Raw genomic sequence first — 114,522 nt, 5'->3', positions numbered from 1 at the left:
CAGCCTCCAGACCCCATGTTCTGGGGAGCCACACATTGCCTTGATGCCACACAGACCCAAAGCAGATCCTGTTTACAAAGATACCCAATAGGCCTTCTGATTCTCAAGCACTGTGGAACCAGTAATCACCCTGAATTCAGGAGTTTCATTCTATATGTCAAATCATCACATCCTTACTTGTAAAATACAAAACCCTTCCACATTGCTGTTAACCATGGTAATCTCATGGTAAACTGTTTTCACACTAAAACCTTGGTTAATACTCTCATGAGAACTAGGGACTATTTGAGTACTTCTCACTTTTTACTATAAGGCAGACAATACTAGCTGGAAGTCATCACTTTATTCCCACCACGACAAACACCAAGGGCAGGATGATGCATACAGATACTTGTACTTCTTGAATGTAAATGACTTTAAGGACTCATGTAGGACACCATCAGAGCAGCTACATACCTTTAACACTTTGCACAACCAAGAGACTGCACAACACAACTGAACAAAATGGATAGCATGTCTTGTAAGCAGTAATGATGATCAACACTGACTAATCATTTGTGCTTGCATATCAGTGTGAGGTATCACTAATGGAGTAAATCTAATGAGGAGGTAAACAAGAGAGCATGGAAGAGAACTCTGTTATTCCACTCAGAAGTTTCCTAAACTCAAACTTCTATCAATGAGTTCCCCAATATTTTAAGCAAAACACATTCTCCATTGCCTAGTCACTGCTCTGATGCCATTAGTGAGATTTTGAATACAGATTCATGCAAATTGAGATGAAGTATAGGAACAAAACACAGAAAATTCACTGACTTGCATAAAATTGAAAATATAATGTCTTGATGAGTTAGATTTATTACCAGTACAATGACAAAACTTGTTATCTATTTAGTTAAACAAGAAAAGTAAATCTAAATCAGAGAGCAAACATCTCCCATTCTCTCTAATGTGTAGAAACTAAAAGTAGAGTCAATCTGAATGCACAAGATTCACTGAACAAAGGTTGGGACTGGAAAGGATGAATTCCATGCAATGAGAAGGCTTCAAAAATGTATTGAAAATGTGTGTTATGAAACATTATGCATGAATTTCAAAAAATTTGGCACCCAGATCTATTCATCATTTTTTTGCTTAACTATTTCTTTCATATTTATCACATATCTTCTACATTCTTTTTTTATAGAAAACTTTTATTTAACAAATGTAAATTTCAAAAGAACAGCTTTTGGATTACAGTGGTTCTTCCTCCCGTAACAACCCTCCCATCAGCATACCATCCATCTCTTAATCCCTCTCCCATCCCATTCTTCACTCAGATTCATTTTATTATCTTTATATACAGAAGATCAACTCTATACTAAGTAAAATTACAACAGTTTGCACCCACACAGACACACAAAGTATCAAGTCCTGTTTGAAGATTAGTTTTACCGTTAATTCTCATAGTACAACACATTAAGGACAGAGGTCCTATATAGAAGCAAGTGTACAGTAACTCCTGTTTTTGATTTAACAATTGACACTCTTATTTATGATGTCAGTAATCACCTGAGGCTTTCTTCATGAGCTACCAAGGCTTTGGAGCCTATTTTTTTATGAATAGAGTTAGACAGTGAGAGAGGGAGAGGCAGAGAGAAATGTCTTCCTTTGTTTGTTCACCCCACAAATGGCTGCTGTGGCCAGAACTATGCCAATCTGAAGCCAGGAGCCAGCTGCTTCTTCATGGTCTTCCATGTGGGTGCAGCCACCCAAGCACTTTTGGTCATCCTCCACTGCCTTCCTGGGCCAGAGCAGAGAGCTCAACTTGAAGAGGAGCAACCGGGATTAGAACCTGGTGCCCATATTTGATGCCAGTGCCACAGCGGAGGATTAACTAAGTGAGCCATGGCACTAGCCCCTGGAAGCCTCTTCAGTTCACAAACTCCAATCTTATTTAGACAAGGCCATAATTAAAGGGGAAGATCCCTCCTCCCTTCAGAAAAAGGTACTTCCCTCTTTGATGGCCCATTATTTACACTGGGATCTCACTGACAGAGATCTTTCTTTAGGCTTTTTTTTTTTTTTTTTTTTTTTGGCTACTGTGTCTTGGCTTTCCATGCCTCCATGCCTCTCATAAGCTTTTCAGCCAAATCCAAATGCCTTAAGGGCTGATCCTGAGGCCAAAGTGCTGTTTAGGGCATTTGATGTTTTCCAGATGCCTCCATTTTGTTGCAAATAACCAGATTTCATTTTTTGCTTTTACCACTTTGTAGTATTCTATAGAGTTCATATCCATAGTTTCTTTATCCATTCTTCCATTGATGGGCATTTAGGTTGATTTCACCTCACCTGTCCGAATGGCTCTCCTACAGAAATCAACAAACAACCTGTGCTGGAGAGGATTTGAAGGAAAATGTACCCTCATCCACAGGTTGTGGGAATATAAACTGATTCAGTCATTGTGAAACACAGTATAGAAACCTATGAGAGCTGAAAATAGATCTGCCATATGACCCATCCAACTGATTCCTAGGAATCTCCTCAAACAAAATGAAATCAGCACGAAAAAGGGTCATCTATACCCCCATGCTCATTGCAGCTCAATTCAAAATAGCTAAGAAATGGAATCAACCCAGATATCCGTCAATAGCTGAATGGATAAAGAAACCATGGTATATATACTCTAAGAATATTAATCAGCAGGAAAAAAAAGAAAAGAAATCCTGTCTATCGCAACAAAATTGATGCAGCTGAAAACCATGATACTTAAGAGAAATCAGACAGTATCGAAAACAGACATAAACCATATGTATTCTCTTATCCATCATAACAAGTGCCTAAATGTAATGTTGGAGTAAAATTGAAAATTTGAGATTCCATGTTTTTTTTTTATAGCCTTTGTCTTTATTTTGAGGAATAGTGTTGGTTTCTTCATACCATTTGTAGAACACATTAGATATGGTAAAGTTAATCTCCTGAGTATAAAGTAAACCAGAAAACAGTTCTTTGCAAAAATTAAGAGTGGCGATAGGAGAGGGAGGAGGAAGAAGAATAAGATTGGGGCTGGCGCTGTGGAGCAGTGGGATAACACCCTCGTCTGAAGTGCCAGCATCCTATATGGGCACCAGTTTGAGACTCGTTTGTTCCAATTCCTGTCTGGCTCTCTGTGTGGCCTGGGAAGGCAGTGGAGGATGGCCCAAATCATGGGAGACCTGGAAGGAGCTCCTAGCTTTGGATCGGCACAGCTCTGGCCATTGCGGCCAATTGGGGAGTGAATCATCAGATGGAAGACCTCTCTCTTTCTCTCTGCCTCTCCTCTCTCTGTTTAACTCTTTCAAATAAAATAAATAAATCTTTTTAAAAAAAGAAGCTTCAGATTTTTGTGGACAGGATGAATGGATAGGTGGGAAGTATCTCTGTGATCTAAAAATGTATATATGATATTCATGAAACTTGTATACATCAAGTAAAATTTGAAATATAAACAAATTGAGTAACTTACAAACAAGAAAATATATTTTTAGAAAGCAGAAGTAACAACAAAATATAATTCATGAACAATGGGAATATAATATGATGGATATTTCTGCACAGATAAATAAATGACCAAAGGACATTACAAATGATGCTAATCAGAAATAAGTATGGACAAGCCGTTCCACACCAGAAGGAGCCTCTACTTCACAAACACTAACTGGCTATAAAAACTTTCAAAGTTGTCAGGTGTCAGAGATGCCATAGGGAATTTGGAATCTTGAAACCATGCTAGAAAGTTACAACACATATGGTATGGAAGAGAGTTGTCACCTCCTTAGCAAATTCAACATAAAATTCATTGATGACCAAAACATCCCACACCTAATGGTACACTCCAAAATTAGAAAATATGCAAAAATCTCTTGTACATCAGTGTGTGTCTCCAAACAGCCAAAGTAAAAAATAACACACAAGTCAGTGTATGGTTAACTGGACACACAAAACTCAATGAATTACTATAAGGAATTATCAGTTTGTCATGAAAAATGTAGATACCCGAAATGATGTGAATGTTCCTTGAAAACACCATGCAAAGAGCCGGCGCCGTGGCTCAATAGGCTAATCCTCCACCTTGCGGCGCCGGCACACCGGGTTCTAGTCCCGGTTGGGGCGCCGGATTCTGTCCCGGTTGCCCCTCTTCCAGGCCAGCTCTCTGCTATGGCCAGGGAGTGCAGTGGAGGATGGCCCAGGTGCTTGGGCCCTGCACCCCATGGGAGACCAGGAAAAGCACCTGGATCCTGGCTCCTGCCAGGATCAGCGCGGTGCGCCGGCTGCAGCGGCGGCCATTGGAGGGTGAACCAGCGGCAAAAGGAAGACCTTTCTCTCTCTGTCTCTCTCTCTCACTGTCCACTCTGCCTGTCAAAAAAAAAAAAAAAAAAAAAAAAAAAAAACCATGCAAAATCAAAGGCCACCTAAATCCACAGAGTCTAATATTTAATTTATACAAAACACTCAGGACATTAAATCCATGGAAACAGAAACAGACTGGTGGTTGTGTGACTTACAAGAGAAGGAACTGAGAGTGACCATTAATGGATAAGGAACCTGATTTGTAGCAAAGGAAATATTTTTAAAATATGACAGAGATAACAGTTGCACAAGAAAGTGAATGGTCCAAATGCCATTACTTCACTTTAAGATTGTTACTTTTTGTTTAATTATTTTCTGCTGAAGAAGATATAAAAATCACTTTCTTATGTCTGGTATTGGCAAAAGTAAATCTAAAGCCAAATTGATAATAAACAGAAATGAGCAGATGGAAAAGAAGTTTGCAGAATCAGTTCTACATATAATGAAAACTTGGTGTGTGATTATCACATCATTTCAAATCTATATGAAATGATAACATAATTAAGAATTTCCTGGATAATGCATATACATATTAAAATAATTTAACATGTCCAATGATTACATGAAAATATTCCAAGTATATTATAAATCTGAAGTTAATATAGACACTGAATGAATGAAAACAGAAAATAAACATGTAACTCATTTTATTAAAATATGAATATTACGAAATTGACCAGTTGACAATGAAAATGCAGAAATGAAAAGATTCAAGGAGAGCCTTTATCTGAGATGGGTTTTATTTGTGAACTTAAAACCCAGGCTAAGAAATTTGTACACAGTATTATTTTGAAGAAGAGAGGATAATTGCAGCCTGTGTTGGGGTGTAATGGATATAACCTTCACCTGTAACCCCGACATCCTATGTGGGTGCCAGGCCATGTACCGGTTGTCCACTTGCAATCCAGCTCCCTGCTGATGATCCAGAAAAAGCAGTGGAAGATGGCCTCTTGCAGTCCCTGACACCCACATGGAAACCTAACTGAGCTCCTTTCTTTGGCCTGAACCAGCACTGTACCACTGTGGATATCTTCAGAGTATATCACCAGATGGTTTTTCCCACTATAGCTCTGTTTTGTTATTCAGTGTATGAGAATTAAAAAGTTTCTAAGAGAAATGTAAGATGTTCATAAGGTGATTAAAATGTTCAAGTTATTTTATAGCATCAGAATGCAAAATCAGTTCTGGAAATACTAGTTTCAAATCCTTGAAACTGAGAGAGCCTCAAAGACTTCTCTTCAGAACCAACGCTGGGCCACTTAGACATCTTCAGCGTCTATCAGCAGATGGCAGGTTTGTCCCATTCTCCCTTTCTTTTCTGTGAATTGGTCCTTTGGAGTGAAAATATTTTAAGACAAGTATAAATTGTTCATAAGGCCATTACATTCTGCAAGTTATTTTATAACATCAGAATGCAAAACCAGTTTTTTGAATTTTAGTTTCTAACCATGGAAAACTGTGAGAGCCTTAAGAGCTACTCTTCAGAACATCCATTTCCTTGGAAATTATCCTATCCATTAATCCTTTCAAAGCATCCTTCTCAGGTCTTAGGAGAATAATGTAGCACTTGGGGACAAAGATGCAGCCCAGGAGCCCTGCACTGGAGGCCAAGATGGAGAAGACCTCCACAGCCACCATGACCTTCCCCTTGGTGCTCTGGTAGACAGGCAGGAAGGTCACCCAGACACTGCAGAACACCAGCATGCTGAATGTCAGGAACTTGGCTTCATTGAACTTGTCAGGCAGATTCCTGGCTTGGAAAGCCACAGTGAAGCTTGCCATGGCCAAGGAGCCCAGGTAGCCCAGGACACAGTAGAAGGCAGTGACAGAGCCCTTGTTGCACACCAGGATGATGTGTTCATGCTCAGAGCGTGCATCTGTGTCAATAAAGGGAGGAGAATTCCCAAGCCAGATGGCACAGAGAACCAGTTGGATCAGGGAGCAGACGGGAATAATGGAGTTAGGTAACCCTGATATCAGCCACTGCCTCATCCTTCTCCCTGGGGCAGTGACCTTGAAGGCCAGAACCACAGTGGTAGTTTTGGCCAGGACAGTGGAAACAGCCACGGTGAACACCACTCCAAATGTGGTTTGCTGGAGGACACAGGTGGCTGTATTGGGATGACCAATGAAGAGTAAGGAACAGAGGTAGCAGAAGATGAGGGCAATGAGCAGGATGTAGCTGAGACAATGATTGTTAGCCTTGACTATGGGAGTGTCTCGGTGCTTCACAAAGACACCAAGAACCCCAGTGGTGAGGACAGAAAAACATAGAGCTGTGCAGACCAGGGTCATTCATAATGGGTCTTCATAAGCCAAGAAGGCCACAGCTTTGTGCAGGCAGCGGTCATGCTCTGTGCTGGCATACTGATGATCCAGACACTTCACACACTGATCCATATCTGGTGAGAAACTTACAGTAACATCATCCCCCGTTCAGTTATTGCTGATTCACAAGGACCTTCTAAAATACCCGACTGAGCTAGTTTAGACAAATACTCATTATTTGTTGTTGATGACAACATATAAAAATGACATCTATGAAATTTTTAGTCATTATTTATGCTTTTCAGGGGCAGGCTAGTGGCTCAGTAGGTTAATCCCTTGTGGGTGCCAATTCTAGCCCTGACTGCTCTTCCAATCTAGCTCTCTGCTATGGCCTGGGAAAGCAGGAGAGTATGGCCCCAGTCCTTGAGCCCCTGAACCCCTGTGGAGATGGGAAGAAATGCCTAGCCCCAGGCTTTGAATAAGCACTGCTCTGATAATTGCAGCCATTTGGGGAGTAAACCAACAGACGGAAACCTTTCTATCTGTCTCCCCCTCTACAGTCTGTTACTCTGTTTTCAAATAAAAAAATTATTAAAAATTAAAAATAAAAAATAAATAAAAATTCATGTCCATCTACCTCATATTAGTGAGTTATTACTTACTCTCCCTAAGTACCTTACATACTAATGAGTACATTCTCTTTTTCTAATAACAGAGCCCTAAGACCTACTCTCTGAACCTCTTCATGTTGCTTTAAAAGTATATCTTAATCTGTGTCATTTTAACACCACAAACTCATTCTTCAAGATTTCTTAGGATTGGGAAGTGATGGTCAAGGTACCAGAGGATTCCATGTGTGGTGAGGACTACTCTGCCTTTATACATGGTGCATACTTGCTGTGTCCTCACTTTGAACAAGAGCAAGCAGCAGCCCTTGTTTTAAGGGTGCTATTCACTCAATAATATGACCTACTCAACCAGTCAAGGTTCCTTGTGTTGGTTTTTAATAAAAGTTAGTTGTTTATTTATTTATTTATTTTTAATTTTTTGACAGGCAGAGTGGACAGTGAGAGAGAGAGACAGATAGAAAAGTCTTCCTTTGCCATTGGTTCACCCTCCAATGGCCACCACGGCTGGCGTGCTACTGCCGGTGCACCACGCTGATCCAATGGCAGGTGCCAGGTGTTTCTCCTGGTCTCCCATGGGGTGCAGGGCCCAAGGATTTGGGCCATCCTCCACTCACTCCCTGGCCACAGCAGAGAGCCGGCCTGGAAGAGGGGCAACTGGGACAGAATCCAGCACCCCGACCGGGACTAGAACCTGGTGTGCCGGCACCGCAAGACAGAGGATTAGCCTAGTGAGCTGTGGCACCGGCTTATTTATTTTCAATTACTTGAAAGGCAGAGTTACAGAAATAGGAGAAGTAGAAGGAGGAAAGAAGAGGGAGAGTGACAGGGGGAGGAGGAGAGGAAAGGAAAAAGAGAGAGAGAGGAAGAGAAAGGGAGAGAAAATCTTTAACCTGGTGGTTCATACCCCAAAAGACTGCAATGGCTGGAGCTGGGCTGATCTGAAACCAGTAACCAGGAGTTTCTTCTTGATTTTCCAAGTGGGTGTGGGCCCAAAAGCCCAAGCATCTGTAGATAACAGGACTTGAAGTGAAGCAGCTGGGACTGAAACTGGTGCCATCTGGGATGCCTGCATCAGGCAGAGGCTTAACATGCTATGCCACTCTTAATATCACGGATTGGAAGTGTGTGAATTTTAGGTGCAGAGAAAGCATCCAGCTATCTCTGTGAAGCATAACTCTCTATGGTAGGATCTGGATTAAGTCATTCTAAAGCCAAGCTTCAATTTCCAGAACTGCTAAGTGAAAATAACTTTTCTCTGTGTTTAATCTTGTATTCAAGCAATAATTAATCAATTACTGATACACTGACTTAATTACACAATCCCATTATCATTTAAAAACAATTCCACTTTTATATCTTCATTTCCAATAAGTTCAATGTCCTTCTTTTTGGATAATATGCAAATATGAAAATTGTTCACCACAATAAAACTGTTGGGAATTATTTTAATAACCATGAGTATATTTGGATTTTTAACATATTTCTTAATATGCTTCATAATATTTCCCTCTAAATCTTTGAATTTCTTTTGTATTCTTTTTTTTTTTTTGGACAGGCAGAGTGGATAGTGAGAGAGAGAGACAGAGAGAAAGGTTTTCCTTTTGCCGTTGGTTCACCCTCCAATGGCCACCACGGCTGGTGCACTGCTCTGATCTGAAGGCAGGAGACAGGTGCTTCTCCTGGTCTCCCATGGGGTGCAGGGCCCAAGCACTTGGGCCATCCTCCACTGTACTCCCTGGCCACAGCAGAAAGCTGGCATGAAGAGGGGCAACCGGGAAAGAATCCGGCATCCCGACCGGGACTAGAACCCGGTTTGCCGGTGCCGCTAGGTGGAGGATTAGCCTATTGAGCCACAGCGCCGGCCTTCTGTATTCTTCAATGTAGCACCATTTTGTGATTATATTCGGCTATTAGTATTTCTTACATCTGTGCAGAAACCATTCAACTTTCTTTGTACACACACAGTGTAACCAGAGAACTTCCACTTTGATTATGGCCTTGTCTAAAACTGATGGAGTTTGTGGTCACAAAAGTCTTCCATAGCCTTGGCAGCTCACGACAAGAGCCTTGGGTGATCACTGATATCATAAATAAGAGTGTCAATTGTTAAATCAACAACAGGAGTCACTGTGTACTTATTCCCCATGTAGGACCTCTGTCCTCAATGAGTTGTACTGTAAGAATGAACTGCAAAATTGTTGTTTTCAAACAGTACTTTTACACTGTATGTGTGTATGTGTGCAAACTGTTGAAATCTTTCCTTAGTATAGACTTGCTCTTATTAAAAATGAATCTTAAGGAATGGGATGGGAGAGGGAGTAGGAGGTAGGATGGGAGTTGGAAAGGGAGAGTGGGTATGGGAGGGGAACCACTATAATCTTAAAGTTGTACCTATGAAAATTGCATCCATTGAATAAAAGCTTTAAAATAAAAAAAAGTGTTGGAGATGTATGGGATACTATCAAATGACCCCATGTTGGGTCTTAGAGATTCCTGAAGGTATGCAAAGAGAAAATGGATTAGAAAGTTGATTCACTGAAATAATTACAGAAACTTTCCCCAATTAGGAGAAAGGGACATTTACGTACACTAGGAACATAGAACTCCTTATAGACATGACCAGAAAAGATATTCACCACAACACACTGTAGTCAAATTTTCAATGTAAAACATTAAAAAATTCTAAATCCTGCAAGAGAGAAACATCAGATTACTTTCAGGGGATATCCAGTTACGTTCACAGCTGACTTCTCATCAGAAACAATACAGGCTCAGAGAGAATGGTGCGACATAGTCCATATCTTAAAACAAAACTGTCAACCCAGAATACTGTACTGTGAAAACCTCTAATTTATGAATGAAGGTGAAATAAAGACCTTCCACAACAAGAGAAATTGAAAGAATTTGTCACCACTCGCCAAGCCTTACAAAAATGCTTATGGATGGGATACACAGAAACACAGAAAGATAGCCATCATTATGCAGGAATATCAAGGCAGAAAATCCCCCAATAAAACTACAAAGGAAATCTAAGGCAAACAACAGGAATGTTTACAACAGGAGTGTTTCCAGTGAAGAGGCAAGTCCTAACTTATCAATAGTAACCTTGAATGCAAATGGCCTAAACTCCCCAAGTAAAAGATACTGGGGCCAGTGCTGGCATCCCATGGGGGCAATCTGATAGAGGGATGGAAACTGACCACTGTCACTCAGAAGAGGTTTAAAAGACCCAAGAGTCAGCTAAGGGAAAATGCAAGAAATCTGTGTACGGTTAATGACATAGTGTACAGTATTATTCCTGAAGGGAATTAAGCAAATGGTGAAAGTGTCACAGAAAATTGAATATTTCATTTTTATCACCTCCCACTACATAAGAACTTCCTCAGTCATGAGTTTAGCTCAGAGGTTGAGGAAAATGTTTCCATTTTCACTTCACCTGTGATACCTCAGCATCAGAGCAAATGTGGTGACTTCTCCAAATCTCTGCATGCCTGCTCTTTAGATTACACACTATGACTAAAGCTTAAGGTGTCAGTCATTTCAGTTTTGGGCACTAAGTAAGGTACTTAAGGTAATGTGCTTTTTCCTTCTATTTCCCATACACACTCATCTGTGAAATTTTGTAGTGTTCCAGCAGTGCCACTATTTGGACACCAATATTCATTCCTGAAATTACTGCTACAGACTTGCTGTTTCCTACACATGTCATTAGGAATGCCCCTTTCTGGCCCACAAGCCAGATGAAGGGATTATCCATCACCATCACACCACTGTGCATGACATTATAGAGATCAAATCCCAAGGTCACTTTGGGTAAAAGGTGGGAGTTCTTCTTGATTCCCTCAATAGCAAAAACCAAGGCCAGAACATACTGGTAGTTTTTGGACTGAAACCTGCAGGAAAGGCACACGGATCTTAAAGGGAAAAGCCTCCAATCCAGATTATCATCAATTCTACTCCCATAACTGTTACAATTGCACTGTTCTGGCCAAAATTCCTGAGTTCCAATCATTCTTTTTACACCTACTGAGGATAGAGTGTGAAGACTGTCGTATTCGCTGCAGGACACATCCTCACAAGAAGCAAAGCTGCTACTACCTTCTCTTGGTCTACCAGTCTAAACGATTCTGAAAATAAGCTCTGCTATTTCACCATAATGTCTTGGGCATGCTATCACATGGCTGTCCATGCAGCCAAAGAACATGATCTTTTTGTATGCCTACCTCATCAATTTAATTCATTTCTGGCAACATCTACTAACTTATTATATTTGATATCTAAAGTAAATATTACAATATGCTCTGGAATGCCCTCTCTACATTTCTTGCAAATATAGGAAATGGATTCAACTTGTTAATGAACACATGAACAAAGGAATGGCACATCTCTTTAGCACTACCTCTATAGATGTTTCTTATATTCACAAACCACAATGATTCTTTACATTATTACATCATCAAATTCTTCTTGAAACAGTAATCACATACTTCTAAGGGTGCAGTTTGTAATGGGAAGAGAGAGTAACTCAACTGAAGGCTCTGTGATCAGAAAGAGAGAAGATGTCAGACTATTGAGAATGGTAGATGGAAGTCTGGACTTCATCCAGAAAAACCTCTTCCCCATAAAACTTGCCCATCAACCACCATCACAAACCAGGAAAATGAAATCAGATTCAGAACTCGAAAGAAGGAGAACAGTGAAAAGGGAAGAACACTTTAGAGAAGCCTGAAACACTCACAGGGTGGACTTGAAACACTGGGCTATGAGACCCATGGTGCCTAAAATTAAGACAGATAATCCTTTATTTGGAAAACTAAGCATATGTTAAAGTAAATCATCAGCATTGGTATCAGTATTTACTCCAAACAGGCCTTTTTCATTCAATTTTTGTTACAGAATTCAGCATAAATAGGCTTCCATGCAAAGAACACAATGGATTTCTATTTTCTGGGATCTGATATTTCACAAAGAATGAAAATGAGGAGCCCTTTGTATTTATATTAGATGCACTGGGTGTTGAGTATTGATGAGTATACCATGTCATGTTCACTGCTTGTTAATGGACACTGTGTGCTCCAGAGGAAGTGACAGTTTTTCATTTCTTCATTCCTGTTATTGTATAATATGTATGTGTGTATATGATATAAATATTGCCTCTTTCTATATTTACATACAAGTGTTCTATAGCATATATACAGTTGTTCTACCTCTCTATACTGTTTTATATATAAATATATAGCTTGTATTAATATTTATTGTCCAAATTCCTCATTCATGCTTTGTAGAATGAGGAAATTTGAAAATCCTTGTGAAAAGTATCAAATAATACTCAGTTTTCTACTACATATGTTGCTGTTCTTCTCCTCATTCTTCTACACCTCCATCTATTTCTCTTCTAATTTCTTCCTCCTGCTCCCCCACTGGAATCAAAAGATCTAGAAAGCTCATTGTCACTCTAGGCAATTCTGAGAGTTGCCCTTTTGATCTGTTTTATGCTGTGTTCCTTATTGCTAAGAACAATTTTTGAGCAATTATTATATATTCTAGATTTGGTCAGTATAACATTGGAGGATATAGTGTCTAAATCTATTTTTAGTTCAATATGAATTATTTTCCTAGTGTCATCAACATAGGTATTTTCTCCTGGATTTGCTGATATTTTATTATGATCTCCAGTTTGCATGGCATTCATCATGGGGGAACCTGGGTACTATTCATAGAATCTGCTCTTGAAACTGGAAATTCACTATCTCCTGGTCTCCATCATTTCAGGGTACACTTAAATGATGTGCTGCATGCATAACAATGGGGAATTGTACTACTAATAATAAGTAAATATTTCATAAATGGGATGTCATGTGAACATGTCAAATTAGGACACTTTATATGTGAAGAGAATAATATTACAATACCAAGCTAGTATCCATTAGATTATTTCTTGGAGAGATCTTTGGACAAATGCCTAAAATACATAATCAGTAGCATCACCTTGGTGGCACAAACTATACTTTTCAAATCATTTGGCTTTAATGATAATGCAATGATCTATGACCTAATATCTACTTCTATTGAAGATCTATGCAATGGAATCCTACTTCTTGTAGCATTACAGTAGAAACCAGAAAGTTAGCACCTTCATAAACAGGTGTGAAGGAAACAATTATTCTGTCCTACAAGTTACAATATTCTGTAGCATGAAATTATTATATATTTATATGTGTAACATTTACACTTATCTCTAAAAGAAAATATACTAAAGAGGGGCAGAAGCAGAATGATCCCCCTTCTGGGATGTCTGTACTTTTGTTCAGAAAAAGATAGAATCCGGGACACATCCTACATTTTGAAGATTAGAAGCATTAAAGTTCACAAGTGTAATTCACTATTAAAATATAATTATTATTATATATTTGCCTGAATCAAGCCATTTTATTACTGCTCCATTTGACTTCTTTCCACGAGCTGTCCAGCAATCCATGGGGGAACCTGAAAGTTATCTGCCCTGAGGCTCTGCAGCTGAGGTTTTCTGTTCTGATGAATAACACAAAAAGAAAAACATGTTTGTGGATGATCTTCTCCACCCCAGGTGCCAGGATTTTCTCCTTGTCCATGGATACAAAGACTCAAGGGAGAAATTCCTGTTAGTAAAATTTGTTGCATGGGCTTTGTCAAAAAAACCTCTCCATGAACTTTTTGCAATTATATACTTTGATTGCATCAGGGGCCTCAAAGGGAGGCATTAGGCAAGTTTCTGAGATGGCCCAACTCATTCAGGTTTCAAACAAGAACACTCTAGGATCACACATTCCAAAGATACAGAGAGCAAAGGGGCAGCTTCGCACAAACAGTGTCCTGGGTAGCACACATTGCCTTGATGCCACAGAGACCCCAAACTAATCCTGTTTACAGAGATACCCACTAGGACATGTGGTTTTCAATCACTGAGGAACCAGTAATCACCCTGAATTTGGAAGTTCCCATTCTGTATGTCAGATCACCACATATTCATTTGTAAAAAAGGAAAGCTTTCCACATTGCTGTCAACCATGATAATCATATGATGACTGCTTAGGCACCTACACCCCTGGTCAATGCTCTCATGAGAACTAGGGAATACTTGAGTACTTCTCACTTTTTACTAAAAAGCAGACAATACCAGCCAGAAGTTATGTATTTATTCTCACCTCCGCAAACACCAAGGACAGGATGATATCTGCAGACAGCTGTACTTCTTGAATGCAAGTGACTTTCCGGACTATTATGTAGGAAACCATAAGGGAAGCTACGTACTGTTAAACCTTTGCCAAACCCACAGAATGAACAACATAAAAGTAAACACAATGAATACCATGTCATGTAGGGAATGATGATGAGCAGCACTGACTAATCATTTGTGCTTGCATATCAGTGTGAGATATTGCTAATGGAGTAAATCTAATAAGGAGGGAGACGAGAGGGCAATTAAGAGAACTCATTCTAAAGTTTCCTAAACTCAAATTGCTTTAAATGCAGTGCCTAATATTTTAAGCAAAACAAATCTTCCATTGCCTAACACTGCTCTGATGCCATTAGGGAGATTTTGAATAGTGGCACATGCAAAGTGAGATGCAGAATAGGCACAAAATACAATCAAAGTTCAGTAACTTGCATACAATGAAAATAGAATGCCTTGATGAGCTAGATTCATTACAAATACAATGAAGAAACTTGTTGTATATTCAGTTACACAAGAAAAGTAAATCTAAGTCAGAGAGCAAGTATCTTCTATTCTCTCTAATGTGTGGAAACTAAAAGAAGTGTCAATATGAATGCACACAGTTCACTGAACAAAGGTTGGGAATGGAGAGGATGAACATTACACAATGAGACATCTTCAGAAAGTTCATGGGAAATGTGTGTAATGAAACAATTATGCAAAAATTTCAAGAAATTTAACACCCAGATAGATTATATATGTCAATTTCTCCTGGTAATGGGATGATCTCATGTTGAGTGATTTCATGTTCTTATCCTTGACTCCTAGTTTATCTGGGATTCCTACATTAATTTGCTCCAGTTTGATGGGGACATGCAAAAATATTCAACTGTTTTCAATCCACTTCCTTTGTTCCTGGGATTTTCTCCTCAAGCTAATTCTGCAAAGTAATCTAAATTATACTATTTGAAAGTCCTTGGTGTTTTCTGGCAGTAATTCTCATGCTTTCTTTGAGAACAGAAGGGAATTTCAAATCAATGAACTTGCATTTGTTTTAGATGAAGAAGGGAAATCCAAAAACACAGGGAAGCAGAATTGGGCAGAAGCTCCTATTTACCCTGTGTTGAGCTGAACACCACTGCCCATCCCCAGATCTACCAGGTAAGACATCAGAGTACATCCCAATAATCTCCCTGTTACAGTAAGTTCTCAACATGATTCTGAGGCAAGATTTATTTGAAGACATTCAAATTTAGGAAAAACCCAGGATATTAACATACACAAAGACTTCAGGCATTGTCTAAATAATTTCTCTTCATGAGTCCTTCAAAAAGTATAACATACAAACTACCTAAAAGGGAAACTCAAAGTCTCAAATTATTGGGATTAGGAAGATCTCATCATATTAGACCAACCGGATTGTCAGAAAAAGGAGAGCAAACACATTAACTTCTTCATCAAATGCTGGAGACTCAGTGAGGTCATATTTCTATTCCACAATAAAAAAAAATCTACAATATACTGTTCAAGTAAGATGTACATTTCCAGCCCAAGAGAGACAATGTACATTAGAATTATTTTACATTTCATGATTACTAGATTTCACCAAAATGGTGGGGAAGAAGCCAGGAGGACTCTCCCTCCTCATGATTCCCCAGGGAACCCATCCCCACCACTGCCATATCATATCACTGCCAGGTGCTGGTGCTCATCCTCTGACCTCCACAAACACTATTGAAGGTGAAGGCAGAGCATCTATCAACAAGCACTCCTACTGTTTCAATACACCCACCTGGCTAATTCTGATGCCAGGTAAGATCTGAAAGCACTGTGTGACAAAATATGAGACTATGAAAGACTTTATTGTGAAAGACTATATTAAGACTATCAGTGTAAAAACAGAGTACAGTCATTGTGTAAATATTTTGTTTATGTGCCACTCACAAAATGCAAAATACAAACCACCATAGGCTGCAAATGAAAATTTAGTGCCAGCAAGATTAAAATGATCAAATTACAATCATATAAACTGGACAGGCAGAATAAAGACAGCGGGAAAAGTGAGTTAAGCTTCTCATCTAACATTGGGGAGTGAATGAACAGGACTTGCTATTCTGAATTTAGGATACTTGTACAATTACAAATTCTCTAACATCAAGTACACATAAGTGGAACTTTCTCAACTTAGTGGTGAAAAGTTAAGAAAAATGAGTTTACTTCATAAGGAAATTGGATCTGGCCAAACCATGAAGCCACACTATCACTGGCCCATAGAATTCCCATGAGGATTCATCAGGGATGTTTCCACAGCTTTCCATAGGCCTAGGGGCTCTCTCTGGGGGCTGTCCCTGGGTGGCAGAGCTGTGAGGAGTTGAGAGGAGGTGAGGAGAAGAAAGCAGCTCTCTCCCAAGGGTCAGGGGCTATGCTGCTACATCAGAAAGCCCCATGTAACAAGGATCCCTCACTCTGGACTGGAAGAGGCAAGGTCAAGGGCACTTGAAACCACTGAGGGCTCCTGTGCAGGATGAAGCTCCTGCCTCTGCTGTTGCCTGAGAATCCTCACTTGAGACTGTGGTGCACCAGCTCTTGACTTGGCTCAAGCCTCAATCTAGGGGCTAGTTGCAGTACACATGAAGGCCTCTGCAAACACCCAGAGATGCTGAGAAGGTTGCAATCCCAGAGCCATACCATAAAGATCCCTGGAGGCTGCACTGTGCTGCACTAGTGTAAGCCTGTACCTGAGGTGCCAGCATCCTACGTGAGCGCCGATTCATGTGCAGCTGCTCCTCTTCTTATATAGCTCCCTGCTATATAACCAGGGAAAGCAGTGCAGGGTGGCCAAGTACTTGAGTCCCTATACTCAAGTGGGAGACACAAAAGAAGCTCCTGGCTCCTGGCTCCTGGCTTTGGAGCTGCCCAGCTCTAGTCTTATTGGCCATTTATGAAGTGAATCAATGGATGCAAAATTCTCTCTCTCTCTCTCTCTTTCTCTCTCTCTCTCTTTCTCTGTGTGTCTCTCTCTTTGTCTCTCAAATATATAAATAAATATAATCTAATAAAACATTAATGAAGAGCCCCAAGGTTCTCCCTAAGTGGTATTTAGCAAAGTTCTATGGAAAAATTCAAATGCATTGGGGCCAGTACTGTGGCACAGCAGGTTAACGCCCAGGTCTGAAGTGCTGGCATTCCATAAGGGCACCTGTTCAAGGCCTGTCTGCTCCACTTCCTATCCATCTCTCTGCTATGGCCTGTGAAGCAGTGAAAGATGGCCCAAGTTCTTTAACCCCCACACCCATTTGGGATACCCAGAAGTTCCTGGCTTTAGATTGGTGCAACTCCAGCCATTGCAGCCAATTTGGGAGTGAACCAATGGATGGAAGACCTCTCTCTGTGTCTCTGTTTCTCCTCTCTCTGCATAACTCTGATTTTCAAATAAATACATAAATATTTATAAAAAATTTCAGGCCATTATCAGCTATGGACACACTTTTCATGTTGGAGGGTAGCCCTGATCCCTTGAATGAACCAAGACTTGTGCAGAAGAGCAAGAAAAGACTCCCTAACACCCACCATTGTTACACTGCAAAGACAACGTGAATGTGGTTCGGCAGCACCAATATTTTTCTGGTTTAAATGTAAGGGATTCCATCGGACCCCAGAAGACCCAAGAAAAGCATATTTGTGTACAGCATACTCTGAAATCACATTTTATAATTATTGCCTCTGAGGAATATGATTGTGCAGGGTTTATCTATTTTTTTATATCTAATTTTGGATTTAATTTCCCATGTCTAAATCTTGTACAATAAAGGGGTAAATGATGCTTCCACATAAAAAATAAATGCCTATATGTATCTACTTAAAATATAAACAGTCCTAATTTAAAACAGAAAAAGGAAACATGGCAAGTCAGAATAGAATAGATTCTTCACATAATGAATACACATGTGTGCGACTCAATAATTACTAATAAATCAAAATATCAATGAGACACTATTTGCAGATACCAACTCAGGCCACCCATTAAGATCATCAATGTGAAGGGAATAATATTGTTATAACTGGCTGGTATCCATCATCATAGTTCTGGAGGGTTCTGTGGACATATTCCTAAAATACTGTATCACATGTATTGCTTGGTTGCACCAATTATATGGTCCATGATAATGGATTCTCAGAATTCATTGGCTTTAATCATAATGTGAAGATCGATGCCCTAATATCTATCTTCTATCAAAGATCTATGTACTGTATTCCTACTAACTAGATTATTAAAGAGAATCCAGTTAGAAAGTCAGGGACTTTCAAAAATTGGTTTGAGAATAAAATTATGCTAGACCACAAAGAGATCTTTAGGCCTGAACTAATCATAAAGGTAGTTACATGGAAGAAAGATATTTATCATATTTTACTATGGAAGGAAAATACAAGAGATGAAGAGGCAGAATAGCCTTACTTTTGAAATACCTTCATATTTAGTTAGCTGTCTAAACACAAAAATGTTAATCTTATGGAGTGAAACATTTTCTTTCATGGCCTATATTTTAATTTCCATAGGGATTTTTTGAAAAAATGCATTCTTATAGACCCCCAAATATAGTGCCTCGCAGAAAAGTTGATCAGCACATGTAGAAGAGCTCAAGTAATCATAAGGATGTGTATTTCAGGGCATGGGTTGGGAGACACAGCTTTGCTGAGCCATGATGGATTTTTGACCTGATAAACTGGAGAATGGAGGACAAGAAGAGGAGCAAATACCTTCTATTTTCTTCTACGAGGAGACACAGTCTCTCATCCCACAATTCAGAGATAGGCCAAAAACAAATTTCATCATGAGCCTCAAATAATTTATCATCAATTACTATGAGGGGTAAGTCATGGACAGTCCAGGGACACAGGCGTCATTTATCTAAACATTTGCAGAATCATCAGGAAGTACCTAACAGGACAACTAAGGAAATATGAATAAAGCAAAGGCCATTACCCTTGGTATATGAATATGGGATTATTGACACTTCTGTAGTGGTGTATCTATAAATGGGGGGGGGAGCAGCAACCACCATTTCTCCATCCTTATGAAGACTGTTTTGCATGTCAAAAAAGCACAAACTATTGTCCAGCCAACACACAAGGAAGGGAACCTACAGCAGGGGAATGTGAAAAAGCAAAGGGAGCATTCTAGAAATCTGTGCAAAACCCTAGAACTCAATTGTGGTGGAACCTTCAGAGTCAGGCAGGTCCTTGTGACAGGCTGGTTTTAAGTTTAAGGTTTTCCCACAGGATATAGCCTGCCTGAGGGATTCTAGGTTATCCTCCTTGGTTGCTTCAGAGCAGGGACTATCCCTTTGTGGGAAACAAGTTATAGATATCAGTCTGTTCCTGGCTGTAACTAGCACATTTCTTGCTTCTGCATTTCTGCTTGCTTGCCTGCTTGATAGTGGTCAAGGCCAAGAAATGTAGTTTCTGTCTTATACCCCCCCCCCCAACTACTGCATCTTGGGGCATTCTTCTCCAGACTTACTCTGTGAAAGGGCAGTCACTAGCTGGCTAATAAAGACTCCTAATTTGACCTCAAAAGTCTCTCTGTGTTTTTTGTCTGTGTGCTCCTCAACAGTCCACACACATATTGAGTTTCTGTGTGTGTGTGTGTGTGTGCACATCTGTGTGTGTTTCTACTAGAATGGAAAAACCATTCTCATGCTCTTCCATCTGACACCTCTCTGCCAAGCCTCCTTCCCTTCCCTATAGTCAGGAACCCTTTATTCCATGGGGCTCAGCAGCTGACGCCTCATATCCATGTGAAAAATAAAAGATAGAAAGCATATTTTTGGCTGATCCTTTACACCCCCAGGTGCTTTGAAGTCATAAAATTCTATGGTTAGCAAGCTCTCAGAGAGGAACTGCTGTTAGATTTGATACACAGATCTTGCCCCTTTGGATAATGCAAATAGACAGCATCACAGGGTGCAATGGGACTTGTCAGGTGAGAATCTAGAAGGGCCAGTCTCAGTCAGGAGGTAGCCAGGAGCATTCCAGCATCAGACTCCCCGAAAGACAAAAGAAGAAGGGGTAGTGTCAGACAGACATCTTGCATACAGGGCAGCCACAGAACATCTCCTTGTTTTGCACAGATTTCATAGTAATCCTGTGCACACAGACACCCACAAGTACAGGTTTGCCCAAGTACTGTGGCACCACTCATCACTCTCAATTCAGACACTCCTAAACAGTACATCAACTTCAATGTATCTTGGTGGCCATATATCCATGTGTGACACCTTTCCCCAATGGTCTAACATCCACACTAATTCCACAAAGATTTACACATACAGCCATAGGTACTTCTCATTTATGTCCTTATGAGAACATGGGACTTAAGTGAGAAAGTCTCTTTTTTTCACCCTAAAGCAGAGAAATCAGCTGGAAATTATCTCTATTCCCACACCTACAATCACTAAGGGCAGGTTCACACCCTACAAATATCTACATCTCTGGATTGCAAGTGGTTCCAGCAATACTCTGTAGGATACAGTCATGGAGAATACATATCATTATTCCACTTCAAAACCTGTGCATTGTGCAACAAAAAAGCAAACCCAAGGTAAACTGCAAACTTTAGGCAAAGGGATGCATCAACAGTGGCTCAGCAATTCTCATATATACCCTACTATCGACTTTCACAAGATGTTGTACATGGAGGATAGCCGCTAAAGGGGTTGGAAACATATAAGCCAATTCTAGTGTTCTGCTCAGATATTTAATAAATTCCAACTGTGGTAAAACAGAAAGCCTAATAGTGTTATGATAAACAGATTTTTCATCCAGGCACCCCCAGTGTCTTGCCTTTATTAAGCACCTGAATTAATACAGTTCAATTGTCTAAGATCCTTCCATTTTCTATGAAATTTTTTGAGGTACTCTAACATGTTACATACATAGACTAAAATATCACAATACTATTAAGTGTTAATCAAAACTGTAAAATAACTTAAGAACATAGACATATGTGATTTGATCATCATCTACTGAACACATGGAGGAAATGATCTTCTGTATTTCCTAAACATAATCAAAATAACAATATAAACATACACACACATATGCACACAGTTTTAAAATGCAAGCACTTTTAGATATCAACCGATCTGATATTAGAAGATGCACCTGCTAATGGCTACTCATACACAAATGAGTGTGACTCAGCAAGTGTTCCTATGTTCAGAGACAACCCCATAAAGTTATGACATTTCCCACCCAAGTGCTTCTCAGGCTATAGGAGCTGAAGACACTGTTGGAGGTTTTGGGGAGAAAGAAGTAATTCTATGAGGAACTGACTACTGTGTTGGAGTTGATGGGGACTGGTGAAGCCACAGCAACTTCAGCTGGCTGACAAGGTCACAGCAGAAGTACTATGTCAGCAAGGCTGGGAATGACAGCTGTGGTCCTCTTGGTGGTTTTAGGTTTGTTGAGAACTACACTCTGCATAAGAGAGCTGGAGCTTCCTAGTGGTACCACTAATCATTGCTATATTCCTATTTTTAGAGAAGAATGCTTAGACTCATAATCCCCAAAATGACTTTACTTTGCAGAATTTTCATCAAGCAGAATGTTAGTGTAGGAGAAGGGGTTAATGCTTTACGCAAAGTTGAGCAGTTTGTGGAAAGAATTAAAATGCTACAGGCTCCCAGGTATATATATCCCTCTGAATAAAGATAAATGTTATTAAAGTTTTAATTTAATATGTGCTACAAATATAATAATGGTTAGGATGCGAAAACCGTGGAATAGACCTAAGTGAAACTTTAGATAGGTACAATAAAGAAATTGAATAGCTACAGTAAGAAGTGCAAAAGAGGGTATATATTTAAAAATTGTAACTAGAAGTAGACAAACAATCTAGAGGCAACATAAAATACAAGGTCAATGGTTCTAAGAAAGTGGAAAACAGACTTGTTATTGTAATAAGAAAGAATCACTATGTGACTTATGATATAAAAATACAGTCTAGTGCTCGAGAGCCAGGGCCATGCCATCAGCCTTGCTGTGAGTGTGTCTCTCATTTATTCCTACACTGACACCTCTCACCCCTTCAGGAACCCTTGGACTTGCTGGAGCTAGACTCAAGCAGGGGACATTTGCAATTTACAATGCCTCAATTGGGGAAAAGGCTTTCAAAATGTGATACAAATCAGTGGAGAATCTGGTGCTTCTTCATTTATCTTTAAGAATAATGAAAACTGAAGCTGAGCTGTGGTGTAGTATGTTAAGTTTCCACCTGCAGTACTGGCATCCCTTATATTAACAGCTCGAGTCCTGGTTGCTCCACATCTGATCCAGTTCCCTGTAAGACTCAAAGGAACTCAAAAACAACAAACTAAACATATAGTAAGTAATTGGAAATGGCTTCGATGCATATTTTAAAAAAAAGAAAGAAACTGAAATGGCGAAAGGTACTTGAAAACATGCTCAGGACCACTAGCCATCAGGGAAATGAAATCAAAACCACAGTCATGTTTCACCTCTCCCATCAGAATGGCTCTCATAGAAAAATCAACAACCAACCTATGTGGGAGAGGATTTGGGGGAAAAACTACACTAATCCACAGTTGGTGGGAATATGAACTGTTGCAGTCTTTGTGGAAGACAGAAAGGAAATCTCCAAGACTGAAAATAGATCTGATACATGACCCAGCCAACTGACTCCTAGGAATTTACCCAAATAAAATGAAATCATCATGCAAAATGGTCATCTGTACTCCCATGTTCATTGCAACTTGATTTAAAATAGCTAAGATATAGAATCAACCCAGATATCCATCAACTGATGACTGGATAAATAAACTATGATATATATATATATATATACTCCAGGAATATTAATCAGCAGCAAACAAATCTTGATTTTGCAACATTGATGCAACTGGAAATCATGATACTAAGAGAAATAAGCCGGTATCAAAAAAGATATGTACTATATGTGTTCTCTTCTCTGTTATAACAAGTACTTAAAATGTAATGTATTTGAGTGAAATTGACAATTTGAGATTCCATGTTTGTTTATAGCCTTTGTCTATTTCTCGGAGAAATAGTTTTGTTTTCTTCATACCATTTGTAGAACACTCCACACACAGTAGGGTAAATCTCATGAGAATAAAGTAAACTAGAAAATAGTTCTTTGCAAAAATCAGAGTAGGAATAATAGAGAGAAAAAGAAAACCATGAGATTCTGGACAGGAGGGAGGGTTAGGTGAGAAGTATCTCTGTGTTCCTTACAGAGATATATATGAAGTTCATATATATATGAGACTTGTATACCTCAACTAAAATTTGAAATATAAACACATTGAGTAAAGTACACACAACAAAATATGTTTTTAAAAAAGCAGAAGTAACAACAAAATATAAGTAATCCATGAACAATGGGAATAGGATATGATGGACATTTCTGCACAGATAAATATATGACCAGAGGGCATTACAAAGGATACTAACCAGCAATAAATATGGAGAAACCATTCCACACCAGAAGGAGACTCCACATCACATCCACTCCAGGGCTACAATAAATTTCAAAATTGTTCATGTGATGGACATTCCATGGGAATTTGGAACCTTCAAAATCATGATAGTGAGAAAGTTACAACACCAATGGTATGTCACCTCCTTAGCAAATTGAACATAAAATTCCTCTAGGAACAAAACATTCCACATCTAGGATACACTAAAAATTAGAAAATATGCAAACATCTCTTGTACATCAGTGTTTTTCTGCAAATAACCAAAGTTGAAAACAACGCACAAGTCAGTAAATGGTTAACTAGAGACACAAAACTAATGGGATTAATACAATGAATTATCAGTTTGCCATGAAAAATGTAGATTCCTGCATAATGTGGATGCTTCTTGAAAACAGCATGTAAAAGTAAAGGTCATCTAAATCCACAGAGTCCAATATTTAAATTATACAAAACACTTAGGACCATTTAATGCATGCAAACAGAAACAGATTGGTGGTTGTGAGACTGGCAAGAGAAGGAATGGAGAGTGACCATTAATGGATAAGGAACTTGATTTGTAGTGATGAAAATACTTTAAAATATGACATAGATGATGGTTGCAAAGGAGTGTGAAAGGTCTAAATGTCATTAGTTCACTTTAAAATTGTCACTTTCTGCTGAATTATTTTCAGGTCAAGATGTAAAAATTACTTTTTTTTACCTGATATTGGCGAAAGCAAATCTAAAGCCAAAGTCAATAAAAAACGGAAATGAAAAGATGGAAAATAAGTTTGCAGAATCCTTCTACCTACATATAGTGAAAACTTGGTGTGTAATTATTACATCAATTCAAAACTATGTGAAATGATACACAGTTAATCAGTTTCTGGACAATGCATTATACACACTAAAATGATTTAACATGTCTAATGGTTGCACTGAAAATACTCGATGTTATAAAGCTGAATTTAGACTCTAATGAATGAATAAAAACAGCAAATGAATGTATAACTTATTTTTTTACCAGACATTTAAAGAAGAACTAACTCCAATTCTTCTCAAACTATTCAGAACAATCTAAAAAGAGGGAATCCTCCCAATTTCTTTCTATGAAACCAGCATCACCTTAATCCCTAACTCAGAAAAAGATGCAGCATTGAAAGAAAATTAGAGACCAATATCTCTGATGAACATAGATGCAAAAATCCTCAATAAAATTCTGGCCAATAGAATGCAACAACACATCAGAAAAATCATCCACCCAGACCAAGTGGGATTTATTCCTGGTCTGCAGGGATGGTTCAACATTCGCAAATCAATCAATGTGATTCACCACATTAACAGACTGCAGAAGAAAACCCATATGATTATCTCAATAGATGCAGAGAAATCATTCAATAAGATACAATACCCTTTCATGATGAGAATCTAAGTAAACTGGGTATAGAAGGAACATTCCTCAATATACTCAAAGCAATTTATGAAAAACCCACGGCCAGCATCCTATTGAATAGGGAAATGTTGGAAGCATTTCCACTGAGATCTGGTACCAGACAGAGATATCCACTCTCACCAATGCTATTCAACATACTACTGGAAGTTTTAGCCAGAGCCATTAGGCAAGACAAAGAAATTAAAGGGAAAAAGCTTTGGAAGAACTCTACTAAGAGAATTGGAACTCATTGAAGAGTTTGGCAAAGTAGCAGGATATAAAATCAGTGCACAAAAACCAACAGCCTTTGTATACAGAGGCAATGCCACAGCTGAGAAAGAACTGCTAAGATCAATCCCATTCACAATAGCCATAAAAATAATCAAATACCTTGGAAGAAACTTATTTTATTCAAATATGAATATTACAATGTTGACCAGTTAAAAATGAAAATACATAAATGAAACTTTAAAGGAGGGCCTCTATATGAGATGGGTTTTTGTGTGTGAACATAAAACCCAGACTAAGATTTTTACACAGTATTATTTTTAAGAAGAGAGGAGGATTGGGGCCAGTGTGGGGGTGTAGTGGATATAATCACCACCTGTAACCCTACCATCCCATGTGGGTGCCGGTTCATATCCTGGCTCTTCCACTTACAATCCAGTTCACGGTTAATGATCCAGAAAATGCAGTGGAAGATGGCCTAAGTCCCTGATTCTCACATGGACAGCTGAATTAATCTCTTAGGTTTGGTATGAACCAGCACTGGGCCACTGCAGATATCTTCAGAGTCTATCACCAGATAGAAAGCTTCCCCCACTCTAACACTGATTCTGTGAATCAGTGCTTCAGAACAAAAATGCATTAAGTGAAGTATAAATTGTTCATAAGGAGGCTACATTCTGCAAGTTATAACATCAGAATGCAAAATCGGTTTTATAAATATTAGTTTCTAACCATTGAAAACTGAGAGAGTCTTAAGAGCTACTCCTGAGAAAACATGTTTCCTTGGAAACTATTCTATATCTTATTACTTTCAAAGTATTCTTCTCAGGTCTGAAGAGAATAATGTAGCACTTGGGGACAAAGATGCAGCCAAGGAGCCCCGCACTGGAGGCCAAGATGGAGAAGACCTCCACAGCCACCATGACCTTCCCCTTGGTGCTCTGGTAGACAGGCAGGAAGGTCACCCAGACACTGCAGAACACCAGCATGCTGAATGTCAGTAATTTGGCTTCATTGAACTTGTCAGGCAGATTCCTGGCTAGGAAAGCCACAGTGATGCTGGCCAGGGCTAAGGAGAACAGGAAACCCAGGACACAGTAGAAGGCAGTGACTGAGCCCTTCTTGCACACCAGGATGATGTGGCCATGCTCAGAGTGAGCATCTTTGTTGATAAAGGGAGGAGAAGTCCCAAGCCAGATGGCACAGAGAGACAGTTGGATCAGGAAGCAGATGGGAATAATGGAGTTAGGTACCCCTGATAGCAGCCAGTGTTTCATCCTTCTCCCTGGGGCAGTGACCTTGAAGGCCAGAAGCACAGTGATAATTTTGGCCAGGACAGTGGAAACAGCCATGGTGAACACCAATCCTAACGTGGTCTGCTGGAGGACACTGGTGGTTGTGTTGGGACAACCAGTGAACAGCAAACAGAGTAAGCAGAAGATGAGAGCAATGAGCAGGATGTAGGTGAGACAACGATTGTTGGCCATGACTATGGGAGTGTCTCGGTGCTTCACAAAGACCCCAAGAACAACAGCGGTGAGGACAGAGAAGCACAGAGCTGTGCAGACCAGGGTCATCCCCAGGGGATCTTCAAAAGATAGAAAGGTCACTTTTTTGTGGAAGCACTGTTCTCACTCTTTGTTGGCATACTGGTGATTTGGACACTTCACTAACTTGTCCATATCAGGTGAAAGACATACAGTAACATCATCCCACGTTCAGTTATTTCTGATTCACAAGGACCTTCTAGAATAACTGACAGAGTGGATTAGGCAACTTATCGTTTTCTCTTTTTGAAGAGATGATACAGAAATTACTTGCAATTAATTATGCCCATCTTCCTCATGTGAGACAGGCTGCTATTACTTCATCCCCCTATTTTATATTACATACCGTTGTGTATATTGTCTTCTTCTCCTAACAAAGCCCTAAGACCAATTCTTTGAACCTATTCATGATGCTTCAAACAATACATTAGTCTGTGTCATTTGTAACACCATAACTTCACTGTCCATGGTTTCTTGAGTTCAGGAAGTGATGATCTAGAGGATTCCATGCATGGTGAAGGCTACTCTGCCTTTGTACATGGCCGATTCTTGCTGCATCTTCTCTGTCGTTCCCTGTCTTCGTGGAGGAACGACACAGGACCCTGCGCTGTTCTTTTGTCTGCTCGGCCCTCCCCGGTTTTGCTGCTGATTCTTCCCGGGTTGGCTACCGTCCCTTCCACCTCCGTGGAAGGGCGGTTCCCCCTAGCTACTTTCCCCACTTCCGCAGGAGAGTGGCACACCGCCGGCCGGCTCTCTCGGGGGCTGCACAGGTGTTCCCTCAGATGGATGTTCCCCTTAGATGTTCCTGGTGCATGTTGTCTCTCTCCTCCTTTATAGTCCTCTTCTGCCAATCCCAACTCTGCTACCCACACGCCGAGTACGCTGTTCTCCTCCAATCAGGAGTAAGTCCTACAGTTTATTGGTTGAACTGGAGGCAGCTGTGTAGAAGCTGTTTCTCCCTTCTCAGCGCCATATTGTGGGAGAGCAGATGCATAGAATAAGTCCTAATTCTAGTAACTTAGTCTAGTCTGAGTTGCTCCCAGTTGCTCCCCACACTTCTCTTTCAACACTAGATAGCAGCGTCCCTCAACCGTTACTTTAATGGTGCGATTCGCTCCCTACTCTCATGGCCTAAAAGCTGCCCAAGGCTCACACTATTTGTAATGAAAGATTATTGATTGATTGAGATATTGATTTAATTCATTTGAATCACCATGTTACAGATAGAGGAAGAATGACATGGAGACAGTGGGAACTCTTCCATCTGCTGGTTCACACCCTACATGGCCACAACAGCCAGAGATGAGCCAATCTATAGCCAGGAGTCAGGGGTTTCTTCCCAATCTCCCAAGTGGGTAAAGGGGCTCAAGCTCTTGGCTCCACTGGTTTTCCAGGCCATCAGCAGAGAGGTGGAACAGAAGAGGATCAAGGGCCAGAGCAGTGGCATGGTAGATTAACCCACTCTCTATGGCATCGGTATCAAATATAGGTGCTGGTTCCAGTATTAGCTGTTCTGCCTCCATTCCAGCTCTCTGCTATGGTCTGGGAAGCAGCAAAAGATGGCCCAAGCACTTGGGTCCTTGCATCTGCCTGAGAGACCCAGAAGATGCTCCTGGCTTCAGATTTGCAGAGCTCCAGCCATTGCGGCCATCTTCGGAATAAACCAGCATATGGAGACTCCTTTCTCTGTTTCTCTGCCTCCCTGTAACTCTGTTTTTCAAATGAATTAAAGAATAATTTTAAAAAAATAATATGCACAGAGCAGAGCCCCCTGAGGGCCTCTAGTACAAGTTGTAGTGTACAGCATTCTTGCTTCAACTTTGTTTCCAACCTTCTCACAATTTCCACATTTCTTAAGCAATCTTAATATACCCTTTAGGACACAAAAGCATTCGTTTTTGCATTTAATGGGTTGTTTTATTTCTTTGTTTATAAATCACAGATCTCTGTTTATTTTATTAAATATTTTTCTGCAGTTATGCTAATTACTATCACTAGTAATTCATGGGCTAATAAACTGAATTAGATTTTGTGCACCAATTTGAAAAATAACTGTAGATCAATATCCCTGATGTACATAGACACAATAAACGTAGGCAAAATACTAGCCACCCGAATCCAACAACACATCAGAAAGATTATTCTCCTAGACCAAAGGGGATTTATTTCTCGTATGCAGGGATGGTTCCACATCCAAAAATCAATAAATGTGATATGCCACATTAACAAAGTGAAATCCAAAACCACATCATTATCTCCATAGATGCAGAGAAAGCCTTTGACAAAACTCAGCACCCCTTTATGATGAAAACCTTAAGCAATTGGATATAGAAGGAACACTCAACATAATCAAAGCAATTTATAACAAACCCACTTCCAATAACCTACTGAATGGGGAAAAATTGCATGCATACCTATTAAGAACTGTAACCAGACAAGGATGCCCACTCTCACCCTTGCTATTTAATATAGTCCTAAAAGTTTTAGCCAGAGCCATCAGGCAAGAAAAAGAAATCAAATGGATAGAAATAGGGAAGGAAGAATCCAAACTATCCCTATAAGGAACCCAAAATACTCCACAAAGAGATGACTGGAGTTCACAAAAGAGTTTGGTAAAATTGCAGAATATACAATCAACACACAAAATCAGTAGCCTTTGTATACACAAACAGCCCCACGGCTGAGAAAGAACTTCTAAGATCAATTCCATTTACAGTAACTACAAAAATTTAAATACCTTGGAATAAAAAAAGGACATTAAAGATGTCGATGATGAAAATTACAAAACATTAAAGAAAGAAATAGAAGAATGCATAAAAAATGGAAACATATTTCATGTTAATGGATTGGAAGAATCAATATCATCAATATATCCATACTACTGAATGCAATTTATGGATTCCTTGCAAACCAATCAAAATACCATGGAACTGGAAATCATTATGTCTAGTGAAATTATCCAGTCACAAAAATATAAATATCATATGGTTTCTGAGTTGTGGTTATTAGTTGAATACCTAAAATGTAATCTATAGGGACAAAACTGACACTTTGTGTACCATCTTCTTGTGTACCTGAGAAGATCACCTGAATGAATGTGAGTTTTCTCTCTCCCCTTCTTACCTAATTTCATCTGTGGTAATTTTTAGAATACAGGGGTGTCCCAATATGAGCAGAAATTCTTGCTCTTGAGAGTACTCCTACAGTAGAGGTATCACTCTCCTTCAGCTGTAATGTGGGATGTCTTTGTCCAGTCCTGAAAGCCAGATGAGGGGACTCTTCCTGTCCTTATCTCACTGTGCATGACACGACAGAGGCAAAATCCCAGAGCCACACTGGGCAAAAGAGAGGGGCTCCAGCTGATGTCCTCAAATTCAGAGTCTGAAAGAAGGAGAATCATGAAAATGCAGAACATTTGGATGTCATAATCACTCACTGGGGAGCCTCAAAGCACTGTAGATCAAAAGGCACTTTACCTGGTGAAGCTGAATGGCTGTAATCTATTTTATATGGAAATCTGAAAAGTATTTTCAAATAAATAATTACTATTGGTAGCAGTTCTAACTCCAAATAGGTCATATTCTCTGAATATTTTCTCCAGACCTGCATGCAACTAGTCTTGCAGGCCAAGGAAAAATATCATGCATTTCTACAGGCACTGACACAGAACTTCCTCAAGGTTAGACTACAGGTACCCCTTGTATTTCAAGTGCCCTGCATATTTGGTCATGATGAACTGTCTATTACATGTTGATGGCTTGTTCACACTCAATTTGTGCCTGTCAGGAAGACACATCTTTGAATTCTGGGGCACAGGATTTTATGTTTCCAACATATCAAATTATAAACTGGCTTTTCAAGTATCTTTTTATTATCTATGTTGCTTTCTGTGTGAGATAAGTTGAAAATTCTCCTTGCATGATTTTTTCACTTGTGAAGTACCTGTGTTTTTATCACAGTCTTTTCCTCCATTTAAGAACCGTGTTGGTTTCTCATGGTCATGGGATGATCTCATTTGAGGTTTTCATTTTCTTCTCCATGACTCAGCATTTATCTGGGATTCCAACCTTAAATTGCCCTAGTTTGATGGTGACCTACACACAAATCTCTCCTATTACAATGGCTCTTGGGCTATGACTGTTGTTGCTTCAGACAAAAATTCTAGGGTTTTCTGCTCAAACACATTTTGCAAAGTAATCCAAATGATACTTTTTAAAAATACATTGATGTTTTGTGGTAGAAACTCTTATGTGTTTTTTTTTTTTTGAAGACTGAAAAAGGTATTTCAAATCAAAGAACTTGAATTTTTAGTAAATTAAGAATGGAAATCCAAAAACACAAAGAAGCAGAATTGGGCAGAGGCTCCTACTCAATACATGTGGAGCTGAATGCCATGGCCACCCCCAGGTCTACTAGGTAAGACATTCCAGAGTGCATCCCAACTGTCTTCCTGTATCTGTAAGATATCAATGTGATTCTGAGGGTTGAAGAACAAGGAAAACAAACAAATTAACTCCCTCTTCAAATGCTGGAGTCTCAGTGAGGTAAGACTTCCTATTCCAGAATAAAAATATTCCACAATATACTGTGCAACTTAAGATGTAAATTTCCAGCCCAAGGGAGACAAGGTACATTAGATTTATTTTACACTGCAGGATTACTAGGTTTCACCAAAATGGTGGGGAAGAAGCTGGAAGGATTCTCCCTACTCACGATTCCCCAGGGAACATTCCACTCACCCATCCCCACTCCTCTCCAGGTCTCACAACTTGGGATAGAACCTGGTAGGGCCTGTTGAGCTGCAGAGCAGTGAGGAGTTGACATGGGGCAGTGGCACAAACACACTTGGCTCCTCTGCAGCTCAGCCCTTGGGAGCAGCACACATAAAGCCCCATAGCCCCATATTCTGCACCAAAGAAGCAAGGCAGGTTGTGTCTTCTCATTCTTCATGCACATGACCCATATTCCTGTACAGGACATGGTTCCTGCCTCTGTCCTCTCATGGGAAACCTGTGCTCACAGTGCTGAGGCTCCTGACTTTGTGTGAAGATCAATGTGCGGGCACTCATTATGGCTGATGTGTAGGTCTCTGTGAACCTCAGAAGTCATTATGGAGGAGCTGACCTGAGAGGTTCCACAATAAGGAGCCCTTGGACCCATCCTCAACCCCCTTAGGTGCATTCACTGCATTCTTGCAGGCATGTGCAAATCCACCCTTTGCCTCAGGCACCCTCTAATGCCTGAGGGCAGTATTGACCATGACTGAAAGGAAGAAAGACCTGGGCTTAAGAGCAGTAGACAGCTCCAAGTCAAGAGTGGGTGAACTGAAACATTCAAGAATAATGGAAGGGATCTCCATGGGAGCACAAGGTGGCCCTGCAGAAATAAAATTCAATGCCAATATGTTTCTAGCTAATCAAATAAACAAGCCTATCAATACATAAGTAGATAAAGCTCTCCATTTTCCTGTTTATCTATTTGTGAACTTAATTCAGTCACATATCCTCTCATTTTAACACAAGCACTTGTACATCTGCCTCAAAGGAAGCAACTGGCCCCAGCTTTCAAATGTTTCATCCTCTCACTCACCTGTACGGTACAAGCATATTTCAGGATTCCCTTACATCAGGAGGAATACTGTTGAACACATTCACTGTATGGAACAACCTCCTAATTCTTTGTGTCCTGGAGCCATGGCCCGGATCTTACCTGTTTCAGGGAATGTCTTCCCAGTGTCTGCTTACATGAGCTCACATGAAATTTCCAAAATTCACTTGAACCCTACGCCACCACTCATACTTTCCTTTATACAATCTTGACCACCAATATCTTACTTCTCAGTTCTGTTTGAATGCTTCATCTTATGTATGTACTGCAGCTTTCCAATCTCTGTGTCGCACAATGGAATACCCTTTTATCACCTCAGAATGCATTTCCTTCATACCATACAGGTTGATAGGTGCTTCATTGGTAGCATTCACCTTCATCATTCATTTCCTATAAAAGATGTGAGAAAGAGTCAGAAATTTCTCCATGTTGAAAACCTTCCAAAACCTATTTGCCTATTGTCAACATGCATGCATGTAGCACACACACACAATGTAGATTTGTTTTCAATCTGTCACATTAAAAGCCGTGTTCTATGTCATCATGAAGCCAGACACACAGGTAATAAAAGGAAAATAAGCTAATGGGGTTACATCAAACTAAGGAGCTTTTGAACAGCAAAGGAAACAGCAACATGAAGAAACAACTGATAGAAGGGGAGAAAATATCTGCAAACTAATCAGCTAATAAAGGATTAGTATGTAGGAGTAATAAGGACCCCATGAAACTCAGTATACACAAAACAATCAATCCAGTGAAGAATTGGGTAAAGGACATAAATAGGCATTTTTCAAGGGATGAATTACAAAAGACAAATAGATGACATCAACATTGTAGTGTAGCAGGTTAAACCTCTGCCTGTGATGCTAGCATCCCATATGCACACAGGTTGGAGACTGAGCTGCTTCACTTCTGAACCAGCTCTCTGCTAATGTACCTGGGAAAGCAATAGAAGATCACCCAAGTCCTTGGTCCCCTGCACCCACGTGTGAGACCCAGAAGAAGCTCTAAACTTCTTAGCTTGAGCTAGGAAGTTTATGAACAGCAAAGGAAACACTCGACAAAGAGAAAAGGAATCAGGCTGAATGGTAGAAAATATTTACAAACTATCCTCCTGATAACCAATTAAGACATAAAACGTATAAGGAGCTCAAGAAACTGAACCAGGCCGGCACCGCGGCTCAATAGGCTAATCCTCCACCTAGCAGCACCGGACCACAGGGTTCTAGTCCAGGTTGGGGCGCCAGATTCTTTCGCAGTTGCCCCTCTTCCAGGCCAGCTCTCTGTTGTGGCCCAGGAAGGCAGTGGAGGATGGCCCAAGTGCTTGGACCCTGCACCCGCATGGGAGACCAGGAGAAGCACCTGGCTCCTGCCTTCAGATTAGCGTGGTGTGCCGGCCACGGCACGCCAGCCGTGCTGGCCGTTGGAGGGTGAACCAACGGCAAAAGGAAGACCTTTCTCTCTGTCTCTCTCACTATCCACTCTGCCTGTCAAAAAAAAAAAAATGAAAGAAAGAAAAAAAATGAAACTGAACCACAACAAAACAAATAACCCAGTGAATAAATGGGCAAAGGAAATGAAAAGGCATTTTTCAAAGGATGAAATACAACAGACACATGGACAAATGACCATCATGGAAATGCAGATAAAATTTCATGTGAGCTCATGGAAGCAAATACTGTGAAGCTGTCCTCAAATCAGGTTTAAAGGAGGCATCCCATGGAGCTGTACTCAATGAAACAAGCAATTTTTTATCACCTAAGTTAGAATGGCTATCAACCAAAACTTAAAAGGAAAAAGAAAAAGTGCTTGTGAATATGTGGGAGAAAAGGTACCTAGTCCACTGTTGGTGGGAATGTATACTAGTACAGCCATTGTGGAAGACAGCATGGGGATTCTTCAAAAATCTGAATATAGATCTACCATTTGACCCAGTCATTGCACCCTTGGAAATTTATCCAAAGGAAATTAAATCAGCATATGAAAGGGCCATCTGTACCCCCTATTTTAATGTATATGAGTGAAACTGACAGCTTTATATTTGATAATTTTTTAATAATCCTTATCTACTTTGTGCAACAGTGGTCTTTGTATTTTTCTTGTTGAATTGTTAATTAGTGCAGAATTAAACTGATGAGCATGAAGTGAATTGAATGTATGGGGTTCAGTGTTGTGTGGCCACCAGCATCACATATGGGTTCTGGTTTATGTCCTGTGTGCAACAACTGCTAAAGGCCTGGGAAAACCAGCAGAGATTAGCTCAAGTGTTTGGACTGTGATAGCCCATGTGGGGGACCTGGATGAAACTCCTGGCTCCTGCATTTGGCATGGCCCAGCCTGGCCATCGTGGCCATCGGGGAAGTGACCCATTAAATGGCAGATCTCTCTTTCTCTCTCTCTTCCTAACTCTTGCTTTAAAAACTAAATAATATTGAAAGGAAAAAGGCAGGAGGAAGGAAGGAGGGAAAGCAGGAGTCAGTGAAAGTGGGAAGAATCATTGCAGGTTTAAAATTGTATATATGAACTATGTGAAATCTGTTCTCTATATGAAATAAATATGTTTAAAAAGAGGTTATTTTAATGCTAGTACCAGTACAACTTCTATGAAGGGGTGGGCCAGCTCTGGTTTAATAAACCCCTAAACATCAACTCATGTGTGTCCTTTCTCACTATATACTCCACTTGTTTCTTTCCTCACACAATTGTGAAGAACAAGTATAGTTCAGGACGTACTTATATCAGGGAGGAATGCACTTGAAACATGCATTGTATGGAACAACTCTGATTCTATGCATTGAGTACAGCTCCACGGGATGCCTCCTTTAAACCTGATTTGAGGACAGCTTCCCAATATTTGCTTACATGAGCTCACATGAAATCTTTCAAAACATATTCTACACTCTGCTGCACCCACATACTTCTCTTTATTAACCTTCTACCCTGATATCTCACCCATCAGTCTTGTCTTTGGGGACTATAATGTAGCCTTCTGTGTGACATAAGCCTGGTGTCATGTTAGCCTCTATGTTGTAGAGCTGCCCACCTTGGGCCCCACCACAGAATACCTTTCCCTCATACCACACAGGTGGGACCTGCTTTATTGCTGATACTCACATGCATCAATAATGGGCTATAAATGATTTGCACAAGTTACCTTATCTTCAAGTTAGGTACCCATATCCCAAAACCCCTCTGCCTACTGTCAACATGAGCACACATACATGCATGCACACACACATGTGCACACACACACACACACACATACCCAAACACACACAAATCTAGACTGTTTCCCTTCTGTCAAAACATTGATATCCATTTTATAATGATCTTATTATGCAACAATATAGAGAGCATGATCTTTTCCTGTTCATATTCTCATTATTATTAGTTTTACTAATATCTTATTGAGAAAGTCAGAATGGTTATGCAGCTGGCTTGAAACCAGTCTTAGGGGGTTCAATTCCTTCCTTTCTTGGCCTAGGCTTTTATGTAAGCAGGCTCTTCGAATGCATGATATGGGGGTGGACATCCGTGAAGTCACTCTAGATTTGTAGTGGTTAACTCAATAGTTTCTACCTCTCGCTTTGAGGCAAAGGCATCCCAGATTATGAAAATTATTACAATTACAGCAGTGAGGGAGATGAAGGAGCCCATTGATGAAACAGTGTTTCACATTGTATAGGCATCTGGGTAATATGAATATCATCGGGGCATGCCAGAGAGTCCAAGGAAGTGTTGAGGGAAGAAAGTTAAGTTCACTCCTACAAATATTATAGTGAAGTGGATTTTGGCCCAAGTAGGGTCCAGAGTGTAGCCTGAGAACAGAGGGAATCAATGAGTGAATCACCCCCCCCCCAAATGGGAAAAACAGCTCCCGTGGATAAGACATGGTGGAAGTGGGCTACCACTTTGGAGAACAATATCTAGGGAAGAGTTGGCTAGTACAATTCCTGTAAGGCCACCTACTGTAAATAAGAAAATAAACCCCAGAGCTCAAAATATGGCTGGGGATCACTTAATATTTCCACCATGTAGGGTTGCTAATCAAATAAATACCTTTACTCCCATAGGAATGGCAATAATTATAGTAGCTGATGTGAAATAGGCTTGTGTATCCACATCCATTCCTACTGTGAATATGTGGTGAGCTCAAACGATAAACCCAAGGAAACCAATTGATATCATAGCCCACACTATTCCCATGTAGCCAAATGGTTCTTTTTTGCCAGAAAAATATGTTACAATATGAGAAATTATTCCAAATCCTGGAAGGATAAGAATATATACTTCAGGGTGTCTGAAGAATCAAAATAAGTGTTGCTAGAGGATAGGGTCTCCTCCTCCTACAGGGTCAAAAAACGTTGTGTGTAGATTTTGGTCCATTAAGAGTATTGTAATGCCAGCGGCTAGAACTGGCAGGGAAAGAAGAAGAATGGCTGTTATGAGAACAGATCATACGAATAAGGGGGTTTGATGCTGAGATATAGCAGGGGGTTTTAGATTGATGATAGTTGCAATAAAATTAATGGCCCCTAGAGTAGAGGACACCCCAGCCAAGTGAAGAGAGAACATAGTTAGATCATCCGAGGCTCCTGCATGGGCTGTTACCCGCTAGTGGTGGGTAAACAGTTCAGCCAGTACCTGCACCGGCTTCTACTATTCATGAAGCTAACAGAAGAAGAAAGGATGGTGGGAGGAGTCAAAAGCTTATATTGTTTATACGGGGGAAAGCTATATCGAGTTATTAGTGGGACTAACCCGTTTCTGAAATAGGTATCACTATGAAGAAAATTATTACAAAGGCATGTGCAGTGATGATTACATGATAAATTTGGTCGTCTCTAAGTAAAGTTCCTGGTTGGCCTAATTCTGCTCAAATTAACAGACTAAAGGCTGTTCTTACCATTCCAGCTCAGGCTCCAAATAGGAGATAGAGAGTTCCGATGTCTTTATGGTTGGTAGAGAATAATCATCGGTTAATAAACAGAAGCATTGGTAAAATGGCTGAGTAAGCATTAGACTGTAAATCTAAAGACAGAGGTTGAGCCCTCTTTACCAAGCCCTGAGGTGAAATTTTCATGTTGAATTGCAAATTCAAAGAAGCACCTTCTATTCTGCAGGGGCTTCTCCCGCCTTTTTTTTTTTTTTTTTCCTTATGGCAGGAGAAGGAGATTGAAGCCAGTTGACTAGGGTATTTAGCTGTTAACTAAAATTTCGTGGGGTTGGATCCCACCAATCTAGGGGGACTTAGCTTAATTAAAGCACCTGATTTGCATTTAGAAGATGTGAAGTTAATTTGCAGTCTTTAAGCAGGAGTTAAATATAATTTACTTGCTTAGAGCTTTGAAGGCTCTGGGTCTGTGTAACATAAAATCCTTCTAAGTTTAGCTTAGTACTGAAAATATTGGTGTGAGGGGAAGAAATATTGTTTATAAAATGATTAGTGGGGGCTATAAATAGTATGTGTTTCATTGATTTGAATTGCCATTTTGTTTTTAAGTTGTTGGTTGTTGGGAATATTGTCAGTGAGGAAGAGTAGATGAGTCGTAAATAGAAGTATAAATTTAGAAGTGCTTATATAGCCATTGTGGTGGGTATGATGATATTGCCATTTTTTGTTAGCTCTATTCACTTAGGGATAAAGCCTATTAGTGGGGGTAGGCCTCCTAGTGATATTAAGGTAATTAGGATGGCTGAAACTATTAGTGGGGTTTTATTTCATATTTGTGATAGTGAAAGGGTAGTTGTGCTTGTGTGATGTATAAATATTATGAATATGGGAATTTTAATAGAATATAAGTAATTAGATTGAGAATTATAGTATTTGGATTAAATGTAATAATGGCTACCATTCATCCCATGTGGGCAATTGAGGAGTAGGCTAAGATTTTGTGGAGCTGGGTTTGGTTAAGCCCTCCTCAGCCACCGACTATAATTTATAGGATGGCTACTAACATTGTTATGGTTGAGTCGATTGATGGTGAGATTTGGTAAAGGACAGATAGGGGTGCTAGTTTTTGTCATGTAAGAAGAATGAGTCCTGATTTTTTTTTGTTTGTTTTTTTAGATTTCATATATATATATATATATATTTTTTAACTTTTATTTAGTAAATATAGATTTCCAAAGTACAGCTTATGGATTACAATGGCTTTTACCCCCAAAACTTCCCTCCCACCTGCAACCCTCCCATCTCCTGCTCCCTCTCTCATTCCATTCACATCAAGATTCATTTTCAATTATCTTTATATACAGAAGATCGATTTATTAGATTTATATTTATTTAAAATACAAAGTGGTGAAATGAAGGGCTGGCATTATGGTGTCATGGGGAAGGCTGCTGCCTGAGATGCCAGCATTCCATATGGGCACTAGTTCTTGAACCAGCTTACTCAACATCCAATCTAACTCCCCACTAATGGCCTGGGAAGATCAGCAGAAGATGGCCCAAGTGCTTAGGGGGACCCCTTGGGTTACTTCTGGGACTCAGAAGTGAAAGGGAGCTATTCCTAATTTAATGATTAATGCTAATATAATTAAGATTGGGGTAAAGTGATTTTGTGGATTATTGTTCATTGGCCAGAGTCAAAAATGTTAAGTGTAATTACTATTATTAAGATTATTGATGCTGTGGCTTGTGTTAAGAAATACTTAGTTGCAGCTTCTGTTGATCATGGTGGGGCTTTGTTAATTAAAATTGGAATAATGGCTAATATATTTATTTCTAGGCCAATTCATATGGTTAATCAGGGGGTGCTAAATACTGTAATTATTGTGCCTAGGAACAGGGTGACTAGAATAATAGTTAGGACTAGGGGGTTAATTAGTATGGGAAGGATATAAACCAACATTTTCGGGGTGTGGGCCTGATAGCTTATTTAGCTGACCTTACTATAGAATTTGGTGTATCAGGTAGCATGAAGAATTTTGAGTTCTTAGGAGTAGGTTCAAGGCCTATAGTTCTAGAAATGAGGGCTTAAACCTCTATTATTTACTCTATTAAAGTAACTCTTTTGTCAGACATATTTCTATATGTGAGGGGGAATGTTTGAAAGTATACTGGGTACGGAGATGTGTCATATGCATAGAGCTATTGTAAGAGGTAAGAAACTTTTTCTTAGGAGTTGTATGAGTTGCTCATAATGAAATTGAGGGTAGGATGCTCAAATTCATAGGAATGACATTGTTAGTAGGAGGGTTTTTACAGCAAAATTAATTGTAAACATTTCTGGATAAGTGTGGCTATGAAATGAGCCTAAAAATAGGATGTCTCTGAGAGAGCATTTATTATAATAATATTAGTATACTCAGCTAGAAAGAATAGAGCAAATGGGCCACCTGCATACTCTACATTGTTCCAGGCTACTGGCTTCAGCCAGGCTTGGCCCTAGTTGTTGTACTTTGGGGGAGAAAACTGGCAGCTGGAACTCTCTCTGTCTCTTTCTCTACCTCATTGTTGGTTGATGTTTCAAGGAAATGTAAACAAATAGGCATTAAAAAAAAAACATTCTGTCTTCTGTATCCCTAGTGGCATATATTTTGTGCACTGTTTTACTGAAAATACCTCCTGTCATGACCTTACTCTGTGACTGAGGGTCCCATTCCATTCTCTGTCCCATTCTAGCTCTGAACTCACCTGACCCAGCACCTCAGATTTGACTCTGCCACTGGGCCACTTCTGGATACCACCAGAACAGGGCTTGGGTTGTGTGGCAGAAGCAGGAAGTAGTTACCTGCTGACAAGACCTCATGTAAGCCAATCTGCTGAAAAAGATTTTGGAGGTGTATACACACACACGCACACACACACACATCAGTGTGTTGCATTTTGATATAGCAGTGTCAAAATTTAGGACCTCAATAGCAACCAAGTGCTACAGATTGCATAGCATGATACTCCTGTTGGAAGCAAACATTTCATCAAAGCCCCAGTCTACAGTTGTGTGATGTGTGATGACCAATTGCTTGGATGAGACTCAAGTTTTGGGATGCCTGTTTATCAAATCCTATGATGATGTTGCAACACTCTGAAGAGTTTTCCTGTACAGATTTGATACAGTATGACCATGGTAGCAACTGTGGAGACAGGCTGACTATCAATAAGAGAATCAACCTTCTGAATTCAGGGGACTTGAAAACTCCACTGAAACATCAGCCTTGACATGTGGCTACTTTTATAAACAAACAGAACAAGCCAACTGGTTTTGCCCTGGGAACTATTGCATGGAGAGTTGCTAATCATTATATCAATATTGTAAATCCAGCCAAAGATAACTGCATATCTAAATGTCATCTATCCAATGGAATCAGCACTTCAGTGCCTCAGGTTCTCTATGGAGTAAATGGAATTTCAATCCATCTTAGTTTTGGTGCCCTTTCAACTGTGGGGCCTGTTTTGTCAGTTCTGGGACAAAGATGCCAGAAGAAAACTAAAAGCTTCAGGACAGCTCAATCACAGGACAACTTGCTGACTCAATAACAATGGAAACAGATTGCCTATCCTTGCAGCTATGACTTGTCCAAGGGACATGCAGTTTTTAATCCCTCAATGAAAGACTGCATTTTCCTGAATAAGGTGGGTGGGGCTTATGTTCAGAGACAGAAGAAAGGCAAGGTTGGTGTTTAGGATGAGAAGGGGGATGAGGTTTGAGTGAGGACTTCATAGTAGGATGAGCCTTATGTGGAAGCCCAGGAGTATGAGCAGGAAGTGCAGGAGCAGGAACAGGACCTGGCTGGGGTGCAGGATGATCAGAGGGAGAGTAGGGCCAGTATGGAGGAGCAGGAGGAGGAAAAGGCTCAAATACTGAACCCAGAGGAGGGTCCAGGGGGAGAAAAAGAAAGTTGGATATGGGGAGGGCTCTAGGAGGAGGGTGAGTCCAAGATGCAGGATCTGGGGTTTTTGCCTGGTGTGAAGGGACAGAAGGAAAGTAACAATGGTATGGCTGACTTGGATAGTTGGGCTGGAGTGGAGGGCCCGGAGGAGGATGAGGCCAGTATGGAAAATCAGGATGGTAAGGCTCAAACACAGAGCTAGTAGGGTCAGGCTGGGGTGGAGGACCAGACACATGGGCCGGGCTACAGGATCAGGAGGGTCAGGCTGGAGGGAAGATAAGGAATAAAGGGGAAGATGGCATTGGGAGGCAAGAATTATTGAGGCTTACCTGTCATGTTTTTAGGAGAGGCTCCTAGCAATTAGAACCAGTGACTGGTAAGGGTCCAGGACTACAGCTGCTTTTACAGGCCAGCCTGTGTCACAGTGTCCCTTATGACATAAACATGCCCCACCCACCTGGGCAGTGAGTAGCCCCACCCATCAGGGAAATGGTTCCATGGTGTAGGTTCAAGAGTAATCAGGGGAAATAGGACAGAGAAGAAATGGCTCTATATGATATAGTCCTTTTTCTTGGGGTAACATGTACCTTGGCCTATCATAGGCAGAGTGATGAAAGGCCATGGATACCATTAGAATGTTGGCACCTAGAACTGAGGTGTGATGTAGAAATCAGGAGATGTGAGAATACACCAGTTCCCCAGTTCAGCTAACTCATTCTCTTTTATTTTTTTAAAAGATTTTCTTTATTTATTTGAGAGGTAGAATTATAGACAATGAGAGGGAGAGACAGAGAGAAAGGTCTTCCTTCCATTGGTTCACTCCCCAAATTGCTGCAATGGCCAGAGCTATGCCAATCTGAAGCCAGGAGCAAGGAGCCAGGACCTTCTTCCAGGTCTCCCACTGGGTACAGGGGCCCAAGGACTTGGGCCATCTTCCAATGCTTTCCCAGGCCATAGCAGAGAGCTTGATTGGAAGAGGAGCAGCCAGGACAGTAACTGGCACCCATATGGGATGCCGTCAGCTCATGCAGATGATTAACCTACTGCACCACGGTGCTGGCTCCAAGCTAACTCATTTTCTAAAGCCCTTTGACATCACTTATATTTCTGCATAAATATGAGGTAACAAAAGTTGCTCTGCCCCTTTCATTAGTGTGGAGAGAGGGAGACGCCAGAGAGGGAATTCTCCTGGGCTGATTGTTGGTGATAAGCAGTGGGATGAGAACTTGGGCCCAAAAAGGAGATGTATAGTAGTGCTCCCAAAAATCCAATCCTTATCATTGCTCCCAAAAATCCAATCCAATCCTTAACTCCTTATCAAAATCAGGAGGACAAGGTTAGGAAATAAGAGAAAGATGGGGATGATAGCAAAATGTGGGGGGGTCCCTTACACTTCCATCTCGCTCAATGTGGGCAGAAGGACTAGCATCTAACACATTCTGCTTCAGAGCACAACTTAATAAATATAAATTTCATAAGTACAACTTTGGATTGTAGCAAATGGTTCTTCCCCACATACCCACACTCCCACCTCCAAAACCATTGCACCTCCACTCCCTCTCCCATCACATGCTAGATTCATTTTCAATTATCGTTATATACAGAAGATCAGCTTAGTACATACTAAGTAAAGATTTTAACAGTTTGCACCCACACAGACACACAAAGTATAAAGTATCATTTGAAGACTAGTTCTACAGTTAATTCTCATAGTACAACTCATTAAGGACAGAGGTCCTTCATGGGGAGCAAGTGCACAGTGAATCCTGTTGCTGATTTAACAATTGACACTCTTGTTTATGAGGTCAGTGATCACCTGAGGCTCTTGGTATGAACTGCCAAGGCTATGGAAGCCTCTTGAGTCCACAAACGCAGACATCATTTAGACCAGGACATAATCAAAGTGGAAGTTCTCTCATCCCTTCAGGGAAAGGTACCTCCTTCTTTGATGGTCCCTTCTTTCCATTGGGTTCTCCCTCACAGAGATCTTTCATGTAGCTCATTTTTTGTCACAGTGTCTGCTTTCCATGCCTGAAATGCTCAGAGCACAACTTTTCTGCAGTGTAGTTTTCAGCCCTTGCCACTCTGCATTTCCTCTTCCTGGGGCCCAGAAACATAGGGCCATAACTGGTAGGAAGGCACACATTACTTACTACGCATACTAGGCACGCACATCTGAGTGTGTGTACTATTGAGTCCACTACCTGAGATGGGTAACCCCATGTTGGTTGACCTTTGGTGTTTTTTTTTTTTTTTTGGCAGTGGCTTCTTGACTCCCTGAAGTCCCCTTTTCCACACAGAATATTTACAAACTAGGATGGGTGTAGCAACTTTGCCACTAAACAAGAGGCCAGGGAGTGGGAACACTGCTTAGATGCAGGTCAACACAGGGAGGGGTTCCTGGGGAAGGCCCAGGGCTGGTGGGGCCTAGGCAGGTCCATGGCTGCCTCAGGCCAGGTTGGTCATGGGGAAACCTGGCTGCTTGCTGTCCAGGAGCAGGAGGATGTCTGCACTCTCTGATTAAGCCTGCAGCCTCTGATGGTTGTGCCTCTGTCTCTGCACCTCCTCCTCCAGGGCAGCCCTGCCAGCCTTCTTCTGTAAGTTCTCCTGTAGCTTCCTGAGCATTGTCTCTAGGTGCAACATCTTCTCTGACAGCCTCCCAGGCTCTTGCTCAGCACTGGGCTTTGGGGTTCCCTCAAGGACTCTGCTCTCTGGGATGGACTGTCCCTCCAAAGACAGTGACTCCACAATGGAGCAGCAAGTAGAGGTGATCTCTGAGACACACTTCCACTCATCCCTCACTATTTTGCTGCCTGTTTCCAACATGATCTTGCTGATGGAGTTCCTCAGGGACAAGGTTTGTGGCATGAAGGAGGACCTCACCTCAGGGGCTGGATCACCTGTGTCCTGGCCACCAAAGCCAAGCTGTCAGGTGCCAACAAGGAGACATCCTCTATCCAAGATGTGCCAGGCAGCTCTGGTGGCCAATAAGATAAAGGTATACACACTTCATGCATTTCATATACACAAATTTAGAAACATAGTGATTCTTCCCCCCTGTACTCCCACCCTTCTTCCTCCGACCTCTACTATTCCCATTCTTATTATGTTTTGATAATAATCTTTCCAAGTGGAACAGCATGATCTCTCATTGTGGTTTTCTAAAAAAAATATTTAAATATTTGAGATTCTTATGATGGTGGAATAGAGAAAGGACATACCGCTTTGTGCTAGGAAGAAACAGTAGCAAAAAAGTGGAGGAAAGGGCATTCACACAAGAAGAGTTGGAGAGAAACCTGCAGGGGAAATTCTACAGCAGGAAGAGGGATGCCATGGATCCACATGGAAGGTGCAGATGCACCAAGCACATGACCCCTGCAGCTAAGAGCTGGAGGAAGCAATAGATTTAGAGAGCAAGGTGAGAACAGACTGTGGGTACCCATGCCATAGGTGATACAGCTGGAGTGACAGCTTGCTGTGAATGTGGCTTGGAGTTCAAACAAGGACAGTGTACCCCCCCTTAACACAGCAAAAATGGGCACATTTATCTCTCCCTATCCCCCAACAATGGTACCTGGCAACCAGCTGGGAGAGGGCACCATATTGACAGAAGTAGTGGCTGTATAAACTTGGGTACACTCATGTGGCAATGGATGGGGAAAAGCCATTATTCTGAAATCAGTAGCAGCTGTGGTGGCTCTTGTGTGTGCCAAGCAACACGCAGGGAAAGTTGCCATTTTCAAATGAGTAATGGCTGTATTGTCTCTTGTGCATACGTGTGATCCAGGGCTTTTAGTAGAGGGAAAAATCTACATTTCCCATTGATTTTCAGTCTAGCTGGGAGGACTGAGAGGGGTTGGGTACTCAGGTGGGACTGTGAGGTGTTCCCAGACTCTCTACCTACCAAAGGCTCAGGGCTCAAAGTGCCAAGGTGCAGCACCCACAGGCAGCTGGCTCTGGGAACATCTCTTCCACTCCTTGGATGGGACAGGCTAAAAGGGTGCAGCAGATCCTTTGCACCCATGAGCATGGGAACCTTGTGTGCAGAGACTGTGGGAATCCTGTGACTACATGTTAGGGCACAGACTGTAAATGGATATCTAAGCAATCACTGAGTGTGGTGCCAAGGACTCAGAACTCCATGACTGCTGGGGTGGGTCATGATAGTGGGGGTCATGTTCAAATGAGGACTCCTTTATGCAGTTCTTGTGGCAGTGCAGGTGAGTGCTGCACCCACTGTGGGCTAACCCAGGGCATTTCCACCATGGAAGAGAGGAAGTGAGGTTTTGATTAGGCCAACAGGGGGTGATCAAACCCTCCTTCCTGCTGAAAAGAGGAGATCTACTGCACTCCACTGAGCTCTTGCCACACGTTGTGCACTGACAGAGTTCTGTGACACCACCCAAAATATGCCAGTAGGTATTGACTGAAGGAACAGACACTCAACTAAAACACAGATGCATAGTTCAAAGACAAAATCCATCAGAGGTGAAAACTGAGTAATTTTGACCATCGGCGGTTCCAAGCTGGCAGAATAGGGAGAGAGCTTACTGATCTAGTCCAGGAGAAGATAGTTTAATAAAAGTGGAGATAATGTAGTCTCAGGGAAGAATTAGGGGGAAAACAGCAGAGGAAGCTCTTCTGAAATTAGAGAGACATGGTAGACCTATGTGGAGGGCATGTGTGCCCACAGCTCAGGACACCAGCAGCCGAGAGCCTCCACACTAGCACTGCAAAGTGAGGTGAGATGAGTCCACAGTAGCTGAGACACTGACAAAAATGTGGTAGGAAGAGACTAGAGGGAATGATGCTTGAAGCCCTGTGAGAAAAAGAACACCAGCCTTACTAGAGGAGAGAAAAAATAAAAGGGCACAGACATGTTTCTCTCTCCAATCACATTACAAAGGCATATGAGCCAATAGAATGGGAACCATTTTGGACATACATAATTGCTGCACCAGCTCATGTCTGTGTCTGGAAATCAGCTGAGCAAAAACATGCCTCCGGTGCAGAGTAATAACAGGAGACTAAGACCTACTGAATGTGTGGAGCTTCTAAACAAAGACTGCAAAAACAAACAAACAAAAAAACCCTGTGATTAAGTGGGAGAACTTATGCTGTGGCTGAGACTTGGAGTAGTCTCAGTGGGAGACACTACAAGCATGGGTGGCCCTGGCTACCTGGTGAGAGACATTGCAGAGGAATCTGAACTTACACTGAGGACTGAACAGATCATTTATATGGTCCTTAGGACAGAGCAGAAGAATATTATACCAACTGGGGATAGTGCTCAGGCACTGGTCGCCATCAAGAATAACAACTCAGCTGAGGAGAATTACTTCCCTTCTGATTAAAAAAAAAAAAAAGATTAACCATGCCACATCTGAGTGTATCATCTTAGGCACACCATAACCATGAAGAACTGAACAAATCTCTCTGGCCACACTCACCACAAGCCTCTAGAGATTCAGTGAAAGCATACAGTCCACTTCTCTCCAATGAGAAAAGCTACCACAGTGAAAATAACAAAAGAAGAAGCCAATGAATATCTCCACAAATGCTGAACAAAAGCAATGATCCAAAAACAAGAAAAAAGAAGACAACATGATTCTCCAAAAGAACATGACACTTAAGTACAAGTTTATGAAGATGGTGAGAGAGAAGAAATACAAGATATGGATTTCAAAAAAATTTATGATAAGAATACTTAGAAGTAATCAAATGCAAACACATTATATACTGAAATCCATGTAGGACATGAAAGAAAATCTCTCTCATGAAAACAAAATGTTAAGGAATAAATAAAAAGAAATGAAGAATTCAACAGAACATGAAATTGAGAAAATGAAGAAAAATAAAAATGAAATAATGAGTTCAATAGGACAAATAAAAAACACAGTTGAGAGCCTTAAAAATAGAATAAGTAAGGTGGAAGAGGGAATATTGGACTTAGAAGACAGAGCAGAGGAAAGTATACAGTCAAACCAAACACAAGAAGAGAAAATTAGAAATATAAAAAAAAATATTGTTAGGAATATACAGGATACTATTAAAAAACCCAACATTTGAGTTCTTGGAGTTCCTGAAGGCATGGAGATAAAGAATTAGAAGGCCTTTTTAGTGATATACTAGCAGAAAATTTCCTGGGTTTGGAGAAGGACAGAGACATCCAAGTACAGGAAGCTCATTAAACTCCCAATAAACATGACCAAAAGAGATCCTCACCATGACACATTGTAATCAAACTCACCACAGTAAAACATAGAGAAAAGATTCTAAAATGTGCATGAGAGAAACACCAGATTACTGTTAGAGGATCTCTATTCAATAAATGGTGCTGGTAAAATTGGATTTCCATGTGCAGAAGCATGAAGCAAGACTCCTACCTTTCACCTTACACAAAAATCCACTCAACATGGATCAAAGACTTAAGTCTATGAACCAACACTATCAAATTATTAGAGAACATTGGAGAAACCCTGACAGATGGGCCAAGGACCTCAATAGACATTTTTCAAAACAGGAAATCCAAATGGCCAACAGACACATGAAAAAAATGTTCAGGATCATTAGCCATCAGGGAATTGCAAATCAAAACCACAGTGAGGTTTCACCTCACCCCAGGTAAAATGGCTCACATTCAGAAATCTACCAACAACAAATGCTTGCGAGGATGTGGGGAAAAAGGGACACTCACCCACTGTTGGTGGGAATGCAAACTGGTCAAGCCATTATGGAAGTTAGTCTGGAAATTCCTCACAAACCTGAATATAACCCTACCATACAACCCAGACATCCCACTCCTTGGAATTTACCCAAAGGAAATTAAATTGGCAAATAAAAGAGCTGTCTGCACCTCAATGTTTATTGCAGCTCAATTCACAATAGCTAAGACCTGGAATCAAACTAATTGCCCATCAACAGTAGACTGGATAAAGAAATTATGGGACATGTACTCTATAGAATACTATACAGCACTTTAAAACAATGAAATCCGGTCATTTGCGACAAAATGGAAAGGAATCCGGAAAACCTCATGCTGAGTGAAATAAGCCAGTCCCAAAGGGACAAATATCATATATTCCCCCTGATTGGTGAAAACTAGCTCTGTAATTGAAAGGAAAACTTTTGGAGTGAAATGGATACTATGAGAAACAGTGACGTTATCAGCCCTTGTCGTGATTGTCAAGGAACAACTCACTACTTTATTCCTTGTAGTATTTTTTTTTGTTCTACTTAATACCATTGTATGAACTCCTTAATTAACACACAATTATTTTTAGATGTTTAAATTTAACTGGAAAGAGGAAATAAGAATGATAATACGAGAAGGAGGAGATATACAGTTCAGCACATACTCACTCAGACTTACCCCTAATGGTAGAGTTCAAAATGTTCCAGGGGATTCCAATTCAGTCCCATCAAGGTGGCATTTAACAATGCCATCTCACTAGTCCAAGTGATCAGTTTCAGTTCATAATTTATCATAATGATAGGACTAAGAGTCAAAGGGATCACATAAACAAGACTAGTGTCTGCTAATATTAACTGATAGAACTAAAAAGGAGAGAACGACCCAACATGGGAAGCAGATACACAGCAGACTCATAGAATGGCAGTTTCCTAAACAACACTCTAGCCTCAGAATCAGCCTTAAGGCATTCAGATCTGGCTAAAAGTCCCATGAGAGTATTTCAGGCATGGAAAGCCAAGACACTTTGGCAAAAAAATGACCTAAATGAAAGATCTCTGCGAGTGAGATCCCAGTGGAAAGAATGGGCCATCAAAGAAGGAGGTACCTTTCTCTGAAGGAAGGAGAGAACTTCCACTTTTACTATGGCTTTGTATAAATAAGATAGGAGTTCGTGAACTCATGAGGATTCTTATGCCTTGGCAACTCATGACAAGAGCCTCAGGTGATTACTGACATCATAAACAAGAGTGTTAATTTGTTAAGTCAACAACAGGAGTCACTGTGCACTTACTCCCCAAGTAGGATCTCTGTCCTTAATATGTTGTACTATGTGAATTCCTGGTATAACTAGTACTCAAACAGTAGTTTATACTTTGTGTTTCTGTTTGGGTGCAAAGTGTTCAAATCTTTACTTAGTATATACTAAATTGATCTTCTGTATATAAAGATAATTGAAAATGAATGTGGAGGTGAATGGGATGGGAGAGGGAGTGGGAGATGGGATGGATGTGTGTGGAGGCTGCTTATGGGGTGGGGGAGCCAATATAATCCAAAGTTGTATTTTGGAAATTTATATTTGCTAAATAAAAGTTAAAAAATTAGCACCCACACAGATTCATCATTTTTTTTTGCTTAAATATTTCTCTCATATTTACCACTTTTATCTTCTACATTCTTAATGCTGAATTTGATGGATTTTTTTTAGCTTGTTGTGAATTCCACAAATGTAGAACTTAAATTTTTATAGGAAAGTATATATTATATTTGCAAAAAAGTATATAGAATCTGAGATTATACATTTCTGTCTTAATTGAATTTTACCAACACACCCTTAGAAGTTTATTTTTTTCTGTTTGAGACTTTTCATAATTTCTATTAAAGTCCAATAACATCTAGCTTACTGTAAAGCAATTTTGAAAAATAAAAATGTGGATATTTGAGTTGGTAGGTACAGAGTTCTCTGTGTGTACAGGGAACACACACAAAATTTACACTCAGTCTGCATCATGAACATTGCCCCCAATGGACTCTGTCCTGGACTGTCTTCTCAGGCTCAACACACTTCAAATCAAATGTAGAAATAAATATAAGCATGTTGTAGGATTAATGTCATAGCAAGCAGAAAAAAGTTAAGGAAATCCACAGCACAGAGGTGATCTAGCATGTCAGCACTGACCATATCAACTCTCAGTAGCTCCAAATTAAATACGCTGGTATGTAAAGCCTACAATAGTGCATTTTTGTTATCCTTTCTTTATTTTGTCCCAACCAAGAAGCTCCACATCATCCATCATCCAGCCATACAGAATCTTATGTAGCTTGTCTGAATATAACAGAACATGAACTTTGCTAGTTTTGCCACATATGGAAATCTACCAAGAATCTGTTTCTACCATTATCCATCTAACCTAGGACTAATACTGCTGATTACTGGGAAGAGTCCAAGATGGTTGAATAAGGAAGGGCTTGCTGTTCTAGGCTAGGTGTAAACAGTAAAAGTAAAAGTGGAAGGAATACATTCTCAGGGGAGAGTTAGAGTGAAAATTGCAGTGGAAATTCTATGGAAGGAAGAAGAATGCTGTGAATCAGTGTGGAAGGTGCAGATGTGCATTATGATCGAGGACACAACACACAATCCCAGCAGCCAAGAGCCGGAGAAAGCATCAGCTTAGGAAGGGAGGGGAGATTAGAGTACAGTGCCCTGAGCTATTGCATGCATAACTGGAAGGAGAGCTCTCAAAAATCGAACACCTGATAAAAATGGGAAAATATGGCTACATATCCTTCCAGAAACATTTTACAACTTACATTTTAAAAAGCAAAAGGAACAATAAAAATATCACCAAGAATGGGTTGAGGAATTAAACAGACATTCCTATACAAATAGATGATGAAAAGACCTTACCAAGGATGCTAATCATCAATGAACTTGGAATAGTATTCAAAGCCACACAGAGATAGCACCTCAATCTGCTTCATTGGCTACAATAGTTTTTGTTTTAAAGATCACATTTGAAAGGCAGAGTAACAGAGTGAGAGAGAGAGAAAGAGAGAGAGAGAAAGTGTCTTCCATCCCCTGGATCACTCTCCAAATGGCCACAATGACCAGTGTTGAGCCAATCAAATGCAGGAGCCAGGAGCTTCTTCCAGCTCTCCAATGAGGTGCAGGTTCCCAAGTTTTTGGGCCATCTTCTTCTGCTTACCAAGACAATAGCAGACCTGGATTGGAAATGGAACAGCCAGAACTGGAACCAGTGTCCATATGGGAGGCTGGCACTAGAGGCAGAGGCTTCACCTGTTAAGCCACAACACCAGCCCAATAATAGTTTTTACATGAAGTATGTATACCTTAAGCAAAAAGATAAATAACAGAAAGTGAAAAAAGTAAAAAAAAAAATTAAGGTGTTGCAGGATACCCCCAGAAACTGAGCAATGAGAAACGTCAACCAGAATCTAGTGAGGTAAATGTATTCTGGATATGTGGAGGGGTTAGCTTTCTATAAAGTTTCAAAACCAGCAAATGAGTGGAACAGGAAATGGAATGGCATGGGCAGGAAATGGAATGAGTGGAGCAGGAAATGTGTTTCACTGTTGGCAAAATCCCACTGGGAGATGGGGACCCAGATTTTCCATGCCATTAAGTGTTCTCATGTTTGAAAACTCATGACTATCAGACATTTGCTTTCAAAGCAAAGATTAACCACATTTGATGATGATGGCCTGATCAGTATATGACATGGCCAAGCTGTTGCATAATTTTTCTTCTTGGTCACTGGGATCAATCCCACAAATGCTACACAGATGCCATTCTTGTATATCTCTAACTTTGAAATCTGAAATAAATTGAATACCTCTCAGGTGATCAACTGGGCTGAAATGAAGCATCTAGGAGACCATGCAAGTGTTAGAGGTGTATTCTTCAATTTTATCTGAATGAGAGAATGAAAACTGAATGGTCACAGAGGACAGACTCAAAATGCCCAAAGGTCAGCTACAAGGGGAGAGAAAACGGCATGCAACATAAGACAACAGCCATAATGTATAATCTCAACCTTGAAAGTTGTTAACCAGGCTTGAAAGTGGTGGAAGACTAGAATATTCCTTTTTCTTAATAATCTCCCACAGTTTGAGAGATTGTAGATCATAATTCTTCTGACACAGATGTCCAGGAAGCTCCCTTTTTCCATTTCCATTTCCTCCTCTCTACTTAGAACAATGAAAATATGCCCACTAAAATCTCTGAGTACTTCCTCTTTAGATTATACTTTTAGACTAAGAAAATCTCCATTTTTCTTTTTTTTAACTTTTATTTAATGAATATAAATTTCCAAAGTACAGCTTATGGATTACAATGGCTTCCCCCCATAACGTCCCTCCCACCCACAAGCCTCCCCTTTTCCACTCCCTCTCCCCTTCCATTCGCATCAAGATTAATTTTCAATTATCTTTATATACAGAAGATCGATTTAGTATAAATTAAGTAAAGATTTCATCAGTTTTCACCCACACAGAAACACAAAGTGTAAAATACTGTTTCAGTACTAGTTAGAGCATTACTTCACATTGGAAAACACATTAAGGGCAGATACCACATGAGAAGTAAGTACACAGTGACACCTGTTGTTGACTTAACAATTTGACACTCTTGTTTAGATTCTGGTTATTAACCCTTTATCTGTTGCATAGTTTGGAAATATTTTTTCCCATTCTGTCGGTTGTCTCTTCACTCTCCTGACTGTTTCTTTTGCAGTACAGAAACTTCTCAATTTGATGCAATCCCAATAGTTGATTTTGGCTTTGACTGCCTGTGCCTCCCGGGTCTTTTCCAGAAAGTCTTTGCCTGTGCCAATATCTTGAAGGGTTTCTCCAATGTTCTCTAGTAACTTGATGGTGTCAGGTCTTAGATTTAGGTCTTTAATCCATGTTGAGTGGATTTTTGTGTAAGGTGTAAGGTAGGGGTCTTGCTTCATGCTTCTGCACGTGGAAATCCAGTTTTCCCAGCACCATTTATTGAATAGACTGTCCTTGCTCCAGGAATTGGTTTTAGATCCTTGATCAAATATAAGTTGGCTTTAGATGTTTGGGTTGATTTCTGGTGTTTCAATTCTGTTCCATTGGTCTACCATCTGTTTCTGTACCAGCACCATGCTGTTTTGATAACAACTGCCCTGTAGTATGTCCTGAAGTCTGGTATTGTGATGCCTCCAGCTTTGTTTTTGTTGTACAAGATTGCTTTAGCTATTCGAGGTCTCTTGTGCCTCCATATAAATTTCAGCACCATTTTTTCCAGATCTGAGAAGAAGGTCTTCGGTATCTTGATTGGTATTGCATTGAATCTATAAATTGCTTTTGGGAGAATGGACATTTTGATGATGTTGATTGTTCCAATCCATGAGCATGGAAAATTTTTCCATTTCTTGGGATCCTCTTCTATTTCTTTAAGGTTTTGTAATTTTCATCGTAGAGATCTTTAACATCCTTGGTTAAGTTTATTCCAAGGTATTGGATTGTTTTGGTACCTATTGTGAATGAGATTGATCTTAGAAGTTCTTCCTCAGCCATGGCATTGTCTGTGTATACAAAGGCTGTTGATTTTTGTGCATTGATTTTATACCCTGCTACTTTGCCAAAATCTTCTATGAGTTCCAATAGTCTCTTAGTAGAGTTCTTTGGGTCCCTGAAGTAAAGAATCATGTCATCTGCAAAGAGGGATAGTTTGAGTTCTTCCTTCCCAATTTGTATCCCTTTAATTTCTTTTTCTTGCCTAATAGCTCTGGCTAGAACTTCCAGAATAGCAGTGGTGAGAGTGGGCATCCCTGTCTGGTACCAGATCTCAGTGGAAATGCTTCCAACTTTTCCCCATTCAATAGGATGTTGGCTGTGGTTTTTTCATAGATTGCTTTGATTGTATTGAGGAATGTTCCTTCCAAACCCAGTTTGCTTAGAGTTTTCATCATGAACGGGTGTTGTATTTTATCAAATGCTTTCTCGGCATCTATTGAGATAATCATATGGTTTTTCTTCTGCAGTCTGTTAATGTGGTGTATCACATTGATTGTCTTGCGCACATTAAACCATCCCTGCATACCAGGGATAAATCCCACTTGGTCTGGGTGGATGATCTTTCTGATGTGTTGTTGCATTCTATTGGCGAGAATTTTATTGAGGATGTTTGCATCTATGTTCATCAGGGATATTGGTCTATAATTCTCTTTCAGTGCTGCATCTTTTTCCGGCTTAGGAATTAGGGTGATGCTGGCTTCATAGAAAGAATTTGGGAGGATTCCCTCTTCTTCGATTGTTCTGAATAGTTTGAGAAGAATTGGAGTTAGTTCTTCTTTAAATGTCTGGTAGAATTCAGCAGTGAATCCATCTGGTCCTGGGCTTTTCTTTGTTGGGAGGGCCTTTATTACTGTTTCAATTTCTGTCTCAGTTATGGGTCTGTTTAGGTTTTCGATGTCTTCCTGGTTCAATTTAGTAGGTTGCATGTGTCCAGGAATCTATCCATTTCCGATAGGTTTCCCTGTTTGCTGGCATACAAGTCCTTATAGTAATTTCTGATGATTCTTTTTATTTCTGTGGTGTCTGTTGTTACGTTTCCTTTTTCATCTCTGATTTTATTGATTTGGGTCCTTTCTCTTCTTTTTTTAGTTAGTTGGGCCAATGAGGTGTCAATTTTGTTTATTTTTTCAAAAAACCAGCTCCTCGTTTGGCTGATTTTTTGTAAGGTTTTTCTTGTTTCAATCCTGTTGATTTCTTCTCTGATTTTAATTATTTCTCTTCTCCTACTAGATTTGGGTCTGGTTTGCTGTAGGTTTTCTAGATCCTTGAGGTGAATTGAAAGCTCATCTATTTGGTGTCTTTCCAATTTCTTGATGTAGGCACCTATTGATATAAACCTTCCTCTTAACACTGCTTTTGCTGCATCCCATAAGTTTTGGTATGTTGTGCTGTTATCCTCATTTACTTCCAGAAAGTTTTTGATTTCTCTTTTGATTTCTTCTATGACCCATTGTTCATTCAGGAGCATGTTGTTCAATCTCCATGTGTTTGCATATGTTCTAGGGATTCCTGAGTTGCTAATTTCCAACTTCATTCCTTTATGGTCTGAGAAGCTGCATGGTAAGATTCTAATTCTTTTGAATTTGCTGAGACTTGCTTTATGGCCTAGTATGTGGTCAATCCTAGAGAAGGTTCCATGTACTGCTGAGAAGAATGTAAAATCTTTAGCTGTAGGATTGAAAGTTCTGTATATATCTGTTAGATCCATTTGGGCTATAGTGTCATTTAAATCTACTGTATCCTTGTTGATCTTCTGTCCTATTTAGCTGTCTATTTCTGAGAGTGGAGTATTGAAGTCCCCCAGTACTATTGTATTGGGGTCTAAGTCTCCCTTTAAGTCCGTTAACAAATCTTTTAGATAAACTGGTGCCCTGTAGTTAGGTGGATATACATTGATAATTGTTATATCTTCCTGTTGAATTGATCCCTTAATCATGATATAGTGTCCCTCTTTGTCTCTCTTAACGGTTTTTGTGGTAAAGTTTATGTTGTCTGAAATTAAGATGGCTACGCCCGCTCTTTTTTCATTTCTGTTGGCATGGTATATCTTTTTCCAGCCTTTCACTTTCAGTCTGTATGGATCTTTGTTGGAAAGATGAGTTTCTTGTAAGCAGCAAATAGATGGGTTTTGTTCCTTAACCCAATCAGCCAATCGGTGTCTTTTAAGTGGACAGTTCAGGCCATTCACGTTCAATGTGACTAATGATAAGTGGTAACTTTGCCCTGCCATTTGCCAAAGATAAGTTCTAATATATGCTTTGAATTCCCTGTGATCTTTAGCTGTGAGCTTTCCTTCCTTGGTTTCCTTCCTTTACCTTCTTTCATATTGATGACCGTGTTTCTTTGTTTCTGTGTGTAACACATCTTTAAGCATCTTTTGCAGGGCTGGACAAGTGGCAACAAATTCTTTCAATTTCTGCTTGCTATGAAAAGTCTTTATTTCACCTTCATTCACAAATGATAGCTTTGCAGGATATAATATTCTGGGCTGGCAGTTGTTCTCTCTTAGTACCTGGGCTATATCTCGCCATTCCCTCCTAGCTTGTAGAGTTTCTGATGAGAAGTCAGCTGTGAGTCTGATTGGAGATCCTCTGAGAGTAATCTGACGTTTCTCTCTTGCACATTTTAGGATCTTTTCTTTATGTTTCACTGTGGAGAGTTTAATAACAACGTGTCTTGGTGAGGATCTCTTTTGGTCGTGTTTATTAGGGGTTCTGTGGGCTTCCTGCACTAGGATTTCTCTGTCCTTCTCCAATCCTGGGAAATTTTCTGCTAATATCTCACTAAAAAGGCCTTCTAATCCTTTCGCCCTCTGCATGCCTTCAGGAACTCCTAGAACCCGAATGTTGGGTTTTTTAATAGTATCCAGAAGATTTCCGACAATATGTTTTAGAATCCTAATTTCCTCTTCTTTTCTTTGGTCTGTCTGTATCCTTTCCTGTTCTCTGTCTTCTTTTTTTTTTTTTTTTTTGACAGGCAGAGTGGACAGTGAGAGAGAGAGACAGAGAGAAAGGTCTTCCTTTTGCCGTTGGTTCACCCTCCAATGGCTGCCGCGGCCAGTGCGCTGCGGCCGGCGCACCGCGCTGATCCGATGGCAGGAGCCAGGAGCCAGGTGCTTTTCCTGGTCTCCCATGGGGTGCAGGGCCCAAGCACCTGGGCCATCCTCCACTGCACTCCCTGGCCACAGCAGAGGGCTGGCCTGGAAGGGGGGCAACCGGGACAGAATCCGGCGCCCCGACCGGGACTAGAACCCGGTGTGCCGGCGCCGCTAGGCGGAGGATTAGCCTAGTGAGCCGCGGCGCCGGCCTTGTTCTCTGTCTTCTAAGTCCGATATTCTCTCTTCTGCTTCACCCATTCTGTTTGTAAGGCTCTCTATTGTGTTTTTCATTTGATCTATTGAATTCTTCACTTCAGTCACTATCCCAGTTTCCTGTTGTACTAGTCGTTTTGTTTCATTTTGATTCCTCCTTAATATTTCATTTTCACGAGAGAGATTTTCTATCTTGTCCATTAAGGATTTCTGTAGTTCAAGAATTTGTTTTTGAGAACTTCTTAATGTTCTTATCAATTTTTTGAGATCTGCTTCTTGCATTTCTTCTATATCATCATCCTCATAACCTTGAATTTGGGTGTCTTTTTCATTTGAGGGCTTCATGGTGACTTCCTTGTTTTTATTACCTCGGTTTTTGCGTTTGTTATTTGGCATATTGGAGATATTTGGTTTCTTCCCTGTGGTGCTTTTTCTTGTTATACTATGACTCTAGATTAAGTGGACTATCTGTTTTTGATGAAGCCTTAGGGCTTGAGATGGGTGTGGCCTGAGAGCTCTGTTTGGTGTGCCAAAGGTGACACTCCCAGGTTAGGCATGGTAAACCTCTCTCTCTCTCTTTCTTTTTTTTTTTTTTTTTTGATTCAAAAGGGAAGTTATTCTGCACAGCTGAATGAAGTTGGAGGTAGTTAGCAGGCAAATGATATACCCACAGGAGCCAGAGATCAGAAGCTCTTTCAGAAGGACCACACAGGGAATCTGTTCTGCCCTCAGAGTGGGCTCAAATTCTCCTTCAGTCTCCCACTGGGTTGCCAAAGTTACGGAATTATAGTGTCTCTGGAGAGTGCTCACGTGAATTCCATGAGTTCTCTCCCCCACCATCTCTTTTTTCACAGTCTCAGTTCAGTATCACCACAAATTTACTAGGTCCTAATCTCCTGTTAATTCGCCCCACCCAGAGTCAGGTTTTTCTGCTAGGCTCAGGGCCGGTGCAGACCTGAGGTCGCTCTGCTTATGACATATGTCCAAGATGGCGCCTGCTCTTTGTCTTGCTCGCCCTTGAGAGGTGAGCGGAGAGAGAGAAACCCGTGTCCGTGCCAGTCACCTTTTTTTTTTTCCCTCTCTCTCTTCCAGTTAGCCTGGTGAAGTTCCCCCCCCGGGGTTCGTGCCCTCTAGTCTCCTCTCTCCGCTTGCCTGCCGGTGTCTGGGGATATTGAGGTTCGGCTCACCTCGCGTTCCAGCAGCTCGTTCCCACGGCTCGGCTTGCGCAGCTGGATCCCACGGCTCGGCTTCTGCGTGGTGGGCGACCTTGTTCTCCCAGTAGGTCCTCCGATTCACAACCCCTCAATCCAGAAGGGTTTCCTCTGCAATATTTTCCTGGTTCTTTTTTCTGAGGCTACTGTAACTCCCCTTTTATTAAACTAAATTTTCTCGGACTATCAGTGCTCACCTTCACTATTCCGCCATCTTGGCTCCGCCCCTAAATAAATCTTTTTAAAAGATATTTAAAAAATATCTTATTATTTTATTTACTAATTTTATTTATTTATTTGAAAGGCAGAGTTAGAGAGAGGCAGAGGCAGAGACAGGTCTTCCATCCACTGGTTCACTCCCCAGATGGCCACAATGGCCAGAGCTATGCCGATCCCAAGCCAGGAGCCAGGAGCGTCTTCCCAGTCTCACACATGGGTGCAGGGGTCCAAGGACTTGGGACATCTTCTACTGCTTTCCCAGGCCATAACAGAGAGCTGGATCAGAAGTGGAACAGTTGGGACTCGAACTAGCACCCATATGGAATGCTGGCACTACAGATGGCAGCTTTACCCACTATGCCACAGCACTGGCCCCGATAAGTCATTTTTTTAAAGATTGGCTATTTTAGAGTAGTGCAAAGAATTATTATTAGTTCCAATACACCTGTTCAATTTTTGTGGCCCACTCTATCAAATCTTCATATAAAGACAGGTGTTGACCATGTGGAGCATATGGAGAAAACTTCCCTACTTTCACCTTAATTCCTACACCATCTGGGAAATTCCAATAGTTTGAGAATGTCATACTCTCCATTCAATTTTTGTCCCTGATTGAAATTCACTGTGTCACCAGCAGGATTGTTAAGCTGGAGGTTCTTCAGAAAAGGGTGCAGCTAAAAGAGATGCATCATCTGATGATAAAGGGCATCCCAGGGTTCAGACACAAAGCCTAAATTACTGAAAGTCTCTTATCATCTGAAATGCCTTGCTGAAGATGTCAACATATTACAGGCACACAAGGGAGACACAGAAATGAAAGGCCACGGAAAACTAATCATAATGTGTCTAAAATATCAGTAAGAATCAACAGAAAACTCCCAAACACGCACACCTACACAGTAAGGAGGCTGACTGCTCAGACAAATCTCAGCTGTTGAGTCAAACCCACACCCTTTTCCTACTGAAGTATCCAGAACATCAGTCTGCAAAGGAGGTTATCAGTGACTGAAGTTGCTGCTTAGTTACATTATATGATAAGGCTCAACATCTTCTATGAACTTAAAGAACTAATCCTCTTCCTGTTGGGAGGGAAGTACAGTTATCTTTTTAGAACTCTATGAAATACCTGAAATCTGTTCTCTGAAAAATTTTAAAAAGAACTTCACAGGAAACCTCTATATTTCTCCTATGGAAAGCAGTAGAAGGGCAGGCTGTTGAGGCCTTATATAAAACAAAGCATCAGCCCAGATTCACAATGCCTTTCTGCTTGCCCACTTGGCTCCATGCTCTTGACAATCACTTAGACCCAAGTCTACATTTATGTCCTGGGCAATACATACAAGTCATATTCCCCAGTGCTTTTGGAGAAGGATTATAAATGATCTGGTTTGCTTAAAACATCTTGACAACAAGTGACAGTATGTACCATCCAATGGCAGAGCCATTACCTGCCAAGGAGAAAACACCAGTCCTTTTCCATTTCCTCCTGGTGACATTTCTACTTGTTGAAGAATCATCTCATGTATGGCATGAGCCACAGCATACACAGCATTGTATATATTGTAACTCTCTTCTGTCATGGTCATGTCAAAATGGTGCCAAAGCAACCATTCCAAGGATGCACTGGGTGGACAGTTCTCCAAAGCTTTACAGGCAAGTTTAGAAATTGAGCAATTAAAATATGGCAGCCAGAAGTCAGCAAGGAAAGTGTCCTCTGGGTATCTGGATGGATTGGCTGTTCGGATAAAATCTGTGAAACCAGAAATTTCACCATGGTGATGTGAGAAAATGAGTGCCCCATGGAATGAGTCAAGTAGGAAATGGTGATATCCCATTGTGAGGTGGTGACCCACACTTTCCACATCATTTTATGTTGCCACCTTCCAAAGGTCAGGCCTAAAAAAGATTCATTGTCACCAAAAATAACATTTGCTGATGATTTCATGATCTGCCAGTGATACAATGAGGTTCTTGAGTAATACAGCAACACAGTAACAGGGATCATTTTCAAAAAGGCTACAGAAACTCCATTCCTACACTTGATCTTAGCCAACTCCACTCTCAATTCTGAGAGAAGTTGCATACCTTTCTCATCATCTGAGATGGCCAGCCCCACCCATGTCAAACAAAAATGAAGCATCAGAGACACTATGCCATGCACCAGAGTCATCTCCTTGGGAGCCATCTGATAGAGGGAAGGAAACTTGCCATTTTCATGCAGAATAGGATCAAAAGTGCCGAAAGTTAGCTAAAGGGAAAATAAAATATGAAGCAACATGAGGAACCGGGTTTCCAAAAATCATAATCTCCGTTCTGACAGGCATTAATCAAAAGATGGTCAGAGGGGGCTAGCGCTGTGGTGCAACGGGTTAATGTGCTGGCCTGAAGTGCCAACACATATGGGCGCTGGTTCAAGTCTTGGCTACTCCACTTCCAATCCAGCTTTATGCTATGGCCCAGGAAAGCAGCAGAAGATGGCACATGTCCTTGGCCCCCTGCACTCACCTAGGAGATCAGAAGAAGCTCCTGTCTCCTAGTTTCAGATCAGTGCAGCTCTAGCCATTGCAGCCAATTGGGGAGTGAATGATTGGATGAAAGAATTTCTCTCTCTCTCTCTCTCTCTCATTCCCTGTCTCTCCCCTCTCTGTTTAACTCTGACTTGCAAATAAATAAATAAATCTTTTTAAAAAGCTGGCCATAACTCTTTAATTAACAATTATTCTTAGGTGTTTAAATTTAACTGAAATGTGATCCCTGTTAAATATAAGAGTGGGAATAAGAGAGGGAGGAGATGTACAATTTGGGGCATGCTCAATCAGACTTGCCCCAAATGGTGGAGTTAGAAATGTGCCAGGGGATTCCAATACAATCCCATCAAGGTGGCATGTACCAATGCCATCTCACTAGATCAAGTGATCAGTTTCAGTTCACAAATCATCATAATGATAGGATTAAGAGTCAAAGGGCTCACATAAACAGGACTTGTGTCTGCTAATACTAACTGATAGATTTAAAAAGGAGAGAACCATGCAACACGGGAAGCAGGATACACAGCAGACTCAATGAATGGTAGATGTCCTAAACCGCACTCTGGCCTCAGAATCAGCCCTTAAGGCATTCATATTTGGCTGAAGAGCCCATGAGAGTATTTCAGGCATGGAAAGCCAAGACACTTTGGCAAAAAAAAAAAAAATCTCTGCGAGTGAGATCCCAGTAGAAAGAACGGGCCATCAAAGAAGAAGGTACCTTTCTCTGAAGGGAGGAGAGAACTTCCACTTTGACTAAGATCTTGTCTAAATAATATCAGAGTCAGCAAACTCAAAAGGCTTCCATAGCCTTGGCAACTCATGACAACAGCCTAGGGTGAATACTGATGCCATAAACAAGAGTGTCAATTTGTTAAGTCAAAAACAGGATTCACTGTGCACTTACTCCCCATGTAGGATTCTGTCCTTAATGTGTTGTACAATGTGAATTAATGGTGTAAATAATACTCAAACAGTACTTTATACTTTGTGTTTCTGTGTGGGTGCAAACTGTTGAAATCTTTACTTAATATATACTAAATTGATCTTCTGTATATCAAGACAATTGATAATGAGTCTTGATGTGAAAGGAATGGGAGAGGAAGTGGGAGATGGGAGGGTTGCAGGTGGGAGGGAAGTTATGGGGGGGGGAAGCCACTGTAATCCATAAGCTGTACTTTGGAAATTCATGTTTGTTAAATAAATGTAAGAAAAAAAAACTGGTCATAGGAAAAAAAAGCAATCAATCATTTCTTTTTATTTTTCTTTATTGGGGGGCATATTGGTTTTTATTAACATTTATAGCTGAACTAAAGTTGCATGATCAAAATGCAATAGAATTCTTTCATTGGAAATAACTGGTTATATTGTATGATTTTTTTAAAATTTAAAGATTAACCGTGATGTTCACAAATATTTTCTTTTTTTCAGATTACATTGATACATTTATTTTTCAACTTTCATTTAACTAACAATTTCTTTTTCTAGTCATCCTCACTCCTTTAGAATATTCTAAGGAAAAATTAACAATGTAATAGTTCCAGGAAAAAACTGTCTTCTCTCTCTCTCTCTCTCTCTCTCTCTCTCTCTCTCTCTCTTTCTTCCTGTATTTCAAAAAGAAAATATGGCTTTTCCACCACTTTCCTGAGTATTTGCCCTTTGAGATTATGTACTTTAACAGATGCTTAAATCCAGTCTCCTCCTCTCACCCTTCAAAGTACCAGAGATTGGCATCAGCCAAAAATAGCTCTCTCTCTCCTCATGACACCCCGCTCACCTGTGGAAACTTGTAGAGTCCCAGCAGTGTCCCAATTTGGGCAGAAGTTGCCCACATTGTCCCTGTCAGTACCGCTGCAGAACTGCTCTCTCTTCCCTAAGTGTAATTCGGGATGCTCTCTACCATTCCTGAGAGCCAAAGGAAGGGAGTCTGTAACATCCTTCGATTACTGTGTAGGACACTGAAGACATCATATCCCAGAGACACATTGGGTAGAAGATGTGGGCTCCTGTTGATCTCTTCAGTGGCGAAGACCAAAGCCAGAACATGCTGATAGTTCTTAGACTCCAACCTGCATACAGGGCACAGAAGTCCTTAGGGAAAAGACTCCAATTATGACTGGTCTCAAATCCAATTCAGTGACTGTTGTGGCCTGAAAGTTTGTAAGATTCTTTTCCAAATACACCATTTCTGAAGTTTTCAGTTTGGTGTTTGCCTTTAACTGCATCTTTGCTTTTATGTGGTCTATTTCTAAATTTCTTTATATTCTGAGGTGAGTACATTAAATGCCTGCAGGTTTAGGGGTATAATTCCATTTCTTTTTACTTTAATACCATTTATTTTACTGACTCTCAAATTTTAAAGAGCTCAGAAAATTAGTGACTATTATTCAGAATAATCATAAGGGGAGAATACAACTTTCCAAGGGGAAGAAAACAACAGCAACTACTTCTTATGTGCAACATTTTAAACAGATTGGCAATGGTTCCAGAAAACACAGACAAATCAGAACAGAACAGCAAATAGAGCTCGATCTCTGTGTTTATACAAAAGTTTCATACATCATTAAGGTAGAATTGAAAAATAAGTAGAAAAATAAGAAATTATTCTAATAATAGTGAAAGTGAACTATCAGGAATGAAAAACTGAAGGAATAACCTTGTATTTGATGAGAAAATAAATTCTAGAGGCTCCAAACAGTTTATAATAAAGTTAAGTCCAGGAAAAAAAAAAAAAACTGGCGAAAAGGCAGAAAGTAGAGGACACAAGATTTTTGCATTTTACTCTTCTTTCAAGTTTGTGCTTGTTTCTACTGTAAAGATCCCACACTCAACAATATTTAAGATATGCAGCAACTTCATAAGAACATTGCACAAAGTTCTTTAAAAGGGAAATAACACGTTAAAATTAAAATAAAAATTCAAGAAATCAAATAATATATGAAGACATGAGGTATACATACGATCAACCTATCTACACCTATCTATCCATAAAAATACTAACATTAACAATGAGAAACCATTTGTACATGGACAACCAGGAATAAATCCCTCTTTTAAAAGTAAACATGAGTGCTGGCACCACAGCTCAATAAGCTAATCCTCCAACTGCGGTGCTAGCACACTAGGTTCTAGTCCCGGTTGGGGCGGTGGATTCTGTCCCGGTTGCTCCTCTTCCAGTCCATTTCTCAGCTGTGGCCGGGAGTGCATTGGAGGATGGCCCAAGTCCTTGAGCACTGCACCCATGTGTGAGACCAAGAGAAGCACCTGGCTCCTGGCTTCGGATCAGTGCAATGCGCCAGCCTCAGCGCACCAGCCGCAGCAGCCACTGGGGGGTGAACCAATGGAAAAGGAAGACCTTTCTCTCTCCTTCTCTCATTGTCCACTCTGCTTGTCAAAAAAAAAAAAAGTAAACATGAGGGGCTGAAACTATGACATAACAGGTAAAGCAGCCATCTGCAGTGCCAGCGTCACATACCGTGCCGGTTCAAGTCCTGGCAGGTCCACTTCTGATCCAGCTTTCTGCTATGGCATGGGATAACAGTGGAGGATGGCCCAAGTCCTTCAGCCCCTGCACACATGTGGGAGACCTGGAGGAAGCTCCAGGATCTTGGCTTCAGATCAGACCAGCTTTGACCATTGTAGCCATTTAGGGAGTGAGGCAGCAGATGGAAGATCTCTTTCTCTCTCTGCCTCTGCCTCTCTGTAACTCTGCCTTTCTGATAAATAAAATCTTTTAAAAAAGTAAACATGAAGTGTTAATTCTCTTCTGTATAGTTTTTGAAACAGGATATTTCCCTGGGTCAGGGCCAGGGCCAGGGCTAGGGGATTCTTAGACTATATTCCTCTAACTGCTTTACAATATAGATAACTCTGACTCCAAACAGTGAAAATTGTTGCAGATTAATTAACTTGACTTAATTATTCTCCACAGTGTGTGTCAATTTTACTCTCTAAAAATATAAAATTCTAATTTGTCCATGTATAATAAAGTAAAACTGAATATAAATAGCAATGTACTCAGCTAGTTTCCATCTCATCAATTCATTAGTTTTCAAAATATACTGTAGATCTCTTTGTTATAATCGATCTTCAATCAAAGATCTTTCTACTGGAGCAGGTGTTTATCAAAGCAATTAGGACAATATTGAGATACCCACATCCCAAATTGGAGTGCCTCGGTTTCAGCTTGCTCTACTTCAGTATCTAGTTTCCTTCTAAGGCACACGCTGGGTGGCAGTAGGTGTTGGCTCAAACATTTGGTTGCCTGCCACCCATGCCCATGGGAGACCTGGATGGAATTTCTGGTTCCTTCATTTGGCCTGGCCCAGATCTCACTGTGTTGGCAATTTGGGGAGTGAACCAGCAGATGGGTGATCTTCTTCTTTGTCTCTCTGCTTCTCATATAAAATACCTAATTACAGTGCTCTTTATTGTAGTACTACAAACTAGGAATCCAATTAGAAAACTTAGAAACACCCCAAAATTGGTAAGAAACTAAAATTATGCTAACTCTACAAAGTAAAATAATAATAGGTATAATATTCAAATATGAACATGTTTATATAAAATATTTACGGTATTTTGTAACACAAGGAAAATGAGCTGGGAGGAGTCAAGATCAAATGATCCCACTTGTCATGTCTTCATATTTACATGAAGAAATAGAAAGCATAAGATCAGGGTGATGTGATGATTTTGTGGAACTGAGGCATTTACACTTAGGTAGGCCTCTTTCTCCAATAAAGACAAATTGAAAATTTCATTTCACAAAAGTATTGAACTAAAAAGACAAATATATTAATTCTGCACATGGAAACATCCTCCCTGTCAAAAAATCCTTCTGTTCCCCTATCTGAATTATAAAGTAAGGCATTCTCATGGGCCCATAAAGGCTTCTAGCTATTAGATAACTTGGTGTGAACAGGAGGACCTTGTGTAGCTTCAAATATATGCACTTCAGGCATGGATAGGGCATCCAGCACATGGGTCTGGAGAGAAACACTGGCCCAGGCACCTCGGGCCCCTGAGCTGGGGACAGAAAATCAGAGGACAAGAAGAGCAGGAGGTTCACCGTGGCTATGATGAGAGACAACTGCCCTCTCCAGCACCTTAGGAAACCCTGCCTTCTGCCCTGGCCAAGATTCATTTCATCAAATTTGACTCAGCCTCCCCTGAATTGTTTTCATTTTACTGTTTATTTTTATCAATATAAAGAGAACAGATTTAATATAGTTTATCGATAAAATTCTAATATGATACTTCTCACTTCCTCCCTCCCTCCCTCGCTTCCTCTCCATCCCTGTTGCTTTTCTTTTTAATTTTGGTCATAACATTTTTAATTTATTGTACAGTACATGAGGTATACATAACAGTTTCTATAGGGACATTAGGAATTGTACACTTGATGGAAACAGTCTCAAGATGCTGTGGAAAGAACACTTCTCTGTTCCTCTTAGAAATGAACTCATGCAAATAGACTGCATTGTCATCCTAAGGGGTTTGGTTTGACCTCTGGCAGTGGTGGAGGGTCTAGATGATAGGGTAAGGTGTAGAGTGATTGCTCACTCAGACCCAAGCCCTACAAATGGGGAAAAACAAAGTATTCTGCCACCTCCTTTTAAAGGTGGAAACACAGTCTGCCGAGGGAGAGAGAGAATACATTATGGACAGATGCTAAAGAGAAGGGCACCAAGAGCACTATTCTATCTAGGATTGAAACATGCAAGAAGGGCATAGGGATTCTTAGGGAAATGTCTCCAACCATGATTGTTATCAACTCCAATGTGATAACCACTATAGAATGAATGTTCTGTGCAAATATGCATTGGCTGAGATACTGCTCTTTAGTATGATCATATTTGATGTGGTTTCTGGGAGGTAAGTACAGTTTTTTATGACTTACCTAACTACTTTCTTAGAAATTTTCAATATGAGATTGTGCAGAGAGATTGTTACGTCTCTCTAACTGGTGAAGATAGTGAGAATAGGAAAGGAAAAATGTCTCTCCTTGAGGCAGGAAATGTGTCTTTCACAGATGCCAACCTCGTGTATCTTAATCCTGGACTTCCCAGCCTCAGCAATTCTAAAAAATAAATTCCTGTTGTTAAGTCACAAAGTCATGGTATGTTGTTATATGGAAACTCTAGGTGACTAACACAACAATGAAATGGGGTAGAATGCAGGTTAATTTCATTTGTGTCAACAGCTGGCTCTCCCAAGTCCTTGCATTTTGTGTCTGTAGCAAATGGCAGAAAGGCTCTGGAATACTTTTTCTAAATCCCATGAACCATGAGGAAAAGAAACTGATTTTCAAGGGAAAAGCAAAATGAATTAAATAGAAATCAGTCTTTGTTTTTGCACATGTTCTACCCATGGCCAAAAATGGTTATTTATATTGGCACATCATCAAATGATTCCCCAAACAGCATACACATGATCATGACTCAGCACAAGGTCATGGGATTGATGAACTCACCTGAAGGCTAAGGGGCCAGCAGAGGCAGGATATCTAAATGTGGAGATTGGTGGAGTGCAAGACTTGGCATTTATAACTCAAGCTTCCTCCTTATCAAAGCTGAGCATCAGCTTCCCTCCTAAATCAGGAAACTAACTCAAGTTCAAAGCTTAAAGGAAGGAGAATCATGAAAATGCAGAACATATAGAAGATGTTGGAATCATTTATTGGGGGGATGTCAAGTACTATAGATCAAAAGCATGCCACCTAGTGAAGTTTAATGGCTGCTATCTATTTTTTTAACTTTTATTTAATAGATATAAATTTCAAAGTACAACTTTTGCATCACAGTGCCCCCCCTTCAACTTCCCTCCCATCTCCCATTCCCTCTCCCATCCCATTCACATCAAGATTCATTATCAATTATCTTTATATACAGATCAATTTAGTACATATTGAGTAGTTTTTAACAGTTTGCACCAACACAGAAACACAAAGTGTAAAGTACTGTTTGAGTACTAGTTATACCATTAATTCACATAGTAAAACACACTAAGGACAGAGATCCTACATGGGGAGTAAGTGCACAGTGATTCCTGTTTTTGACTTAACAATTGACACTCTCATTTATGATCAGTAATCACCCTAGGCTCTTGTCATGAGTTGCCAAGGCTATGGAAGCCTCTTGTGTTCACCAACTCCAATCTTATTTAGACAAGGTCATAGTCAAAGTGTAAGTTCTCTCCTCCCTTCAGAAAAGGGTACCTCCTTCTTTGAAGACCTGTCCTTTCCACTGGGATCTCACTCACAGAGATCTTTCATTTAGGTCTTTTTTGTTTTGCCAGAGTGTCTTGGCTTTCCATATCCATCAACAGCAGACTGGATAAAGAAATTATGGGACATGTACTCTATAGAATACTATACAGCAGTCAAAAACAATGAAATACGGTCATTTGCAACCAGATGGTGGAATCTGGAAAACATCATGCTGAGTGAATTAAGCCAGTCACAAAGGGACACATATCATATGTTCTCCCTGATGGGGGATAACTAACCTAGCACCAAAAAGGAAACCTGTTGAAGTGAAATGGACACTGTGAGAAACAGTGGCTTGATCAGCCCTTGTCCTAACTTTTGAGGAACAGCATACTGTTTTATTGCTATTATTATTTTGGTTCTACTTAATACCATTGGTTGAACTATTTAATTAACACAAATTTATTCTTAGGTATTTAAATTTAACTGAAAAGTGATCTCTGTTAAATATGAGTGGGAATAAGAGAGGGATGACATGTACAGTTTTGCACATGTACAATCAGACCTGTCCCAAACAGTAGAGTTAGAATTGTGCCAGGGGATTCCATTTCAATCCCATCAAAGTGGCTGCTATTTATTTTTCTATGGAAATCTGAAAAGTATTTTCATATAAATAATTACTATTGGTAATAGTCTAACTCCAAATAGGTCTTATTCTCTGAATCTTTCCTGGAGACCTGCATGCAGATAGACTTGCAGGCCAAGAAAAAACACCACACATTTCTACAGGCACTGACAGAAAACTTCCTCAAGGAGGGAACGCAGATGCCCCTTGTATTTCAAGTGTCCTGCATACTCAGTCATGATGAACTGTCTACTGTATGTTGATGACCTGTTCATGCCCACTGTGTGCCAGACAGAAAGAGGCATTTTTCAATTATTGGGTACAGGATTTTATGTGTTTCCAACAAATCCAATTGTGCACTTGATTTTTCAAGCATCTTTGTATTACCTATGTTGTTTTCTGGGTGAGATAAGTTGAAAATCCTCCTTCTAAGAAAAATATATTTTCTGGGGCTGGCGCTGTGGTGCAGTGGGCTAACACCCTGGCCTGAAGTGCTGGCATCCCATAAAGGCAGTGGTTCGGGATCCAGCTCCTCCACTTCTGATCTAGCTCTCAGCTATGGCCTGGGAAAGCAGAAGAACATGGCCCAAGTCCTTGGTTCCCTGCAACCACATGGAAGACTTGGAAGAAGCTCTTGGATCCTGGCTTCAGATTGGTGCAGGTCCACACATTACAACCAATTGGGGAGTGAACCATTGGAAGGAAGAACACTCTCTCTCTCTCTCTCTCTGCCTCTCCTCTCTCTGTGAAACTCTTTCACAAATAAATACATTAATATTTTAAAAAAGTAGAAATTATTTTCTCATCTGTATCTATACTTCCTCTTCTCTTCTTTGTCATTTTCTGGTGTTTCTCTAATGCCTCTGCCCTCTGCATCTCCTCATCCTCATCCTCCACCTCCTCTTCTTTATAAAGCTATATATGATCTCTGCCAAACAGGCTTTTGCTGACAGTTTGCATGTGGATACATTATATAATTCCATCCTTTATCTCTTTGAACAGGTAATCAGTAGTAAGAGATATTCTGATGCTGGGAAATGTAAAAGTTGGGAGTTTAGAGTCTAAAGCAGTTATTTTAAATTCAATGTTGTTTTATTCTGCTGTCATTAAAAATGGCCTATTTTTCTTCCATGTGTCTAATAAGGCTGCTTTATAAGGTCCTTATTGAATGATTTTTCACCTGTGAAGTACCTGTGTTCTTATCACGGTCTTTTCCTCCACTTAAGAACCATGTTGGTTTCTCCGGATCATGGGATGATCCCATGTTGAATGATTTCATGTTCTTCTTCAGACTCAGTGTTTATCTGGGATTCCACATTAATTTGCCCCAGCTTGATGGGGACCTACACACAAATCTTTTCCTATTTGGATGGCTCTTGGCCTTTGTCTGTTGCTGGTTCATGCAAAAATGGACAAGTGTTAACAATCCACTTCCCTTCTTTCTGGGATTTTCTTCTCAAGCAAATTCAGCAAACTAATCAGAATGATATTGTTTGAAAGACCTTGATGTTTTGTTGTAGAAACTCTCATGCTTTATTTGAGAAGAAAGAGAATGGAATTTCAGATCAATAAACTTGCATTTTTATTTAATGAGGAATAAGGGAAGTCCAAAACACAAGGAAGCAGAATTGGGAGAGGCTCCTAGTCACCACATGTGGAGCTGAATGCCACAGCACCCCCAGGTCTACCAGATAAGGCATCACAGAGTGCATCCCAACAGTCTCCCTGTTTCAGTAAGTGTTCAAGGTGATTCTGAGGGTTGCAGAAACAAGGAAACAAACAAAATTACCCTCCTCTTAAAAAGTTGTCATCTCAGTGAGGTAAGACTTCCTATTCCAGAATTTAAAAATTCCATAATATACTGTTCAAGTAAGATGTAAATTCCTGGCCCAAGGGATACAAGGTGCATTAGAATTATTTTACATTACAGGATTACTAGGTTTCACCAAAACAGTGGGGAAGAAACCAGAAGGACTCTCCCTCCTCACAATTCCCCAGGAGAACCCCCAGAGTCACCAACCCAGCTCCTCTCCAGGTCTCACAACCTAGCACAGAGCCTGGAAAGGCTCTGCAGCAGTGAGGAGCCAACAGGGGGTAGTGGCGGAAACACACTTTGCTCCTCTGCAGCTTGGCCCTCAGGGATCGCACATGTAAAGACCCATATCCTCATATTCTGCACCAAAAGAGCAAGGTGGGTTGGGGCCTTTTCTCATTCCTCGTGACACATGACCCATATTCCTGTACAGGACATGGTTCCTGCCTCTGTCCTCTCATGAGAAACTTGTGCTCACAGTGCTGAGCCTCCTGACTTTGGCTGCAGATCGATGTGGGGGTATTCATTATGGCTGATGTGTGGCTCTCTGCGAATTTCAGGTGTTACTCTGGAGGAGCTGACTTGAGAGGTTCTACAAGAAAGAGCCCTATACCCACCACAAATCACCTCAGTTGCATCACTGCATTCTTGCAGGAATGTTCAAATCCATCCTTGGCCTCAGGCTCCCTCTAGTGTTGTGGTCGGTATTGACCTGACTGAAAGGAAGGGAGACCTGGGCATAATAGCAGTAGACAGCTCCAAGTCAAGACTGGGTGAACTGAAACATCCATGTAATGGAAACGCTCTCCATGGGAACACCAGATGGCCCTGCAGAAATAAACATGTGTGTGTACAGGAAGTCTGAAAGACTATTTAGATAGGAGCTGCCTCTGAGCAATGGGGTTGCAGTTGGTTTTCCTTTCTCCTTTATAAGTGCTTAGATTTATTTGCCTTAAGGACACTATGGAACAATAACTGAAAACAGGCCAATTTCACATTGAATTTAAAACTGAATGCTAACGTGTTTCATTTTAATGAAATAAACAAGCCTATCATACAACAGACAACTCATGAAAGGTAAGTCAGCATGGAATATGCTACTCAGAAAATACATAAACATATGATCTAGCTATGGATGATAGAATTATAATCAGATATCATTGGCACATTAACTTGGGAATTAGTTTTTACACGCAAAAATATAGAATTTCAGTTCCAGTGATCTTGCATTTACACACACACACATACACACACAATTGTAAAATGCAAAGACTCAGAGACCAATTGACTTGGATATTAGAAGACACACATGCTAATGGCTATTCATACACAATTGAGTATGACTCAGGAAGTGTTGCTATGTTGAGACAGCCACATAAAGTTATGATAACTCCTACTAAAGTGCTTCTCAGACTATAGCTGCTGAAGACACTGATGGAGGTTTTGGGGAGAAAGAAGTAATTCTATGAAAAACTGATGACTGTACTAGAGACGATGGGGACATTTAATTTAAGAAACCTCTATTGGAGTAAAGGCTATCAAAAGATGATTAGAATCTGCGTGATCTGGTGCTTTTCCACTTATCTTCAAGAATAATGCAGGCCAGCGCTGTGGCTCAATAGGCTAATCCTCCGCCTTGCAGCACCGGCACACCGGGTTCTAGTCCCAGTCAGGGCACCAGATTCTCTCCCGGTTGCCCCTCTTCCAGGCCAGCTCTCTGCTATGGCCCGGGAGTGCAGTTGAGGATGGCCCAAGTGCTTGGGCCCTGCACCCCATGGGAGACCAGGATAAGCACCTGGCTCCTGGCTTCGGATCAGTGCGCTGAGCCGGCCGCAGCACGCTGGCCACAGCGGCCATTGGAGGGTGAACCAATGGCAAAAGGAAGACCTTTCTCTCTGTCTCTCTCACTGTCCACTCCGTCTGTCAAAAAAATAAATAAATAAAAGAAATAAAAAAAAGAGTAATGGAAACTGGAGCTGGGCTGTGGTGTACTATGTTAAGTTTTCACCTTGAGTGCTAGCATCCCACATTTCGTAGGCTCAAGTCCCGGCTGTTCTATAGCAAGAACCCTGTAAGAGTGAAAGGAATTCAACAACAACAAAAAAAAACTAAACATCCAGTTAAGTAATGGGAAACACCTTAATCATGCATTTTTCAAAAAGAAGAAACTGAAAAGGCCAAAGTCACTTAAAAAATTCACAGGACTACTAGCCATCAGGGAAATGAAATCAAAACCACCATCAGGTTTCACCTTACCCATCATAATGGCTCTCATACAGAAATCAATTAACAACCTATTCTGGAGAGGACTCAGGAAAAAAGGTAGCCTAATCCACAGTTGATGAGTATGTAAACTGATGCAGTCATTGTGGAATACAGTATGGAAATTTCTGAGCAAGAAAATAGATCTGCCATGAGACCAAGACAAGTGACTCCTAGAAATTTACCCAAACAAAATGAAATCAGCATGAAAAGGGGTCATCTGTACCCCCAAGTTCATTGCAGCTCAATTCAAAATAGCTAAGATATGGAATCAACCCAGATATCCATCAACTTATGACCGGAAAAAGAAATCCTGGCATGTATACTCTAAGAATGTTTATCAGTAGTAGAAAAAAAAAAGAATCCTCTCTTTTGCAACAACATTGATGCAACTGGCATCCATGATACTTAAAGAAATGAGACAGTATCAGAAAAGACATATGCCATGTGTGTCTAGACAGAATCTAGAAGCAACTTAAAATACAAGATCAATGGTTCTAAGAAAATGGACAACAGACTCATTATTGTAAAAAGAAAGAATCATTTTTTGACTTACGATACAAAAATGGGATGGTTCAACTTTCGCAAATCAGTCAATGTGATACACCACATTAACAAACTGCAGAAGAAAAAACATATGATTATCTCAATAGATGTAGAGAAAGCATTTGATAAAATACAACACCATTTCATAATGAAAACTTACCTAAAGTTTTCATGATGAAAACTCTAAGCAAATTGGGTGTGGAACAAACATTCCTCAACACAATCAAAGCAATTTATGAAAAACCCATGGCCAGAACCTTATTGAATGGGGAAAAGTTGGAAGCATTTCCACTGAGATCTGGTACCAGACAGGGATGCCCACTCTCACCACTGCTATTCAATATAGTTCTGGAAGTTCTAGCCAGAGCTATTAGGCAAGAAAAAGAAATTAAAGGTTTACAAATTGCAAAGGAAGAAGTACAATTATCCCTCTTTGCAGATGATATGACTCTTTATTTAGGGGATCCAAAGAACTCTATTAAGAGACTATTGGAACTCATAGAAGAGTTAGGCAAAGTAGCAGGATATAAAGTCAATGCACAAAAAGCAAACAGCCTTTGTATACACAGGCAATGCCATGGCTGAGAAATAAATTATATCCCATTCACAAGAGCTACAAAAAAAAAAAAAATCAAGTACCTTGGAATAAACTTAACAAAGGACATCAAAGATCTCTACAATGAGAATTATAAAATCTTTTTTTTTAAAAGGCAGAGTGGACAGTGAGAGAGAGAGACAGAGAGAAAGTTCTTCCTTTTTGTGGTTGGTTCACCCTCCAATGGCCGTTGCAGCCAGTGCACTGCAGCTGGCGCATTGCGCTGTTCCAAAGCCAGGAGCCAGGTGCTTCTCCTGGTCTCCCATGCGGGTGCAGGGCCAAAACACTTGGGTAATCCTCCACTGCACTCCTGGGCCATAACAGAGAGCTGCCCTGGAAGAGGGGCAACCAGGACAGAATCCGGCGCTACGACTGGGACTAGAATTTGGTGTGCTGGCACCACCGGTGGAAGATTAGCCTATTGAGCCACGGCACTGGCCAGAGAATTATAAAATCTTAAAGAAAGAAATAGAAGAGGATACCAATAAATGGAAAATTCTTCCATGCACATGGATTGGAAGAATCAATATCATCAAAACTTCCATTCTCCCAAAAGCAATTTATAGATTCAGTGTGATACCAATCAAAATGCCAAAGAAATTCTCAGATCTTGAAAAAAATGATGCTGAAATTCATATGGAAGCACAGGAGACCTGAAATAGCTAAAGCAATCTTGTACAACAAAACCAAAGCCAGAGGCACCACAATACCAGATTTCAAGACTTACTGCAGTGGATCTATAATCAAAACAGCCTGGTATCAAAATGGATGGGTAGAACAATGGAACAGAGTGGAAACACCAGAAATCAATCCAAACATCTATAGCCAACTTATATTTCATCAAGGAGCTAAATCAAATTCCTGAAGAAAGGATGGTCCATTCAACAAATAGTGCTGGAAAAATGATAACCCATGCAGAAGCATGAAGCAAGACCCCTACCTTATATCTTACACAAAAATCCACTCACTATGACCTGGCACTTTCAAATTATTAGAGGACATCAAAGAAACCCTGCAAGATACAGGCACAGGTAAAGATTTCTTGGAATAGACCCCAGAGGTACAGGAAATCTAAGCCAATATTCACAATTGGATTACATCAAATATCACTTTCTTATGTCTGGTATTGGCAAAAGTAAATCAAAGCCAGATTGATAATAAATAGCAATGAAGAGATGGAAAAGAAGTTTACAGAATCACTTCTATGTATAATGAAAACTTGGTGTGTGATTATCACATCATTTTATTTATTTATTTTTACATCATTTTAAATTCATATGAAATGATATATAATTCAGCATTTTCTTGACAATGAATTACACATTATAATGATTTAACATGTCTAAAGATTGCGCTGAAATATTCCAACTATATTAATAAGCTTATTTTAATATAGACTCTAATGAATTAATAAAAACTGCAAAGAAATGTGTAACTCATTTTATTAAAATATGAATATGACAATGTCAATGAGTTGACATTGAAAATACAGGATTGAAAACAAATGAAAAGTTTCAAGGGGAGCCTTTATCTGAGATTGGTTTTGTGCTTATGAACATAAAACCCAGACTAAGAAATTAGTTCACAGTATTATTTTGAAGAGAGAAGGAATGGGTCCAGCATGGTGGTATAGTGGCTATAAGTAGCACCTATAACCCCGACATCCCATGTTGGTGCCAGTTCATCTTTTGTCCACTCCACTTGCAATCCAGCTTTTTGTTAAGATCTAGAAAATGCTTTGGAAGATGGCCTAAGCCTTTCTGTCCTTGACACTCACATGAAAACCTGAATTAATCTCCTTGCTTTGGCATGAACTAGCACTGGGCCACTACAGCTATCTTCAGATTCCATTACCAGATGGAAGGTTTCTCCCACACTCTATCTTCATTTTCTGTAAATTGGACCTTCAGAACAAAAACATATTAAGATAAGTATAAATTGTTCATAAGGAGGGTACATTATACAAGTTATTTTTAACATCAGAATGCAAAATCAGTCTTATAATTTTAGATTCTAACCAATAAAAACTGAGAGAGCCTAAGAGCTACACCTGAGAACATCTGTTTCCTTAGAAATTCTTCTATCCCTTAATCCTTTCAAAGCATTCTTCTCAGGTCTTAGGAGAATAATGTAGCACTTGGGGACAAAGATGCAGCCCAGGAGCCCCGCACTGGAGCACAAGATGGAGAAGACCTCCACAGCCACCATGACCTTCCCCTTGGTGCTGTGGTAGACAGGCAGAAAGGTCACCCAGACACTGCAGAACACCAGCATGCTGAATGTCAGGAACTTGGCTTCATTGAACTTGTCAGGCAGACTCCTGGCTAGGAAAGCCACAATGAAGCTCGCCACGGCCAAGGAGACCAGGTAGCCTAGGACACAGTAGAAGGCAATGACTGAGCCCTTGTTACACACCAGGATGATGTGGCCATGCTCAGAGTAGGCATCTGTGTCAATAAGGGAGGAGAAGTCCCAAGCCAGATGGCACAGAGAGCCAGTTGGATCAGGAAGCAGATGGGAATAATGGAGTTAGGTAACCCTGATATCAGCCAGTGTCTCATCCTTCTCCCTGGGGCAGTGACCTTGAAGGCCAGAAGCACAGTGATAGTTTTGGCCAGGACAGTGGAAACAGACATGGTGAACACCACTCCAAATGTGGTCTGCTGGAGGACACAGGTGGTTGTGTTGGGACGACCAATAAACACTAAGGAGCAGAGGAAGCAGAAGATGAGGGCAATGAGCAGGATGTAGCTGAGACAACGATTATTGGCCTTGACTAGGGGAGTGTCTCGGTGCTTCACAAAGACCCCAAGAACCACAGCAGTGAGGACAGAGAAGCACAGAGCTGTGCAGACCAAGGTCATCCCCAGGGGCTCTTCAAAAGACAGAAAGGTCAGTTTTTTGGAGAAGCACTGGTTTCGCTCTGTGTTGGCATACTGATGATCTAGACACTTCATACACTGGTCCATATCTGGCAAGAAACGTACAAGAACATCATCCTGAGTTCAGTTATTTCTGATTCACAAGGACCTTGTGGAATAACGGACATAGCTAGTTTAGGCAAATAGCCCTTATTTGATGTTGAAATAGCATATAAAATAACATCTAGGAAATTATTGGCCATTATTCATGCCCATCTTCCTCATGTTAGCCAGAGTTATTACTTCATCTCTCTAACTACCTTACATACTGATGAGTACATGTTCTTTTTCTCCTAACAAAGCCCTACAGGGTACTCTCTGTAACTACTCCTGGTGCTTTAAATCCTACCTTTTTTGCCTGTATCATTTTAACACCGCAAATTCATTCTTCATGGTTTCTCCACACTTGGAAGTGGTGATCAAGATTCCAGAGGTTTCCATGTATTATAAAGATTACTCTGACCTTTATATATGGCACATGCTTGCTGCATCCTCACTTTCAACAAGAGCAAGCAGCAGTCCTTGTTTTCTTAAGTTTTTATGTAGTGATTGCATTTTTTCATAATTTTTTATTTTAAAGTTTTTATTCAACAAATGCATTTTTTTCATAGAACTTTAGAAATATTGTGTTTCTTTCCCCTAAACACAACCTCCCATCCCAACTCTCATCCCATCTCCCTCACCCTCTCCCATCTCCTTCATTATGTTACATTTTTATTTGATTTTATATACAGAGGACCAACTCCATATAACATATAGATTTCAATAGTTTGCATCCACACAGACACACTACATATAGAGTACAGTTTGAGAAAAAATTGCAGTCGATTCTCACAGTTCCACTCATTATGGATGGAGTTCCTAAATGGGGAATAAATGCACAGTGACTTCGTTGTTCCTTTAACAATTAACTCTCATACGTATGATATCAGTGATCACCCAAGGCTCTTGCCATGGGCTGCCAAGGCTATGGAAGTCCTCTGTAACCATAGACTCCATCAGCATTTGGACACTGCCATAAGCAAAGTGGATGTTCTCTCCTCCCTTCTGAGAAGAGTATATCCTTCTTTGTCGATCATTTCTTTCCACTGGGGTCTCACAGTGATCCTCCATGTAGGCTATTATTTGGCCAGAGTCTTGGCTTTCCATGCCTGCAGTGAGCCCTTGTTTTATTGGTGTTATTCCCTCTGTACTCTCGTTGCCTAATCAATGACCAAAGGGCCCCAGTCTTTATTTCTAATGAGTGTTTTTATTTATTTATAATTTAATGGAAATGCAGAGTTTCAGAAGGAGGCAGAGACGTATGAGGGAGAGAGAGGGAGAGGGAGAGAGAGAAGGACAGGAGGGCAGGGAGAAAAAGAGAGGGAGAAAGGAAAAGAGTGAAAAAGAGAAAGAAAGACATCTTCCACCAGTGATTCACACCCCAAATGATGGCAATAAATGGAACTAGGCTGTCTTAAGGCAATAAATGGGAGCTTCTTCTGGGTCTCCTACATGGTGTGGACTCAGAAACTTGGGCTGTCTTCTATTGCTTTCCTAAGCATCAGCAGAGAGCTGCATTGGAAGTGAAGCAGCTGAGACTGGAACCGCTGCCCAACTGGGATGCTGGCATCCCAGTTAGAGGCTTCAACTACTATGATGCAGCACTGGCCCCAGCTTCCCACTCTTAGTGTCATGCACTGGGAGATTTACTTTGTGAATTTTGGGTGCACAGAAAGCACACAACGATCTCACTAAACCACATCTCTCTAAGGTAGGATCTGGATAGTCATTCTATGGGCAAGCACTGATTGAGAGATCACCATTAGAAAACAGATGATCAAGTTCTAGAGAAACACAGAAGAGTTGTGCACTTGATACCTTCTGGATAAGATGCCACCCTTGAGCAGATTTCCACCAAGGACACACTGGGATGCTGCCTGTAATCAAAGTCAGTCTGGAGACCACCTTGAACCCTACTGGCATATTTCCAATTTGCTGCCTTTTTATCCTTGAACATGAATTTTATCTCCATCTCTGCCAGTATCCCCTTCTTTTTCCATACATTTATCCATCAATGTCAGTTGTCACAACTTGCAGATGTCTTTCAAAGTTTAGGTGGTCTTATTTTTGGACACTTCATACTTTTGAGACATTACATGTGCTCATCTTTCAGAGCTTTGATTTCCAGAATTAATAAGCAAAAATATCTCTTTTTGTATTTAATCTAGTATTCCAGCTCTACTTAACTCAATTACTGATTTTTGATTGTATTACACCATCCCTATATCAGTTGAAAATGATGCCATTTGAAATCTTCCTCTATAATAAGTTGCATGGCTTTCATTTTTATTATATGCACAAACAGACCAATGGGTAATTTCCTGCAGAAGTTGCATTCTTTATTCAACTTTGTATCCAATCTTCAGCCATAACTTCCATGTTTTTTAGCATTCTAAAATACTCTTTAGGATTGAAAACTAATCCTTCTTTTTGGCATTTTGTGTTGTTTTGTTCTTTTTTTATAATTCTTAGATCACTTAAATTTATTAAATGTTTTTCTTCAGAAATGCTAATTCTTATTACTCTTTTTCAAGGATTATAAACTGAATTACACTTTATGCAAGACATTGGGCATGATGTAACCTATTTAAAAATACTGTTGGGTTTACATTGTTTAAAATTTCTGTGTGTGAATTTATTTCAACAACAGTGTCTTACAATTTCATTTTGCTGAGATCTCTGGCAGTATTTGATCAAACAAGTTAAGATGTTCCTGTAGAAGAAACAGAATTTTTCCTATTCTGTACAGGAGTTGAGAAAAGTGTTCCTTTCCTATGTGAATGTTTGATAAAGGTGTTTATCACAATAAAAGTATTGGGAATTATTTTAATAACTATAAGGTTACTTGGATTTTTCAAATATTTCTCAAAGTTTTTATAATGTTTCTATCTGGAAATTTCTGAATTTCTTCTATATTCTTCAATCTATCACCATTAAATGATTCACATGTTCTAGTATTAGTATCTTTTATATCTGTGCAGAGATCTCTTCAGCTCTCTTTGTGTAGCACACACAGACATTGTAATCTTGTTTTTAGTACTGTTCCAACTGGATGAGGTTCATAAATTTTACTTGTTTTATGATCACCAACTGTAAGCTCTTCCAATTTTTATTTACTTCAGTTTCCTTATAATGTCCACATCCTATCTTCAAGGGCTTGTGTTGAATTTGCTGTCATTGACCTACCTTGATATGCATACTTTTTACCATGGAAGTCAGCCTGTATTCTTTCAAAATAAATTTTACTCATGAGTGTGTATGAGTGTAAGCATAGGAATGTTCCTGAAGATTTATATTTTGATACGCAATGATTTTGCTCAAAGGCTAAGGTTAGCTCGTTTATGATATCTGATGAGTATTATCCTCAGCATGATATACTGTATAATTTCTAATACAGTTTTTCAAATTACACACAGTTTGATGAGAGTTGTGCTTTCTCACTCCAAGCATGCTATACTTGAATTAGGTGAAAGCATTTTATCTATTCATGTACAAGGAACACAGACGTGAATTTACCAAAATGATTTTGCAAATACTACATGCAGTAAAGTATAGTGTCCAAACTTTTATCATTTTAAGGGTTATTACTGAATATAAGGTTTAACTTCTACCAGAAGGCGAAAAGAATCTTCTCAGCAGTCATACTCCACATCCTTTTCTTTCCATGGAGAAGAGGAATATTTTAAGAAACAGGTGTTAACTTCTCCATGAGGCTGGCACTGACTTACCTGTCTGATTGGAAATCTCATTCTCAGAACAAGGTGTGCAATCAAAACAACAGGTAGGCTTTCCCTCCAGAGGGGTTTTCCTGAATCCAGGGCTACAACTCTCACTGCATACTGAGTGTGGAGTCTGAGAAAAATCAGATGAGTGTTGGTCAGAGTTGGGACTATTGCTTATGTTCCATGTAGAGTGCTTTCAAGTCCTGCACAACCTGTTCACTTAAACTGTAAATACCTATTTCTGACACAATGATGGCATGCAAGTTTATTTTCTAAATAAATAGATTCAAAACATGTGGAGGAACAAGTGCATGTACTGTCCAACCTCAGACACTAAAAACATAAGAAAGTATTTAGATTGGAAGGGGTGTAGTTTAATGTCTCTAAGTGTGTTTTTAATAAGCCAAGTGGCACAAATCCCCATATGAATTGTGGGTAACAATGTGCATTGTGAACCTTATGATCAGGTGCAACTTACCTCTGTAATTCCTGTGGCCCATTCTATCAAATTCTCAGAGAGAGACAACTTCTGGCTCTGTGAGGCATAAGGGGAAAACTGTCCTACTTTAACCTTATGAACAACACCATAAGGAAAATTCCAAAAGTTGAGAATGTCATATTCAGCTTCCAAATTCCTCAAGTGATTCAAATTCACTAGGTCACCCGCAGGATTGGTAAATTGGAGGTTCTTGAGAAATGGGTGCAACTGAAAAAATACATTATATTCACATGAAGACTGCCCAAGCAATAACACATCAAACCCAGGTTAGAGAAAGCCTTTTGTCTGTAATCACAAATAAACAAAGGGAACATTTTATAGCCACCCAATGAATTAAAACTAAAAACATGATGAGAACTACATCAAAGTAAGTATGATTTCACTCATTTTCATCTAAAAACTAGGGCAATCAAAAAGATCTAACAGTGAGATTCTGATCATTTCCAACTGTGGAGTCCATGCAACCAACACTCACTTATTTCCTCAGTGTACCTAGGACAACCATCTGTAGTACAGTTACCAGGATAAAAAATATGCAATTTAATGAGATGTCTTATGTACATTGTGGCTGAACATACTCAACAACATTTGACACTAAAAAGCAATATTTTTTTTTACCACTGAGACTGAAAATGGAATGACACCGTCTAGGTATTCACAAGTCATAATTAAACTGACAGGATGGGAGAGTACTTTTTAAGACACAGCACTGAACCTTATCTAAGTTACCTTCCCACTTGTCAATGGAACCCTGTGTCTTATGACAAATTACAAGCAGAGGCTCATATATATCTTGTGATTGGAGAAATGTTCCCAAGCTACTTGGTTTGAACACCGGCAGAAGCTCTTAAGGGGATCACTTCAGGAGTACATGTCATACAATGGAAACCAAATTACCTGCCAGGGAGAAAATGCCACCTTTGCCCCATTGTTCACTGGCTGCATTTCTACCTCTTGTAGAAGCATCTCATGTACGCTGTGGGCCACAGCATACACAGCATTGTATATGTTGTAACTCCCATCACTCATGCTCATATCCAAACGATGTGGAGGCAAGGATTCCAAGGAGGCATTCAGTGGACAGTTCTGCAAAGTTTTACAGGATGCCCTAGTAACTGAGCAATCAAAAACTGATGACCAGAATCTTAAGAGGTAAATGTCTTCTGGGTATTTGGAAGGGTTAGCTGTCCGAAGAAAGTTTTTGAAACCAGAGATCTCACTATGGTGGTGTGAAAAAATGAGAGTCCCATGGAACGAGTGCAGCAGGATATGTTTCTCACCACTGGCAAAATCGCATTGTGAGGTGGTGACCCAGACTTTCCATATCATTACACGTTCCCATGTTGGAAAGCTGATGCCTATGAGTGAATCAGTGTCACAGAAAAGAATCACCACATTTGCTGATGATTTTAGGATCTGGATATGAAACCTATTCTGGAGTGAAAAATAAGACTCCTCAGTGACTGGGATCAGTTCCACAAAGTCCACACAGATGCCATTCTTCTGCATCTCGACTTTCAAATTGGACATAAACTGAATACCTTTTGGGAGGTCTGAGGTGGTCAAACCCACCCAGGTCTAGCTGAAATGAAGCATCAAGGAGACTATGCCATGGGCCAGAGAAGTGTCTCTGGGGGCCATCTGATAGAGGGAAGGAAACTGACCACTGTCACTCAGAAGTGGTTCAAAAGACCCAAGAGTCAGCTAAGAGAAAATGCAAGAAATCTGTGTAAGGATATTGCCATAGTGTACTATCTTATTCCTGAAGAAATTAAGCAGATGATGGAAGCATCAGAAGATTTTACAATATTTCATTTTTCTCATCCCCCTGCATGAAAACATCCTAGTTCCTGAGACATTACATTCACAGATTAAGGAAAACATTTCTCCTTTTCACTCGCCAACACTCTGCTTCTGATAATATGTGGCTAATCCACCTAATCTCTATACGTCTTTGCTTTTGATCACATGCTGTGGCAAGTGTATTTGGTTCTGTCACTTAAATTTTTGGGTCTAAGTCAGGCACCTCAGGTGATGTGTTTTATCCCTCTCTTTCACTTACACACTCACCTGTGGAATTTTGTAGAGTTCCAGCAGTGTCCCTACTTGGACAGCAATGCTTGTTCCTGATATTACAGCTACAGACTTGCTCCATTTCCTACACATGTAATTAGGAACATCCTCTTCTAGTCCTGCAAGCCAGATGACGGGATTCTGCATCACCATCATGTCACTGTGCATGACATTATAGAGATCAAATCCCAAGGTCACGTTGGGTAAAAGCTGGGGGTTCTTGTTGATCTCCTCAATAGCAAAAACCAAGGCCAGAGCATACTGGTAGTTTTTGGACTGAAACCTGTATGAAATGCACAAGGATCTTTAAGGGAGAAGCCTCAAATCCAGATTATCATCAATTCTACTGTAATAACTGCAACAGTTGGATTGGTCTTGGCCAAAGATTCATATGTTCTAATGATTATCTGCACATTTGCTGAGGACAGCATGTTAAGAGTGTTGCATTTGAAGGACACATGTCCTCACCAGAACCATAGCTGCTACTCCCTTGATCTTGGTCTCCCAGCCTAAATGATACTGAAAATACGATCTGCTTTTACATTATAATGTCTTGGGCATGTTATCACATGGCTGTCCATGCAGCCAAAGAAAATGATCTTATTTTTTAATATAAACCTATCAATTTAAATCATCTCTGGCAACAACTACATCTTCTAAGTTTTTATATTTGATATCTAAGTAGTATAATATGCTCTGGAATGCCCTTTCAAAAGTTTATGCACACCTAGAAAGAACATTCAAGTTTAAAAGAAAACTTGACAAGGAAAGGTGCATCTTTAGCACTGCCTCTACAAATACTCCTATATTCGGAAACTACAATGATGCTTCATCTTATCACATCATTATATGCTTCTTGAAATAGGAGTCCTATGATCATAAGGCTGCAGGTTGTAATGGGAAAAGAGAGTAACTCAACTGAAGGCTATGTGATCACATAGAAGGATGACGTCAAAGCACTGAGAATGGTAGATCTAAGTCTGGATATATCCTGAAAAATCTCTTCCCCAACAAACTCACCCATCAACCACCATCACAAGCCAGGAAAATGAAATCAGATTCAGAGCTTGAAAGAAGGAAATCAGTGAAAAGGGAGGGACACTTTAGAAAAGCCTGAAACACTCCCAGGTTGGATTTGTAATGCTTTACAACTAAGACAGTCATGCATTTATTTTGAACACTAGGTATATATTAAAGTAAATCATTATCAGTGGTATAAGTATATACTCCAAACTGGCCTTATTCACCCAATTTTCCCTACAGAACCAAACATAAATATCCTTCCATGCAAAGAACATGAAACATTTCTACTTTCCAGGTTCTGACATTTCACAAAGTGTGTAAATGAGGAGCCCCTTGTATGTATTTCAGATTTACTGTGTGTTGAGTCATTATGAATAGACTAGGTCATGTACACTGATATTAAGGGTCACTGTGTGCTCCAGAGGAAGTGACAGTTTTTCTTTTCTTGGTTCATGTTGCAACATAATATGTATGCATGCATGAATATTATATACATATTCTTCCTATATATTTATATATAGGTATCCATTACCATGTAAAGAGTTGCTCAATATCTATTGTTTTATATAAATCTCATTTCTATAAATATTTGTTATCCAAATATTTCACTCATACTTTGTATATAATGAAGAACTTTAAAAATCCTTGCTAAGAGTATCAAATAATATTCCATTTTGTAGTTCATATTTCTCTGTTCCCCTCTTCATTCTTTACATTTCCATCAATTCCTTAACCTCTCATTTCTTATTCCCGCTGCCATTGGTAGAAAAGGTCTAAAAGATTTTTGGACACACTGGGCATTTGTGAGAGTTGCCTTTTCAATCTGTTTTATGTTGTGTTTCTTATCTCTAAGAACAGTTTATAAATAATTATTGGGTATTCTAAAGTTGTTGAATCTTATATTATATTCCCAAGTATCATTAACACAGGCATTTTCTCCTGGGTTTGCTAAGATTTGGTTATGATCTCCAGTTGGCAAGGTATACATCTTGGAGGAACCTGGGCTCTATTCATAAACTCTATTCCTACTACGGGAAATTTACACTCTTCTGGTCTCCATCATTTAGGGTACATGTAAATGATGTACTGCATGCATAACCATGGGAAATACCACTAATAATAATAAATAAATATTTCATAATTGGGATGCCATGTGCACTATCAAAATAGGCAAATTCATAAACATCATGTGAAGTGAATAATATCATTATACCAAGCTGGTATCCATTAGATTTTTTCTGGATAGAACTTAGGACAAATGCCTAAAATACTTGATCAGTTGTTTCACCTTTGTGGCACCAACTATAGTTCTAAATTCCATTGGCTTTAATGATACTGCAATGATATATGTCCTAATATCTACCTTCTATCAAAGATCTATGTATCATCAACCAACTTTTATAGCTTACAGTAGAAACCAATTAGAAATTAGCACCAAAATAAACAGATGTGAGGAAAACAATTTCACTGTCCTACAAGATACTATATTCTGGAGGCATGAAATATTCCTGTATAAATATATATGAAACATTTATATTTAGCTACAGGTAGACCGTATCTTAAAGATGGGCAGAGCAGAATAATCCCTCTTCTGAAATGTATTTTTCCAGAAAAAGAATCAGGGGTGCATCCTGAATGTGTAGATTCCAACCATTACAGTTCTTATGGGTATATTCATCATTAACATACAATTATTATTATACTTGTGGCCTGAGGTTACTTTTACCTAGTAAAATCTTACTTTCTTGAATATCTTTTCTTCTTTTTGACTGTAGAAGAAATGAAGTGAGCTCATGGCCCCAAATCTAATATGTAGCAGAAAAGTTTGTGAGCACATGTGGAAGAGCTCATGTAACTCAGGGTTGTTCATTTCAGTGCATGGGTTCTGTAAGAACCTGCTACTGAGGCACAATAGGCCCCTGAGCTGATGAACGTGGACAGCGAAGGACAAGAAGATCCCAACCAGACTCTCCTTTCTCCTATGATGAGATAACATTTCCCTGAACAATTCAATGTGCCAGGCAGAAAGAAATGTCTTCCACATGCCCCAAGTTAATTATCAGAACTTTTTAGGTGGGACAGAAATGGAAAGGGCAGGGACACACAATGCATGTGTCTATCCATCTGCAGACCCAATAGCAAGCATCTATTATGTAAATCAAGGAAAATGATTATGGCAAAGAGAACTTACCCTTTGAATGTGACATGGTTTTTGAAAATATTAATCATTCTGTCCACAAGGTATATGTAAATGGGGAAAAAAGCAGCGATCTCAATATCTCCACCCTTGTAATAACTCCGTTCCATCTGGAAAAAGCAGTTCGGATCATCATGACAAGTCACAAGGAGACACAGTTGCAAAAAGAGCAACAGAAAATTCAAAGGGAACATCTTCAAAGTCTATGAAAACACTAGGACACAACCATAGTGGAACTTGAAGGGTCATGCATGTGCATACAAATAGCATGTGTGTGTGTGTGTGTGTGATTCCTCACATCAAGCCATTTTAATACTGCTCAATCTGATTTCTTTCTACCATCTGTCCATTCGTCCATGTGGGAATCTGGAAGCCTTTCTACCCTGAGGCTCTGCAGCTCAGGGCTTCTGTCCTGAAGAAAAACACAAGAAGGAAAACATGTTTGTGAATCATCCTCTTCACCCCAGGTGCAAGTATTTCCTCCAAGTCCATGGGTACAAAGACTCAAGGGCATACCTCCTATTAGTTACATTTGGTCCATGGGCTTTGTCAATAAACCTCTCCATGAACTTTTGGCAATTATGTACCTGGATTGCATCAGAGGGCATGAAGAGAGGCATCAGGTGAGTTTCTCAGAACGTTTTCAGACCAGAAAACTCCAGTGTAACAGACATCAAAGACCCAAAGAACAATAGGGCAGCCTCCAGACCCCATGTTCTGGGGAGCCACACATTGCCTTGATGCCACACAGACCCAAAGCAGATCCTGTTTACAAAGATACCCAATAGGCCTTCTGATTCTCAAGCACTGTGGAACCAGTAATCACCCTGAATTCAGGAGTTTCATTCTATATGTCAAATCATCACATCCTTACTTGTAAAATACAAAACCCTTCCACATTGCTGTTAACCATGGTAATCTCATGGTAATCTGTTTTCACACTAAAACCTTGGTTAATACTCTCATGAGAACTAGGGACTACTTGAGGACTTCTCACTTTTTACTATAAGGCAGACAATACTAGCTGGAAGTCATCACTTTATTCCCACCACGACAAACACCAAGGGCAGGATGATGCATACAGATACTTGTACTTCTTGAATGTAAATGACTTTAAGGACTCATGTAGGACACCATCAGAGCAGCTACATACCTTTAACACTTTGCACAACCAAGAGACTGCACAACACAACTGAACAAAATGGATAGCATGTCTTGCAAGCAGTAATGATGATCAACACTGACTAATCATTTGTGCTTGCATATCAGTGTGAGGTATCACTAATGAAGTAAATCTAATGAGGAGGGAAACAAGAGAGCATGGAAGAGAACTCTGTTATTCCACTCAGAAGTTTCCTAAACTCAAACTGCTATCAATGAGTTCCCTAATATTTTAAGCAAAACACATTCTCCATTGCCTAGTCACTGCTCTGATGCCATTAGTGAGATTTTGAATACAGGCTCATGCAAATTGAGATAAAGTATAGACACAAAACACAGAAAATTCACTGACTTGCATAAAATTGAAAATATAATGTCTTGATGAGTTAGATTTATTACCAGTACAATGACAAAACTTGTTGTCTATTCAGGTAAACAAGAAAAGTAAATCTAAATCAGAGAGCAAACATCTCCTGTTCTCTCTAATGTGTAGAAACTAAAAGTAGAGTCAATCTGAATGCACAAGATTCACTGAACAAAGGTTGGGACTGGAAAGGATGGATTCCATGCAATGAGAAGGCTTCGAAAATGTATTGAAAATGTGTGTTATGAAGCATTATGCATGAATTTCAAAAAATTTGGCACCCAGATCTATTCATCATTTTTTTTGCTTAACTATTTCTTTCATATTTATCACATATCTTCTACATTCTTTTTTATAGAAAACTTTTATTTAACAAATGTAAATTTCAAAAGTACCACTTTTGGATTACAGCGGTTCTTCTTCCCATAACAACCCTCCCAGCGGCATACCATCCATCTCTTAATCCCTCTCCCATCCCATTCTTCACTCAGATTCATTTTGTTATCTTTATATACAGAAGATCAACTCTATACTAAGTAAAATTACAACAGTTTGCACCCACACAGACACACAAAGTATAAAGTCCTGTTTGAAGATTAGTTTTACCGTTAATTCTCATAGTACAACACATTAAGGAGAGGTCCTATATAGAAGCAAGTGTACAGTAACTCCTGTTTTTGATTTAACAATTGGCACTCTTATTTATGATGTCAGTAATCACCTGAGGCTTTCGTCATGAGCTGCCAAGGCTTTGGAGCCTATTTTTTTATGAATAGAGTTAGACAGTGAGAGAGAGAGAGGCAGAGAGAAATGTCTTCCTTTGTTTGTTCACCCCACAAATGGCTGCTGTGGCCGGAACTATGCTGATCTGAAGCCAGGAGCCAGCTTCTTCTTCCTGGTCTCCCATGTGGGTGCAGCCACCCAAGCACTTTTGGCCATCCTCCACTGCCCTCCTGGGCCAGAGCAGAGAGCTCGACTGGAAGAGGAGCAACCAGGACTAGAACCTGGCACCCATATTTGATGCCAGTGCCACAGTGGAGGATTAACTAAGTGAGCCACGGCACTAGCCCCTGGAAGCCTCTTCAGTTCACAAACTCCAATCTTATTTAGACAAGGCCATAATTAAAGGGGAAGATCCCTCCTCCCTTCAGAAAAAGGTACTTCCCTCTTTGATGGCCCATTATTTACGCTGGGATCTCACTGACAGAGATCTTCCTGTAGGCTTTTTTTTTTTTTTTTTTTTTTTTGCTACAGTGTCTTGGCTTTCCATGCTTCCATGCCTCTCATAAGCTTTTCAGCCAAATCCAAATGCCTTGAGGGCTGATCCTGAGGCCAAACTGCTGTTTAGGGCATCTGTAATTCTATGAGTCTGCTGTGTATCCAGCATCCTATGTTGGATTGTTCTCTCCTTTTTAATTCTATCAATTATTATTAACAGACACTGGTCTTATTTATGTGATCCTTTGACACTTAATCCTATATTTATGATCAATTATGAACTTAAACTGATCACTTTAACTAGTAAGACGGTGTTTATATCTGCCAACTTAATGTGATTTTGAGTCCCATGACACATTTTTAGCTTTACCCTTAGGGATAAGTCCGAGGGAGGATGTGCCAAACTGTATATCTCCTCCATCTCTTATTCTCACTCTTATTCTTTTTGAAAGGCTTATTTTATTTATTTGAAAGACAGAGTTACAGAGAGAGGTAGAGACAGATAGAAAGGTTTTCCACCCACTGCATCACTTCCCAGATGGCCGCAACGGCCGGGGCTGGACCAATCAGAAGCCAAGAGACAGGAGTTTCTTCCATGTCTCCCACGTGGGTGCAGGGGCCCAACAACTTGGGCCATCTTCTACTGCTATCCCAGGCCATAGAATAGAGATGGATCCAAAGAAGAGCAGCTGGGACTCGAACCGGCACCCATGTGGGATACTGACACTTCAGGCCATGGCTTTAACCTGCTGCACCACAGGTTTGGCCCCTCCCACTCTTATTTTAACAAGGATCAATTTTCAGCTAACTTTAAACACCTAAGGATAATTCAATGTTAATTCAAGAGTTCAACCAATGGTATTAAGTAGAAAAAGAAAATACTAAAAAGAATAAAATAGTAAACTGTTGCTCAAAGCACTAATCAAGTCATTGCTTCTCCTAGTGTCAGTTTCACTTCTACAGGTTTCCTTTTAGGTGCTCAGTTAGTTGTCACAGATCAGGGAGAACATAGGATATTTGTCCCTTTGGGACTGGCTTATTTCACTCAGCATGATGTTTTCCAGATTTCTCCATTTTGTTGCAAATAACCAGATTTCATTTTTTGCTTTTGCCACTTTGTAGTATTCTATAGAGTTCATATCCATAGTTTCTTTATCCATTCTTCCATTGATGGGCATTTAGGTTGATTTCACCTCACCTGTCCAAATGGCTCTCCTACAGAAATCAACAAACAACCTGTGCTGGAGAGGATTTGAAGGAAAATGTACCCTCATCCACAGGTTGTGGGAATATAAACTGATTCAGTCATTGTGAAACACAGTATAGAAACCTATGAGAGCTGAAAATAGATCTGCCATATGACCCATCCAACTGATTCCTAGGAATCTCCTCAAACAAAATGAAATCAGCACGAAAAAGTGTCATCTATACCCCCATGCTCATTGCAGCTCAATTCAAAATAGCTAAGAAATGGAATCAACGCAGATATCCATCAATAGCTGACTGGATAAAGAAACCATGGTATATATACTCTAAGAATATTAATCAGCAGGAAAAAAAAAGAAAAGAAATCCTGTCTATCACAACAAAATTGATGCAGCTGAAAACCATGATACTTAAGAGAAATCAGACAGTATCAAAAACAGACATAAACCATATGTATTCTCTTATCCATCATAACAAGTGCCTAAATGTAATGTTGGAGTAAAATTGACAATTTGAGATTCCATGCTTTTTTTTATAGCCTTTGTCTTTATTTTGAGGAATAGTGTTGGTTTCTTCATACCGTTTGTAGAACACATTACATATGGTAAGGTTAATCTCCTGAGTATAAAGTAAACCAGAAAACAGTTCTTTGCAAAAATTAAGAGTGGCGATAGGAGAGGGAGGAGGAAGAAGAATAAGATTGGGGCTGGCGCTGTGGAGCAGTGGGATAACACCCTGGTCTGAAGTGCCAGCATCCTATATGGGCACCAGTTTGAGACTCGTTTGTTCCAATTCCTGTCTGGCTCTCTGTGTGGCCTGGGAAGGCAGTGGAGGATGGCCCAAATCATGGGAGACCTGGAAGGAGCTCCTGGCTTTGGATCAGCACAGCTCTGGCCATTGCGGCCAATTGGGGAGTGAATCATCAGATGGAAGACCTCTCTCTCTCTCTGCCTCTCCTCTCTCTGTTTAACTCTTTCAAATAAAATATATAAATCTTTTTTAAAAAAAGAAGCTTCAGATTTTTGTGGACAGGACAAATGGATAGGTGGGAAGTATCTCTGTGATCTAAAACTGTATATATGATATTCATGAAACTTGTATACATCAAGTAAAATTTGAAATATAAACAAATTGAGTAACTTACAAACAAGAAAATATATTTTTAGAAAGCAGAAGTAACAACAAAATATAATTCATGAACAATGGGAATATAATATAATGGATATTTCTGCACAGATAAATAAATGACCAAAGGACATTACAAATGATGCTAATCAGTACTAAGTATGGACAAGCCGTTCCACACCAGAAGGAACCTCTACTTCACAAACACTAACTGGCTATAAAAACTTTCAAAGTTGTCAGGTGTCAGAGATGCCATAGGGAATTTGGAATCTTGAAACCATGCTAGAAAGTTACAACACATATGGTATGGAAGACAGTTGTCACCTCCTTAGCAAATTCAACATAAAATTCATTGATGACCAAAACATCCCACACCTAATGGTACACTCCAAAATTAGAAAATAGGCAAAAATCTCTTGTACATCAATGTGTGTCTCCAAACAGCCAAAGTGAAAAATAACACACAAGTCAGTGTACAGAGACACAAAACTCAATGAATTACTACAAGGAATTATCAGTTTGTCATGAAAAATGTAGATACCCAAAATGATGTGAATGTTCCTTGAAAACACCATGCAAAATCAAAGGCCACCTAAATCCACAGAGTCTAATATTTAATTTATACAAAACACTCAGGACATTAAATCCATGGAAACAGAAACAGACTGGTGGTTGTGTGACTTACAAGAGAAGGAACTGAGAGTGACCATTAATGGATAAGGAACCTGATTTGTAGCAAAGGAAATATTTTTAAAATATGACAGAGATAACAGTTGCACAAGAGAGTGAATGGTCCAAATGCCATTACTTCACTTTAAAATTGTTACTCTTTGTTTAATTATTTTCTGCTGAAGAAGATATAAAAATCACTTTCTTATGTCTGGTATTGGCAAAAGTAAATCTAAAGCCAAATTGATAATAAGCAGAAATGAGCAGATGGAAAAGAAGTTTGTAGAATCAGTTCTACATATAATGAAAACTTGGTGTGTGATTATCACATCATTTCAAATCTATATGAAATGATAACATAACTAAGAATTTCCTGAATAATGCATATACATATTAAAATAATTTAACATGTCTAATGATTACATGAAAATATTCCAAGTATATTATAAATCTGAAGTTAATATAGACCCTGAATGAATGAAAACAGCAAATAAACATGTAACTCATTTTATTAAAATATGAATATTACGAAATTGACCAGTTGACAATGAAAATGCAGAAATGAAAAGATTCAAGGAGAGCCTTTATCTGAGATGGGTTTCATTTGTGAACTTAAAACCCAGGCTAAGAAATTTGTACACAGTATTATTTTGAAGAAGAGAGGATGATTACGGCCTGTGTTGGGGTGTAGTGGATATAACCTTCACCTGTAACCCCGACATCCTATGTGGGTGCCAGGCCATGTACCGGTTGTCCACTTGCAATCCAGCTCCCTGCTGATGATCCAGAAAAAGCGGTGGAAGATGGCCTCTTGCAGTCCCTGACACCTACATGGAAACCTAACTGAGCTCTTTTCTTTGGCCTGAACCAGCACTGTACCACTGTGGATATCTTCAGAGTATATCACCAGATGGTTTTTCCAACTATAGCTCTGTTTTGTTATTCGATGTATGAGAATTAAAAAGTTTCTAAGAGAAATGTAAGTTGTTCATAAGGTGATTAAAATGTTCAAGTTATTTTATAGCATCAGAATGCAAAATCAGTTTTGTAAATACTAGTTTCAAATCCTTGAAACCGAGAGAGCCTCAAAGGCTTCTCTTCAGAACCAACGCTGGGCCACTTAGACATCTTCAGAATCTATCAGCAGATGGCAGGTTTGCCCCATTCTCCCTTTCTTTTCTGTGAATTGGTCCTTCGGAGCGAAAATATTTTAAGACAAGTATAAATTGTTCATAAGGCCTTTACATTCTGCAAGTTATTTTATACCATCAGAATGCAAAACCAGTTTTTTGAATTTTTGTTTCTAACCATGGAAAACTGCGAGAGCCTTAAGAGCTACTCTTCAGAACATCCATTTCCTTGGAAATTATCCTATCCATTAATCCTTTCAAAGCATCCTTCTCAGGTCTTAGGAGAATAATGTAGCACTTGGGGACAAAGATGCAGCCCAGGAGCCCTGCACTGGAGGCCAAGATGGAGAAGACCTCCACGGCCACCATGACCTTCCCCTTGGTGCTGTGGTAGACAGGCAGGAAGGTCACCCAGACACTGCAGAACACCAGCATGCTGAATGTCAGGAACTTGGCTTCATTGAACTTGTCAGGCAGATTCCTGGCTTGGAAAGCCACAGTGAAGCTTGCCACGGCCAAGGAGACCAGGTAGCCCAGGACACAGTAGAAGGCAGTGACAGAGCCCTTGTTGCACACCAGGATGATGTGGTCATGATCAGAGTAGGTATCTGTGTCAACAAAGGGAGGAGAAGTCCCAAGCCAGATGGCACAGAGAGCCAGTTGGATCAGGGAGCAGATGGGAATAATGGAGTTAGGTAACCCTGATATTAGCCACTGTCTCATCCTTCTCCCTGGGGCAGTGACCTTGAAGGCCAGAACCACAGTGGTAGTTTTGGCCAGAACTGTGGAAACAGCCATGGTGAACACCACTCCAAATGTGGTTTGCTGGAGGACACAGGTGGCTGTATTGGTATGATCAATGAAGAGTAAGGAACAGAGGTAGCAGAAGATGAGGGCAATGAGCAAGATATAGCTGAGACAATGATTGTTAGCCTTGACTATGGGAGTGTCTCGGTGCTTCACAAAGACACCAAGAACCCCAGTGGTGAGGACAGAAAAACATAGAGCTGTGCAGACCAGGGTCATTCCTAATGGGTCTTCATAAGCCAAGAAGGCCACAGCTTTTTGCAGGCAGCGGTCATGCTCTGTGCTGGCATACTGATGATCCAGACACTTCACACACTGATCCATATCTGGTGAGAAACTTACAGTAACATCATCCCCCGTTCAGTTATTGCTGATTCACAAGGACCTTCTAAAATACCCGACTGAGCTAGTTTAGACAAATACTCATTATTTGTTGTTGATGACAACATATAAAAATGACATCTATGAAATTTTTAGGCATTATTTATGCTTTTCAGGGGCAGGCTAGTGGCTCAGTAGGTTAATCCCTTGTGGGTGCCAATTCTAGCCCTGACTGCTCTTCCAATCTAGCTCTCTGCTATGGCCTGGGAAAGCAGGAGAGTATGGCCCCAGTCCTTGAGCCCCTGAACCCCTGTGGAGATGGGAAGAAATGCCTAGCCCCTGGCTTTGAATAAGCACTGCTCTGATAATTGCGGCCATTTGGGGAGTAAACCAACAGACGGAAACCTTTCTATCTGTCTCTCCCTCTACTGTCTGTTACTCTGTTCTCAAATAAAAAAAAATTATTAAAAATTAAAAATAAAAAATAAATAAAAATTCATGTCCATCTACCTCATATTAGTGAGTTATTACTTACTCTCCCTAAGTACCTTACATACTAATGAGTACATTCTCTTTTTCTAATAACAGAGTCCTAAGACCTACTCTCTGAACCTCTTCATGTTGCTTTAAAAGTATATCTTAATCTGTGTCATTTTAACACCACAAACTCATTCTTCAAGATTTCTTAGGATTGGGAAGTGATGGTCAAGGTACCAGAGGATTCCATGTGTGGTGAGGACTACTCTGCCTTTATACATGGCGCATACTTGCTGTGTCCTCACTTTGAACAAGAGCAAGCAGCAGCCCTTGTTTTAAGGGTGCTATTCACTCAATAATATGACCTACTCAACCAGTCAAGGTTCCTTGTGTTGGTTTTTAATAAAAGTTAGTTGTTTATTTATTTATTTATTTATTTTTAATTTTTTGACAGGCAGAGTGGACAGTGAGAGAGAGAGACAGAGAGAAAAGTCTTCCTTTGCCGTTGGTTCACCCTCCAATGGCCACCACGGCTGGCATGCTACTGCCGGCACACCACGCTGATCCGATGGCAGGTGCCAGGTGTTTCTCCTGGTCTCCCATGGGGTGCAGGGCCCAAGGACTTGGGCCATCCTCCACTCACTCCCTGGCCACAGCAGAGAGCTGGCCTGGAAGAGGGGCAACTGGGACAGAATCCAGCACCCCGACCGGGACTAGAACCTGGTGTGCTGGCACCGCAAGACAGAGGATTAGCCTAGTGAGCTGTGGCACCGGCTTATTTATTTTCAATTACTTGAAAGGCAGAGTTACAGAAATAGGAGAAGTAGAAGGAGGAAAGAAGAGGGAGAGTGACAGGGGGAGGAGGAGAGGAAAGGAAAAAGAGAGAGAGAGGAAGAGAAAGGGAGAGAAAATCTTTAACCTGGTGGTTCATACCCCAAAAGACTGCAATGGCTGGAGCTGGGCTGATCTGAAACCAGTAACCAGGAGTTTCTTCTTGATTTTCCAAGTGGGTGTGGGCCCAAAAGCCCAAGCATCTGTAGATAACAGGACTTGAAGTGAAGCAGCTGGGACTGAAACTGGTGCCATCTGGGATGCCTGCATCAGGCAGAGGCTTAACCTGCTATGCCACTCTTAATATCATGGATTGGAAGTTTGTGAATTTTAGGTGCAGAGAAAGCATCCAGCTATCTCTGTGAAGCATAACTCTCTATGGTAGGATCTGGATTAAGTCATTCTAAAGCCAAGCTTCAATTTCCAGAACTGCTAAGTGAAAATAACTTTTCTCTGTGTTTAATCTTGTATTCAAGCAATAATTAATCAATTACTGATACACTGACTTAATTACACAATCCCATTATCATTTAAAAACAATTCCACTTTTATATCTTCATTTCCAATAAGTTCAATGTCCTTCTTTTTGGATAATATGCAAATCTGAAAATTGTTCACCACAATAAAACTGTTGGGAATTATTTTAATAACCATGAGTATATTTGGATTTTTAACATATTTCTTAATATGCTTCATAATATTTCCCTCTAAATCTTTGAATTTCTTTTGTATTCTTTTTTTTTTTTGGACAGGCAGAGTGGATAGTGAGAGAGAGAGACAGAGAGAAATGTTTTCCTTTTGCTGTTGGTTCACCCTCCAATGGCCACCACGGCTGGTGCACTGCTCTGATCTGAAGGCAGGAGACAGGTGCTTCTCCTGGTCTCCCATGGGGTGCAGGGCCCAAGCACTTGGGCCATCCTCCACTGCACTCCCTGGCCACAGCAGAAAGCTGGCATGAAGAGGGGCAACCGGGAAAGAATCCGGCACCCGGACCGGGACTGGAACATGGTTTGCCGGTGCCGCTAGGTGGAAGATTAGCCTATTGAGCCACAGCGCCGGCCTTCTGTATTCTTCAATGTAGCACCATTTTGTGATTATATTCTGCTATTAGTATTTCTTACATCTGTGCAGAAACCCTTCAACTTTCTTTGTACACACACACTGTAACCAGAGAACTTCCACTTTGATTATGGCCTTGTTTAAATACTGATGGAGTTTGTGGTCACAAAAGTCTTCCATAGCCTTGGCAGCTCATGACAAGAGCCTTGGGTGATCACTGATATCATAAATAAGAGTGTCAATTGTTAAATCAACAACAAAAGTCACTGTGTACTTATTCCCCATGTAGGACCTCTGTCCTCAATGAGTTGTACTGTAAGAATGAACTGCAAAATTGTTGTTTTCAAACAGTACTTTTACACTGTATGTGTGTATGTGTGCAAACTGTTGAAATCTTTCCTTAGTATAGACTTGCTCTTATTAAAAATGAATCTTAAGGAATGGGATGGGAGAGGGAGTAGGAGGTAGGATGGGAGTTGGAAAGGGAGAGTGGGTATGGGAGAGGAACCAGTATAATCTTAAAGTTGTACCTATGAAAATTGCATCCATTGAATAAAAGCTTTAAAATAAAAAAAGTGTTGGAGATGTATGGGATACTATCAAATGACCCCATGTTGGGTCTTAGAGATTCCTGAAGGCATGCAAAGAGAAAATGGATTAGAAAGTTGATTCACTGAAATAATTACAGAAACTTTCCCCAATTAGGAGAAAGGGACATTTACGTACACTAGGAACATAGAACTCCTTATAGACATGACCAGAAAAGATATTCACCACAACACACTGTAGTCAAATTTTCAATGTAAAACATTAAAAAAATTCTAAATCCTGCAAGAGAGAAACATCAGATTACTTTCAGGGGATATCCAGTTACGTTCACAGCTGACTTCTCATCAGAAACAATACAGGCTCAGAGAGAATGGTGAGACATAGTCCATATCTTAAAACAAAACTGTCAACCCAGAATACTGTACTGTGCAAACCTCTAATTTATGAATGAAGGTGAAATAAAGACCTTCCACAATAAGAGAAATTGAAAGAATTTGTCACCACTCGCCACGCCTTACAAAAATGCTTATGGATGGGATACACAGAAATACAGAAAGATAGCCATCATTATGCAGGAATATCAAGGCAGAAAATCCCCCAATAAAACTACAAAGGAAATCTAAGGCAAACAACAGGAATGTTTACAACAGGAGTGTTTCCAGTGAAGAGGCAAGTCCTAACTTATCAATAGTAACCTTGAATGCAAATGGCCTAAACTCCCCAAGTAAAAGATACTGGGGCCAGTGCTGGCATCCCATGTGGGCAATAACTGGCATCCCATGGGGGCAATCTGATAGAGGGATGGAAACTGACCACTGTCACTCAGAAGAGGTTTAAAAGACCCAAGAGTCAGCTAAGGGAAAATGCAAGAAATCTGTGTACGGCTATTGCCATAGTGTACAGTATTATTCCTGAAGGGAATTAAGCAAATGGTGAAAGTGTCACAGAAAATTGAATATTTCATTTTTATCACCTCCCACTACATAAGAACTTCCTCAGTCATGAGTTTAGCTCAGAGGTTGAGGAAAATGTTTCCATTTTCACTTCACCTGTGATACCTCAGCATCAGAGCAAATGTGGTGACTCCTCCAAATCTCTGCATGCCTGCTCTTTAGATTACACACTATGACTAAAGCTTAAGGTGTCAGTCATTTCAATTTTGGGCACTAATTAAGGTATTTAGGGTAATGTGCTTTTTCCTTCTATTTCCCATACACACTCATCTGTGAAATTTTGTAGTGTTACAGCAGTGCCACTATTTGGACACCAATATTCATTCCTGAAATTACTGCTACAGATTTGCTGTTTCCTACACATGTCATTAGGAATGCCCCTTTCTGGCCCACAAGCCAGATGAAGGGATTATCCATCACCATCACACCACTGTGCATGACATTATAGAGATCAAATCCCAAGGTCACTTTGGGTAAAAGGTAGGAGTTCTTCTTGATTCCCTCAATAGCAAAAACCAAGGCCAGAACATACTGGTAGTTTTTGGACTGAAACCTGCAGGAAAGGCACACGGATCTTAAAGGGAAAAGCCTCCAATCCAGATTATCATCAATTCTACTCCCATAACTGTTACAATTGCACTGTTCTGGCCAAAATTCCTGAGTTCCAATCATGCTTTTTACAGCTACTGAGGATAGAGTGTGAAGACTGTCGTATTTGCTGCAGGACACATCCTCACAAGAAGCAAAGCTGCTACTACCTTCTCTTGGTCTACCAGTCTAAACGATTCTGAAAATAAGCTCTGCTATTACACCATAATGTCTTGGGCATGCTATCACATGGCTGTCCATGCAGCCAAAGAACATGATCTTTTTGTATGCCTACCTCATCAATTTAATTCATTTCTGGCAACATCTACTAACTTATTATATTTGATATCTAAAGTAAATATTACAATATGCTCTGGAATGCCCTCTCTACATTTCTTGCAAATATAGGAAATGGATTCAACTTGTTAATGAACACATGAACAAAGGAATGGCACATCTCTTTAGCACTACCTCTATAGATGTTTCTTATATTCACAAACCACAATGATTCTTTACATTATTACATCATCAAATGCTTCTTGAAACAGTAATCATATACTTCTAAGGGTGCAGTTTGTAATGGGAAGAGAGAGTAACTCAACTGAAGGCTATGTGATCAGAAAGAGAGAAGATGTCAGACTATTGAGAATGGTAGATGGAAGTCTGGACTTCATCCAGAAAAACCTCTTCCCCATAAAACTTGCCCATCAACCACCATCACAAACCAGGAAAATGAAATCAGATTCACAACTCGAAAGAAGGAGAACAGTGAAAAGGGAAGAACACTTTAGAGAAGCCTGAAACACTCACAGGGTGGACTTGAAACACTGGGCTATGAGACCCATGGTGCCTAAAATTAAGACAGATAATCCTTTATTTGGAAAACTAAGCATATGTTAAAGTAAATCATCAGCATTGGTATCAGTACTTACTCCAAACAGGCCTCATTCATTCAATTTTTGTTACAGAATTCAGGATAAATAGCCTTCCATGCAAAGAACACAATGGATTTCTATTTTCTGGGATCTGATATTTCACAAAGAATGAAAATGAGGAGCCCTTTGTATTTATATTAGATGCACTGGGTTTTGAGTATTGATGAGTATACCATGTCATGTTCACTGCTTGATAATGGTCACTGTGTGCTCCAGAGGAAGTGGCAGTTTTTCATTTCTTCATTCCTGTTATTGTATAATATGTATGTGTGTGTATATGATATAAATATTGCCTCTTTCTATATTTATATATGTGTTCTATACCATATATACAGTTGTTTTATCTCTCTATGCTGTTTTTATATATACATATATACCTTGTATTAATATTTGTTATCCAAATTCCTCATTCATGCTTTCTAGAATGAGGAAATTTGAAAATCCTTGTGAAAAGTATCAAATAATACTCAGTTTTCTACTACATATGTTGCTGGTCTTCTCCTCATTCTTCTACACCTCCATCTATTTCTCTTCTAATTTCTTCCTCCTGCTCCCCCACTGGAATCAAAAGATCTAGAAAGCTAATTGTCACTCTAGGCAATTCTGAGAGTTGCCCTTTTGATCTGTTTTATGCTGTGTTCCTTATCGCTAAGAACAATTTTTCAGCAATTATTATATATTCTAGATTTGGTCAGTATAACATTGGAGGATATAGTGTCTAAATCTATTTTTAGTTCAATATGAATTATTTTTCCAAGTGTCATCAACATAAGTATTTTCTCCTGGATTTGCTGATATTTTATTATGATCTCCAGTTTGCATGGCATTCATCATGGGGGAACCTGGGTACTATTCATAGAATCTACTCTTGATACTGGAAATTCACTATCTCCTGGTGTCCATCATTTCAGGGTACACTTAAATGATGTGCTGCAGGCATAACCATGGGGAATTGTACTACTAGTAATAAGTAAATATTTCATAAATGGGATGTCATGTGCACATATCAAATTAGGACACATTATATGTGAAGAGAATAATATTACAATACCAAGCTAGTATCCATTAGATTATTTCTTGGAGAGATCTTTGGACAAATGCCTAAAATATATAATCAGTAGCATCACCTTGGTGGCACAAACTATACTTTTCAAATCATTTGGCTTTAATGATAATGCAATGATCTATGACATAATATCGACTTCTATTGAAGATCTACGCAATGGAATCCTACTTCTTGTAGCATTACAGTAGAAACCAGAAAGTTAGCACCTTCATAAACAGGTGTGAAGGAAACAATTATTCTGTCGCACAAGTTACAATATTCTGTAGCATGAAATTATTATATATTTATATGTGTAATATTTACACTTATCTCTAAAAGAAAATATACTAAAGAGGGGCAGAAGCAGAATGATCCCCCTTCTGGGATGTCTGTACTTTTGTTCAGAAAAAGATAGAATCCAGGACACATCCTACATTTTGAAGATTAGAAGCATTAAAGTTCACAAGTGTAATTCACTATTAAAATATAATTATTATTATATATTTGCCTGAATCAAGCCATTTTATTACTGCTACATTTGACTTCTTTCCACCTGCTGTCCAGCAATCCATGGGGGAACCTGAAAGTTATCTGCCCTGAGGCTCTGCAGCTGAGGTTTTCTGTTCTGATGAATAACACAAAAAGAAAAACATGTTTGTGGTTGATCTTCTCCACCCCAGGTGCCAGGATTTTCTCCTTGTCCATGGATACAAAGACTCAAGGGAGAAGCTCCTGTTGGTAAAATTTGTTGCAAGGGCTTTGTCAAAAAAACCTCTCCATGAACTTTTTGCAATTATATACTTTGATTGCATCAGGGGCCTCAAAGGGAGGCATTAGGCAAGTTTCTGAGATGGCCCAACTCATTCAGGTTTCAAACAAGAACACTCTAGGATCACACATTCCAAAGACCCAGAGAGCAAAGGGGCAGCTTCCCACAAACAGTGTCCTGGATAGCACACATTGCCTTGATGCCACAGAGACCCCAAACCTAGTGGATACAGAGATATCCACTAGGACATGTGATTTTCAATCACTGTGGAACTTGTAATCACCCTGAATTTGGAAGTTCCCATTCTGTATGTCAGATCACCACATATTCAGTTGTAAATTAGGAAACCTTTCCACATTACTGTCAACCACGCTAATCCTATGATGACTGTTTTTGACCCTACAACCCTGGTCGATGCTCTCATGAGAATTAGGAATTATTTGAATACTTCTCACTTTTTACTATAAAGCAGAAAATACCATCCAGAAGCCATGTATTTATTCTCACCTCCACATACACCAAGGGCAGGATGATGTCTGCAGACATCTGTACTTTTTGAATTCAAGTGACTTTCAGGACTATTATGTAGGACACCCTCAGGGAAGCTACGTACTGTTAAACCTTTGCCAAATGCACAGACTGAACTACATGAAAGTAAACACAATGGATACCATGTCATGTAGGGAATGATGATGAACAACATTGACTCATCATTTGTGCTTGTATATCAGTGTGAGGTATTGTTAACTGAGTAAATCTAATAAGGAAGGAGACAAGAGGGCATTTAAGAGAACTCTATTATTCCATTCAAAAGTTTCTAAATTCAAGTTGCTCTAAATGCAGTGCCTAAAATTTTAAGCAAAACAAATTTTCCATTGCCTAGCCACTGCTCTGATGCCATTAGGGAGATTTTCAATAGTAGCACATGCAAAGTGAGATGCTGAATAGGCACAAAATAAAATGAGAATTCAGTGACTTGCGTGCAATGAAAATAGAATGCCTTGACAAGCTATATTTATTATAAGTACAATGGAGAAACTTATTGTCTATTCAGTCATACAAGAAAAGTAAATCTGAATCAGAGAGCAAGTATCTCCTGTCTCTCTAATGTGTAGAAACTAAGAGAAGAGTCAATCTGAATGCACACAGTTCACTGAGCAAAGGTTTGGAATGGAGAGAATGAACTTCATACAATGAGAAGGCTTCAGAAAATTCATGGAAAATGAGTGTTATGAAACATTTATGCATAAACTTCAAACATTTTAGCACCCCGATAGATTATCTATGTTACTTTGGTAAGATAAGTTGAAAATGCTCGTTCTAAGCAAAAATTACTTTCTGACCTATATCTATTCTTTCTCTTCTCTCTACCCATCATTCTTCCTGTTTTCATCTAATTCCTCTGCCCTCTTCATCTCCTCCTCCTCCTCTTCTCTAGAAAGCTGTATATGATTTCTGCCAAACAGGCTTTTGCAGACAGCTTGCAAGTGGGTATGACATATAAATCCATCCTTTCTCTTTGAACAGGTAATCAGTACTAAGAAGATATTATGACACTGGGAAAATTAACAGTTGGAGGTTTACAGTCTAATGCAGTTATTTTAAATTTAATATTGTTTTATTCTGCTGTCATCAACAATGGTCTATTTCTCTTTCATGTGTCCAATGAGGCTGCTTTATAAGGCCTTACTGTGTGAATTTTCATCTGTGAGGTTTCTGTGTTCTTAATATAATCTTTTATTCCACTAGAGTCCATATTGATTTCTCCTGGTCATGGGATGATCTCATGTTGAATGATTTCATATTCTTGTCCTTGACTCAGAGTTTATCTGGGATTCCCAGATTAATTTGCCCATTTGATGGGGACATACAGACAAATCTCCTTTTAGGATGGCTCTTTGCCTTTGTCTGTTTTTGATTTATGCAAAAATATTCAAGTGTTTGCAATCCACTGCCTTTTTCCTTTTCTTTTCTTTTTTTTTTTTTTGACAGGCAGATTTATACAGTGAGAGACATAGAGAAAGGTCTTGCTTTTCCATTGGTTCACCCCAAAAATGGCTGCTATGGCAGGCGCGTGTGCTGCACTGATCTGAATCCAGGAGCCAGGTGCTTCCTCCTGGTCTCCCATGCAGGTGCAGGACACAAGGACCTGGGCCATCCTCCACTGCACTCCCAGGCCACAGCAGAGAGCTGGACTGGAAGAGGAGCAACTGGGACAGAATCCAGCCCCGACCGGGACTAGAACCCGGGGTGCTGGTGCCGCAGGCGGAGGATTAGCCTAGTGAGCCATGGAGTTGGCCAATCCATTGCCTTTTTCCTGGGGTTTTCTCCTCAAGCAAATGCAGCAAAGTAAACCACACCACACTGTTCGAAAGACCTTGATGTTTTGTGATAGAAAACTCTCATGCTTTCTTTCAGAAAAGAAGGAAATTTCAAATCAGTGAACTTGCTCTTGTGTTAAATGAAGAAGAAGGGAAATCATAAAACACAGGGAAGCAGAATTAGGCAGAGGCTCCTATTTACCCTGTGTGGAGCTGAACACCATTGGCCATCTCCAGATCTATCAGGTAAGACATCAGAGTACATCGCAACAACCTCCCTGTTACAGTAAGTTCTCAACATGATTATGAGGCAAGATTTATTTGAAGATATTGATTTAGGAAAAACCCAGCATGTTAACATACACAGAGAGTTCAGGCATTGTCTAAATAATTTCTCTTCATGAGTCCTTCAAAAAATATAACATGCAAACTACCTAAAAGTTAAACTCAGTCTCAAATTATTGGGATTAGGAAGATCACACCATACTCGATCAACTGGATTGCCAGAACAAGGAGAGCAAACAAATTAACTTCCTCATCAAATGCTGAAGTCTGTGTGAGGCAAGACTTTCTGTTCCAAAATAAAAAAGTTCTACAATAAAAAAAAAAGTTCAAGTAAGATGTAAATTTCTAGCCCATAGGAGACAAGGTACATCAGAATTATTTTACATTTCAGGATTACTAGTTTCACCAAAATTGTGGGGAAGAAGCCAGGAGGATGCTCCCTTATCATGATTAATCAGGGAACCCACCCCTACCACTGTCATATCATATCACTGCCAAGTGCAGGTGCTCATCCTCTGACCTCCAAAAAGATCTACTGAATGTGAAGGCAGAGAGTGTATCCATCAGCAGTCCTACTGTTTCAATGTACCCTCCTGGCTAATTCTGATGCCAGGTAAGATCTGAAAGCAATGTATAAAGAAATATTAAGGCTATGAAAGTAATCATTGTAAAAGCAGAGTACAGTCATTGTCGAAATATTTTGTTTATGCCCCACTCACAAAATGCAAAATACAAACCACCATAGTTTATAATCAGATAAACTGAAGAGGCAGAATAAAGACAGAGGGGAAAGTGAGTTAAGTTTGTCATCTAACGTTGGGGAGTGAGTGAACAAGACTTGCTATTCTGAATTTTGGATATTTGAAAAATTACAAATTCTCTAACATGGATTATAAATAAGTGGAACTTTCCCACTTAGTGGTGAAAAGTTAAGAAAAATCTGTTTACTTCATAGAGACACTGCATCTGACGAAACCATGAAGCCACACTGACACTGGCCGCTAGAAATCCCATGAGGATTCATCATGGTCTTTCCCACAACTTTCCACAGGACTGGGGGAATTCTCTGGGGCTGTCCCTGGGTGGCAGATCTGTGAGGAGCTGAGAGGAGGTGGTGAGAAGAAAGCAGCTCTCTCCCAAGGGTCTGGGGCTGTGCTGCTACATGAGAAGGCAACATGTCTCAAGCACCCCATGCTCTGGATGTGAAGAGGCAAGGCCAAGGGCATTTCCAACCACTGAGGGCTCCTGTGGAGGATGAACCTCCAGCCTCTGCTGTTGCCTGAGAAGCCTCACCTGAGCCTGTGGCACACAGGCTGTTGACTTGGCTGAATTCTCAATCACTAGGACTGCTAGCAGTGGTCATTTGAAGGCCTTCACTAACTCCCAGTGATGCTGCAGCCCGAGAGCTGCACAATAAAGATCCCTGGGGGTGGCAATGTATTGCAGTAATGTAAGCCTGCACCTGAGGCACCAGCATCCTAACTGAGTGTCCATTCATGTCCAGCTGCTCCTCTTCTGATTCAGCTCCCTGCTACATCACCTGGGAAAGCAGTGCAGCATGGACATGTGCTTGGACCCCTACACTCCAGTGGGAGACACAGAGGAATCTCCTGGCTCCTGACCTTGTATCAGCCCCACTCCAGACTTATTGGCCATTTATGAAGTGAACCAGTGGATGCAAGATCTCTTCCCTCTTTCTCTCCCTCTCTCTCTCTTTGCCTTTTAATTATATAAATGAATATAATCTAATAAAATATTAAAGCAGAGCTGTGGTGGTTCCCCCTCCTTGAATTCCTTCTTTTTTGAGAAACTCGTTTAATAGTGCCTTCCCCTCCTTCTGTCTCCTATGTGCCCTGGAGAGATAGCTCCTGTCTTGAAACACATGGCCTATTGTCCCATCTTGTGAACAGACCGGCTGGCACACAAGCCTGTCAGTCCAGCGTTAAGTGGCATGGGCCAATAAACACGGGAGACTTGGGTTATTAGAAGCGGGCCAATGGAGGAGCTGTCTCCCCAGCTGGAAGGCGGGACTAGAGAGGGCGGGCTTGAAGGGCTTGAAGGGGCTGCAAAGTCACCTGACCACGGGAGGTTCCGCGTGGGGTAGGTGCTGCTTGCAGCAGGCTGGGGGGAGTCGCCATTGCCTACACCACAGCAGTCACCTCAGGATGAGCAGGAATAGCTCTTGGATGAAGCCATATAGGCTGTGAAAGTCCAGTCGTTCCAAATGAAGAGATGCCTGGATAAAAACCAGCTCACGGATGCTCTGAAACGCGCTTCTAATATGCTGGGTGAACTGCAGACTTCTATGTTATCAATAAAAAGCTACTATGAACGTTATATGGCTATTTCTGATGAACTGCACTACTTAGAGGTCTACCTTACAGATGAGTTTGCCAAAGGAAGAAAAGTGGCAGATCTCTATGAACTTGTACAGTATGCTGGAAACATTATCCCAAGGCTTTATCTGTCTATCACAGTTGGAGTTGTATATGTCAAGTCATTTCCTCAATCCAGAAAAGACATTTTAAAAGATTTGGTAGCAATGTGCCATAGTGTGCAACATCCCTTAAGGGGTTTATTTCTTTGAAATTATCTTCTTCAATGTTTTCCTTAAATCCATTTGTTTCCACTAACAAATCTAGGCCTACCACTGGCTTTACCACTGAATTCCTATTTAGAAGCTGAAGCATGTTATCATTGATGCAATATGACTATTTTTCCAAATTATGGATGTATTTCTGATAAGTCATTCTTACAGTGTTTAACAGTTTAGGTTGTTTTAACTGTCTTTTTAAAACATTGAAATGATATTAAATTTAATTTTTTTTCCAATTCTGTTCCTCAAATACACTTCTGATATATTAGACAAACTATTAGGCAACTGATAACATTGCAAAGAGATTCAATTAATTAAGTTTCAATTATCCTAAAAATGTAAGTGAATCTAAAGTGTATGCCTTATCAAGTTATCTGAGAGAAAAAAAACAAAAATTTAGAGAGACGATTGTTAAATACAATGTTAACAGGTATACTGAACAATAAAATGAATTATTTTATTTAACTGACATCTGCATAGTTTTTTATTTATTTAAGTATAAAGGCCCAGTTAAATCAATTCATTAAATTGGTCAAGGCAAGACACTTGAACTACATAATGGGACTTAAAAAGCAGTTGGTGTTATAGTAGTTCCTTGGTAATCACACATACATATGTGCACACACACATACACATAGATTGGTAGAGTACTCGATATTATATTTCCCCTTATAATCTTGTATAGTGCACTGTTCACAATTTGCAGTGTTTTGAAAACTACATAAATTGGACATGGCCAAATTAGAGAGGTCTGACTGAACTCTCATAAGCCATTTGGAAACTTTGGCTACATTCCCAAAAAGACTGGTTTTTAAACCATAAAAAGTGAAAATTCATATAAAAGCACAACAGATTTAACAGACATCTTTAAAATAAATCAAATTGTAACTTTTTCAAATATGTCTATGAAAGTTGCATGTAATGTCTACATTTAAAAAAAAACTATTAACTGTGTGAATTTGGGAGAGGAAGGAAAATCATACAGTATTATTGCACTCCATGAAATGTGCACAATTCCAAAATGTGCTAGCACTGAAAAACCTTTTTGCATTCAGTATTCCAAGAGGTACAATGAGCTTGCCAAAAAAGCATCTGGTCTGTATTAACAGCTTGCTGTTTTCAGTACAGGCCTTCATAATGTCAGTCATGCTGCTCTTTCAAAATCCATTAATGTAAAAAAGTTTTCAGTGCTGATACGTGGGGCTATGACTGATGGTGTGGGATTGAATCCATATGCACAATGAGTTTCATTTCATTGTCAAAAATTTGAACAAGTTGTTGCATGGATGGAAGGTGACCAGATTCCAGTTTAGACCACACAGGTACATCATTTAAAGTTATCTCGAATGCACCTGTTGACATACACTGGTTCTCAATCATGTTGCTCATGTTGTTAGCATTAAGAAGAAAACCATGATATATGGATAGACCTTATTTTCCTGGGCCCACTGCCAGATACTAATAGCTGGCATGTCATAGAAAGCAAAAGGATCTTTTCCAACAATTATTAAGCCTATTAATACTAGCTTGAAAACTGACAGAAAAGATGCTTTATGTCTATATGTTTGTTAAGAGAAATAATTGTCTTCTTCAATTGGATGTCTGGGGACCACTGGCTAATAACCCACATATACCCCTCAAACACACACCTATATCTCAGGAAACACAAATCTGAAACCTAAGTGGTGGCCCCATAGCGTACTGCCTCTTAATCTTTTGCTGGGCATGCTGCCCAGGTTAGCCAAGGTCTTGCCCCAGGCCACCACCAATGCCACCACCAGGAGAAGCAGCAGAAACCTCATTTTAATTGAACCAGCCATTTCAGCTGCCTTTAGAAAGACTGCATCCAGCTCAAAGCCCTGTACATGTCTTTTTTCAAGGCATGTGACACAAAACCCCACAGCAACTGTGGATAACAATGTGTATGTAGTGTGAACTTTAAATTAGGAGCAACTTACCTCTGTAATTCCTGTGGCACACTCTATTACATCCTCAGAGAGAGACAACTGTTGGTTATATGGAGAAAACTCTCCTATTTTCACCTTATGGCCAACACCTTTTGGAAAATTCCAGATGTTGAGAATGTCATACTCAGCATCCAATTTTCTCTTTTGATTCAAATTCACTAGGTCACCAGCAGGATTGGCAAATGGGAGGTCCTTGAAAACAGGTGCAGCTAAAAGAAATGTGTCATCCTCGCATAAGACTGCTCAAAAATTTGTACAACAAATTCAAGTTAGAGAAAGTATCTCTTTGTCAATTATCACAGCTACATAAAGAAACATTTTAGTAGTGACCCAATGAAGCCAGACAAAGAAAACCTGATAGAGAACTATATCATCGTAAGTCAGATTTCAGTCATTTTCAACCACAAACAAGGACAACCAAAAATCACTAGGTGTGAGATTCAGACAAAGCCTACACACACTCTATTATTTTCTCCATTAATCTATGGCAACAAACAGTTAAATAAAGTTACCCACATACAAATGTGTGAAAATCAGATGAAAAGATTCTCCATCACTGTCACTTCACTGTGCATGACATTAGAAAAATCAAATCCCAAGGGCATGTTGGCTAAAATATGGGGATTCTTGTTGATCTCCTCAATAGCAAAAACAAAGGCAAAAACATACTGGTAGTACTTGAACAGAAACCTGCATGAAAGGCACAAGGATCTACAGGAAAAAGCCGCCAATCCAGGTTATCCTCAATTCTACTGTAATTACTCTTACAGATGGATTGGTCATGGCCAAAAAATTCGTATGTTCTAATCATTATTTGTACATTTACTGAGAACAGAGTGTGAAGATTTTCATATTTGCAGGACACATGTCCTCACCAGAACCAAAGCTCCTACTAACATTTCCTGGTCTACAAGGCTAAACAGTTCTGAAAAATAAGATCTGCTTTACACCAAATGTCTTGCAATTGTTATCACTTGGCTGTCCATGCAGCCAAAGAACTTGATCTTACTTTTGGATGCACACTTCATCAAATTAAATCATCTCTAGCACCAACTACCTCTTCTAAGTTTTTATATTTGATATCATTTTTAATTATTTAATAAATATAAATTTCCAAAGTACACCTTTTGGATTACAGTGGCTTTTTCCCCCATAACTTCCCTCCCACCCGCAACCCACACATCCTGCTCCCTCTCCTATTCCATTCACATCAAGATTCATTTTCAATTTTCTTTATATACAGAAGATCGATTTAGTATATATTAAGTAAAAATTTCAACAGTTTGCACCCAAACAGAAACACAAAGTACAAAGTACTGTTTGAGTACTAGTTATAGCATTAATTCAAAATGTGCAGCACATTAAGGAAAGAGATCCTACATGGGGATTTAGGGCACAGTGACTCCCGTTGTTGATTTAACAATTGATATTCTTGTTTATGGCGTCAGTAATCACCTTAGGCTCTTGTCATGAGTTGCCAAGGCTATAGAAGCCTTTTGAGTTTGCCAACTCTGATCTTATTTAGACAAGGTCATGGTCAAAGTGGAAATTCTTTCCTCCTTTCAGAGAAAGGTACCTCCTTCTTTGATGGCCCGTTCTTTCCACTGGGATCCCCCTTGGAAAGATCTTTCATTTAGGTCTTTTTTTGCCAGAGGGTCTTGACTTTCCATGCCTAAAATACTCTCATGGGCTCTTCATCCAGATCCGAATGCCTTAAGGGCTGATTCTGAGGCCAGAGTGCTGTTTAGGACATCTGCCATTCTATGAGTCTGCTGTGTATCCCACTTCCCATGTTTGATTATTCTCTCCTTTTTAATTCTATCAGTTAGTATTGTCAAACACTAGTCTTGTTTGTGTGATTCCTTTGACACTTAATCCTATCATTATGATCAATTATGAACTGAAACTAATCATGCTGAAAGTGAGATGGCATTGGTACATGCCACCTTGATGGGACTGAATTGGAATCCCCTGGCACGTTTCTATCTTTACCATTTGGGGTAAGTCCGATAGAGCATGTGCCAAACTGTATATCTCCTCCCTCTCTTATTCCCTCTCTTATATTTTAACAGGGATCACTTTTCAGTTAAATTTAAACACCTAAGAATAATTGTGTGTTAATTGCAGAATTCAACCAATAGTATTAAGTAGAACAAAAAAAATACTAAAAGGGATAAAGTATTAAGTTGTTCATCTTCTGTCAGAACAAGGGCTGATCAAGTCACTGTTTCTTATAGTGTCCATTTTACTTCAACAGGTTTCTTTTTGGTGCTTAGTTTGTTGTCACTGATCAGGGAGAACATATGATATTTGTCCCTTTGGGACTGGCTTATTTCATTCAGCATGATGTTTTCCAGATTCCTCCATTATGTTGCAAATGAGCGAATTCCATTGTTTTTTACTGCTGTATAGTATTCTAAAGAGTACATGTCCCATAATTTTTTTATCCAGTCTACTGTTGATGGGCAGTTAGGTTGATTCCAGGTCTTAGCTATTGTGAATTGAGCTGCAATAAACATTAAGGTGCAGACAGCTTTTTTTTTGTTTGCCCATTTAATTTCCTTTGGGTAAATTCCAAGGAGTGGGGTGGCTGGGCTGCATGGTAGGGTTATATTTAGGTTTCTGAGGAATTTCCAGACTGACTTCCATAGTGGCTTGACCAGTTTGCATTCCCACCAACAGTGGGTTAGTGTCCCCTCTTTCCACACATCCCCAACAGCATCTGTTGTTGGTAGATTTCTGTATGTCAGCCATTCTAACCAGGGTGAGCTGAAACCTCATTGTGGTTTTGATTTGCATTTCCCTGATTGCTAGTGATCCTGAGCATTTTTTCATGTGCCTGTTGGCCATTTGGATTTTCTCTTTTGAAAAATATCTATTGAGGTCCTTGGCCCATCTCCTAATTGGGTTGTTTGTTGTTGTGGGTTTTCTTTATCTCTTTGTGGATTCTGGTTATTAATCCTTTATCTGTTGCATAGTTTGCAAGTATTTTTCCCATTCTGTTGGCTTCCTCTTCACTTTCATGGGTATTTCTTTTGCAGTACGGTAGCTTCTCAATTTAATGTAATCCAAATTGTTAAATTTGGCTTTGAATGCCAGTGCCTCTGGGGTATTTTCCAAGAAGTCTTTGCCAGTACCTATATCTTGCAGGGTTTCTCCAATGTTTCTAATATTTTGATGGTGTCGGGTCATAGATTGAGATCGTTAATCCATGCTGAGTGGATTTTTGTGTAAGGTGTAAGGTAGGGAGGGGTCTTGCTTCATGCTTCTGCACATGGAAATCCAGTTTTCCCAGCACCATTTATTGACTAGACTGTCCTTGTTCCAGGAATTGGTTTTAGCTCCTTAATCAAATATAAGTTGGCTGTAGACGTTTGGATTGATTTTTGGTGTTTCTATTCTGTTCCATTGGTCTATCCATCTCTTTCTGTACAAACACCATGCTATTTTGATTACAACTGCCCTGTAGAATGTACTAAAATCAAGCATTGTGATGCTTCAGGCTTTGTTTTAGTTGTACAAGGTTGCTTTAGCTGTTTGAGATGTCCTGTGCCTCCATATGATTTTCAGCATCATTTTTCCACATCTGCAAAGAATGTATTTGGTATTTTGATTGGTATCAAATTGAATCTATAAATGGCTTTTGGGAAAATGGACATTTTGATGATATTGATTCTTCCAATCCATGAGCATGGAAGATTTTTCCATATTTTGGTATCCTCTTCTATTTCCTTCTTTAAGATTTTGTATTTCTCATCGTAGAGGTTTTTTAACATTCTTGGTTAATTTTATTCCAAGATATTTACTTGTTTTTGTAGGTATTGTGAATGGGGTTGATCTTAAAAGCTTTTCAGCTGTGGCATTTCCTGGGTATACAAAGACTGTTGATTTTTGTGCATTGTTTTTTTTTTTTTTTTTACAGGCAGAGTGGACAGTAAGAGAGAGACAGAGAGAAAGGTCTTCCTTTGCCATTGGTTTGCCCTCCAACGGCCACCGTGGCTGGCGCGCTGCAGCTGGTGCACCACACTGATCCAAAGGCCGGAGCCAGGTGCTTATCCTGCTCTCCCATTTGGGTGCAGGGCCCAAGCACTTGGTCCATTCTCCACTGCACTCCCAGGCCATAGCAGAGAGCTGGCCTGGAAGAGGGGCAACTGGGACAGAATCCGGTGCCCTCACTGGGACTAGAACCCAGTGTGCCAGCACTGCAAGGCTGAGGATTAGCCTATTGAGCCATGGCACTGGCCTTGTGCATTGATTTTATATTCTGCTACTTTCCCAAAATCTTACTTGAGTTCTAATCATCTCTTAGTAGAGTTTTTTGGATCCCCTAAATACAGAATCCTATCATCTGCAAAGAGGGATAGTTTGAGTTCTTCCTTCCCAATTTGTATCCCTTTAATTGTTTTTTCTTGCCTAATGGCTGTGGCTAAAACTTCCAGAACTATATTGAAGAGCAATGGTACCTGTCTGGTGCCAGATCTCAGTGGAAATGCTTCCAACTTCTGCCATTCAATAGGATGCTGGTCATTGGTTTTTCATAAATTGCTTTTATTGTATTGAGGAATGTTCCTCTATACCCAATTTGCTAAGAGTTTTCATCATAAAAGGGTGTTGCATAATATTGAATGCTTTCTCTGCATCAATTGAGAAAATCATATGGTTTTTCTTCTGCAATTTTTTAATGTGTAGTATCACATTGATTGATTTGCGAACATTGAACCATCCATGCATACCAGGGACAAATCGCACTTGTTCTAGGTGTTCTTGCATTCTATTGGCCATAATTTTATTGAGGATTTTTGCATCTACATTCATCAAGGATATGGGTCTATAATTTTCTTTCAATGCTGCATCTTTTTCCGGCTTAGGGATTAAGGTGATGCTGGCTTCATAGAAAGAATTTGGGAGGATTCACTCTTCTTCGATTGTTCTGAATAGTTTGAGAAGAATTGGAGTTAGTTCTTCTTTAAATGTCTGGTAGAATTCAGCAGTGAATCCATCTGGTCCTGGGCTTTTCTTTGTTGGGAGGGCCTTTATTACTGTTTCAATTTCTGTTTCAGTTATGGGTCTATTTAGGTTTTCTGTGTCTTCCTGGTTCAATTTAGGTAGGTTGCATGTGTCCAGGAATCTATCCATTTCTGATAGATTTTCCTGTTTGCTGGCATACAAGTCCTTGTAGTAATTTCTGATGATTCTTTTTATTTCTGTGGTGTCTTTTGTTATGTTTACTTTTTCATCTCTGATTTTATTGATTTGGGTCTTTTCTCTTCTTTTTTTAGTTAGTTGGGCCAATGGGGTCTCAATTTTGTTTATTTTTTCAAAAAACCAGCTCCTCGTTTGGCTGATTTTTTGTAATGTTTTTTTGGATTCAATCCTGTTGATTTCTTCTCTGATTTTCATTATTTCTCTTCTCCTACTAGATTTGGGTCTGGTTTGCTGTAGTTTTTCTAGATCCTTGAGATGTGTTGAAAGCTCATCTATTTGGTGCCTT

General features: G+C 39.9%; 2 protein-coding genes and 4 pseudogenes across 2 annotated transcripts; 1 reads left to right on the top strand and 5 right to left on the bottom strand.

Annotated features, from left to right (window-relative positions):
* Window positions 1-5,835: 5,835 nt before the first annotated feature.
* On the bottom strand, window positions 5,836-76,029 carry LOC108176155 (vomeronasal type-2 receptor 116-like; annotated as a pseudogene).
* LOC149121413 (vomeronasal type-2 receptor 116-like) lies at window positions 10,855-33,151 on the bottom strand. The gene is made up of 4 exons (XM_089316276.1): window positions 33,109-33,151; window positions 26,427-27,226; window positions 13,702-13,796; window positions 10,855-11,158 (listed from the first exon to the last, which is right to left on the bottom strand). Exons 1-4 carry the CDS (start codon window positions 33,149-33,151, stop codon window positions 10,855-10,857), a joined length of 1,242 nt encoding a protein of 413 aa, XP_089172402.1.
* LOC149121412 (mRNA export factor pseudogene) lies at window positions 36,662-41,400 on the top strand (annotated as a pseudogene).
* A 186-nt stretch (window positions 76,030-76,215) lies between the features above and the next one.
* Window positions 76,216-86,765, bottom strand: LOC127482607 (vomeronasal type-2 receptor 116-like; annotated as a pseudogene).
* Window positions 86,766-93,726: 6,961 nt separating this feature from the next.
* Window positions 93,727-94,659, bottom strand: LOC149121411 (vomeronasal type-2 receptor 116-like). The gene has a single exon (XM_089316313.1). The coding sequence runs from the start codon at window positions 94,657-94,659 to the stop codon at window positions 93,727-93,729; it is 933 nt and encodes a 310-aa protein (XP_089172439.1).
* Window positions 94,660-108,257: 13,598 nt separating this feature from the next.
* Window positions 108,258-108,866, bottom strand: LOC149121410 (thioredoxin reductase-like selenoprotein T pseudogene; annotated as a pseudogene).
* Window positions 108,867-114,522: the final 5,656 nt, after the last annotated feature.

Source organism: Oryctolagus cuniculus, chromosome 16 (assembly GCF_051225735.1).
Source record: "Oryctolagus cuniculus isolate XC-2025 breed Fujian yellow rabbit chromosome 16, ASM5122573v1, whole genome shotgun sequence".
Classification (NCBI taxonomy): Eukaryota; Metazoa; Chordata; class Mammalia; order Lagomorpha; family Leporidae; genus Oryctolagus; species Oryctolagus cuniculus.
Note: the sequence above shows the minus strand (reverse complement) of the source record. Positions and strands in the feature narration are given on the sequence as shown.

What these genes read in the sequence shown, in the direction of transcription:
- LOC149121411 (XM_089316313.1), bottom strand. Translation starts at nt 94,659, where the DNA reads ATGGATCAGTGTGTGAAGTGTCTGGATCATCAGTATGCCAGCACAGAG.
- LOC149121413 (XM_089316276.1), bottom strand. Translation starts at nt 33,151, where the DNA reads ATGAAGGTGAATGCTACCAATGAAGCACCTATCAACCTGTATG. An exon ending in AGCACCTATCAACCTGTATG is followed by an intron (nt 27,227 to 33,108) that starts GTATGAAGGAAA and finishes TCCACAAAAAAG; the next exon opens with TGACCTTTCTATCTTTTGAA. An exon ending in CTGAGAAGAATACTTTGAAA is followed by an intron (nt 13,797 to 26,426) that starts GTAATAAGATAT and finishes GTTATTCATCAG; the next exon opens with AACAGAAAACCTCAGCTGCA.